The sequence below is a fragment of the Humulus lupulus genome, chromosome 1 (genome assembly GCF_963169125.1).
Source record: "Humulus lupulus chromosome 1, drHumLupu1.1, whole genome shotgun sequence".
NCBI classification, from domain to species: Eukaryota; Viridiplantae; Streptophyta; class Magnoliopsida; order Rosales; family Cannabaceae; genus Humulus; species Humulus lupulus.
Window position 1 is genome coordinate 95,383,330 of NC_084793.1, and position 144,179 is coordinate 95,527,508.

Sequence of the window (144,179 nt, forward strand, 5' to 3'; positions counted from 1 at the left end):
CCTCGTTAAGCTTGCCTTCCATCAACCCAGTTCATTGCCATCGTCCTCCTCGTCGCTTCCCACTCCTCATCGTTGTTGACGCCCAAATCTATTATTGTCATCCTCATCGTCACTGCCCACTGATGCCAAGATCTGCCACTGATGCCATGCTCCACCATGAATGAGAGAAGAAACAACGCTAGGGTCGGCGCTCCACCATGTAGGTACTACAAAGAAGAAATGAAGAAACAGATCTAGTGTCGGCTGGGTAGGGAGAGAAGAAATGGGAAAGAAGAGAGAGGGAGGAGAGAGAGGGAGAGAGGAAAAAATAATTTTATATTTTTTTAATATTAAATTTAATTTGAAATCAATTAAAATTCTGTTTTCAATTTATTTCCTGTTTTAAAATCTATTTTTAATTGTTAATTATTTTAATTTAAGGACATTTTGGTCTTATTAAAAAATATTTAACCAAAATTGGGCTCATGGTATCATTTTGTTCCATTTTGCAAAACATAGGGGCCAATCGAGTATTCAGGCAAAACACATGGGCCAAATTGGTATTTTCCCAATAAACATACACCATAATTCATACATATCATAGTTCATATAATTAAACACATAAAAACATTCAATTTACCATCAGAAAATTCTCCAGTCGCTGCAGCATTTTATTGTATTAAAGAATCCAGTTGATGCTTTATAAAAATGATGGCGTGGATAGCCCAAAAAGCCATTGATGGGTTGGGGAGATATGGTGATGTAAAGATAACTTAATTGATAAAACAAAATAAAAAAGCTTTATATGGAGTGGACCTAAGAGATAAATGTTGGGAATTGTGCCCTTAAACAATTGCAGTTGACAATGGTTTTAATAAAATAAACAAATGAATTAAATTATTGTGTATATGTATCTCATGCACTATATTACTTTGAATAATATTAAGTAAATATCAAAAAATTCCCAAGTTCATCTATGTGGTCTCAATCTCATATTGGTATGAGAGGATCGAGATTGAGATAATGGACTTAAATAGTTCGCAGTAAAATAAAGTTGTGGAATCTTTAGATTAATTATTGCTAGTACAATCCACTAGTATTATGAATACATGTGACCTAGATCTGGGAAACTAGTGTAGTAGGACACTTTAGTGGAGGTACTTTGCATACTGAGAGTATGTAGAACTGGACCAGATGTGATTTGATAATACTTATTTAAATACTGTTTTGTAGTATTATAAAACACATCAACTGATGATTATATACAAACTGATCTTAATCTTGAAGTTACTATGAACTCCTATATCTGTCATTTGATCCTTTGATCATGCGTTACGGTTTGTCAGAATGATCAGGCTAAGAACTAATATTTTGGGGACTCAATGATGTATATGGCTGGGGACATAGCTTAACAGATATGGAATCTAAGCCTTCTTATAGATTGAATGATGGTTCCCTATTGGGTTGGATTTTGGAACTGAAAAAGGTTATTAATGTCAAATTCGTAATCAGATTATGAATTAACCTTCACTAGTAAAGTTAATGGAATGCTAGGAATCAATATATAATTAAAAGGGTAAAACTATAATTTTATTCTAAGTTAATTATGAATCATAAATAGAGGATTAATTTGTATGTAATTATTATATCAATGGACACTTTATGGTTACAATAAAGTACTCAGTAAATATATGTCTTTAATTCTCAAGAGTGCAGTCTCATATTTATAATGGAGTAATCGTGAGATTAATAAATATGATTATTGAATCAAAGAGTTTTGGTAAATAATCTATTATTTATTGGAGCTTGGAATTATTGATCCATAGGTCCCCGAGGCGGCTCTATCAACACTATTCAAGGTAAGAGTTGATATAAGGGTCAAGCTGTGAATGAGCTATTTGAGAGAGTTTATAATTTTCGGGATAAATATACAATTATGTGATAATTGAAGTTGCACAATTTATTATTGCATCAATGCAATTTTCAAAATTGTGTAGAAATAAAAGAAATTGATTTTAATCAATTATTTTATTTAAGTAAGAAATGATAAATATGGATAGTTGAAATTAGTTTTAATTATTATGTTTATTTAATTAATAATAAGATGATAATGAAAATTCAAATTTTAAAATTTGAAATTTAAGTTGTTATCTTTTCCTTAAAAAGATGATACCTTGTTTGAATTTATAATTTATAATTAATTAAAATAAATATGCATGAAAAATAAAATACCCTTATTTTAGGGAGGTGTTACACGCATAGAGTTTCCTGGACTGCCCTATGTGTGTACTACTACTGATAATGATTAGTTATTGGCTTTTTCATTTATTTAATTAATTAATAAAATATTTTGAAAAGGTTTTTAAAATGGAATGTAAGACTTTGTCTTTAATTATAATTTATTTTATTATTATTAAGATGATCAATTTTATTTGATTATTATTATTATTATTATTATTATTATTATTATTATGATAATACCTATATATTCTATATGATAGAAAATAGGGGAATAAGTTTTTAGAAGAAGTATCAGTAAAAGAAATCATCTTTTTGTCACACAAAAAACCTCTCTCTCTAGCCTATAATCAAGAGGCTCATGTGTTGAGAATACTTTTGATTCACAAATTTGATTCTTGTTCTCTATCTGCCCTCCCACATCTTGAGGTGTAGAGAACGTCTTGGAAGATCTTGGAGTGAGTACTCTAGCAAGGACAAGAAGATCGAATTATATGCGAAAAGATTCAAGGATTCTTGATAGGATACAAGAGGTAAAACATTTCATATCAATATTATGTATACGTATTTTGTTGATTAACATATTGCATATTAAAGGATCCTCATATAAAGTTGTTTGTGTGAAAAAAAAAATTGTAATATACAATGCTACCATCACTGCAATTTCTGTTGTGTACTAGGAACAGTTTCTAACAATTGGTACCAGAGTCATCTTTAATCCCTGCGCATGTTAAATTACTGTGTGGGTATCATATGCATTTTTTATATTATGTGTAATATATGAATGGATGGATGTTTATGTAAGAGTTGTTAATGTTCTTAAGGGTTGGTTTTCATGGTTCTTTTGGGTTAGGAAAAGTTCTTAAATTTTCTAGATATACAAAAATTGTAAGCCATTTTGGGCCATAGGAATTTTGTAATTTATTTTTTTAAATTTCTAGATAAAATTCTGTTATGGCCTGAGCCCCGAGCTCGAACCCCGAGGCCCGAGTCACTGCCCCTGACCACGCCCACGTCGTGCACCACTGCACCTAACTCTGCATGCACTCCTGCGCCCCAGTCCATGCACCACCACCCGTGTGCACCCTAACCACTGCCCAAAGCTTGTGAGCCCGCCCCTAGGGCCAGCCGAGCACCAAAATTGTTATCCATTGGGATTTTTATTTCAAATTTAAATCCCTAATTAAAATTGTTTTATTTTGTTTTAATTGTTTAAAAGCCCAAATTTAAATTGGGACTAAATAACTAATTGGGTATTAAAAACCGAAGTTTAATTATTCTTAAAATTGTTTAAGATAATTATAAAGTTATTTTTTATTCAAAATTAAAATGGATAATTAAAACGGTAATGAACCAAAGACTAAAAGAGAAGGTCTAAGATCAAAGAAGTTGCTCTTCATAGGCCTTAGTTAGTTTAATTACTTTTTTGTGTATTTTTTGCAAGTGTTGTAATTTTCTAGAAATACCCAAAGCACCCAACCCGCATTTTTTTTATTTTTATTTATTTTCTTTAACATGATTAAATTGTTTAATACTTAATCATGCATTATAACATGTCATACTTATTACCCACACATTACATATTAAGCATGCATCTAAATTTTTTTTAGAATCATGCTTAGGATTGATTCTTTGTTTTTATTTGATAACTCATATAATTAATTTAGTCTTAATTAGTTAAGATGGTAAAAAGAATTTAAAGTTGTTTATTTTCTTATTTAATAAAAATGTTTTATTAAATTAAATGGTATTCTACTTAAAAAGAAAAATATAATTAATCTAGGGAACGGTTATTTATTTTGCATAATTGGTTTAGTATTTATTAAAATATCATTTGGTAAAATTTATTTAATTAGTTTACAATTAAATTGAAAAATATTGATTTTGAGAAAAATACATTCTTTTAAAATAGTGAGCGGGAGAGGGAATTATGACAATAAGTCTCATGGTCTCCATTATTAGTTAAACACTAAGAGGCATAGGAATGGCCTTGTGTCACCTCCGTTTGCGACCTCCCTAAGGAAAGACTTCTGAATATGTTTATTTTATCTCAAGATTGACTTCTCATAAGAGAATAAGACCATTAATCGAAAAATAATGGGTTACACTCCGAAGATGTATCTAGGCTTTCGAGTACGACTAGTGCATCTTGACCAAACTAACGGTAATTCATAAGTCAAAAGAGAAAATTGAGTTTTTAAGCTTTCACTTATGGAGTTGAGATCTTGTCTCAATATTTCTAATCCAAACCCTGTAACTGCTTTACTTGCCAATGAGAAATTGACTGGTGATAACTACATAAAATGAAAATCGAATATGAACATTATTTTGATATGTGAAAACCACATGTTTGTCTTGAATGAGGAATGTCCTGAGGTTCCTGCTCCCACTGCTGCCAAAACTACTAGAGAAATGTATGACAGTTGGATCTTATCCAACAATAAGGCCAAATGTTATATGCTTTCTAGTATGAGTGATGTGCTCAACAATAAGTTTGAAACTGTTGAAACAGCTTATGAGATTTGAGAATCTCTACAAGGCATGTTTGGCCAACAGTCTGATAAGTGCAGACATGATGCTACTAGAAGCTTCATGAATATGAAAATGAAGAAAAATGTTTTTGTCAGAGAACATGTCCTAGACATGATCAACATATTGCACGATGTAGAAATCCATGGTGCGACCAGTGATGAGAGAACTCAAGTAAGTATGATAATTGAATCTCTCACACCAGCTTTTACGACATTCACTACCAACTATGTTATGAACAAGTTGGAGTACAACATGACCCAACTACTGAATGAGTTGCAAACTTTTGAGTCTCTAAACAAAAGTTCCACCAAGGTTGAGGAGGAAAATGTTGCTGAAACCAAGCCTTCCACTTCAAATGGCAATTCGAAGAAAAGGAAGGGTGGTCAAGGAAAGGACAAGAAAAAGAACAAACAACTAGAGAAGACCAACAAGTCTTCCAAGAAGAATAATTCTGTAAAGAACTCCAAAAAGAAGGCATCGAAAGGATCATGCTTTCATTGTGGAGTTGATGGTCATTGGAAAAGGAATTGTCCTAAGTACATGGCTGAATTGAAAGACAAAAAGAAAGGTAAATTTGATTTACTTGTTTTAGAATCTTGTTTAGTAGAAGGTGATTTTTCATCTTGGATAGTTGATTCCGGAGCCACTAATCATGTTTGTTTTTCTTCGCAAAGTCTTAGTACTTCGAGGAAGCTGGCTCATGGAGAGGGGACCATGAGAGTTGGAAGTGGGAAGGAGATCTCGGCAGCTGCAGTTGGAAAAGCTCACCTAGTTTTTTATAATAACAAATTTATTGTGTTGGACAATGTTTATTTTATTCCTGGAATTTCTAGAAATTTGATTTCCTTATCAACACTGCATGAACAAGGTTTTAATATTTTTTTTAATAATAATTTAATTGTTATTTCGAAATATGGTTTTGACATTATTTCTGCAAAGTCTGAAGGAGGACTTTACAAGTTAGAGTCCAATGTTGTGCATATTTATAATTCTAAATTATTTAAAACTGCAAATCCCAGATCTATTAAAAGAAAGAAGACAGATTCTGATAGTGAAACATATCTGTGGCATGTGAGATTTGAACATATCGGTCTAGACAGAATTAACAGACTAACAAAGGATGGTCCTTTAAGAGAACTAACTATTGGTTCTCTCCCTGTTTGTGAATCCTGTCTAGAAGGTAAAATGACCAACATACCTTTCTCTGCTAAAGGTTCAAGAGCCACAGAACCACTTTAACTTATACATACGAACATTTGTGGTCTATAAAATGTCCAAGCTAGAGGAGGTTATGAATATTTCGTCACTTTCATTGACGATTATTCGAGATATGGTTACTGATACTTAATGCAAAGGAAATCTAAAACTTTTGGTAAGTTTAAAGAATTCCGAGCGAAAGCTGAAAAGCAATTAGGTAAATCACTAAAAGTGCTTCGATCAGATCGAGGTGGAGAGTACTTAGATTATGAATTTTATGACTATTTACATGAGCATGGTATTCAATCCCAACTCACTACACCTAGAACGCCACAACAAAATTGTGTTTCAGAAAGACGAAACAAAACCTTGTTTGATATGGTTAGGTTGATGATTAGTTTCTCATCATTGCCTTTGACATTCTGGGGTTATGAAATAAAATGTTCTCTATACATACTCAATGTTGTTCCATCTAAGTATATTCAGAAAACACCATTGGAATTATGGAATGGTACTAAACCTAGTTTATGCCATTTCCGTATATGGGGTTGTCTTGCACACGTGCTTAAAGGAATGATTGGGAAGTTGGAATCACGCACTAAAGTGTGCATGTTTGTAGGATATTCCAAAGAAACAAAACGGGGTGTATTTTATAGTCCAAAAGATAACAAAATGTTTGTATCTACAAATGCTACTTTTCTAGAGCATGACTAAATAATAACCACAAACCTCAAAGTAAAGTTGTACTTGAGGAAATGGTCTCAAATAAACAAGACCAATCATCAGTAGTGTCAAATGAAAAATGACTAGAGGATATCGCTAGTTCTAGTCAAAACAATGGAGAGCTTCCTCGTAGTGGGAGGGTTGGTAAACAACCAGTTCGCTATGAACATGAAGTTCAGATGCTTGTGTCTGACACAAACAAAGATGATCCATTGGCATATAGAGATGCAATGAAAGATTCTGGCAAAGAAAAATGGCTAAACGCCATGGACCTTGAAATGGAATCGATGTATTCCAACTCTGTCTGGATTCTTGAAGATCCACCTGAAAATATTAAACCTATTCGTTGCAAATGGATATTCAAGAAGAAGAGAAGAGCATATGGGAAATTAGAGACTTTCAAAACAAGGCTAGTAGCAAAAGGCTATACACAGAAAGAAGGAGTTGATTATGAAGAAACTTTTTCACCTGTGGCCATGCTTAAATCTATTGCATACTCTTATCCATAGCTGCTTGCATGGATTATGAGATTTGGCAAATGGACGTTAAAGCAACTTTTCTGAATGGCTTTCTTGACGAAACCATTTACATGTCTCAACCAGAAGGGTTTGAAGTTAAAGGTCAGGAGCAAAAAGTTTGGAAGCTTCTTAAGTATATTTATGGACTCAAACAAGCTTCAAGATCTTGGAATCATAGACTTGATGAAATAATCAAAACGTTTGGTTTTGAACAAAACATTGATGAACCATGTGTTTACAAACATATGAAAGATAAGATTGTGGTATTCCTCATTTTTTTACATTGATGAAATTATACTCATTGGGAATGACATAAAAACATTACCAAAAGTAAAGAAATGGTTAGCTGAGCAATTCTAAATGAAGGATTTGGGAGAAGACAAATATGTTACAGGAATTCAGATCTGTAGAGATCGAAAGAACAAAGTTTTAGCACTCTCTCAAGCAACTTATATTGATAAAGTTCTAGAACGCTTTGGCATGCAAAACTCCAAGAAAGGCACTATGCCTACTCAGTTAGGAGTTAAATTGTCTAAAGAACAATGTTCACAAACACCTCAGGAAGAGGAGGACATGAGACAGTATCCCTATGCCTCTGCGGTAGGCAGTCTAATGTATGAAATGTTTTGCACTAGACCTAACATCTATTATGCAATAGGGATAGTCAGCCATTATCAATCCAATCCTTGATTGAGTCATTGGACAATAGTAAAGAATATGCTCACGTATCTCAGACATACTAGAGATTACATGCTTGTATATTTAGGTGGAGACCTAAACCCCATTGGATATACTAATTCTGATTTTCAATCAGACAAAGATAGTCAAAAGTCAACATCGGGATCAATTTTCACATTTGGAGGAGGTATTGTAGTTTGGAGAAGTATTATACAATCCAGTATTGTAGACATTACCATGGAAGATGAATACATAACAACTTGTGAAGCAGCTAAAGAGGTTGTGTGGCTTAAGGAGTTCTATATTGATCTGGAAGTTGTTCCAGGCATAGATAAGCCACTTGTTCTGTACTGTGATAACAGCGGGGCAGTAGCTAATTCAAAGGTACCCAGAAGTCACAAGAGGGGAAAGCACAATGACTCAATGGGGAAGTAGCTAATTCAAAGATAAATTATTTGTGTCATTTTACTTGAATTCAACACTTTAAATTATTTACTGTCATTCAAATTGACTCAATGTCATTGACCAAAATGCTGGTCAACATTTTGGTGCTTTCATTGAGAGCTGAAATCCAAGAATCACAACTCACCAATTTATCTCAATCAATGGCTATCACTACTAGAAGCCAAAGCCAGGAACAACAAGGGGAAACATCACTACTGGACCACATGACCACCCTTCGAGCAGTCACATTCCCCCTTTGTATCCTGGTCAACAAGTTCCTCCACCTGGGAACCTACCTCCACGAGGAGCATTGGTGAGTCCCACGATGACTTTGTTGTCATGCATGAGAATCAGGTAGTAGCCCAAGAAGTTGTAACTGAAGCCTTGACCAAGCAGAGGCCAGACTTTCAGGCCTGGATGGATCAGTGGCAACGAGCTCTTAAAGCTCGACAAGAAGAAGTTGATTGCCATAATACTGAAGTAGCAAGGCTGCTAAAAGTCGTCCTGCAGCAAACCCAAGCTGCAAGAACTCAACCAGTGACCCTCAACCTGTGAACACTTTCTGAAAAAATGTTGAAACTCATATTCCATATGACCGAGTTCCAAAGCCTGCCCAACCAACAAGGTCTCGAGACCAAGTAGTTCCACCAGGGCAGACACGTAGTAATCACTCGAATAGAGGAACTTGACTAGGAATATTTTGTCAACTCCACCAGGATATAAGTATTTTCCAATCGTGACCAAGGTCAAGGTTGTGATAGACAAGTATCTGGAGATAGAAAGACTAATGACAGGCAACCAAGGTGATCAAACTTAAGATGATGACAACCTCCTAATCCACAAAATCCATGACCTGGTTAGCAGTTCTCAAAATCAAGGAATGAATGACCAGCGAGTCAAAATGGAGGCCAACAACCTCGACGTAATCAGTCAACTGGGTACAATCATGGTCACCTGCCAAGAAGGTACAGGCGGAGAAACGACCAAGAAGCAAGTAGTAGCTATCAAACATCCTACCAGATGGTTATGATGATGATGACAGAGATAGTCAATACTACAAACCCCATGTAACAAATGTTATGAGAATCATCATAATGATGGGCATCCAAGAGGAAAATTTGTTCCGCCAAGGCCATGTGGGCCTTAAAACATCCCTACTCGAGATAATATGCAGCTTGAAGGACCGTTTGTCCCACCAAGGCAGCACGAGCCAACAAATTGTCCAGTTAGAATTTTGGGGGGCAACCAAGAGGAAACAGTGTTATGGTTGGTTAAATACAAAGGATAAGTGTTGTTATACGAGCTAGGTATAAAACACTTAGTGAATTTCACATAGTGTAGATGTGAAATTTGAGTTTCAATTGTAGGCACTTTAAAAAAATATGTTTTTAGGTCCAAAGTGATACATGGAGATATCTAAGGATTCCCAAAAATTTTGGTAGCATTTGGAAAAAATTTAGGCCCATTGGAGGGGCCACAAATCAGAGGAGGTGGCGACGCATCGCTTGACGTGTTCGTACGGACACGTGTTTTAAGCTCCAAATGATGAGATCTTTAGCTATAATACCATTGGTTAGACCTAATGACAGTGCCTACACTGTAAAAGGGTCCTAATAGAGTTTTGAGGGACTTAATCACTCTCTCAATTCTCTCTCTAACCCTTTCTCTCTAGCTTTCAAGAATCTCAAGTTTTCTCCAAGAAACTCATAAAGAAAGTGCTTGACTTTACGAGTTTAAGGCTTGTTCAATCCAAATTCCCATTTCCTCTTAGAAAAGTCCTCAAGCATCAATGGTGGATAGGAAATAGAGAAGTAGGACAGCGATGAAAATCGTGTATAAGCCTTTGGTTGTGTTTTTGTATTGATGAAGAAGAAGTTCAAAGTGGTAGATTCAAAAGGGGTTTTGAAGGATTGTCAAGGTTAAAGAAGATTGTTCTACAACTAGGGTTTGCATCATCTAACTTTATATTTCCTTGGTCTATGTCAAGCATAATTTTGTGTAGATTCTAAATATTGTGGTAGTGTAATCTCACTCTCCCCCAACATTCTAATTCTCTACAATCTGAGATACAACATCATGGAATAATCTAACTCTTAAACTTTGTAATTATGTTTTTCTATTGTGATTTGCTTCTTTAATTATGTTCATTATTGATACTTTTGATGATAAAATGATTCTAAATTCATTTGTAATCATTTAATCTTTAATTATTAAGATTTGCATTTATAATTTGAATATGGCTCTTTGATTATCATGATTTGCATTCATACTTTGAATAAGGTTCTTGATTAGCATCTAGGGTTTGTAAATATTGAATTATTCCCATTATTCATTGTTGATTTAGAAAGTATAAAGCTTTAAATCCCCAAAATAAAAATCTCTAATTCTAATCACTTTCTTTTTGTGTTTTGCCTAACCAACAATTAGGGAAATTGGTTCATCTTCTACAACCTTCAAATCCTTGTTTCTAAATTTGGTTTGTGCAGAACACATAACCAAGGGAGATCAAAGAAAATTATATTTGGATATGCACTACATAAATGTGAATATGGATCTAAAGTCTTCATCAACAAAGGATGAGATCATTCTATGGGATTACAAACTTAAGGCAATTGGTACCATCAAATTCCTCATTTATAAATGTGTAGATTTCAAGAATTTGAATGAAATGTGTTCGCTGCCATATCTTTATGAGCTTGGGTTTATTGCTTATATTAAGAGTACAATGGTGAATGTTAATAAAAAATTCAAGGGTTATTGTTATACTTGTTTTGTTTGTAAATTTATTAATCATCATGTGAGATATGGTAATTATAAAATTAACCATAATGAGATTAGGGTTAATACAATCGATGATGAGATCTTTGTAACCCTGGTTAAATTTAATACATTCAGTGAGGAATGTATGATGACCCTAAAGAAAATTGGCATAGTTCATGCATGTAGTGATGAGACTAATGCAACCTTAGGAGGAGGTGAACATGTCAATGCAATTGATGATGAGATCATTGCAAAAGAAAGTGAAGATACCAAGGTCAATGCACTTGATGTTGAGATCATTGCAAACCTAAGTAAGGATACCAAGGCCAATGAATTTGATGTTGAGATCATTACAACCTTGAGTGAAGTTAATACAACCCAAGGAAAGGTGCAATGATAGTGGAATTATACTTGTGACACTGTAAGGCCCTGTTTACTCCAAGACTGTTAATGTGGACTTTAAATAGTACTTAGCTCGCTAAACAAGTCATTTGGTTATAAACGTGCATCTAGGTGTCATTAATAGGCCAAGGTGAAAATTCCGATAAAACGAAATGGATATATTTTATTTAAAACATTAAATTGTACATGGGCCCATAAAAGTGTTTACAAAGTTATTTACAATAGAAAATGGTCATTACAGTATAAAATTAAAACCCGCCGACCTAAGCAGAAAAAATAGGGTTAAACCCTAGTTCCTATGAGAAACACCTTGGCCATGGTGGTCAAGCGGTCGCATATGTACACATCGCCACCTAAGCTCTCCACTCAAGGTTGGGTGAGCTTTTCTTTCCCTTTACCTGCACCACATGGCACTCGTATTCCAAGGCTCAGCAAGAAAACTTATTACTGCATGTATGTAATATCAATAAATGATTCTGGTAATCATTCTGGGGCTTGCAGCCCTAATCAGATAGGTGACTAATGAGTCACACCCTAAGTAGGTGACTAATGAGTCACTCTCTGAATAGATGACTAATAAGTCTATCTCTGGGGATTCGCTCCCTAAGCCATGTGATGTTTTGGTCACCTAAGCCTTTTGGCCCTGGCTCTACGTAACTAGCCTTTATACTAGACAAGCACTTTAGTTTTCTTTGACCTTTAGGTCGGTTAAGCATTTCATGCTCATGTTGATTAGATTTAATCATTTCGGCCCGTGTTAAACACATTAATGTCATTCTTGACACTTAAGCTAATACCATACGACCAGTGCTCAGTACCACCACTGATCTTGACTGATAAGTCACAGCTTCACGATCAATACTAAACACCAATGTCGTTCCCTGACTAATAAGTCAATGCCATTCACAAGTAAGCAAAGTTGCTATGCATTTTCAATGCAATCAATGTCAATATATAGAGCACTCAACATGCCTCATCAATAACCATGCATGTCACATATTGGGTGCAGTTTTCTTACCTCTGGTTCGAGCGTGAAATTATAAAATAACGACCCTTGAGAATGAACAGTCCTTAAGTCCCTTAGCGATCACCTAGTCATAACCAAATATGAAATCCCATCAATAAAAATAAATAATAAGAGGTTCATGGTCTAAAACCCGCTCCCGGGGCCTCGAATCGTACAAAAATGCTTAGTAGATTTGATCTCGAGCCTTAGGAAATGAAAACCCACGCTTAAACCCTTGAAAACCCACCCTAGCACATAAGAGAGGGGCGGGTCGTGACCTACCCCCTAGGGCCGCGACATGTCCCCAAGACAGAAACCCCTCTTTCTGGAATACCAGGGGTGGGCCGCGTCTTGACCTAGTGGGTCGTGGCGCGCTTGCTAGACAGAGCCTAGGGGAGGCTCTGGAATGGGTTCAAATTGTGACTTGCATGAACTTGGTTGCGACTTGATCTTGCGAACCCATCTCCCCTGCCTTTCTCTTAATTCAAAACCAGCCAAAACCTCAACAAATCAATCCCACAATTAAATTCAATCATCAACATATAATATCCACCAATTTAACAATAAAACCTAATCCTTAAACCACCCAAAATATCAACACATACCCAATTCCATGATCAAAACCTCAAGCTTTAAACCAACCTCAAAAACAGAGCAAAAGTAGAAAATTAAACTGAAATCCTTACCTTAAACTTGAATTAAACCCCCTTCAATGACTGTAACACAATCCTAAGCTCACAAGCCCTGATTCCCCAAGTTGAATCCTCAAGCTAAGCTTCAAAATTCCAAGCCCGTGAGAGAGAGAGAGGGGATCGAGAGAGAGAAGGAGAAAGTTACTCTGATTTTGCCTTAAGCATCTACAACCTTCCTAGCTTTAAACATATCCCATGGTCAAAAGAAAAAAATGCCCCTAAGCCCAATTAAAACCTTTACAGCCACCGAAGGGAAAAACAGTCATTTCCCCTTTATCCCGTTAATCATAATTAACGTCCTCCAATTCCTGTTATTCCCAATATTCTCAAATAATAATTAAATCATATCCCATTACCCATTCATTCCTAGTAATGTATTATTCATCAAATTACCCCCAGACTTACCCTGAGCTTGGAAATTAATCCCGTTATGACCCAACCGCTAATCTTGCTACCTAAGATCGTCTCATGCCGAATAGCTCAAACATATCCACATTATGATGTGGTCTCACCCATAAATCACCAACATGCACATAATTATAAAGATATGCTCTTAACATATCAAAATTATGAAAATGCCCTTCTAATAAGAAGTGGGCCCACAGCATGCAATTATCATCATATCATCATATAATTCACATAATCATGCAAATGAAATCAATTATGGCCCTCATGGCCCCCTAATCCAGGCATTAAGCCACATTAGGGAATTTGGGACATTACAACCACCATTCATGCAACCTATTATAAAACTCTTTTCAAATCCTTTGAAAGTGCAAAGGTGGGATTTGAAGTCCAAATGGAAAATGAAAAGAGATCCAAGGGGCTTGAAGTCCAAACGGGAAATGAAAACAGGTCTGAATAGGACTTATCTTGAGATGATTAACTCTATGCTTTTACATGCTAGATTGTGTTATAATTTGTAGGGTGAAGCTTTGCTTGTTGCGTGTCATATATGGAATCGAATTCCTATGAAAAATACCACTGTGTCTCCATATGAGTTATGGAGAGGAATGGAGTCTAACTTAGGATATCTTAAAGTGTGGGGTGCCTTTTTTATTGCAAGAACACGGATCCTAAAAGGACCAAGTTGGGTTCAAGGGCCGTTAAGTGTGCATGTGAAGGCTATGCTCAAATAGCAAGGCCTACAGGCTATCATACGTGGAGTCTAATGTGAAAATTGAATCAACAGAATTGGAGTTCTTTGATAATATGTTATATTGTGATAGCAACTCTCATAAATCCACAAGTGTTGAAGAATCTCATGAAGAGAAAGATTCAAAAGTTGATGAGCAAACTATATTGCCTTGGAGAAGCCAAAGGCTTGACGAGTTGGGATCAAATGGGAAATGTTCTCAAGTAGAAATAATCTACGGTAAACTTGAAGAAATCTCCTATGATTCTTCAAGTTGAGGATGATCCCAAAACCTATAAAGATGCAATGTCTTCGAGAGACTCCACTTTCTTGGAAGGAGACAATAAATGATGAGATAGATTCAATTATGTCAAACCACAATGGGAATTGGTAAACCTTTCACAATGTTCAAAACCAATTGGGTGCAAATGGGTATTTCGAAGGAAATATCACACTGATGGTACATGCAAACCTTCAAAGCTAGATGAGTAGCTAAATGGTTTAAACAAAAAGAATCATTTATTTTGACACGTATGCACTGGTTGCTGGGAAAACTACAATAAGAGTTTTGTTTGCCTTATCATCAATATATAACCTTTATGTTCATAAAATGGATATCAAAACAACATTCCTAAATGAAGATCTCAATGAGGAGATCTATATTGAACAACTGAAGGGATTTTTTCTAAGAAGAAATGAACATAAAGTGTGTGGGTTTGTTAAATCATTATATTGTGTTGACGGTAAGAACTCATCAACAAAGTTAGATAGGAAAACTTATGAGCTTAAGAGTAAATGAAGAGCGGTAAAGAAGCTTAGAAGAACTTAGGATAGCTATATGAACTTAGACTCAAGTTGCAAAGTGAACATGGGAAGAATATTTGTATTACTCAATAGTCTCTAGTTACAATGCCCAATTTTTTGACCCCCCCCCCCCCCCCTTCAATGATGAAGTGAGAGCTCTAATGACTTTTAGTGCAAAGTGGTTTCAGGGGGACACAATAGCCCACTGATGAGTTGTAGTGTAAACAGCAGTGGTGTAGGGAGAGTGGTGGCTAGCTCTGGTGCATGTCAGAAGCGTGGAGGTGGTGTTACCACTCCTCATACTATCCCTTACCATCACTACTTGTCAGGTACAAGTTTCAGGTATGTGCCTTGATCCTTGCAGATCTATATGTACCTACCTAGAGGTACCTTGATCATACTTCTTATCTCTTGTGGACTATCTTGAATGACATACTTGGTTAGCCTTTTCAATTCTAACTTAATACCAAATCATTGCAGAGTCTTTCCTCTTATTTGTGAGTTATTCCTCCCCTTACATATATTCATGGAGTTCCGGACTTTGTACCTTGTAAAAGTTTTCGACTGGCTAATTGACAAGGGTGTGCCTCATTGGCGACACCTACCTAAGAAGGTGAGGTAGGGCCTCTTGAAAGAGGAGGGCGATGCATGTGATGAGGCTATCGAGATGGCGTCTCACATGGATCCTTAGGGGAAAGGCAAGGTGTCTCGTGTGAGGTGCCTGATGCACTTGTGAGGCATTTGTGGCAAGAGGCATCTGATGCATCTGCGAGGCAGCTGGGGCGCAAGGCACTTGATGCACCAACAAGGCACCTGTGGTGCGAGGCGCCTAATGCACATATGGCGCGAGGCACCTGATGCACCGGAGGGGAAGGTGGGGCACGAAGCACCTGATGCACATACGAGGCAGCTGGGGCGCGCGGTGTCTGATGCACCTGTGGTGCGAGGCGACTAATACACCTGCGACGCAGCTAGGGCACGAGGCATATGATGCACATGTGATGCGAGGCGCCTAGTGCACCTGTGGCGCGAGGTGGCTAATACATCTGTGAGGTAGCAAGGTCGCAAGGCAACTGTTGCACCTGTGGCGCATGGCACATGATGCACCTGCGAGGAGGCTAAAGCGTGAGGCACCCAATGCACCTATAGGAGGCTGAAGTGCGAGGTACCTGATGCACCCACGAGGTAGCTGGGGCACAAGGCGCCTGATGCACGTGTGGCGTGAGGTTTCGATGCACCTGTGAGGCGCCTAATGTACCCAATAGGCAGCTGGGGTGTGAGGCACCTAATGCTCCTGTGAGGTACCTTTGGCATGAAGCGCCTATGGTGGTGTAAGACGTCAGGCGCGTGAGGCATGTCCCTTCTAGGTGCCTTTGCTAGCATGATGTACAGGCTTCACAAGACGCGCCTTTCCTGGGGGCACTTGGATCTTTGGCAAGGCAGGGAACTCATGGGGAACTTGGGAGTGCTGCCTAGATTGTGGTCTTGTGAGACCTATAGGCACATGCCCAATGGAATGACTAAGTTACCCTTAGATGTTTATTTCAATAAGGGACCAGAACTTTCTTCCCTGGTAGATTTTTGGCATCCACATATGGTTTAAAACAAGCACCGAAACATTGGCACTAGAAGTTTGATAAAGCTATTGTTTCAGATAGGTTTAGACAAAATAATGTGGAGAAGTGCTTATACTCTGAGACTTGTGATGGCTATGACATCTTGGTGTGTCTATATATTGATGATTGTTGATTTTGAATAATGAGATGATATGCATAATATAAACGAAGAAGTTTCTATCTTCCACTTTCTAGATGAAGGACCTTGTCGAGGTCGATACCTTTTTAGTATAAAAGTGAGAAGAAATAGTGGGGGTTATGCCTTAAGTCAAGCTCGCTTTATTGAGAATCAGATAGGCAATAACATGGAAGTCTACGTCGATGATATGTTGGTCGAACAAAATGCTTGGATATTTTGAAGCATTGCAACATGAAACTTAACCCCCTAAAGTGCTCGTTTGGAGTAGGCTTGGGAAAATTTCTTGGGTTCATCGTCAATTCATGAATCATTGAAGCAAATCTATAAAAAATAAAAGCCCTAATCGAAATGAAGTCTCCCACTAAGATTAAGGAGGTACAAATCCTAATCGGATGTACTGCAACTCTTAGCAGGTTTGTCTCAAAGTAAACAGACAAATGTGTTCAATTCTTCAATCTACTAAGGGGAAATTGCTAGTTCGAGTGGACAAAAGAGTGTGAAAAGGCTTTCCGAGCTCTTAAGGAGCATTTGGCGCAACCACTAGTTTTGTCAAAATCAATTGTTGGCGAATCCTTTCTTTTATATCTAGCCATCATTGAGCATGTTGTTAGTGCAACACTTATAAGGGAAGAAGAGAAAATCCAGGATCTAGTGTATTATATCAGCAAGAGGCTGGTAGGAGCTGAAATAAGATACCCCCTGATTAAAAAGTTGGCATATTGCCTACTGCTTGCAACAAAAAAACTGAGGTCATACTTCCAAGCCCATCCTATTACAGTCTTAACAAACCAACCCCTCAGGCAGGTTCTGCAAAAACCTGAAGCATCAAGATGATTTCTCATATGGGAAATAGAGCTTGGACAATACAAAATTACCTACCAGCCATAGACAGCAATCAAAGGGAAAGCCTTGGCAGATTTTATTGCTGAATGCACAGGTGTCCCAGATGAAAACAAGCAAGAAATAGTACTAGGTGTAAATGAGGAGACTTGGCCAACATGGAAATTATATGTAGATGGTTCCTCAAATGAGCACAGCTCTGGAGCTGGTATAATTTTAACTACACTTGAAGGGCATCTCATTCATTGTGCATTAAGATTTGGATTCGATGCCTCAAACAATGAAGCGAAATATGAGGCTTTGCTTGCTGGACTTCGACTTGCTAGAGACATAAAAGTTTTATCAGTAGATATTTACACTGATTCACGGTTAGTTATGAACCAAATCTTGGGGGAATACCAAGCTCGAGGGATGAAAATTGCTGGCTACCTAAGCAAGGCTAAATACCTTATGCACTTTAAAAAGTACACCATACAACAGGTACCATGTGACAAGAATTCAAACATTGACGCTTTAGCCAAGCTAGCAAGTGCTAAGGATGCAGACACTCTGAACATAATACCACTTGAGCACCTTGCCCAACTGAGTATTAATGAAACAGAGACAACATTGGTGTTAGAAAATTCTCCATCCTGGATGACACCGATTGCTACTTATCTGAAGCATGAGATTTTTCCCCAAGACAAAAATGTTGCACGAAAGATATCAAGGTAAGCTGCTAGATACATAATTATTGATGGAGTGATGCACAAACGGGGATACTCAATGCCTCTACTTCGATGTGTCAATAGAGCAAAAGCTGAATTGTTGATGATAGAAGTGCATGAAGTGTTCTGTGGCAATCATGCAATGGGGCAAAGCCTAGCAAAGAAGATATTGAGGCAAAGATATTTTTGGCCAACCATGAATGAGGACCTATTGGAATACGTGAAAAAATGTGACAAGTGCCAAAGATTCTCTAAGATATCTCGAGCGGATCCTAATGAGTTAAAACAAATGCAAAGTCCAAGGCCTTTTGTTGTATGGGGGATAGGTTTAATTGGGTAACTACCTATGGGAAAAGGAGGAGTCAAGTTTGCATTTGTTGCATTGGATTACTTTAACAAGTGGATTGAGGCGGAACAACTGGTAACTATAACTTCAAAAAAAAAGTACTTGAATTTATGGTGAAAAATATTATCTGTAGATATGGACTACCAAAAAAAGAATGTTTCAAATAATGGTACTCAGTTTGACAATGATCAATTTACGGACTTCTGTGCAAGGCATGGTATTACAAAAAGTTTCTTTGTAGTTGCTCATCCTCAAACTACTGGACAAGTTAAAGCTGTCAAGATACAATGAAGAAGCGACTTGAGCAAGCCAAAGACAACTGTTTGGATATTTTTCCAGAAGTGCTATGGTCATATTTGATTAGTGCTCACACATCAACTGGTCATACACCATATTCCTTAGCATATGGGTATGAAGCAATGATACCAGTCTAGTTGACTCCCCCATCGCATCGACGAAGTACATATGACCAAACTTAGAATCATCAATTGTTAGCTGAAACTCTTGACCTGATCGGCGAACAACGAGAACAATCATAGTTGCGGGTAGTTGCTTACCAGCAAAAAGTGGCTCAATATCTTAACTCTCGAGTCAAAGAAATAAATTTTGCAACAAGAGATCTAGTCTTGCGACAAGTGTTCCAAAATACTAAGGATCCAGACGCACAGGTTTTGAGGCCCAACTCGGAAAGACCGTACCAGATTTTAGATGTTTTACAGCCAGGCACGTACAAACTTGCTCGATTAAACGGTGAGTTGGTCGCAAGATTTTAGAATGACAAACATCTTAGAAAATATTAGCAATGATAACTATGATCAATAACACTAGTCGCAAGGCACATATTTGCCCATTTTTCACGACTAGTGTATTTCTTATTTTTGTTATTTTGGGTTGTAAAGACCCATTTTTGCCCATTTTTGTAATAACCAATAATTTCCTAGACAAATTATGTTTACCTGGTCATAAGGCACGATTATGCCCTTTTTAAACGACCACTCCTTTAATAAGATTCAATTTAAGATGTTTTCATTCAAAAAAATTTAGTGCTCGTACTAATTTTTATTATTCAATAGACACGATTTTTTTACAAGTTATTTATAAGGGAGCGTGCTTGACACATTCAAAATTTACCATTTTTTGTTACTTTTAACAAGTATTGCTTAACATGTGTGATTTTTCCTAAAAGTATACTACTTTATGAATATTATTGCGAGCAATAGGATTAGCTCAAACAAGCTTTGTTATTTGGCAAGTGATCAAGAACTTACCTCCTCGATCACTTGGGGGCATGTAGGCTATACATAATCTCACATTAGCAAAAGAGTAAAAATCACAACTGAGTAATACTTAGAAAGTTTTTATGATTTATAAAGTATTGTGCTTTGTTCAAAAAGAACATAGAAATTAAAAACTTTGCTTGTTCACACGAGCAGGAAAGTTAGAAATCTTATATAGCAATTAATTGTTATATCTACTCAAAATAAACGAGAAGCATAGTATATGTAATGCAAGAAAAATATTACACAAAATACCCGATGTTAAAAGCTGCTCGGACAGCCAATATTTTTACACCACAAACATTATTGCTCGGGTGATCAAAAGTAGATTTAAAGAAAAATAAGAAAAGGCAACATCATTGGTCGACCACATCCTCCTCGAACTTCTAACGAGATTGGTCTCCATGATGATTCAAGGAGATTTCTAGTCCAAGAGTCGCAGAAGTAGCAATCTCCTTCTCTCAGAGCCCGTCAGGCAGCTATTCAAAATCTGCCTCCTTATTGTTTTTCCATAATATGAAAAAACAATTGAAGGTGACATTCTTGAATCAAGACATATCCAAGGAGTATTTCCCTTTTACTGAGAAAGTTCCATCTCGAGCCTATTTATCCGCTCCCCATTATCTGTCTCCTTCTGCTCATGCTCCTTGAGGAGGCGAGTCTGCTTTGTCTCCTTTTCCTGGAGAGCTTTGATAACTTGGCTATTCCCCTAAATCTTGGAAATCTTCTCCTGTAGATCCTTCTCGAGCTCCTTAGCCACTTCATGGTTCTTTTTATTAGCCTCTTTTAATTTCTCTAAAGTGTCTGGTCTTCTTCAGCTCGTCGAAAACTCCCCTTGCTCGAGGACGAGTGTGGGTGGGCATCATCACACCCTGCAAAATTAAAATTATTAGATGTGAGCAACAAACTTTGATCAAATACATGACAAATAATAATCAAAATGCTTATCGACAACACCTCTGAGATAGCCTGACCAAAGGTTGCATCCACGGTGGTCTCCTCGAGGGTAGTGAAAGCCTCAATACTTAGTGATGTTGAGACAAATTTGTGGCGCGGTTGCCAATTTCTTTAGCTGCATTCTTAAGCTTCTTAAGTATGGCTGGAGAGGTGTTAGGATCAATTGCTGAGTAAGAAGGAGAGCTGCTCACAGGTAGGGGCGTTTGATGGATGGGAGGAGGAGCCAGGCTTGTTGAAGCCAAAAATGATGGAGCAGGAGGATCCTACCTAGGCTGCTTGGTTGGAGGCTGGTCTCTACCATACCTGGCGTCAATAGGGTTTTTTCTTTTTGACGCTCTCCTAGTCGAGGTAGGAGGAGAGGTTGAAGCGTATAGCTCAAAGATCTCAGAGTCTAACATGACTGTAATCAAGATTAGATATGTTAGAAAATTCAAGGAAATATAAAAGAAAAATGAGCATTACAACTATAAAGTAAGCATGGTACCCATATCTACACTATTGTTCGAGCAGGGTGAATAAAAAACCCTATGTCTATATTTAGCTACTAGTGAAGTTATATTGTAATTTAAATTATTACTTGGGATGTCCTACTCATCAACACAAGAAAATGAGATGTTGAGAAGATCTTCATCCTTGACCAACACTCGTTTCCCTTAACCTTTAACCCCAGAAGACATTGGGACTCTGGCACGATGAGCATCTTCCTGCTCCCTTACACTTACTCCCTCCGTTCTCCTCCTTGTAGGAGTAGGGGTCGCCTGGGGCTGTTCGTTCTACCCCATCTCTTCACGAGCTTCTTGCTTGGTGACTCTTCCAACAGTAGCACTTTCGTTGGTGGCGTCCTTGGTAGTTTGGTGGGGCTCGAGCAGGCCAAGAAACCTAAGGTTGGAATTATTCACTAACAACCTACAATTTTTCTCGTCGTGCGTAAGGTTATCTAGCAAAGCTTCTCGAATGAGCATGTAACGTCCTACGTTTTTGGGTACCTTTAAACGACTCGGGTCGGGATTTTTCCCCCGGGTTAAGAATATTATTTTAAATAATATTATATTTTGTTGTAAGTATTCCATGAGTTATTGCTAGCCAAAATATGAATTTTGTGATTTTAAAAGTCAAGATAAGACTTTCGGTCCTGGACCGACACAAAAACCCTGATCGGGTAAAAATCTCGGAAAATAAAACGAAAAATCATGGCAATTATATTTTGGGCATAAAATACATTCATAAAAGTTAAGGTTTGGTCAAAAATAATAAACCTAAAAGAAAATGGAAATTTTAAGGCATTTTGTGTTAAATGCCTAATTTTGCCGAAATGGGGAATTTTATTCCATGAATGGACCTTAGGTTAAATTTTATTATGTGATTAATTAAATTAAATGTGAGAGACATTTAATTTAATTAATTAATGTTAAGTAATTAAAACTTAATAAGAGTGAAAAAGGTGTCAAAAGTCAATTTGGACTTTTCTTCTTATGAAACATTTATTAACCCTTTAAAAAAAAAAAAAAAAATGAAATGATCATATATGGCAAAGGGTGGCCGGCCATGTGGTCTTTTAGAGTTGTGTGAACCCACTTTTATAAGATTTAAATCCCATTTAATTAAAGGTTAGGGATAAAAGCAAGTGGGTAAAACACTTGAGTGTTTTTAGGGTAAATTAGATAGTATATAACTCTTCCATCCCTCCCCAACCGACCACACCACTCTCTCACATTCACTCATCTGATTTTTGAAGACTCTCTCAAGTGTTCTCTCCATTTTCAACCCCAAGAACACCAAAGAAACTTGGAAGCTAAGTCTTGGTCTAGGAAGGGTTTTCCCTAAGGTAAAGTTTCATTAATCTAGACTTTTGTCAAGTTTTAATCATAGAGTTTCAAATATCTAATTACCAATGTTGTTGGGGGAAGTTGGTTAGGGTTTTTGAAAGGTTTTGGAGGAACCAAAGCTAATAGGAAGGTCCAAACCTTAAGCAAGAACACCAAAGAGGTAAAAAGTTTACTTTTGATGATTTTGTTGTAGGGTTTTTAGTTTTAAGCATTATTTTGTATATCTAATGCTTAAAGTTTCTTGTTGGTGATGTAATAAGGTTATGGTAGTTGTTTAATAATTTTTATGATGCATGTGTATTGATTTTTGAAAATGGGAACCAAAACCCCCAAGGGTTTTGTAGGATACCCTAAAACAAAACATGTTTTGAGCTGTGACTTCCAAGGGGTCAAACAGCCACTGTATATTGTTTTTGTAAAATTAAATTGTACTGTGATGTTGTTGAGATTGAGTACATAAAATTGAGCTTTTGAAACACTAAAAAATGTTTAGAAATGAGTAAGTTATGCTATTTCAAAGATTAGGTAAAAAACTGTTTTTTTCGTATTCTCATTTTCGGAACCAAGTTTGGACAGCCACTGTATAGGGCAAATGAACCCCGTTTTTTCTAAAATTTTGTGGACATATTTCTGGCATAACCTATTAGTCCACTGTAAAATTTGGTAAGAAAATATTAAACGGTTTGAAAGTTATTAACTTTCAAAGTTTGGAAAAAATAAGGACTTGAAAATAAGGTAATTTTTACCTCATTGTTGGAAAATGATTTCACCAATCAAAAATGCTCATTTTGACCTAAGATTTTACAAAGACCTAAATGGCATAACAAAAATGGAATTGGAAAATTTTGGTAACAATTGGGTAAGTAAATTTCAAGATATGAACTAACGAAGTATGTAGTTAAAAATGTGAAAAAATAGGTTTTTCACACTTAGTGTAAAAATGATATTTTGGAACATAAGGTAAAAAGTAAAATTTTGTTTATTTCAAGATATAAAATGGTAAGTCTTGAAATCATATTTTCACTAAAATTTACCCTTTGAGTTTAAATGAATTATTTTTATTAAAGAGTTTTTATTCTTTCTAAAAATAAGAGATTTAATTTATTAATAGTTAATAAATTAAAAGAGGGTTTAAAACCCTATATTTTGAGAAAATAATTAAATGAATGATTTTTCTAGTAAGTAAAATTGATTAATTGCTTTTGGAAAATTAATTAGTCAAGATGAGAAATTTATAACGGTTTTCCTAATTAAGACAAATTAGGCAATTTTCTTAAAACGGTTTTTAGATATTAAAACCTTAAGAAAAATAAAAGGAAAATTTAAAGAGTTTATTTTCTTTTAAAATAATTAAGGAATTTATTTGTATTTTCTAGATATAACACCGGCTAAAATCTTACATATTTTAACCGACTAGTCGAAAGTGCGGGTTAATAGCGATACCTTAAAAGAGTAAGATTTTTAGCGGGTTGTGGGGAAATACCATTGTGATACCCGAGCCTAGGTATCGAGACCTTAGGATAGGTCTCCCCGAGACTTAGGGTTTAGTCTCGAATATTTTGTATAACTTTCCTTAATAGGTTTAAAACCAAATAAGGATTATAAATCCTTACAAATGACTTTTATTAAAATGACCAAACTGCCCAAAATAATAATAATGAATTATTAGTGCCATAATTAATCTGAGTATACTGTATGGATAACTACAGTATTGGCTAAGCGTAACTGGACTGAACGTTGGAGGGTGAAAACTTGCTGAGCGCTAAGGACTCCAAGTAAGTCAACTTATATTGTATGGCTGCAACATGAAATGATTATTGTCTTGTATGTTAGTATAGGGATACATGCATATACATAGGCTGTCATAGAAAGTTGCTTAGAGACGTTAGTCTAGTGAGTGCTGATTTAGAAAATATGAACGGTAGAAGCCCGTCATATCCTAGACGGTTGATCCCCGTCACACTGCTTGATTTTATTTATGTCCGGTTCATTACCGAGACGAGTGGCCATGAGATGAGGATAAGCTGGTTAAACCTAGGGGCGCCAAGATAAATGGGACCTAGGGGCCCTCATGCTTACTTAATCATTGGACGGTTAGAATCCGAGCAAGTGCTCTGATAAGTTATTCCCGGATAGCAGCCGTGAATATTGGCCATTCCGTGAGAGTGCCTAGAGATACTAGGGGTTGCCAAGATTGAGTGAGGTTGAACACCCTAGGGGCAGCTGCTCACCAGCACCACTGATTAACATAGAAGTCTCCGTAAAACCGTGTAAATTGGATTACCCTCTTGAATAAGTAGCGATGCCCTAGGTAACACGATAGTTACCCTTGATGAGAATATTTATTGGCTAGATCTTAGTGTGGAGACTCGGTTCTCTTTTACAGATTAGCAATTATGTTGGAGGGCGCGTTACGCATGAATGGTTAGAAATTGTCGAGCGTTGGTCTCGAATTATGTTGTGATATAATATATCTGCTTGCTCTGGGATTTTCTGAGTGCAGGGATATAATTGTTGATAAGATATAGTTGTGATATAATATATCTGCTTGTTCTGGGATTTTTCTGAGTGCAGGATTTTTATCTAGATATGAATTAATTCATCCTTGGTTATCAGGCATGACCATAAGTTTGCCAGGACGCGTTAGCGTTCTTGAAATTGATTGTGTAGGGTCCGGATGGGTCCGGATCCCTATTTCTCTATCTGCTTTGTTTGAAAGTTGATCTTACTAAGTGTTTTCGCTTACCTAGTTGTTTCATGTTGTAGGTAAGGGCAAGGGCAGGGCAGAGCAGTGAGCGCTGGAGTCTTCCTTGCAAATGTACATGTGGACCGACCTTTTGGGAAGCCTTTTTATTTTTGGAAATATTGTGTAATTTTCCTAAACTAGGCTCACTCTAATCTTTATAAAACATGTTTGTAACTAAATGTTAAGTATGGCCATACGACTTTTTAAAAAGTTTTTTTTTCTATGGGTTTTTGAGACATTTTGTTAAATGAAAACATTTATATTTCCGCATTATCGAGTCTTGAAAATCCGGGTCGTTACAGAGCATGCCCAAAGTAGGAGGAGGTCATTCCCATGGGTCTAAAACAATGAAGGGAAAATGAACTAAGTATCAACTTATAAAATAAAAAGAAAAAGCTCATTACCTCCTTGTTGAAAGGATAGATTTTTTGAGACCAAGTTGGTCATCAAAAAATACTCCCTGAAGTATGTGCCCACATTGCTCCTAAATGTGGGCTCGGTTAGGAACACTTTGGTCGTGTCCCTGTGGAAAATATAGAAAAATCTAGTACCATGCTGAACTGGATGGCACTTAAGATTGAACAGGTAATAGACTTCGTGGGGAGTTGGAGGGTCCCACTTGCGAAGGTGGTAAAGGATATATAATGTTGAAATCATCAGTATCTGTTTGGATTAATTTGGAAAGGGGAAATATTGAAGTATTCAGATATGCCCTTGAAGTAATTGTGGAGCAGTAATGTGGCGCCAGTTTGTATGTGGAAGCACGACCAGGCGCTAAGAGCTCTACCAGGCAAGTTATCACGCTGGTCGGCCCGAGGAGTCACCATGCTAATCCCCCAGATGACATATTTCTTGGGCTAACCTTCAATAGCACTGCTCGAAAGAGTGTTTGCTAGAACAACATGCCAAGCTACATTTTTCTTCTTCATAGGCTTGAGCTTCACCCGAAGTCTAAGAGTGTTGGTCACCTCCACAACTGGTGCAGCCACTTTAGGTTGCTTGTTCTGCCCTTACTACTGGGCATTATTCCCACTGGTCGCTTCCCTTGTGACGTGGGGGTCTGTAGTTGTTCATTGCCTGGTTGTTTGCTTTACTCTGGTCATATATGGAGAATAGAAAGCAACAGTTACAACCTCTTCAACTAGTGAACTTCTACTCGTTGCCCTCCCATTGGTCAGGATTCTGACCGGGAGGGTATCAACAGAGTCGGGATGGACAACATAGGTCCAATCTTTTGGAAGGAATCTCCTTATTCCTTGGTGCAACTCATCAACCTTACGATGATACTCCTGGTCGGGGACCAATTGAAAATAATATTTGTAGGATTGCTCCCCAGGTTGAGAAGGAGTTTCGGGAGTATCGCGGTTGAGATCAATATTTGGTCAATTATGATCCACATCATCGACTCGCATTTGGAGTAAATATGGGTCAATTGAATAATTATTTCCCCAGTGATCGCGTGCATACATTTGGTAACAAGGAAAAGGGGAGTGAATTATTCGACCAGCATATGTGTACCTAAACAAAGTGTGTTGCTTGAATAAACACAATTTTTATTCGACCAGGTGTAAAAATGGATCCAAAAGGTAGTTTAAAAAGTTTTTCTCAAACATTTCCAATTACCTGTTGGAGGGAAAATTCACACTATTTTTTTAGAAGTTGAAAATCAAAATTTTCTTCAATTATACAAATTTTCCTAGCATCCAATACACAATCAAACATGTCCGAAGATTATAGTTCATTTTCCTACTCCCCAAAATCTTAGTTTCCCAAAAAAATCTATAATTTTTCAAGAAAAACCCCAAAGTTTTCATGATTTACTCAAGAACACCAAGAATTCGAAGATGAAAAATTCAAAACAATCATGATTTTGCAAAAAATTATAGTGAAAAAATGCAAGAGGGTGATAAAAAAACTCACTTGTATGTAGATCTTGAAGAAAAGCTTGATACAAAATCGGATTGAAGAATCAGAGATTGGAAGACAAAAGCTTCGAGTTTGAGAAAGTTTTTGGAGAGAGAGATAGAGAGAGAGAAAGAGAGAGAGAGAGGGATAGAGAGCTTGAAAAACCTAAAGAATGTGAAAAGGAATGGAAAAAGGCAAGGCTGTATATAGGCACTGCCCACAGGCGAAGAGCTGACGTAATCAAGAAAAAATTCATCAAGGTATTTGAAATGATGTGATGTCAAACGAAAAGACCATTGTTGACGACATTTTTCATCAAACAAAATTAAACAAGAGCAATTATGCATTTTTGAATAATCAAGGAAGAAAAGAAAATAAAGAGATTTTTTACGTTGCTCAGCAGTTAAATCTACCCAGTCCTCGAGTCACTTTTATATATAATCTGCGTTCAAAGTTCTTGAGTACGAGAAATTGTGCGTGAAAATAAATGACTACAATCCAGACTATTTATAGTCCAGGTTTACAAATATCTCTTCCCTTAATTATAGGGAAGTTACATTAATTTCTAATTTGAATTTAAAGTTATAAAAGAATAAATCAAAATACAATATATTATATTAAATACCTTTTAAGAATAGGGTTTTTTTAAATGCGGCTATAACTAATACCACAATTATATGCGTGTTATAACCGCCTACTATTCTCCATGTTGATGCTTTTGAGCTTACACCATGGTTCGAGCATACAGTCACATTGTTATCTGCTTCTTCATCTTTCAGACTTTTCTAGGTTAAGCCTCGGAGTCAGTCGTTCCGTTCGAGCCTACAACTCATGCTCGAACTGCTTTAGTGACAATAAATCAGGGTTGGTGATCATTTGTGTATATGATCACACTTGCTCTACTTCATATATTCGCTCCCAATTCTTGCAAGCCTATATTTCGAGATTAATAAATTTGTCTCGAAATTTGGGGTGTAATATTTTTCCCCCTCAAAAGTATCGTTTCGAGCCTTAAGAGAGAGAAACTTTTGAACCTCTTTTGGGAAACATGTCCACCTACCACACTCGAGTGGGTATACATGTCAATGTGAGAGTAGTTATTAAAAGTAGAAACGTACATATCCTTCTGCCCATGTCTTTTCAACTTCCCAATTATCACCACTTCTCGAGATTAAACACGGACCCTTTAATTAGATGCCAATTTAATTTTAAAGGCCCAAATCTCTTTACTGCTCACCACCTTTTTGCCTATTTAAACCCCAATTCTCCCTCATTTCACCATCTTCACTTATGAAAAAACCAAAGCTTTGCATGTTCTCAAAAAGGAAAAAAAACAGGCACTCTTCAATCCCACGATTCAACCAGGTCTTCTCTTTCCTCAATTCTTCAATCGTCAATCCTCTCATTTCCTCGATCAACTTTGTGTAAGTTTCTTCATTATTTTTTCATAGCATCTTCTAAACATGCCCATGCATTGAGTTTTTTTTTTTTTTTTGTATCTCTATTCTTGACATGTTCTTGAGTTTTTCTTGAAAATGTATGGAAAAATAGGGTTTTTGATCTGTTTGAATGAGGATTTTATAGGAAAAGTGAGTTATTTAGGATAAAAATGGAATCTTTCTGATTTGTAAAGTAATAGGTTAAAGGTTTCATCTAGTACAAGAAATAGGGTTTTAGAAGTAAGGTTTAAATGTACACAAACCGATAACATCCCCTTTTTAGGTAACTGCCCATTTTCCCTAGAAAATCGGGATAACCCAAATTGGAAATTAACTCCCCACTTTATGTGGAAATAATCTCAACACTTCGAGCCTAAATTGGCCAGAATTATTCAAAACATTCATCTTGTCACTTCGAACCTGTTCAAGCTCGAATTTTCAAGATATTTTCCCAATTTAGTTCTTTTTTATGTAATGGGCCCTCACCCTTTTCTTTATTGTTAGAGGATGCAGTCTTCCAAGAAGAATTGGTGGGGGCCCGAGCTTTCCATCCCTTACCAACCTCCCTCTCTTGGAGTCGAATCTCCATTTACTCGAAATCAAAGGTCAATATGCGAGCACACGGAACGAACTGAACGTGAGAACATCATCGCTCACTTTTGACGCCAAGTTGTTGAGGTCTAAGAAGGTAAAAGAATAAGATTGCGCCTAGCAGTTCACCTCGAGATAGACTCATATATCTGTCCCATTCCTTTGGAACCCAAACTAAAAGTAACCCTAGCCCTCCATCCCAACAAAATCTCCTTAGAGTATATGGAAATTTCATCAAGCAAATCTCCACGGTATTCAGGCCCTCAGGCATCTTCTCTCCCCTCTTCAAAAAGTGAATTCTTTGAGGCTGATCATGTTGGAAAAAAGCTTATACAGGATCTTTATTTATTTTCATGTATATCTAATATTAAACAAATTAATACAAGATAGCCTAAAACATGTTTCTAAAATTGAATTCAAAGAGAAACAAATAATATAATACTTACAGTATACGCAGCGGAATTAAGAGTCCTTCCTTCAGTTTCTCTAACTCTTGTATCCTTTCTGTCGCAGAGTATTATCAAGAAACTGAACCGATCTTCTATTTTCTTCACGATCTTCCAATGTATCCTTAGAACCACCTAGACTAGTGTGGGCAATTCTCAACACATGAGATAGATATAGAAAGAAGAAGAGAAAATAAAAAAGTGGCTTAGAAAAGGACTTGTGTTTAGAGAGAATATAAAACTATCAGAAAATCTGACTTATGACTTATCTGCCGTCTCTAAAAACTTCTCTCTAAGCACTCCTTTTATAGACTCAATTAGGCCATTTAATTTAATTAAAAAATCAATAAAATAACAGCCATTTTGAAGCCCTAGGTCGAAATTATCATGGGCTATAGGCCCGTGAAATTTCCCATTTGATTATAAGCCAATTGGACTTAAAATCAAGGCCTGTATTATTTTCTATTGATTTAATTAATTAAATAATTATTTAAATCCTTTATCAAATTAATTATTTATAATTTGAACCTTGATTTAAACTTATTTATTAATTTAGATACCAATTTATCTTAATTAATAAATCTGCCATAATTTATCTTTTCTTCTCAAAATTACACAACTATGTGAAACTATCCAAAATTGACCTGGTCAACTTTGATAATTCTAATTGATGATTAAATCAATTAATTGAGACTATCTAGATGATTTTATCCAAGGTACAATGGGGACCATGGGCCTATGAAATCAAGCTCCAATAAGTTATCATAAATTTAACAAATAAATTTACTAACTTATTAATTCCTCGTGACTCCACTATAGACTTGGAATTGCACTCTTGAATTCATAGAACGCTCTATAACAAATATAGATACGCTATTAATTATCCATTGTTACAACCATAATTGTCACTCAATCCTCTATAGACGGTCTACAATGAGATAGGACTAAAATACCGTCTTACCCCTCATTGTATTTTATCCTTAAAACACTTAGTTCCTTGTAAATGATATTTCAGTAAACTAATTTAATTACTGAAATGAGATCTCTATCATTTAACACCTTGAACCAAACTAAAAGGAAACCATCGTTTCACTTCTTCATCAGAAGCTATAGATGTTCATATCTATGATTAACACTCCCACTCAATTATACTACTGAGTTCCCAAGATGTAAGTATGGGCTAGTCCGTAGGGTAAGCTGGTAACGAACAAGTCAAATAACTCAAATAATACAATCAGTTAGAATACTAACCACTCATAATTGAGATTGAATTGACCTATGGTCAACTATATGAAATGACTAGAATAGATAATAACGGTATGTTTACTTATCTTATCAACTGTCAATATCGGTCCTGTCCGATGTAACAAATACATCCGATCTTATCTACTTTGCTAATGTTCTGGAAAGAACATAACACTGTAATGTGTAAGTAGATCATATCGTAGATTGGCAAGTCAGTGTAAATCCGGTGCACTGACTAATCTTAGGACTAACTTATTTTTGAACATATAATCATATTTATATTCCACTGTGATTACGTCACTATAAATAAGATTAGCTATATGCTCGGGATTTAATAGAAGTTTATATTAAACAAATAATCATGAAAATAAAACATGTGAGCAAAGTGATTGACCAAGTCAAAAAATGATTTCTATTCTTTTATTGATAATAAAATGAGATTACAAAGAATTTGGGTTTTAATTAGGGCATAAAACCCCAACAGATCATTACACGAGCTCGGTCACGTCCAGCAAGCAAGTTTCGTACATCTTTTCTTGTCATGGTTTAAAATTTTCTGCAAAGCTAGTCTTTCGAGCTCGCAATCCTAACAAGGTGAGCAACTATGCTCCAGGTGAAGGCAACCTGAAGAGAAAATATAAGCTCGCGGCCTAGAGTCGCGAGCATGTGCGAGCTGGGGCTCTTTTACCCTTGGGAGATTACTTCAAGAAGTTTACCAACTTGGTCAGTAAAGCTCTGTTCCAATTACAATCCAAAACCTATAGGGTCCTAGTAGCACTGAGATCGTTGTATCATGAGAAGAAGTGGGAAGGACCCTTAGCATGTGAGATTCTTTATCTTTTTTGCCTTAAGAGTAACCCCACGTGAGCCAAAGGCTGAGATGGATTCTATTATCTATCGAGCTGGCCCAGTGAGAGGAGGCTCTTTGAAGATATTCCAAACCATCATCCCAAATTTGAGAAGCAGTTCTTCTGGACCAATGGTCTTGACCCCTCCAAATTCTACTCCTTCCAACGCATACGTAAGTTCCTGCCTTAGTATTTTCAAGACAAATTTATTTTCTTTAGCTCGAACACTTATTCACACTCCTTTATGCAGACAATTTTGACCACCCAAAGCCCTCCAAGGAGATGGTGGATCTTTGGGAGGATATTTTGAAGCTCCCATACGGCAGGCGATCTTGAAATTATTTACTTCACAGGGATAAGCTATGTTTATGCGTTCTCCTTGGGGAAGGCGAGACTACGAATTATGTGGGGACTCACAAGTATGCATCATGGGAATATGTCCCAACCTTTGCTCCTTTTGACCCTTCTCGAAAAAGAGAAAAAGAGCTTTCATCTCGAGCCAAGCTATTCCCTACCATGGAGAACCTTCTGGTTTGGGGAATGACGCTCAGGACGAAGAGTCCAGAGCACAACTGAAGGTGGTAAATTTTTCCTCGACCAATCAGGTTGGTCTCCCACTCTTTACAAATGGGAGCCCAATGTTTTAGTTTCCTTTCTAGACCCCAAGAACAATTTTATGACTTGTTCAGGGTAGACTTATACGTACATAGGGACAATAGTTGGTTGTCAGAGTCACAAAGTGTGTATAGTGTCACAATATGTGGGAAGGTATAGTGTCACAATATCGCTCGAATGACTGGTAAGATATTTTTGAATTATCTCCCACATTCTGAGGTGAAGAGTCGGGCATATTTGAGCAACCTACTCAATTCATCGAGATATCCTCGGATGACTTAGTAATTTCTTGATCTTCCAGTTCTTCTAGATAGGTTTCCCCACTTACATTGCAAACTTTCATTTTGGTTAACCTTAAAAGATACTAATGTAATTTTCTCCATTTTTCAAGTGACATGGACTCAGACCTCGACAGTCTCCTTGGAAAGCCTCCAAAAACTCGAGATGGAAAGTGAGGATGAGTTTCCTCGAGACTTCAAGGTCAGCTAGTGCCCTGAACTTGACTCGCATGTTTGTTGCCTCAAGTCATGAACAGGAGTTCATATTGGACAATGAGGCTGGTGTCTTTTAAGTCGATCTCTCTTTGGACCTTCTAACTCAAGTGGGTCGAGCCTACAGCAACCTAGACGCACCATTCTGTAAAAAATTTAAAGGTGAAAACTCCACCACTTTCCTCAACCAGAGTGTGGAGTTAGGTGTCTCAGTGAGAACCTTACTAAGCTCAAATATTTCATTATTCTATGTGTATTTTATTAACACTCTGTCTATTTCAAGCATTGCTTAGCCTCCTGCGCCAATACTGTCTCCTAACGATCAGGTGGCCATTAGTCATTTACAAGCTCACGCCAAAGAGGCTCAGACTAGGGTTGAGGATGCCCTTAAGGAGGCCATTGGTAAACTGGAAACTTTGAAGGCTGAGACTGGGCATCTAAGGACCGAGCTCGACCGGGACAAGACCGAACTTGATGCAGCAGAGGTTGAGCTTAATCAAAAGAATGTTGATTTTTATGCCTCCAAGACCGAACTTGAAGCCAAAATCGCTGAACTTAAACGCCTCCGGTCTCAAGTCCTGATTCTTGAGGAAGAGAAGAAGGCAACCTTAGACATCATGGAGGAGGAAAAGAAGTGCCTCACAGGGGAATTTAAACTCAAGAAAGACCATTCGATGGACAGGGCCATGTATTGCATATGATCCATGAATCTCGAGATTGACACTTTCTTCTTAGTCGATAAAGACGAAGCCTTCATGGAAAGGTTGCGAGTTTGCCTTGCTAAGGAAGAGGCAGCCGAGGTAACCAGGGTGGAGGTTAGGGTTGATGAGGAAAAGGGCGACGATGTTGAGTCTTATGCATATGCCTCAAGTCGCAATGTCAATATTTCGACCTCGATTGGCAACATTGCATCCCAGCCATAGGCTAATGAGAAGGGTCTATGTCCTATCAAGATTTTAGTTGTCGTTCTATATGCCCATAATACTCGTGGTAGTATATTCGGCCATTTTCCTTTGGCCTCTTCGAGTCGCTTCTTCATAGAACTCTTCAATGTTTCATTTACAACTTCGACCTAACCATTTGCCTGAGGGTGGGACACAGAGGAGAAGTTCTTTATAATCCAATTTCGTTCACAAAACTGAGTGAATAATTTGCTTTCGAATTTGGTTTCGTTGTTGGACACTATTTTCCTTGGTATCCCATATCGGTAAATTATATTTTTTACCACGAAGTCTAGGACCTTTTTTAAAGTGATAGTTACTAAGGGTTCGTCCTCGGTACATTTTGTTAAGTAGTCAACAGCTAATACCACATACCTAACTCCACCTCGACCCATTGTTAATGACCTAATGATGCTTATCCTCCATACTACGAGTGGCCATGGGGATGTTAACATTGTGAGCTCGGTAGGCAGAGCTCGGGGTATCAGCACGAATCACTGGAATAGATCACAATGTTTAAGATATGTGAATGCGACGACCTTTAGTGTGGGCTAGAAATATCCTTGCCTTACGACTTTTTTTTAAAGACTATGCGTCCCCTGGATGATCTCCACAAAATCCTTCATGGATTTCTTTGAGGATTATTTTTGCTTCAGGAGGGGTTACACATCGTAGTAAAGGCATGGAATATCTCCTTCGATACAACTTTCCTTCCAAGATAGTATATTTGGGAATCTTGTACATCAATTTTCGAGCCTCGTTCTGTTCTTTAGGGAGATTCCTGGTTTCGAGGTAGTCAATTATAAGTTTCATCCATGTTAATTGTGAATCAATTATGTTGACCTCATTCATTTCCATCTCGAAGATACTTGATTGTGGAAAAAAATATTTTGGAACCACATTGAGTGTTTCAGGTTCCCGAGTTGTTGCAAGTCCAACTAGGGCGTCAAAATTCGAGTTTTACTCTCTTGAGACTTGTTCGATTGTGTAATGCTCGAAATGCTTTAATATTGTTTTAAATTTTTCCAAGTACGCTGCCATTCTTGTCCCTCGAGCCTGGTATTCACCTCGCACTTGATTGACTATGAGTTGTGAATCATTGTAGTGATGTATGGCTTTGGCCTTTAGTTCACAAGCCATTTGAAGCTCTGCTAGTAGTGCTTCGTATTCTGCCTCGGTGTTAGATGCGTCAAATCCAAATCTCAACGCAGAATGTAATCTATGTCCTTCGGCAGTTATGAGTATGATATTTTCCCCCGATATGTTTTCATTTGAAGATCCATCAACATAAAGTCTCCACAGCTCTCGAGCTGGGGTTATTACTTCTTCATTGGATATGCTAGTGCATTCAACTATGAAATCGGCCAGTGCTTGGAATTTTATTGTTGTTCTCAGGAGGTACAAGATTTCGTACCGCGTGAGTTCAACCGCCCATTTCAATAGTCTATCTGATGCTTAAGGTTTGGAAAATATTTGCCTCAATGGTTGGTTAGTTAGCACGTCTATTGGGTGTTTTTGGAAGTAAGTCTGCAACTCTCAAGACAAATGCACCAAGCATAATGCGAGCTTTTCCATTAGAGGGTATATTGATTTAGCCCCTAAAAGCATTTTACTGATGTAATACATCGATCTTTGTACTTTTTTTATCCTTCTGAACTAACGCAACATTGACTGCATGCTCGGTTAAAGCGAGGTATAAGTATTATACTTCTCCCAACACTAGTTTAGATAAAATGGGTGGTTCGACGAGGTGTTTTTTAAGAGCCTGAAAGGCGAGCTCCTATGTCCACTCAAATTTCTTGCCCCGTCTCAAAAGATCAAAGAAGGGCAGACATTTATTAGTGGATTTCAAGATGAACCTATTTAGAGTCGCCATTCGTTCAGTTATACTCTGGACATCCTTATATTTTCAAGGTGAAGAAATGTCTATTAGGGCCTTGATTTTGTCCAAATTTTCCTCGATTCCTCGAGCATTCACTATAAAACTGAGAAAATTTCCCAAAGATACCCCAAAAGAGCACTTTTGTAGGTTTAGTCTCATGTTGTATTTTCGGAGTATAGTAAAACACTCTGCGAGGTTGGCAGCATGGTTGCTAGTATGCTTAGATTTTACTAGCATAGCATCCACATACACTTCCATGTTGTTTCCGATTTGTTCTGCGAACATGCGATTTACCATTCTTTGGTATGTTGCTCCAGCATTCTTAAGCCCAAATGGCATCATATTGTAACAATACAATCCTTTGTCTGTCACAAAGCTCATGTGTTCTTGGTCAGGAGCATGCATTGCTATCTGGTTACATCCAGAGTAAGCATCCATGAATGACATGATATCATGCCTCGAGGTTGCATCAACGAGCTGATGAATTCGATGAAATGGGAAACAATCCTTTGGACATGCTTTATTTAAGTTTGAATAATTAATGCAGGTTCACCACTTCCCATTTGGCTTTAGGACTAACACTGGGTTGGCTATCCAGTATGGGTAGTAAGCTTCTCTTATGAAGCGGTTAGCCTTTAACCTATCCACTTATTCCTTAAAAGCTTGTTTCCTTCCATCGTCAATGAGCCTCCTTTTTTCTGTTTCGGGGGAAGTTTTTATCTATCTTTAAAGCATGCCTTATTATATTGGGATTGATCCCAATCATATATGCGTGAGACCAAGAAAAACATCTTGGTTTTCCCCCATAAATCACATTAATTGTTATTTCACTTCCTTAGTGAGGTTCTTCCCAATCTTCACCGCTTTGGTGGTATCCTTATCATCGTGTTCGATGTCTTCTGGCTCCTCTATCGATCTGAGTTCAGCTCGGTCTTCTTCCATCCTGAGGTCGATTTCATCTTTGACCTCATAAATCCTCTCTTCTATTTCTTCGATCACGACCAAGGTTTGGACACTAGATTGACTATTCCCCCTAATGGACATACTATAGCACTCTCGGGCTACTAATTGATCTCCTTCTAGTGTCCCAGTTCCACTTGGTGTTGAGGATTTCAGTGCTAAGTGTCTTACAAATTTTGCTGCCCCCAACCCAATCAGGGATGGTCTCCCAAGAAAGACATTGTAGGCTGATAGGGTGTCAACCACTATGAATTCGAACATTCTCGTGATCGAGAAAGGATATTCTCCCAAAGTTACTCGAAGTTCAATTGCTCCCGTGCTAGCTATCCCTTCTCCTAAAAATCCATAAGGGCAGTTGTGCACACCTTTAAGTCTCGAATTGATAGACCCATTTTTTCCAATGTCGCCTTGTAGAGGATATTTACTGAGCTCCTGTTATCAATCAATACTCGGTGGATTGTCTTGTTGACAAGTTGGATAGTTATGACTAATGGGTCATGATGGGGAAATTGGACATAAGAGGCATCTTCTACTATAAAGGTTATTGGCTAGGATTCAACCCTTTCTTGCTTTGGAGCTCGAGGCTCTGGAACATAGGGAGATCCATCTTCAGTTTTTTAGCTCTTGTACGTATCTCTTTTGAGCATTCCAGCTTGTCACAGCTATTTGGGGTCCCCCAAATATGGTTATTACGTCTTCTCCATTAATTAGAGGGGCTTGATTATCCTCCCTAGCAGGGGGTGCTGTGACTTGGGGTTATGGTGCAGGTTGGGCCGATGCCACCCTTTGGTTTTGTGGTGCCTACCCCTGGTTAAGGTAGCCTCTCGAGATCAACCCCTCAATCTCATCCTCCAAATGCCTACATTCCTCAGTCATGTGACCAGTGTCCCTGTGGAATCGACAGTATTTATTTTGATCTCGTTTTGCACATTGATTGCACATTGCTTCAGGTCGTCGAAACAGGACCTGATTCTCATTGGCCACATATATGTTCTCCCGAGTCTCTGTTAGCTCGGTGTACACTGTGTAAATGGAGATGTATTCATCTCCCTTTTTCTTCTTACTCTCTTCTGCCTCGGGAGTATTTCCTTCATTCTTCTTCCATTTGGAAGAATTATCACCATAAGGTTGAGTCGTAGGCGTTGCTGCCGAGCTTGTAGCAGAGTTAATGTTTGTTGTTGTAGTTATTGGGGCAGAAGGCACTAATTGTAGTGTCGACCTGGCCTCCTCTACATTGATGAACCTCTGAGCTCGAAAAGTGAACTCTGTTATTGTTTGCACCTGTTTTTGTTGCAAATCATCCCACAGGGAGCTTACTGGCAAGATTCCAGCTTGAATATCCATTAAATGGCTATTGTCATCAACATCCCGAGCTCGAGCTGCTTCAATCTTGAATCTTGCAAGATATTTCGTAAGTGACTCTCATGAATGTTGCTTAATGTTTTCCAAAGAGGAGGCTTCGGGTTTGGTGCTTTTTGCAGCCCGAAACTGCTTCTTAAAATCTTTCAATAATTGTTCCCATGACAAGATTGAATGTCTATAGAACTTGTAGAACCAACTTTTTGCAGCTCCTGATAATGTTGGTGGGAAAATCATGCACATAAGTTTGAAGCCAACATTAATGTCCCTCATCACTGTGTTAAACGTACTCAGGTGGCTACTAAGGTCGATATTCCTGTGATATGGTGCCACATGGGGTATTTTGAAATCATGTGGGAAAGGCATGCTTGAAATGTGGGGAGCGAAAGGCTCGAGCTCCTCATCTGAGTCATATGCCTTCTCCTTATTTTTCCCTTCTTGAAGGAGCCTGAACTGCTCCTCAAGTGCGTTAATTCTTTCTTGGACCTGATCATTTTGGGGTGAAGCTTTCACTACGTGGAGCTGGTTATTTTTCAAAGGAAATTCAACTCTCTGTTGCAGTATCAAGTTGTAATTATTCATGTAAACAAGATGTAAGGGCTCTCTTTGGGCATTCAAGTGTGCCCTTAAGTCCGGGTTTGGATGGTTGTACGTCCCCCAGTTCTGGTTCAGGTTGTCTTGGATATCTAGACCATTATTAGGATACTTTTCATAATACATCGGTTCAGTATTGTAGACACTCACCGACCTACTATGATCCTAACTATCTTCGAGGAAATTGACTGTCCTCGATTGTTGTTGTTGAGCATGGTTTTGCGATGGATTATCCATATGTACCCTGATCCCAGTGGCACGTGATCTCGACATGTGACCCCCCAATGGTTGGGGTTGACTCGGATGCCTGTGCCCTTGACTTGCCCCCATTTGGACCTCATGATTATCTTTCTACTCGTGCAAGGCTTGAGTGCTTCTGTCTCAGCTGACCTTCTTGCACTTTGGGCAGGTCTTTGAGGTGCCCCCTCGCCAGTTCAAGGTCTACCAAGAGCAGGATGTGGTATGCCTCGAACTGGTGAGGGAAGTATGATTGGATAAGGGGGATGCCTGATCGGACATGGTGGCGATCTCTCGTTATTCGAGGAAGGCCTTGCAGGTTCTGGGTTATTACTCCGGGCTACTTGTGGGGTAGCTCGATTGTTCCCAATATCATAAGGAATCTCTCTAGTCTGGTTGGTGTGTGTTGGGTTTCGAGATGCAACCCTTGTCTGGTTAACTCAAGCATTCGCCCTTGCTCTTCCTGCTTAATTTTGGTTGGCTCGCTGCTCGACCATTCGAGCCACAGTTCTACCATGAGGGCGCCCCCTAGTCCTCTGTGGAGGTGCTTGGGCCTCAGCTACCCTTCTTGCCATTTCTTCATTTAGCTGAGTAGCTTCAGCTAATCTTTCTCGCAACCTTTGGTTCTCTGGCTCCACCATTGGGACATATATCTCAAGATTGTAGTAATCCTGATTTGGTGTCCTGGAACTTTGATCAGGGTCTTGTGGTATCGATGAAGCACTTCCTTCATCTGGGGTATGATCGTTAACAGGTTGCTTGCCAAGTTGTTGGGGGTGTTCCTTAGTTCGCAAGGTATTTTCCTCTGAGATTATGGGCAGTGGTCTTCCACTTTCAGATTCTGGAATGTTTCCAATAGGTGCAGCCATATTTGTAATGAACACAAATCTGGATGGGAGGTTTGAAAGAATGCTTAATGCTCTCAATGAAAGTAGGGGTGTTCATTGGATGACATCCAATGTTTTTAAGCCCATCCGATCCGATCCAATCATCCAATTGGATGTTGGATTTTTGGAACCGATCCGATCCAATCATCTTGAACCAACCGATCCGATCTGATCCAATGGATGATTGGATCGCTTCGGTTCCATCCATTGGATGCATCCATTGATTATCCGTTGGATCGGATCGGATCCATCCGATCTTTTAAAACCTTTATTTAGGCTGATTTTTTTTTAAAAAAAATATTATTTCAATTATAAAAACACTAATTACTCATAGGATCCTCTGGCTGGGCATAGGATCCGTGTATTGGAAAAAAGAAAGTGTGTTTAGTTTAGGGTTTTTTTAATCATCCCATGTGTGCAAGCCTATAGTAAGCTACAGTGAGGTATTGGATGGAAATTGGATCGGTTCGGTCGGTTTTTATTGGATGTCGGATGGTCATCCAACAACCGACCGATCCAATTTGGATTTTTAAAAATTACATCTGATCTGATCCAATAGTAATTGGACATCCAATTTTTGGTGGTCGGTTTTTATTGGATCAGATATTTTCTGCACACCCCTAAATGAAAGTATCAAGCTGTTGACGGCATTTTTCATCAACCAAAATTAAACAATAGCAATTAAGTGTTTTTGAATAATCAAGGAAGAAAATAAAAGAAAAGAAAAGAAAGAGATTTTTTACGTGGTTCAGTAGTTAAATCTACCTAGTCCACAAGTCGTTTTTATTAAAAATATTTGTTAAAGCCTTAAAGCAATTTCGCAGAGTTCTTGAGTACAAGCTATTGTGTGTGAAAATAAAATGACTATAATCAAGGCTATTTATAGACCTGGATTACAAATATCTCTTCCCTTAATTTTAGGGAAGTTACATTAATATCTAATTTGAATTTAAAGTTATAAAAGAATAAATCAAAATACAATATGATATATTAAAGGGTTATTAGCGACAAAAGTCCATGATCTTTTGACAGTGTAGCATTTAAGTTCCTGATCTTTTTTTAAGGCAAAAGCCCCTGATCTTTTGATATAGTAGCATTTAAGTCCCCTAATCTTTTTTTTAAGGAAAAAGTCTCTTACGTTAACATATTGGTGCACTTGTTCCCTAAGGACTCGTTAATTATTTTAAAAAATTATTTTAATTGATTTTAAAATTATAAAATTCAAATAAAATTGTATTTTTAATTAATAAAAAATGTAAATTAATTTAAATAGTGAATTAAAAAATATATATTACTGTTTTTAAAAGGAAAAAATATATTACTTAAAATTACTAAAATAAAAGGATTTCCCTCGTATGTTGATCCTTCACAAAAAATACAACTAGGTGAGAATTCAGTAGAAGTGTTATTAGAATGACGAAACCGTGAAATAGAAATAAGATTTATTTTCATAGTTGGTACACAAAGAACATTAAATAAGAAAAATATATGAGTAGGGGAAGAAAGAGACGTAGAACCAGTATGAGAGATGGAAAAACATGTGTCATCTCCAATCACAATATCACCAGTGACACCAAAGTGTATGATTGGAAAGATTGCTTAAATCAGCAGTGACATGATAAGAGGCTCCACTGTTTAGGAGCAAAGAAGTAGTAGAAGGGCCAGGCATGGCGACATGAGCACGAGGTTTCCAAGAAGTATTCAAACGAGGAGGTTGCCAATGAGTTGAAGGACAGGGTTGTCATTGAGCACTAGGACGAGGAGGTGGTGGCATTTTGTTGTTGATGAAAAAAAGGGAATTTACTGAGAACATACCCCTTAGCATTACATCACTGACAACGACCAAGGAAATCTAGGAGTAGGATTTCCATTCTGATTGGTAATACAATTTCTCACATCAAGCTCTTGAGGAGATGATGAACGAGTTTTACATGTTACCTTTAGTAGATATGGTATGTGTTGGATTACTCTTTGTTTGGTAGATGTGATGAACTAATTTTTTGTCGAATAGAAAGCTCTTTTTTGATTAATTTTTCATGTAGTTCGTCAAAGGAGATTGAAGTATCACGACCATTAACAACATCAATTATTGGTTGATAATCATCATCAAGACCATCTAGAGTTTTTTTAATGAGATCTTCATGGTCAATCTATTTACTAAGAGCAGTGAGTTCATCAACACAGGTTTTAATAGTCTGCATATATTATGAAATCGACTTAGAGCCCTTTGTCGTCTAGTTGATCCTTGATCTGCTTGATATCTATGTGATGGTCGCGCATATGTATTAGCCAAAAGCATCCATGTAGCATAATAAGTTTCAGATTGAGTAATGAGAGGAACAATAGAAGGTGTAAGAATACCAACAAGAGCACCAAAAAGTAATTTGTCTTGAAGAAATCATGTGTGGTATTCAGGATTGAGTTTGCTTTCATCATGTATAGATACTGTTTTAGGGGGGGTGGGATAAGACCCATCAATAAATTTGTGCAAATCACAGCCTATTAAAATGGCTTCTAGTTGAAGCTTCCAAGATTAAAAAATTTGTGGATGTGAGTTTAATAGTATTGTGAACTGTGATCATAATGACGGGTTTTGTAGTTTCATGTTGGTAGAGAGGAAGAGAATAGAAAGAGAAATATGAGAGGTTTACTAAGATGAAACTTGTTGGAGAAATAAATTAGGGAATTATGGCACTGCCTTCTCATTGAATATTTACACACATATATATGGGGGCACTCTTAATGGTTACTACCCATTGATGGTTACTATAATATTAATCATTGAATTAAGATCAATGGTCCATATTTATAATTTTTTAATTAATATTTCTAAAAATAATTTTTGACTTTTTTAAACTTTTGGAATGGCTACCTAATGACAGGGCGGTCACACATTTATTGATTAAAAAATAACAATAATCTTATTTAATATTCATTTTCCATTCCTTCTTCATTCTTGATTCATTCATTTATCCATTCCATGAGAAAAAATTATTTTGGAATTAATGGGTGTTATCCAAAAAACAAGCATGGATGACATGGCAAATATTTAGTACACGTGGCTAACATCTGGCAGAATTCATGCTTGACTATCGACCAGGAATACATCTAGTGTCACGATGTTCGATCTCTTCATACGACCAGCCTGGTCGTACGAACGATATACGCGGAAAAGATCTTATGCCGTTATGATGGTATCCGAAATTATCTCCCATGATTTCCTGAGTATCCGACTATTTAGGAAATCATATCTGTAACAAATTAATGTAAATCCTCCTTGAGCCTATAAATAGAGAAAGGGGGCTCAAGGGAAAGGGAGCTTCTTCTTCTTCTTTCTTGCTTTCGAATCATTAGAGATTAGAGTTATCCTATTTGATATATTGTATTTATCTTCAGAGGTTTTTGAAACTCATTGAACCCAAGTTCTTTGATCACTCATTTGAATCCTATATCAATAACAATTCAAGTGGACGTAGGTTATTACCAGATTCTGGGGCCGAACCACTATAAACCCTTGTGTTCTTTATCATTTCGCCATCACATTCTTTCCAGCGTGTTTGTCCACATCAAGCAAATTTGACTCCGTGTCAGTTGGCTAAAATCAGAGTCAACAATGGGAATTATTAATGTGACAATTATCTTTTCAACTAATGTTCATTGCTTATTTAATCTAAAAAAATTGAAATTATTAATTTTATATATTTTATTTATTTATTTTCATCATTATTATAATCATTCCTCATCAAAAACTTGTTTAATGATTTATAGTAATCATCCATAGGTAATTATCATTGAGAAGTCTTTCATATATATATATGGGGGCACTCTTAATGGTTACTACCTATAGATGGTTACTTTAATATTAACCACTGGATTAAAATTAATGGTCCATATTTATAATTATTAATTAATATTTCTAAAAATAAATTTTGACTTTTTCAAATTTTTGGAAGGACTATCTGATGACATTGCAGTCACATATTTATTAATTAAAAAATAAAAAAAAGAATCTTATTTAATGTTTTATTTTCCATTCATTCTTCATTCTCACTTATAACCGAAGAGTTTAGGGTTTCTTTCTTTGTGTGTTTCACTTGTTTTCTTTTAGCAACCATGAAGACTCGAGGTCGTGGTTCATCTTCCAAATCTGTGAAGTCTCAACAGGAGACAGTTCCTGAGTCAATTCCCACTGCCACTCCTCCCGTCCTAGCATCAATCCTTGTTGTCTCGCCTCCTACAGGCCGTCGACCTAAAATCACAGCAAGAAAGAAGGTTCTTGCTCTTTCTAGTCCTATAGGATCTACTGTTCTTGGAGCTTCAAGTAAAGGAGTTACATTCCCCAACTTGGATGCTGAGCCAATCCTAGCCTCGGCGGTTCCACTCGCCTCTTCCGAAGGTCAAATCAAAGCCAAACCGGCCTTGGCTACAAGTCATTCCCAATCAATCTTTACTGAAGTTGTGTCTGATCCATCTGATCATGACTTTGAATCGTCATTATCTCCTGATGTGTTGACCCCCAAGGCAAAGGGCAAACGCAAGACCAAAGCTACTGGAACAAAGAAAGCCAAGAAGGCCAAAGTGGCTCCAACAAAAGGTACCAGCTCCATCTATGATTCATCTCCTTTATCCCGATTTAAATTGAAGGAAAAAATCAACCCTCCTCCTTGCACCTCATCGAAGGATGTTTCTCCTGAAACGGAAGACTCTCAGCCTAAGTTGGACCCTTCCTTGACCAAGACAAATCCTGATGTTCCTCTTGATGATTTGGCGGAGGATACTGAATCTGAAGAAGACCCATAAGAAGCCTCTCCTGTTGCATCTGACCCAAAAGGCACCACACCATTGGCATTTCCCGAATTGTCTTCCAAACTCGCTAAACAAAAAGGTGCTCCTATCCATACCTCAGGTTCTTTCAAAGCTCATTCTCTTACTTTATGTTTTAATGATAATAAGAAGAACATGCAATTTTATGAGCATCGTCACTTTATTAGTGAGCGTAATTTCCTTTTTGCTCGTCATCTTGTTTTTGGGGTCTTACTTACCTTAGAGGAAAGGGGTTGGTTGCGTTCCTTGTCTGGGTTTGATGGGTTTGTGCCTCGGGTTGTTAAAGAATTTTATGCAAATTTGAATGATGAGTTATTAGACCAGTCTTCTTTTATGTTTCATAAGGTGTATGTTAAGGGACATTGGTATAAGTTTGGTCCTTCTAAAATTGCTAAAGATTGATGATTCTATTGAGTTTGCTAAGGATCAAGTGTTGTCTGAGTTAGTTGGTCAAGCTATGGTGTGGGAACCAAGCACCTCTCTACGAGTCACGAATCTCACTCATTATTATGGTGCTCTTTTCAAGTTCGCAATGTTTAATTGGATGCCTACCACTCATTCCTCTACCATCACTCGAGACATGGCTTTTCTATTGTTCAAAATTGGGATTGGAGTCGCAATTGATCTTGCTGCTGTTATATTTTATCAAATCATGTCCTTGAGTGGTGCCAAACGCAAGGGTCAACACTTGATGTTTCCACAAGTCATTTACAAACTTTTGGACTCTCAGCATCCTTTGAAGAAATCCCATGAGACCTTGACTTCTCCTTTCGTTGGTCCCACCTATACTGTCAAAGACGATCATGCTCCGTCCACAGCTCGAAAAGTCAAAGGCATTAATCTGGCTGGTTCTGGTTCTGGCAATGTTGTGACTGACACTCCTGCTGTCCCGACTGATCTCACTTCTGTACAAACAGGTCTTACACGTCTTTCTGACCAGTTCACTTTCATGGAGGATACTCAACGCCAAATTCTTGCTTCGTTGGCCCTTATCAGTGCCTCCACCTCTCCTGCTCCATGATGGTTTCAGTTCCCTTTTTATTTGCTTTTGATAATTGTAAAAGAACACTGCTGTGTCTTTCTTTTGGTTTAGTTTCCTTTTTTTTTTTTTTGGCATTCTCTTAGATAATGAGGGGGAGAGAGAGTAACTCTATTTTTTGCTGTTTCTTATTGGTTTTTGTTAACTATTTTATCTTGTGCTTTGGTTATCTTTCGCAGGGGGAGTCATTTTTTGACTCTTGGGATTTTAAGCACTTACTTGTGTTTTGCAGGGATTTTTTAAAAATAGATATTCTTTGTCTATAAAATTGCCAAAGGGGGAGATTGTAAATCCTATAATTGGCATATTTTATAGAAATATCTTTTTTTAAAAGATAAATTGGTTGTTTCTCTTTATTGTAATTTTTGGAAATTCACTTTCCCTTTTTGTGAATTTCAGATTATATTAGCTTCCTTATTTAGCTTTATATTGTCCCAATTTGTTTATAAAGGGAAGTTATATCTTCCAAATATTCAGTACTTACCCAAAGTCATTTCTGGAATATTTGTTTATATATTTTCGTGCAGCTCAAGAATTGAAAAACAGGAAACTGAATCCTTAATGTCATTAATTGTTGTTTCCTTTTTTAGTTTGTTTTTTATCCGACACAGGTCTGAGCTGTCCCCACCAAAATCGTATCTGTCGGATCAGCATCTTCTAAAAAAGGCAAATCTTCATCAATCAAGAATATCTTCAATGATTCTTGCCTTTATTAGGAGATTCTTTCTCAACCTTTATGAGCACGAAAAATGACTCTATAAATAGGGCTCTAAAGGCAGTGAGAAAAGTGAACTCTGAGATGCATAATTTGTGAGCATAATTGTAATATTTGTGAGAGTTCCTCTTTGTATCCAAGATCATAAATATTCACGTGATCTTGTAGAAATATGAGTGTTTAGTTTTTGGTGGTGAGTTTATACCACGTTCATGAGTAAATACACATTGTAATTTGAACACAACGTTTATAGTCTTCGGGAGAAGATTTTTACAATCCCTGTGTCGGGAGGATGCAAGCACTCGCTGACCAGTGAAGGGAGTTCAAGTGGTTGAGTGTTTCAATCAAGATCATATTAGTGAAGAGAAGTACAACAAAGTTGCGGCAAATTCCAAGAGGGAGTCTTGTTTTGTTTAAGTCAATATTTTGTACTTGTGATTCTTTATTAATTGGTTTTATTCTTTGGGTATGGCCCCAAGAAGTAGGTTATCCGAAAGGATTTCTGAACCTTGTAAAAATTTGTTGTGTTCTTTATTGTTTTGCACTGTCTTTTTATTGTGTTCAGTTTCTGTTGTGACAAGTTCGGATTCTGTCCCGACAGAACTGGAATCTGTGTAAACAGTTAATTACCATTCCATACTTTAATTAATTCAAATGGTTTAATTAATTTGGTAATTACTAAAAACAGAATTTCAACATGGCTACATGACATATATATAAATTACAATAATATTTAAAAAGAAATTAATAATAGAATAAAATAATAATAGAAAAAGTCATAGTGTAGAGTAGAATACATGCATCAACTATTTTTAGTTTATAATATAACTCGCAATGTCCTTTGATGAATTTGATGAAGAAAAAGAGCTCCAATCACTTGGTAAAAAATAAACTATCACACAAATTTATAAGATAAAAAAATAATATGTATGACTTTATTATTTTTAAATAAATATGATTTAATTATTTAAATTATCATAAAATATCTTTAAAATATTATTTTTTATTAATTAATTTTTGTTTAAGTTTATGTTTGTTCTAGTTTTTGAATTTGGCAGTGATAACAAGAAATTATTTATTATACATAGATTTTAAATTTAATTTTGCTGCTAGTTTTTTTTTAAAAAAAAGTTTTTTTTCTAATTGATAGTAGATTATATTATGTTATATGTTTAATATGATATTATTCTAATACGTGAAGTTTAAGTTTAAATTTAATTAAATTTTATTTAAGTTGTAAAACGTATGATTTTATTATTTTTAAATAATTGTCATTGTAAAATATCTCAAAAATATCTTATTTTAATTTGTTTAATTATTTATTTATTTAATTAATTTGATTTAAGTTTAAATCATGTTTACAATCTGCCGTTAAATATAAGAATATTTTGTTATATATAAGAATATTCCGTTAAAAAAAATAAAAAATCATTAAAACTATGAATTTTCGTAATCTACACACTAATTATATAGTAGAGATATATAAAAGTTACAAGAAAAATGATTTAAATTAGAAATATCTAAAGATATTAAATTACAAATAAACTTAGAATAATATCTTAAAATATTTTATATTATTTAATCTTGATCATTCTCATATTGATTGTTGTTGAACTCATTTAATCAACGGTGGATATTTTTACCCTAGCTCTCATACTCATATTGACTTTGATTCATGGGTCACGACCTTCAATATAATTAGTGAAATAAAATACGTGGAAATGAAATCAACTGTATTTAGAATTTTCAGTGGGATAAGCATTAGCTTTATAGGAAGAAAGATTGATATGTTTTGATTTTGGAATAGACTTGGAGAAACAAAGACGGTGTTTAACTCCTTAATTTAAAATCAGTTTCTATTTTTTGAAAATAAATAGAGATATTTGACATTGTTTTCAGAAAATAATTTTTGAAAACAAAATTATAAAAAAATAGAAAATTTTGAGAATGTTTTGTTTGTCATTATTTTCTATTTTTTGTTTTCAAAGTTGTGTTCTTAGAATTCAGAACAGAAAATAATTTTTGTAGTTTTCAAAAAATAAGAGGAGTTTAGTTAATGTTTTCTAAAAACCATTTTTTAGTTTTATTTTTTTTAAATCTTAAATAAAAAATTAACAAATATATTTATAAATAGAAAAATCTTTTAAAAGTTTGTAATAAATAATGAGGTAAAATAGTTTGAAAGAAAAAAAATGAAAAACAAGGAGTGAGAAAGTAAGGAGAGAAAATTTGAAGAAATAGAAATAGAGAAGAGAAATTGATCCAAAAAAAAATGAGAGAGAAAGTGAGGAGAAAGAAAGTGAAGAGAGAGAAGTGAGTAGAGAAAAAGTGATGACAGAGGAAATAGCGAGAGAGAAAAAATGATGAGAGAGAAAATGAGGATATATTAAGTGATGAGAGATAAAGTGATGATCTAGTAAATGATGAAAGAAAAAAAATTATGACATAATAAGTAATGCAAGATAAAATAAAGAGATAGAAAATGATAAAAGAGAAAATGAAAAGATTGAAAGTGAGACGAGAGAAAAGATAAGGAGAGAGAAAGTAATGAGAGAGATGATGGACCCAAAATGGGTACGTTTTAAAAATTTATACTCGCAAGTACACGAATCGTATATAGAATATAGTGTTCATGTAAGCACGAGATCGAACCCAAAGGAGTTGTCTAAAATAAAAATAAAAACTATTTTAAATCAAAATTAATAAATTCTAACCTAGTTCCAAAGATTTATGAGATTTTTGTGACAATAAAATCAAATAAGAGACAATAATAAAGAAATTTAAGACAAAAATAAAAATAAATTAATATTAGAAACCAAGATGGTAAAATAAGATTATTAAGGATTAGAATCAACAAAATATAAGTTCAATAATATTTACAAGTACATTGATTCCCAAGTTTTAGCGATAGTTAAAATAAATCAAACTATCATTTTCCAAATAGATTTATAACTTTAAGCACAAATTACTTCTAAAAATATAGGATTTTTCTTCATTTTTTAAAATTATAATTTCAAAGCATTTAGTGTAAATCAATCTAATGAAATAACAAATAAATCAATGAACATTATTTATAAGGCAAAACATAATATTTTTGTTCTAAGCATTGGATGTGTACAATTTAATGACACATCTTACACAAAGAATATTATGTTTTTGTTCTAAGCATAGATAGGAGGCACAAGTGCCGTCAACTATAAAAATTAAAAAGATAGATAAGAGACACAAGTGTCGTGAACTATAAAACAATAAATAAAAATATATAAGTAATTTATTTTATAGGTGGTAGAACTGTCCCAAATTTATTTTTATCTTTTTTTTTAGTTTTTATATAAATATATATATATTAGTTTTGTATATATAGTTTTTTTTTAAGTGCGAAAATTAAAATAACTAGTAGAATAATTTATTAACCTTGAGATAAATTTCGTTTATTTTCTTCTTGCAACTCCCCGGCAACGGCGCCAAAAACTTGATGGACCCAAAACGGGTATGTTTTAAAAATTTATACTCGCAAGCGCACGAATCGTATATGAAATATAGTGTTCATGTAAGCACGAGATCAAACTCAAAGGAGTTGTCTAAAATTAAAAAGAAAATTATTTTAAATCAAAATTAATAAATTCTAACCTAGCTCTAAAGATTGATGAGAATTTGTAACAATAAAAATAAAATAAGAGATAATAATAAAGATATTAAAGACAATATGTATAACATAAATTAATAATACAAATCAAGATGGTAAAAGAAAGATTATTAAGATAATAGAATCCACAAAATATAAGTTCAATAATATTTATAAGTACATTGATTTCCAAGTTTTAGTAATAGTAGAAATTAATCAAACCATCACTTATTCAAATTAGATATTCTATTTAAGCACAAATTTTTATAAAAATATAGGATTTATCTTCACTTTTAAAATTATAATTTCAAAGCATTTAGTGTAAATCAACCTAATGAAATAACAAATAAATCAATGAACATTATTTATAAGACAAAACATAATATTTTTGTTCTAAGCATGGATGTGTACAATTTAATAACACATCTTACACAAAGAATATTATGTTTTTGCACTAATGAAGAACAAAGTGTAAATATGTGCTAAGAATCCAAAATACATGATATTTAAGATGAAATAAGATATTTGAAGAAGAAAATTCCATAAACTTTGTTGCACAAAATGAGAAATCAACATACAAAATAAATACTATCTAGTTACATATTGTTTCACCACCTTAATAATCTTAAAAAGATTAAAAACTCATAACTAGAATAGAAAATACAAACAAAAAATATAAATATAAATAGGAAAATTTGGAGGAGAAACCTTCAAATTTTTCCACTAAAAACTCATAGGAAAAACGACCAAAAAGAAGAAAAAGATTAAGAAAATTGAGAAGTTTTGAAAGTATAGAACTTGTGGTATGGTAACCTCCCCCTAAAATCAAGCACACCAAATAGTCTTCAAAACTCTCTATTTATAGCCAAAATAAGAATATTAAAATAACCAATTTAAATTAATTAAATTAATAATAATATGAATTATAAGGTGTAATGATGATTTTGGGGTAAAATTTGTGAGAAAGTGTGGATAAAAAAAATGGCATATTTGGACATAAGGGGACAAAGTGACAAGGGGACATTTTTTTTGGGCTCAAGGGGAAAATAAGGTGAAGTTGGATGTGGGTGCTGGGCAGATTTGGGCTTGAACGCAGGCCAGGCGTGGTGTGGCAGGTGGGAGCTTCTGCTGTACGGCTGGGCAAGGAAGCTGCTTCAGATGTCATTTGGGCCGACTGGTGAGGTGGCTTGGGAAGGCAGTGGCTGGATGGAGGAAGTCCCACGGCTGTTGGCAAGCTGGGAAGAGGCAGGGAGGTGATAGGCCGCTGGGCTTTGAGTGGGCCGTGAGGTGGCTGACGGGCAGGGCCTGACGCAGGGCCAGGGGGGCTGGTGGTGCTTTTGGCCTTTAATTTTTTAGTATTGCCATTTTTTTTCTCCTTTCTTCAACTTTGATCATTTTCTTTTCTCTTCTTTTCAAAGTATCAAAATGCACATTGTTTCCTACAAAATAATCATAAACTAAATTAAAATTAATTATTTTTTCTAATTAATTAAAATTTAATTTACACTAAAAAAATGCATGTTTTTACTTCTAACTTAACAATATTATTTTTAAATAATTAAACTATAACATTTTTCAATAATATAACTATAAAAACACACAAAAATATATAAAATTAAAATAAACCTAATTGTTGACCCAGATTTTGGCCAACTGACATGGAGTCAAAATACGCTTGACGTGGATGAATACGTTGAAAAGAATGTGATGACGAAAATAATAAGAACACAAGATTTTATAGTGGTTCGGCCCCAGGATCTGGTAATAACCTACGTCCACTTGAATTGTTATTGAAATAAGATTCAAAGGGGTGATCAAAGAATTGGGGTTCAATGAGTTTCACTATCCTCTGAAGAAGAAAATACAATTATTCTCGTGTAATCTCTCTCTAATCTCAAATGATCTTTTTTGCTCAAAAGAAAAGGATTCCCTTTCCCTGAGCCATCTTCCTCTATTTATAAGCTCAGGGAAGATTTACATTGATTTGTTACAGATATTCTTTCCTAAATGATCGGATACTCAGGAAATCATGGGAGATAATTTCGGATTCCATCATAACTGCCTAAGATTTCCTCCGCATATAATGTGCGTACGACCAGGCTGGTCATATGAAAAAACCGATCGCATGATACTGGATGTCTTCCTGGTCGATAGTCGAACACAGATTCTTCCAGGTGTCAGCCACGTGTAATTAATGTCTGCCATGTCACTCACTTCTAATTTTAGGGATAACATTTGCCCCATAAGTTTGTTTAGTGCGACCAGCAATAAAGAAATTTAAAGGAACAATCGTTCACATCCCCATGATGTCTGTCAGAATCCCCGTGCATTTTCGAAAAGCTATGACATAATTATGTCTAATCAAGCCTTTTCAGTTTCCAAAAAGGAAATTTGACGGCTTATACACTTTCCCACGTTTCGAAAGTGGGAAGTGATGATTACTGCCTTTTGGCCATCCCTTCGTTCCCTATAAGTAGGCTTTTCTTCCCCTTTAAGAAATTTTTATTCACCATCTTTGCCAATATTTTCAAGAACTTGCACCAGAGTTCAAAGCTTCGAAAACCAGTCTGACGTCTAGCCGAAGGTCTTCCGGTTCGAGTTTTCATCTTCTTCCGAATCTCCATCTTCGCCCAGGTAAGAACTCCATTCTTTAAGCTCTCTATTACGCCATGCATGCCGTTTTTATGCTCTGCGACTTCTGTGTTCTTGAGTAGGGTTTTAAGGGTTTTTTGGTATAAACCACCTATTGCTTGGTAAAAGTGCGTTTTTATGCTTTGTATAGGTTAAGACTATAGTTTGATAGTTAGGATCTCTGGTTTGGGACATTAGGTTGACGAAAGATTCAACCTTTAAGCAAGGTGAAAAAATCGAAATTTTTTCCCGCCCCTCAGGAGTCGAAAAAGTTCTCTTCTCAGAAAACAGTTTACTTTCCTTTTTTTTTTTATCCGTCTTTCAAACTACCCACGTTGAAGTTAGAGTAGGATTAGGATGCTGCTGGTTATTTAGGCACGAGCAACGTTATCCCAATCTTCCACACTACTTCGCAGATTGTGTCTTATCTCCTCCATTGTCTGTTTGCAGTTCATATGCAAGACCCTTGTGGGGGAGAAAGACCTATTGAAGACGAACTCTTGGCCCAACTGCTCGAAGGCGAAGAGAATCCATACACACTGATTCCAGAAATCCCCTTTTCACGTCCTAACCCAAATCCTCCACCAATTCCCAATCAAAAAATGGCCAGAACAAAAACCAAAGCTAGAAAAGACGCAACCTTAACTCTCCAAGTCAGCCTTCTGCTGATGCCCCCTCGACCAGTGGTCGAGGTGAATTCCCCCCTGAAACCGAAGTTCAGAGGCATGCCGACCAGCCGGCTGTCGAGTGGCACGTCGTTTCCCCAAGTTCGGTGACACTTCGCATGATCACCAACTATTTAAACAAATACAATCTAACGGGGGTGACCCTGGTCAGACCTTCCATCGACCAGCGAGCCAACCTGCCAGTGGGGGCTTATAGCGCCTGGTCGGGTACCATATCGAGGCGGGTGCCACCCTGCCTCTTCATTCGTTCTTTCAAGGGGTGGCAAACTACTTTGGGGTGGCCCTTTTTCAAATCACCCCAAATAGGTATAGGATGCTGACCGCGCTCTACAAGCTCAAGAAATGGCCAGCTCCTTCCCCTCATGAGGTCAATTTTCTGTTCGACCTCAAGTCCAACCCCAACCAGGATGGTACGGGGTTCTTTCATTTCTGCCACCAGGAGACCGGACGCACCTTTCTGTCCGACACCACCCACATCTCCAACGTGGGGAAGTATCATTAAGAGTACTTCCTTACGCCCGACATTGCCGCGGATAATCTGGCCTTCACTCGAGGAGGTAAAGAAAATAATAATCGTTGAACCAGTAGTTTTTGTACTTTGATCCTTTCTTGTCATAATACTTCACTGTTCCATTGTGTTCCAGGTCCATGGTTACGTCCGACCCCCACTCCAGGAATGGAGTCGAGGGCAGCACTCTTAGCTAGTATGTCAAATGCTGCTAAGAGTGTAAAGAACTTAATTAACGAGGCTAACCTTAGGTTGGCTGGCCTTTGGGGCTCCCAACCTGCGACTAACGAACCCGCGGCGGGTGGTGTCCATGCTGATGTGGAACCTGAGTAGGGACTCGAGCAGCAACCTCAGTCATCCCCTCCTCGGAGGAGGCCAACTGGGGTTATAATCAGGGAACCTGCTGTTCCCCACCGAGCAGCGGAATCATCGGTCCCCAAGGGCAAGGGGAAACAGAAGGCTGCTAAGCCTAACGAACCATCTGACGACTCGTCGGATGTAAACGGTACATCATTCTCGTTTTTGAATAATCTGCCAATTCCTTCTCATCTATTTGATGGGGATGGCAACTTTAGGAACGCCCCTTCTTTAAATTCAGATTTCTTCCAGGAACTAGGTAGTTCAGTAGATAATGTTACAACCAGTAGGTGTAGCTCGGGTACCTTACTTTTGTAATCCTTCTACTCTAATCTCTGTTTTCCCGCGACCCTTTTATCTCATCGTTTGAATTGTTTCTCTTTGTGCAGGTATGGATTCTGGGGACTTCTTTGACCATTACCAAGCTGCCGCTGACTCTTCTGTCCTGAAGAAGGACAGTAAAAGGGCTCAAGGGGAAAGTAGCAAGACCCCTTCGAAGAAGGCCCGGACAGAAGATGCTCCCATCGACGCCCCTTCCAAGGAGGACTTACCACATCCACCTGCCCCCGAGCAGACGACCCCCGCGCCCGTCAATCCTCAGCCTTCCTCAAAGGCCGCAGACAAAGAGACTTTGGACCACTTGTCCGAAGGCTCCCTGTCCAGCCACATAGTTGGCATGGCCAGGGAGAGAATATATCGGCTCTCGAAGCATAGACGCAGCCAGACTGCCATCAATGACACTGCTACTATGGACGTCGACCAAATCATCAACAAAGGGTTGAATGAGATAGCCAGTGTAAGTCATCTTTTGCTACTTCATGGTTTATATTATACTTCTTTCCCTAACCTTCTCATTTTTTCTTCAGGGGCTGCTGTCTTTGACCGCTAGCTCGCGCCGTGCTGGGGCGCTGGTCTCCCGAGAAAAGAACTGCGACTCCAGGCTGGCCCAGGCCAAGCAAGCGCTTGAGGCTGATAACACTAAGCTGCTCGAGGATAACAATAAGCTGCTTGTGGAGAACAAGGAGCTGTCCAAGCTGAACGAGCAACTGTGCGAGGACCAAGCCACTCTCACCCAGGAGCTTCAGGAGTCCCAAGAGGCATTGAAGAAGGCCAACGAGGAGCGTAAGACATGGAGGGAGAGTGTTGTACTCGTCACCCAAGAATGTAAGCAGGCCAAACTTGACCTGACTGGCAGCAGGGAGGAGACAAAGAGGCTCGAGGGACGGGTGCAGGAACTTGAGGGGCGCGTTCAGGAGCTTGAAGGGCGCATTCAGGAGCTCGAGGAGGACGGGGCCAGAAATCTGAAGAAGTACAAGGAAGCCACCTTCCTCAGTTTCTACGATTTCTGGAAACACAACCGGGGGGCCAAAATTAACTACCTCTCTGAGAAGTTGCAAAGGACGCTGATGGCGCAGTGCACTGCTCGGTTGGAGGCAGAGGAGAGAGCTAAGGCCAAGACCCCTGCTGCTGATCCTCCGGCTGATAAGAGCGCTCCTAATCCAGGAGACCCTCCTGCTCCCCATTAATTCTCCTTTTTATCTCACAGTTTTTATGGCCCACGGGCCTGCTTGTAAAGACAATTTATTTTTTATTGCTGCGAGGGCAGCTTTTTACTTACACTTGAACGATTACATCCGAGCAGTACTGCTCGCGGTGTAAAAGGTTTTTCCTTTTAATTACATATTTACATCCGAGCACTAATGCTCGCGGTGTAAACGATTGCCTTACTGATATTATAATGTTTCTTTTATTATAATACCTGTTCGCATGACCGAACTTAGCATAGTACTTTGGTTTGATTTTACAAAACATAAATTTTGAAAAATTCTCTAAGTACCGTAGCATGCTTTCAATCATTTTGTTCATGTGTTTACATACCTTATGGTACGCTTTGCTATCGATGTACCTTATATGCCCCCCAAGTGATCGAGGAGCTTTAGGTCCTTGGTCACTTGCCCTGACCACGACCTGTTCGAACAATACTGCTCGTTATAGAATTCAAGACTTGTAATACAACAAAACAACACACATAATGAACAAATACTTGTAAAAATAAATTTACAAAGGTTGGCAAGAATGACTGGCTGCGCACAGTCCCTTATAATCTCGTATTAAACTGGACTAAACATGTCAGTACGAGGGATCTTAAAAAAGATCTTACACTTATAAGCGATTAACCATACAACGTGGCTAACCCTTTTTCGAAACTTGTAAAAAGTAAGAATTAATACAAGCCAGTCCTTTAAGAAGGACTGTTCATTGGTAGTACTTGCGCAGGTGTTCTCCATTCCAGTAGCGTGGAACGAGATCTCCATTTAAGCGTGCAAGTTTATAGGTGCCCGGGTGAAGCACTTCTTCGATCTGGTACGGTCCTTCCCAGTTTGCTCCGAGTACTCCAGCAGTGGGGTCGCGGGTATTCAAGAAAACTCGTCGTAGCACTAGATCTCCGACGTTGAATTTTCTTTCTTTTACTTTTGAATTAAAGTACCGGGCGACTTTTTGCTGGTACGCAGCTACTCGGAGTTGGGCTTTTTCTTCTATTGAGTCTAGGGACTCCATCATCAATTGGCTGTTCTGATCCTAGTCGTATGTAATTCGTCGATGCGAGGGCGAATCTAACTCGACTGGCAACATGGCTTTATATCTGTATGTTAAGGAAAACGGAGTATGACCTGTCGCTGTTCGGTGAGAAGTTCTATACGACCATAGGACTTCAGGTAGCTGTTCTGGCCATGCTCCTTTAGCGTCTTCAAGTCTTTTCTTCAGGGTGTCCTTAAGCGTTTTATTCACTGCTTTGACCTGCCCGTTCACTTGTGGATGAGCAACTGAAGAAAAGCTTTTGATAATCTCGTGTCTTTCGCAGAAGTCGGTGAACAGATCACTGTCAAATTGGGTGTCGTTGTCTGAGATGATTTTTCGAGGCAAACCATATCGGCAAACAATGTTCTTGATGACAAAGTCAAGAAATTTCTTGGTCGTTATGGTAGCGAGTGGTTCAGCTTCGGCCCATTTGGTGAAGTAGTCAACTGCTACAACTGCATACTTCACTCCACCTTTCCCCGTTGGCAAGGATCCAATCAAGTCTATTCCCCATACTGCAAAATGCCAAGGACTTTGCATCTGTTTTAATTCATTTGGAGCTGCTTGTGGGATTTTGGAAAATCTTTGACACTTATCGCACTTCCGCACGTACTCCGCAGAGTCTTCGTTCATAGTCTGGCAGAAATAACCCTGCCTCAGGATCTTTTTCACCAAACTTTTCCCCCCAGCATGATCTCCGCAAAAGCCTTCATGTACTTCCTTCATCAGTTCCTTAGCTTTCTCGGGCATAATACATCTGAGCAGTGGCATGGAATATCCCCTTTGGTATAAAACACCATCGACCAGTATATATCTCGCGGCCTGCCTTTGAAGAGTTCTGGCTTTGTTCCTATCTGTCGGTAGTGTACCGCTGATCAGATACCCCAAGTATGGCGCCATCCATGTATCTTCACTCCGGATTTCCATGCTAGTCACATATGTTCGTATGCTCGGCTCGCTCAATCTTTCTACTGGCACAATGTTCAAAGTGTCAGCATCTTTCGCACTTGCGAGTTTGGCTAAGGCATCTGCATTTGAATTCTGGTCTCGAGGTATCTGCTGGAGGGTATACTTCTGGAACTATGCCAATAGATCTCTAGTTTTATTTAGGTAGGCTCCCATTTTGAGACCCCGTGCTTGATATTCCCCTAGAACTTGATTGACCACCAGCTATGAATCGTTGTAAATATCGAGCACTTTTATATCCATGTCTTTTGCCAATCGTAATCCAGCGAGGAGGGCATCGTATTCTGCTTCATTGTTCGAGGCTACGAAGTCAAACCTAATGGCGCAGTGAAATCGATGCCCTTCTGGCGTTATCAATATCACTCCTGCTCCCGCGTGAGATTCGTTTGACGACCCATCCGTAAACAACTTCCATGAGGGAGCTTGATCATGAGGCTCAAGCGCATTAGATTTTTCGCATTGCTCGTCGTCTGGGAGTTTGGTAAACTCTTCAATGAGATCGGCCAAGACTTGTCCCTTTATTGTTGCTCGCGGTGAATACGTAATATCGAACTGCCCTAGTTCGACTGCCCATTTTAATAGACGCCCAGCCGCCTCTGGTTTCTGGAGGACTTGCCGAAGGGGCTGGTCGGTTAAAATTGTGATAGGATGGGCTTGGAAGTAAGGACGTAGCTTCCTGGAGGCCAGGATTAAATAGTATGCTAACCTCTCGATGGAAGGATACCTCAGTTCTGCTCCGATTAGCCTTTTGCTTACATAGTAAACTGCCTTTTGCACGCCTTCTTCTTCTCGTACTAGGACCGCACTAGCAGCAATTTCAGTGATTGCCAGGTAAATGAACAAAGTTTCTCCTTCGATAGGTTTCGATAAAATAGGAGGCTGTGCCATATGGGCTTTCAAGGCCTGAAAAGCTTGCTCGTAGTCTCCTGTCCATTCAAATTTCTTGTTGCCCCTAAGTAGATTGAAGAAAGGGACACACTTGTCCGTTGATTTGGAAATAAATCTACTTAGGGCCGCAATTCTCCCAGTCAAACTTAGTACATCCTTGATATTTTCTGGCGATTTCATATCGATCAGGGCTTTTATCTTGTCGGGGTTGGCCTCAATTCCTCTTGAATTAACAATAAACCCCAAAAGCTTCCCTGATCCAACTCCAAAGGAACATTTGAGAGGATTTAGTTTCATCTGGTACTTGTTCAATACATTGAAACACTCTTGCAAATCCTTCACATGTCCTTCTACCTTTTTCGACTTTACCAGCATATCGTCCACGTATACCTCCATGTTTACGCCGATCAACTCTTTAAACATGTGGTTAACTAGTCGCTAGTAAGTCGCACCTGCGTTTTTCAGTCCGAAGGGCATTACTTTATAACAGTATAATCCCGTATCGGTCTGAAAGCTAGTGTGATCCTCGTCAGGGGGATGCATGCTGATCTGATTGTAGCCCGAATATGCATCCATGAAAGAGAGGATCTCGTGTCCTGCAGTAGCATCGACCAACTGGTCGATCCTTGGGAGTGGGAAACAATCCTTCGGGCAGGCTTTATTGAGGTCTGTAAAATCCACACAGGTTTGCCACTTGTCGTTAGGCTTGGGAACCAGTACTGGATTGGAGACCCACGATGGATAAAACGCCACCCTGATGAACCCATTCTCCTTTAATCTCTCAACTTCTTCTTTTAAGGCTCTCAACCGATCCTTATCGAGAAGCCTTCTTTTCTGTTGCATGGGCGGAAAACTCTTGTCTATATTCAGGACATGGCTTATGACTACAGGATCTATCCCAGCCATGTCTTTGTGCGACCAGGCAAAAACTTCCTGGTTCTTCCGCAAAAATTCCACCAGTGAATGTTTCGTAGTGGGTTCTAAGTTTTTCCCGACCTTCACGACTCTGGTCGGGTCCTTCTCGTCAAGTTGGACCTCTTCCAGGTCCTCGACGGGTCCAACATTTTCCTCAAAATCCCCAAAGCGAGGATCCAAATCTCTATCCTCACTTTGGGCAACACCCTATTTGGTGACTCCTTCACCGGATTGAACTTGTGTATCAATTGCCATCTGCAACCTCTCAGAGGGAGTGCTTTTTGACGTTCCCTTCTTCGCCTTCGTGATTGAGGCGTTGTAGCATTCCCTGGCTTCCCTCTAGTTTCCTAACACGCGTCCTACCCCTGCGTCCGTCGGGAATTTCATGGCTAGGTGCCATAAGGAGGTGACGGCCCGTAGGTCTACCAGTATGGGTCTTCCAATGACGACATTGTACGCCGAGGGACAATCAACCACTATGAAAGTAGCGAGTAATGTCCTGGTAGCAGGCGCAGTACCTGCTGTCACTGGAAGTCTGATTGACCCTGCGGGGGCGAGTCCCTCGCCAGAGAAGCCATATATTGTTTGGTTGCAAGGCTCCAAGTCCTTAACGGACAACTTCATGCGTTCCAGAGAAGACTTGTACAGAATGTTCACTGAACCACCTGTATCGATTAGCACTCTCTTCACCATCATATTGGCCATTTGGATGTCCACGACCAGCGGATCGGAGTGTGGGAACCGAACATGCTGGGCATCGCTATCAGTGTAACGCCCTGGATAACCAAGACCATTACACTGTGTGTTTATAAAGTGCCAAACTTGCTAGTCAAGTCATTTAATTAAAATCGTGTTGCATAAACTACAAAGGAACTAGGGTTAAAAGCGTTTTGGTCTCAAAAGCCACATTTTTCATTAAGAAACATTATCTGATTACACGGGATCCCAAAAATACAAGTTTTAAGACCGTTTATAGAAGTTGTAGGACTCAGATACAATAGCCAGCCATACTAAGGCAAAACAAGTAGTTAGGTAGTCCCTGTCCTGGTCCACTCCTCAATCGTGGTGATCGAACAGCTGGCTATGTACATTCCACCTTGGAGCTCTCCACCTCAGGCTTGGTCCAGCTTGCCCTTGCCTTTACCTGCACCACGTAGCACCCGTGAGCCAAGGCCCAGCAAGAAAACACAGTATCAATAGAGCATAAGCAATTATCAGACAAGTCAATATCTCACGTTGCATCACATAGCCTCAGTCAAATAACCATTCAATATAGTCAAGTATTCCACATACTAGGCATATCAACTCCTAACATGTACAGTTTATAGACGATAACCAGGGCTAGCGCTCACAGGCTGCTCCCTCCGTTATCCCAGTGTTCATGGCTCCCAGTAGCCAAATCGCGCTCTGTGCGCTAATAGTATGTACGACACCCTTAGACCGCTTTTACATGTCCCATGGCGTAATACCAACATTGACACGATACAATTCTCGGGAGCACTTAGTCCCATCACAAACATATAACCGGGTGCAGTTTTCTTACCTTTAGCTTTCAGATGAATTAGTTACGGGCGATACTCCTTGAGCGCGATCCAATCCTCAAGCCCTAGCTTAACACCTAGTCACAGCCATGATAAAGAATACCATTAACAATCTTCAATGAGTTCCCAAGTCAAGTTCTAGTACCCGGAACATTGAACTTCACCAAATATGGTAAAAGACTCAACCCCAAGCACCTTAGGTTAAATTCCCAAGCCTAAAATCCCAAAATCCCTTAAGCGCCGCGGCATAGGCCACCCATGTCGCGGCATGGCCCCCAAACAGAACCTCCAAAGGCTCAAAAACAGGTAAGGGCCGCGGCATTTCTTGGGCCATGCCGCGGCCCGCCCTTCTTCTTCAGCATGCAACATCTTCGAAGGGCCGCGACTCACCAAGAACCATGCCGCGGCCCGACCCTTCGAACCCAGAAAAAACCACCATTTTCAAACTCTAAACCTCACCTTAAACCATCCCAAAGCTCCCAACTCAAACCAATTAATAATAACAACATTAGAATGATTTAGACAACACATTCCAACCAAAAATCCAGCCTAAGACTCACCAAAACCCCAATTCCAACTTCTGAAATTTCAACCCATAGAACTCAAAACCAGCCATGAAAACTCTCAAATTCAACCATCAAACTGTAAATTAAACCTTACCTCAGCTGTAGAATCGATTCTCCAAGAGTCCCCTGACCTATCTTCAAAGTTTCAAGCCTCAATCCCACCTTAAATTCCAAAACCACAGATATTTAAAACTCAGCCATTTTCTTTAAATTCCTAACCTTAGAAACGAAAAATCAGAACTTACCTTAGCTCTATCTCAGACCTTGATCAGTTCCTGAGCTAACCCTCCAGATTATTCCCTTCAATTCCCCAAGACACAGCTTAAATCCAGTAATTCCCTCTCAAGTTTCAGTAGTTTTCCTTTGCTAAGAGAGAGAAGGAAGAGAAATAAAGATAGGGTCGGTTTACACTTTTCTATCTAGTATTTTTCCTAAGTCTTCCAAGTATACCCTTAGATTATTAGACTAATCCCAAAGCTCGGGGTGCCGGAAACGTCCCCGAGGCCAAAACGGTAAAATCCCCCAATAATCCCGCCTAGACATCCTAACCTCAGATATATCTCCAATTATTTATTTTTATCACCCGATAGTCTAAATCACTACCCGGTACCTAAAATACCCCTGACTTGTCCAAAGTCAATTATAATGCCCCGTTGTGACTTTTCCTGCTATCTAGCCCTAGGATCGCCTCGAGTCGCCGGCTGCTGAATTATCCACATAATAATGTGGTTCTCACATATATCTCAAGCATATATATCATATCATCATATAATATCACTAATTATCATAAACACACTATTAATCATACATTTACGCATTTAAATCAATAACATTCATTCTAATCCCAGTTATGCCCTCCCGGCACACCAATCAAGGCCCTTAAGCCTTAATAGCTAATTTGGGTCGTTACAATCAGAGAAGGTTATCTCACCCTCTTCTGATTGAGCCTTTTTCGGCGCGCTGTCCTCCACAGCCATCATCTCGATGTCCTGGTCGTGGCACAGGGTCCGAGCATATCGTTCCCTGGCCTTTCCGCTGTTTCCCGCGAGGTGCGGGCCTCCGCAGATGGTTAATAGGGTGCCGACTACGGGATCAGGCTGTAGAGGTGGCGAGCGTTGGCGTGTGGGCGCTTGCTCGTTGCCACCTGGAGCTTCTCGTTGGGAATTTCCCGAGGCCCGTACATATCTTCTCAAGTGTCCTTGTCTGATAAGGAACTCGATCTCATCCTTCAATTGGTTGCATTCATTGGTGTCATGTCCGTATTCGTTGTGATAATGACAGAACTTGGTATTGTCTCTCCTCGAAATATCCTTTCGAATGGGGGCAGGCTTCTTGTAAGGCACACTGGAACTCGTGGCCTGATATACCTCTCCCCGAGACTCAATAAGGGCAGTATAGTTAGTGAACCGAGGTTCATAACGATTACCCTTGGTCCTTTTGTTCTCAGAGGTAGAAGGCTCGTTGTGTGGCCGTATTCCACCATTCTTGTCGTTGTCGTTGGGCTTGGACCCATTGGTGGCTTTGGCGGGCTCGGCTGTCTCCTTATCTTTGCCTGGGGGCTTTCCTTTATTGGCGATGGCGTCTTCGAGCTTGATGTAGCGATCAACTCGATCTAAGAATTCCTAGGTAGTTCTAACCCCATGCTTTCTGAGGCTTTCCCAGAGAGGGGTACGGTGCTTAACTCCTGCCGTTATGGCCATCATTTTGCCTTCATCACCCACTGTTTTTGCTCCGGCAGCTGCTCGCATAAAACGCTGAACATAGTCTTTCAGCGATTCTCCATTTTGCTGGCGTATCTCGACCAGCTGATTTGCCTCGGTAGGGTGCACGCAACCCGCATAGAACTGCCCGTAAAAATCTTTCACGAACATTTCCCAGGAAATTATACTTGCAGGAGGGAATTTAAAAAATCACTCATGTGCAGCGTCAGAAAGTGTTGCAGGGAAGATCCTACACCGAGTGTCTTCGGACACTTTCTGAATATCCATTTGTATCTCAAACTTGTTGACATGAGATACCGGGTCACCATACCCGTCAAAGTTTGGAAGCGTAGGCATCTTAAACTTGCTAGGATTTTTCGCCATGGTTATCCTCTAGATGAAAGGAGTACCTTTTCTCCTATCATGGTCGATATAAGATGTTCTTCCCCCGACCAGCTGCTGCACTGCCTGGTTGAGGGCATCTATCTGGGCCTGCACGGCGCTAGGAATTGCCGGGGCCTCTGCTGTTGGGGGGACGTACTCGATGTGCCACTCGTGGCGATCATTGAGTACATCTCTCAAGTCCTCATCTCTCCTCCGCTGCTCGCTAGCTCCGAGCCAGTTGAAGACGTTATTTTGTCTGGGCTGCCCCCCAGCGTCCCGTCTGTCGGGCTGGTCATCCTGAGGTAGCTGGCTCCTGCCTCCACCTCTTTCTTCATTTCTCCGACCGACATTCCCTCTGCCTGAGTCGGCCTCATTATAACCATGGTCATCTCTGAATCTTGATTGGCTATGGTAGGATCGATTGCCCTCTCGGGCTGGAACCTCCCGAGCGTTAGAGGGTGGTCTGCGTTGGTCGTTAGGTCCCCGTGCATTATCATGCCGTGGGGGGCCTCGGACCGCAGAGCCTAACTCTGAGTTCCTCCTGTTACCAGGAGGATGTTGTCCTCTGTTCGAAAGGTTTGGCTCATCGCCCCTATGGCGTCTAGGACTACGAGGTTGCTGCCCGGTCCTATTCTGCCTCTGCTGCGGGGGATTTCCGCGACCAGCCTGCGAGATAGGCTGTGCTTCAGTATCCCTTGGTGGGAGATCTTCCTGAGGCACAGTCGGCTGCTCGGGCCTTTGTGGGCTCGATGGTTGGATAGGCGGGCTAGGATTGGGACCCCTCTAGGGTGGCCCATCCGTGGGTTGATCAGGCTGCGAGGCAGGTGCAGCCTGATTCCTAGCCAATTGTAGGGCTGCTTCGAGGGCTGACATGGCCTCCCTCTGACGGCGATCCATCTCCGCCTGCCTTTCACTCAGCTCCAGGCGCTACCACTCAATTTCCTGTTGCTGCCGCGCCATGATTTCGGCGGCACTTTCCTTGTTGGCCCTGAGATTGGCCAGCTCCTCATGCAGTGCCCCTAGGGTACTCTTCAGCGTCGCGTCGTCCATTTCTTCCTCATCAAATTCCAAATGTGGCTCATCTTCAGCCACGTTTGGAGGAGGCGGGTTAGATGGTGCAGCGCCGGCTGCCTGTCCAGTTTTCCTGGTAGTTTTGCCATTGGTTTTCTCAACGATGCTATATCAAGCTCTCAATGAAAGCACCAGAATGTTGACCCAGATTTTGGCCAACTGACGTGGATGAATACGTTGAAAATAATGTGATGACGAAAATAATAAGAACACAAGATTTTATAGTGGTTCGACCCCAGGATCTGGTAATAACCTACGTCCACTTGAATTGTTATTGAAATAATATTCAAAGGGGTGATCAAAGAACTGGGGTTCAATGAGTTTTACTATCCCCTGAAGAAGAAAATACAATTATTCTCGTGTAATCTCTCTCTAATCTCAAATGATCTTTTTTGCTCAAAAGAAAAGGATTCCCTTTCCCTGAGCCCTCTTCCTCTATTTATAAGCTCAGGGAAGATTTACATTGATTTGTTACAGATATTCTTTCCTAAATAATTGGATACTCAGGAAATCATGGGAGATAATTTCGGATTCCATCATAACTGCCTAAGATTTCCTCCGCGTATAATGTGCGTACGACCAGGCTGGTCGTATGAAAAAACCGATCGCATGATACTAGATGTCTTCCTGGTCGATAGTCGAACACAGATTCTGCCAGGTGTCAGCCACGTGTAATTAATGTCTGCCATGTCACTCACTTCTGATTCTGATTTTAGGGATAACACTAATAAATTCAAAATTACTTAAAAACTTAATAAATCAATTAAAAACTCAATGATTAAGCAACAATTAGCACATAAAAAGTGGCAAAATAACTCTATTTTGTAGAGTTATCAAGAGAAAATAAGGAGATAGAAAGTGATGTGAGAGAAAGTGAAGAGAGAGAAACTAATGAGAGAGAAAATGATGTGACAATAAATGATGTTAGATAATAATAATTTAAAAAGTGATGTGAGAAAGAAAAAAAGATAGACAAACAAAATTTGAGAACAACAGAAAACAACTTTTTGTTGTTCTCAAAATTTTCTGTTTTTTGTAACTTTGTTTTTAAAAATTGTTTTCTAAAAGCAACGCCAAACACCCCCAATTTTTTTTCAAAAAACAGGTTTTAGCTTTTAAAAACAAAAAACAATTTTTTAGTTAAGGAACCAAACACTCTATTTTTTATTGTTCTCAAATTTTATTTTGTGCATATTTTTTTTTCTCACATCACTTTTTTAATTATTATTAGTATCTCACATCATTTATTCTCACATAACTTGTTCTTTCCTCACTTTCTCTCACATTATTTTTTCTTCCATCAGTTTCTCTCTCCTCACTTTCTTTCAAATCAATTTCTATCTCATTAGTTTCTCTCTTTTTACTTTCTCTCACATCAATTTCTCTATCATAGTTTCTCTCACATCAATTTCTCTCTCATCACTTTCTCTCTTGCTATTTTCTCTCTTCCCACTTTCTATCTTCCCATCACTTACCATATCCTCTTTTTTTTCTTTGATCACTTTCTCTCTCCTCGCTTCACTTTCTCTCTCATTTTTTTCTCGCATCAATTTCTCTCTTCTCAATTTCTTTTTCCTCAAATTTTCTTTCATTATTTTCTCACTCTTTATTTTCGTCACTTTTATTTCACAGTACTTTATTTCATTATTTATTACAAACTTTTAAAAGATTTTTTTTATAAATATATTTATTAATTTTTTATTTAAGATTTTATTTCAAAGTAAAAATAAAAGTTAAAACTGTTTTTAGAAAAAAAATTAACCAAATACCTATTTTTAAAAAAAAGATAAATTATTTTCTATTCTCATTTCTAAAAACACAACTTTGAAAACAAAAAATAAAAAACAATATCAAACAGACCCAAAATTGTGTCTCATTTTATTATTTGCTTTTATTTTTGTGTTGAAGACAATTCTCCTACACATCTTTGCATCGTTTACCTCATTTCATGCCTTGTTTCTATAATGGCTCACATCCTCAATAATTCATTAAATATTTACTTTTACTTATAATCCTTTTTAGCTACGAATCTTTTTAGTTATGGTGAATTTGTATATAGAAATATAAAGAGATATTTAATACCCTGATTTTGAGCTTGTGTGACAAAGTGTTGAGGGAGGTTATAAAGATGAAGACAGTTGTTGAAGTGTAGTTGAAGCTAGAAAGGCTTTACATGAACAAAACTCTCTCTACCCGGTTGTATCTCAAGGCAAAGTTTTTCACATTTAAAATGGCGGAAGGTAAGGACCTTAAAGAACACATTGATGACTTTAATAAGTTATGTCATGATCTTTTGAATAAACAGGTGGAATATGAGGAAGAAGACAAAGCTCTAGTATTGCTTCATTCTTTGCCAATAACCTTCAAGGTGTTTGTAGATATTCCCAAGCATGGTCGAGACAATATCACTTGAAGACATGATTGGAGCTTTAAATTCAAAAGAGCTTCAAAGGAGATATGACTTAAAGAAGCAAGTTGGTGAGGGATTAATAGTAAGAGGTAGATCAGATAAAAGGGAATCCAAGGGGAGAAGCAAATCTCGGTCAAAGCCGAAAGGGCCTAGAAAAATTAAGTGTTATCACTGTCATGAGGAAGGGCACATTACAAGGATGCGTCCAAAGCGTAAGAAGGCAGGAAATGGAAAAGAAAAGTAGCAAGCTAATGCCACTGTAGATGATGGCTATGAAAGTGCAGATGTATTTTTGGTAGCCATTGAAAAGTCAGATTAACAATAGATTTTAGACTCGAGCTGCTCATTTCATATGACACCTCACAAAGATTGGTTTGAGTCTTTAAAGGAGTGTAATAGTGGACAAGTTTTGCTTGGAAATAACAAGCAATGCTCAGTAAAAGGTATTGGTTCTGTGAGGATCAAAACTCATGATAGTACAAAAAGAATGTTGACAGAAGTGAGATATATTCCTGAGCTGAAACGAAATCTCATCTCATTAGGCATGCTTAATCACCACAGGTATACTTATAAAGGAGGTGATGGTACTCTTAAAGTTTCAAAGGGCTCTGTGGTGGTTATGAAAGGAGTGAAAAGCAATGGCCTATACATTTTGCAAGCTAGTACAGTCATCTGTGTGGCTGCAATAGTTGTTGAAAATGCAATGACCAAGTCACAGCTATGGCATAAACGACTTGGTCATGTTAGTGAGAGGGGTTTGCAAGAACTTCAGAGGCAAAATTTGTTATGTGGTGACAAATTGGATAAGCTTATATTCTGTGAGCATTGTGTCTTGGGGAAAGCTACTAAAGTAAAATTCAATAGCTCGACTTACACAACTAGAGAGACTCTTAGCTATGTGCACTCTGATTTGTGGGGGCCTTCTAGAAATGAAACTATGGGTGGAGGTAGAGATTTCATCTCCATAATAGATGATTGCTCACGAAAAGTATGGGTTTACATACTTAAATCCAAAGATGAAGCTTTCAGTAAGTTCAAGGCTTGGAAAAAGATGATTGAGGTACAAACAGGCAAGAAAGTGAAGAAGCTTAGAACTGATAATGGTTTAGAGTATTTGAACTCAAGTTTTGATGCTCTTTGTACGGCTGAAGGCATGGTGAGGCACAAGACAATAATGGGTACCCCCACAACAAAATGGTTTGGCAAAACAAATGAATAGAACCCTACTTGAGAGGGTAAGGTGCATGTTGTTGAATGCAAATATGCCAAAATGGTTTTGGGGGGAAGTTGTAAACACAACCGCTTACCTCATAAATAGATGTCCTTCTGCAACCATCAATTTCAAAACCACAGAAGAGATTTGGACAGGTACTTCCCCAACTTATGAAAATCTAAAAAAATCTGACTGTGTAGCTTATGCCCATAAGCGAGATGATAAGTTGGATCCTAAAGCACGCCAGTGTATGTTTGTAGGATATCTTGAGGGAGTTAAGGGATATAAACTCTGGTATCAAGAAGGGAAGATTTCAATGTGTTTCATAAGTCGAGATGTCACATTTAAAGAAGAAGAATTTTATCTGAAACCAACAAGTGAAAGCAGTTTGAGTACTAGTTTGGACTCAAAGGCAGATGACAATGCCTCAAGAGAGACAACTTGAACCTAAAATTGTTGAACAAACAGAAGGAGAACAAGTTGATGATGAAGCTGAAACTTTGGAAGATTATCAGCTCGCCAGAGATCGAGCTAGAAGAGTTAGAGTAGCACCTTCTCGATATGGCTACGCAGACCTAATTTCTTTTACACTTCTAACAACTGAATCTCTTGAAGAAAATGAACCTTGTTCATATGAAGAAGCTATTAGATGCAAAGATTAAGCGAAATGGCAACAAGCCATGGAGGAGGAAATGGATTCATTATTGAAGAACAAGACTTGGCAACTTATTGATAAACCAACTGGACATAAGTTGGTAAGTTGCAAGTGGATTTATAAACTAAAGGATAACAATGATGGAGATGGTAAGCCTAAGCAAAAGGCTAGACTTATGGCTCATGGATTCACTAAACAAGCTGGAATAGATTATAATGAAGTATTTTCACCTGTTGTGAAACACACATCCATTAGACTCTTGTTAGCACTTGTTACACAGTTCAATATGGAACTTGAACAAATGGATGTTAAAACTACATTTCTCCATGGAAATTTGGAAGAGGAGATCTACTCGACACAACCAAAGGGATTTGTAGAGCAAGAAGATAAAGTGTGTTTGCATAAGAAATATCTTTATGGGTTAAAGCAATCACCAAGGCAGTGGTACCTCAAATTTGATGAAGTTATGATGAAAAATAACTACTTGAGAAGTAGTTATGACAATTGTGTATATGTCAAGTGGATTGAGGGGAAAATTGGTGTGTTTTTGCTATTATATGTAGATGACATGTTGATAGCATCTACTAGCATGAAGGAGATCCGAAATTTGAAACAACTCTTAAGCAAAGAGTTTGAACTGAAGGATTTAGGTGGGGCAAGGAAAATTTTGGGTATGGATATTCATAGAAATGGAGGTGGTGGTGAGATGTTTATATCTCAAACAAAATATATACTCAAGTTACTTGGAAAGTTTAAAATGGATCAAGCAAATTGTTCAAACACCTTTGGCAACTCATTTTAAGCTCTCATTTGAGTTGAGTCCTGAAACTAAAGCTGAGAAATCTAAAATGCCATATGTTCCTTATGCTAGTGCCACGGGTAGCTTGGTGTATTCCATGGTCTGTATCAGACCCGACATGGCATATGCAGCAAGTTTAGTTAGCATATTTATGTCAAATCCTGGAAGAGGTCATTGGGAAGTTGTCAAGTGGACATTCAGATATCTTAAGGGCACATCAGACTTTGGTCTGTATTTTAAGAAGGGGGAAATATCAGAAAATGAAAAGATACTTGGGGTATGTGGATTCTGATTTTGTAGGTGACTTGGACAAGAGAAGGTCACTAACCAAATATGTTTTTACTTTATTTGGTTATACAATTAGCTGGAAAACAATATTACAACATGTGGTTGCTTTGTGGTTGCTTTGTCAACAATTGAAGCTGAGCTAATTGCAATGACCGAGGCAATCAAAGAAGCTTTGTGGTTACAAGGTATCATTGGAGAACTCGGTATAAATCAAATAACTATTAAGATGCTATGTGACAATCAGAAATCGATACATTTGACTAGAAATCAGATGTTTCATGAAAGAACGAAACATATAGATATCAAGATCTACTTCTTTCATGATATTGTGCTCAAAAGAAAGTCATAGTTGAAAAGGTTCAAACAGAAGAGAATGTTGCAGATATGTTTACAAAACCAATTACATCTAGCAAGTTTTATCACTGCCTCGACTTGATCAAAGTTCAGGCTTCAAACTTTGATTTGAAGCTGCCTGTTTGGCATTGCAATCTTTAATGATGTGGCTGTTGTTAGATGAAATCATCATTGGAATATGATTGGCCAGCTGTAATGAAAGTGTACGATTCTTTGGTGGTGGAAAAGGACAATGCCGTCTGGATTTTATTCCTCAACTTTTTGGCAGCAAAAAGGAGACGCACGAAGAGAGGCGCTGGGTGTATATTTTGAGAGAGAAAATAGAAAAAAAGTTTCTTGTATGGTGAGAGAGCTGTGAAAGGAAAAGAAAAGCAAAACCCCTGAATTTTGAGTGAGCTAATGTTTTTCTTGTAAAACAGCTGTGAATTTGGATGGCTAAGCCAGCAGGCTGCAGGTAAGGGGTTCATTGCCCCTGAACCAGGATAAAAATCGTTGGGTGCTCATCCATTTTCTTTATTGTTTTACTGCTCTGTTTTGCTGCTACATTAACTGGTTTGTTCTTTTACTGCCCTGGTTGTATCTTGGTTACTCATATCTGATCTTGTATCTTGCTTGTGCACAACAAAAGAGAAATAGTGGAAATGTTTTTTTTTTCTTTTTTTTTTTTAAAATAATGAAAACATTTTTGATCGAGGGTGTTATTATATTAATTTAGACATAAAATATGAGTGAACGTAATTTTGGCAATTCAAAGGAAGCCAGCAAAGAAGAATAAAATATAATATTTGAGGGATATCATACGAATATATATTAGTTTGATTTATACTAAATCAACATCAGCATAATTAAAAAAGGGCAATAATTTAACAAGAAGTTGCCATGCAAAATCCAGAGTCGATTCATCTTATTTTTTGGGTTGACTTTTGCCAATTTCACCACCGCACTTTTAAACAGTGCCACTCTAGTAGATTTATAAGGACATACCTATTTCATCATCATACAATATGGTCACGTAACTTCCTATCTCCTATTCCTATACCTCCCTTCAGCATCCAAAGTCATAGGGCACCAATCCTTTGAGCTCAGGTCCACTCAGCCTGTTGTTTTCAAAACTGAAACACAAAATGGAGAATATCAGAATTCAAAGATTGAACAGCCAACAAATACTGTTAAACCCGACTCCAATCTATCTTCATGAGCAAGTTTATTTTCAAATAAGATTACTGTTGTAGTCTGTAGAGAGGCATATAATGCACTCACATCTGGGATTTTTGTAGGTTTCAGGCCTCAGCTCGACATTTTTCGACAAAATGATGTATTGTTGATAGCGATGATTGTTTCGAATAACAATTTTTGAAGCATTTACTATTAGGGAATGGTGAAAATATCGTGTTTCCAAGATTGTAAAAGCCTAAGATATATGTTTCTCTATAGGCAATTAATCTATGCATAGAAAAAACAAGTAGAAAATTATCTCAATTTGAGAAATATAATAAATGGTACCTATCCATGGAAAATGTAGCAAAAGGCCCATCAACAGGTATTGTTCCACACAGATCATTGTTGGAGACATCACTGAAGCAAATCACAATTGTCGTAAGATAGCCAATTAAACAATCAAATCCCAATGATTTTGATCAAATACACTCACTTTTTCAAAATTTTCTCTCAACATATGAAAATATGAAAAACTTACAAGATTTTCAGATTAGAGAGTGTAGTGAGCTCCCTTGGGATTGTTCCGGACAGCTTGTTGTTGTTTAACCGTCTGTACAGTCAGAGTTTTTACCACATTAAAGAAAAATTTCAACCAAAAATTGTGGGCATAATATACTAATATATATGGCTACTAAGTCTAAAGCTACTGTAATCGCTGAACCGATGGTTTCATTTACATTGGTTTATTTGCTTGTTTCTTTGAAAATCTGAATATTTAGTAACTAGATAAGTGGGTAAACTGTAAAAGTAGCAAATCAAAACTTTCAGTTACTCACAGAAACTTGAGTGACTTCAATTTGGAGAAAGACTTTGGGATTTTTCCTTCAAATTTATTGTCATAAAGATCCATGCTGATCAGATTTTTCAAATTGCCCAACTCCTTTGGGATTTTTCCTCTTATTTCATTCCTGTAAAGCTCCCTGAAATCCATCCAACAATTTTCACTCAACTGCTTAAAATAAATAAATAAAATTATATCAAGAACAGATCCCTAATCAAATCGGCAGTAAATGATCCTTGAATATTCTGCTTTATTATCCCCTGGAAATTACAAGGAGAAAAACTGTATCTCAAATTTTGGTATATTGTTTTTTGTTTTTATTAAGACTAGACCAAATTAAAGCCAATTATCTGGGTCTTTCTAGTTCTATAAAAACAAATAATAAGGAAAAACCTTTATCAAGGTGTAAAGGTTAAAGTAAAACATGGGTACCTATATAATTGCTTTTGTTTTATTTCCCTATTAATCAATAATCACCGATTAATTAGAAAAAAGAGAGAGCAAATTACAAGTACTGAAGATGCTTGAGTTCGCCAAGCTCTGGCCCCAAAGTACCAGAAACGTTAGAATTTCCCAAATCCCTGATATACAATGAAATAAAAATAAGTGTTAAAATAAAGCCAAAGGTAGCACAAAATCAAGGAAACCCACTGTAAAAGAAAATCGATAAATAAACAAAGAGAAAGAAAGAATCTTACAAACGGATCACATGGTTATTGGAATCACAGGAAACATGGAACCAGGTGCAAGGATTGACCAGAGTTGGGTCCCAGCTTTGCAGAACATTGGTGGGGTCCGACAGTCTGTTTCTCAGAGCATGCAAAGCGTTTCCTGAACCATTACCCATTCAACTCCCTTAATCAAACTCACAAACCAAATTTGGCATTTACTTCATTAAAGCCTTTCACAAAAACAACTCAAACCAAAAAAAAACTCACAACTTTGTTTCCAAGCTACCAAATTTGAATCAAACAAACATAAGGAGAAACTTAAAAAGATAAAGAAAGATACAAACTCGATGAGATGAGCTGGTAGCCAAAAGATCAAACAAAAGGGTTACCTTCAGAGTTTGTTGAGAGGACAGGAGAGAGTAGAAGAAAGAAAAAGGGGAGAAAGAGAGAAAGGGAAAGAGGCGCCATTACAGCACCAGACAGTGGCCAATTTCTTTTAAGAAGAAAAAACCAAAAACAAAAAAGGGGAGAGAGAGAGAGAGAGAAAAGAAAAGGTGATAATGTTCAGAAAAAATAAGACGAAAAGAGGGTGTAGGAGAAGTAGAAAGGGAAGAAGAGAAGTGGGTTTTGGGTTTGGAGGGGAGGGGAGGGGAGGGGAGGTGGGAAAAGTCATCAGTCAAAGTCAAACATTATATATTGTGGTTGTGGAAGATGGCAAAAAGATGGACTGTTTTAGTGCTCAATGGTTTCAGAACTACTTAACAACCGACCAATGAGAGAGTAGGGAGTAGGGGAGAGGCATCCACGCAGTGACCGTGACCTACTTACTTTACTACCCTTTACTCAAAAAAACCAATTTTTCCCAGTCTTGAGCTTTTGTCTTTGGTTGCCGCGTAGAGCTATTAGTGGTCCCAGTCACACTAGGAGTGGACAGAACCAGAACTAGAACTAGTCATATTAGTTGGTCCTGTCCACTCCAACCTCTGCTCAGAACCCTGGAAAGGTTTGGGAGTGTCAAAGTTTAACTAGTTGGAGTGTGGAGTGGAGACTGAAGAGCCCCCCTCCCCCTGAGGCCTTGGGTGAAAGAGTTTGGGTTTCAGTCACTAGTATAGTACAGTTTTGGACAGTTTTCAACTCTGTATTGCTTCCTGCCCAACCCAACCATGTCAGATTGGACCCACATGCATCATTGTTGCGTCTGAAAATTGACCTAATTATGGTTTTTGGGATGATATTTTCTAACGAAAATGAAGCTTTAAATTCGAAATAGAGTAATTATTAGAAAGGAAAAAAAGAATTGAGAAAGAAAAGGAAAATTTCGTGCATTTTTTAATTCCTATCATAAATATAAATATATGACCCTTTCAATTTTTTTTAAACATAAATATCTCTAATATTTAAATATTTATTTTCTCTCTTAATCTGAACTCTCTTTCTAACATCTCTCATTTTCTTATTCTCTTCCTCTCTCTCTCACATTCTAATTTTGTAGATCTCGAAAAAATACCAAAATTAAAAAAAAAAATCATTTAAAACAGATATTTGAGTGAAAAAATATAAATCTCTAAAGTTTTCGTCAAATTTTAGTACAAAGCATCGATTTTGCATCGAAATTGCATCAAAAAAGTATCGTTTTGGCCAAAAATCAAGTTTTTATGATTGCATCACAACAACATCGAAACACTATCGATTTTGCATCGAAACATCATCGATTTTGCATCGAAACACCATCGATTTTGCATCAAAAAAGCATCGTTTTGGCCAAAAAACAAATTTTTATGATTATATTGCAAGAGCATTGAAACACCTATCGATTTTGCATTGAAAAAGCATCGTTTTGGCCAAAAATCAAGTTTTCATGATTGCATCGCAACAGCATTAAAACACCATCGATTTTGCATCGAAACATCATCGATTTTGCATTGAAAAAGCATCGTTTTGGCGAAAAAAACAATTTTTCATATTTGCATCGCAAGAACATCGAAACACCATCGATTTGGCATCGAAATTGCATCGATTTTGCCAAAAATCAAGTTTCATGATTGCATCGCGAGAGCATCGAAATTGCATCGATTTTGCATCGAAAATGTATCATTTTGATGCAATTTAGAAGCTTTTTTATGGTGTTTCGATGCAATTCTGATGCAAAATCGATGGTGTTTCGATGTTCTTGTGCTGCAATCATGAAAACTTGTTTTTTGGCCAATACGATGACTTTTCAATGCAAAATCGATGGTGTTTCGATGTCAAATCCATGATGTTTCGATGAAAAATCGATGGTGCATCGATGATGTTTCAATGCAATCGTGAAAACTTGATTTTTGTCCAAAACGATGCTTTGTCGATGCAAAATTGATGTTCTGCACTGAAATTTGACGAAAACTTTGGAGGTTCATATTTTTTCACTCAAATGTCGGTTTCAGATTATTTTTTTTTCAATTTTGGTATTTTTTCGAGATCTACAATATTAGAATGTTAGAGAGAGTGAGAGAATGAGAGATGTTAGAGATAGAAAGTTTGAATTGAGAGAGAAATTTGTGTTTAAATTCTAGAGGTATTTTTGTCTAAAAATTGAAATTGTCATATATTTATAATACTAACTTATGTTGGCATATTAAAAAATTTTACTAAGTTATTATGCATATAACATGAAATTTCCCAAAGAAAAACAAGCCAATAGTACTAGACTCGCCAAAGTCTACAGCATAAACTATTAATTTATTTTAATCAACAAATTTTAAGTGTTTTTATAGGAACATTCCTTCTAAATACATTTCTATTTTCAAAACACAAAAAGTTAATGCAAACTTTTACAAAGGGGGCATTAGTGCACTTAACCATGTTTTCCGCGAGTAAATAGTTATGATTTTTATTTTTTTATATGATGGTGTACATTGTAATTATTTAAAACATTCTATTTTTGAAAAATTCTAAATAATTTATAGTGTCGAAAATATAATTCAAATCATTTATTGCATGTATGTCTGCTCTTTATATATATATGATGGTGTACTATGTTGCCACATCATCATAATTGTTAGTACCCATCTATGGGTAGTAACCATTGAGAAGTCTTCCACATAAATATATATATTTATACACGTGTGAGAAACAAACTGTTTAAACAATGTTTTCAACATTATAAGTTTTTTAAAATTTACTGAAAATTTACAGCATGTTCTAAATAAATACAATATACACTACGAGTGTTCGCGGTGCGAGCGGTGTAGTTTTTTGCCAATTTTTTAGATCGCATTGCATATGCAGTTTGAGAAAATTTTCAAACTGCAAATTGCACTGCATAAATCTCAAACTGCATAAACCGCACTGCAAAAATGTGATGTGGTATACCTATCATCAAATAATTTAACAATAAAACATTATGATTAATAAAGATTAATAATAAAGCTCATAACTAAATAGTGTTTAATAAAATAATAAATATACAACAAACTAATAAACTTTTAGCAAAACAATAAAAATAAAACAAATTAATAACAAATAAAAAATGTGATATAGAAGTAAAGGTTTTGATTTAGGAGGAATATATTTATGTTAAAGTAGAATATGTATTAGCATCCTATGAAACATAATAATTTTTTTTAGATATTATGTATATTATACTATATAAATATATATGTATTTAAGTTTAAATGTAGTAAAATTGAAAAAAAAAATATATATAAAATTAATATATATAACGATGCGGTGCGATGCGATTTGAACCACATTTATAAAATTCAAAACCGCAAATCACACTGTGCAGTTTGGCAAAAATACAAACTGCAACCGCACCGTGAAAGATTACAAACCACAAATTATGGTGCGGTGTGGGCGGTTTGATGAACACCCTTACTATACACATATATATAATTTTTTGTTTATTATTATAATTATTTACGTGTCGAAATTATGAAGGAGTACACCACATAATATCCCAAAATTAATAATATAATAGTCTTCCTTAGATCTTGTAAAATATAAAAGTTTTTTTTTTACAGTTTTTCAGATCAAATCGTTTACATTCATAGAATATTATAATTCTTTTAAATATTTTTAATTAACTTCTCTTTTTAATCTTAAAATTTTCTTCATTTTCATAGTTAGTGAAAATATTGAAATGAATAAAATACTGACAAATTCTACAATGCACCTGTAATAAACAATGTTATTATTTTCTTATATGCTCTTTAAATATGAGCTTAAGTTAAGTTTTATAGTTTATAACTTAGTTTGAGTGGTGGAAATTAAAAAGATTGTTTTAAGTTTAAATGATTTATTTTAAGGTGTGAACTTATGACTTAGAAATAATTATAATTTAGATAAATTATAATTATTATAGCTAGTAATTTATGAGATATTCTTTTTAGTATATAGTTTTAAGTTTTTTTTTTATTAAATTAGAATATAGTTTTATTAAAGAGTAATGCACATATTATTTGGTGGTCTAAGAAGTATACATGTGGCATTAAATTTAGTCACAATTATTTAAATATAAAGTGTATAGCCAAATTTCCCTATGGTACTATTAGGTGGAATTTTTGTAAATTTATTTATTAAGTAGTAAGAGTTAGTTTGAAGAACCAAGTAAGACATATCATAGTCATAGGTGTGTCTAGCATAGAAATAGGCTAGATTTTTGGCTCATTTTGAATTTACATAATGAGGTGTCACACTAGGCTTGAATCAAGTGATTATATTTGTTGATCCTGAATTTGGTCAACGACACGAGTCACGAAAACGATATAAATAAGATAATTGAATTTAAGAATGTAAATGACACCAGGATTTTATAGTGGTTCGGCTCCTTAGATTGGTAATGACCTACGTCCACTTAATATTTTTATTAATGTAGAAGAACTCTAAAACCTACGATCAGCGAACAAGGGTTCACCGAGTTTCACAAGTCTTGGTGATATATACAAATATTGTGTATAAAATCATTATTTCTCTCTGAATACAAATTATTGTATGTCCCTCAAATGAATCATACCAGTCATATTTATAGGCTCGTGGATGTACATATGGGCCTATGGCCCGTCCGTAACTTGTGTTACAAGCATAATAAAATAATAATATCAATAGCATTGATTATATTGAATTAATAAAAATCCCTGAAATATCTAATTTATAACCTCTTTTGAGCATCTGTCTTGGTCCCACGAGCAGACCTGGTTGCATGTTTATGTTTACCTTCTTTTCCGTTGCTCAGTATATTCATTGGGTTTATCGAGCAACTCAATTTCTTTTGATACTCTGATCATAGGTCGACCAGTCCTTCATTAATAATCAATCATGTGTTGTTCACATGACTCTTTAACATGCCACGTCATCATGCAAATATTTAGGGAAACATTTGCCCCCCAAGTTTATTTTAATGCAAACAACATTTAATAAACTTACTCGACCAACAACCTGCTGACCCGCCACATCCGATTGTACTTACTTTCTCGAAAAGGTAAGTAATTATGACATTTTTGGTTTCCTAAGAACGATTTGACGGTTATTGCAGTTTCCCATACATCGAAACCCTATTTTCATCATTACTCGTCATTACTCCTTTTCATTTTTACCCAAACTTTCTCTCTCTTCAAGAACTCTCAAAACTCTCCCAAAAATCTTCAAGCATTTCTTAGTGCAATCTGAAGCCTTTGGAGCAATTTCGAGCAATCTTCCTGCAATTTCGTCAATAATCTTCACATCAAGTAAGTTTTTGAACAAACCCTTTGGATTTTGTAGCAATTTACCTGCATTTTGGCTGCGATTCTTCTATGTTTGTAACTGTTTTTAGATGTTCTTGGCGAGTTCCTGAATACAATCGGGTTTAAACAAAAAATACATAGAAATACTATGCTAAAATATGTATTTTAGGTGATTTATTGCATATAACAATGTTTAAGAGATGTATTTGGGTTTATTAGCACTGCTTTTGGGTCCAAAATCGAAGTGAAATTTTGATTTTGGTATATCGGAAAAACTGAGTTTTTCCTGCCTAGTTATGAAGTTGTAAAGTTTTCCTGAAAAAAATTTCAATTTTACTTTTTGATCTATTTTTTCCAACCTACTTGCATGGTTTTTGTGTTTTTTCCAACCTCCCAGTACTGAAAATATGAGAGGGTGTGCTGATAAATCCAAAAATAGGGGGTGCATTGTAGAATTTCCCAAAATTATGTATTTTAAAAGATAAGATAAAATATTATGGGGTTTCTCCAATGCATGCCCTATTTTTAGGTGTATTGGTGCACCCCTTAGTATTTTCAACACATGAATAGTTATAATCTCAATTGTAGTTATTTAGAAATCTTGCAAATTTTTAAAAAATTATGAATAATTTACAGTGACAAAAAACAAAGTTTAAACAATTTATTGCACGTGTAACTTTTTTTTATACGCGTGTGAAACAACTTAGTTATTTTTTTTATCACATAATTTTTACTTTAAAATACTATTTTTATTAATTATCTTTTTTTCACTTCATATATTTTTTCCCTTAAATATAACACATCTAAGATTTTTTATAATAAAAAAACGAATTCCAAAATCTCTTATAATATTTCTAAAAATAAACGGTTTTTTGTCAAATTTAACAAAAAACACAGTAATTTTTTAAAAAAATTTACCCATATACTTTTTAATTATAAGGATTAAATAGTGGGTAGATGAAATTTAAGGTCTAGCCTGGGTCTTCCATTTGCATTATTAATTATTATTAGGGAAAATACTATTTTAGCCACTGTATTTTTCCCAAATACGCGACCATCCCTGTATTTTGTTAAATGATAATTCAGACTATGTGTTTTACAAAATGGATCAAAATAATATCTTATACTCAATTTTGATAAAAAAAAAATCAAATATAATAATTCATTCTCAGCTCTTCGACCACTTTCTCCGCTTCTCTGAACTCATCGCATCACTAACGACCTGAGAATGTTAAACTTATTAAAGAAAGATGAGTAGAAAACAATAACAATCATATTCTACAACATCAATCACAATATATACATTCTCATAGAATATTGAGGCATGTTTTAATGAAATTCAAGTTAGAAAATTACCTCCAACATCATCGTTCATGGGGCGATTAATGGTTGCGTACTACCTGCCACAAGAGAAGCTAAAAATAACAAGAGGAGCAAGGGGTGTCTATGAGCACTACTCTCTCATTTTTTCCTCTAAAACACCCATTGTCCACACACACTTAATAAAAGGGTGTAACCCTTTTTATAAACCATAATGGGTCTATTGGGCCTAGATACCCAATGAGAGGATTAGTTGTCTTTGCCCAATGGGTTGGCCTAAAGACGTTGAGAGCGTATTCATGGGCCCCAAGTGTGTTAGTACGTTATGTCCATCCCATTATGGTCCGATGGTAATAACATGCAATACCAATTACATAGTTATCCTTACATGTTAATCACAACACTGCATGAGCAACGTGTAATTATGTCAGTCCATATAAAATATTCTAACATTCTCCCACTTGGACTACATAATTACACCCACAAGTGCTCATTGAACAATAGTGTCTATACACAAGAATCTCAAGAAACACAAATGTCTATAAAACCAATTATGCATCATATCATATCAATAAGATACAAATATGATACATAACGAGACATTGGAGATTCACAAAGCATGGCGATAACTCTTAATATGCATCCACTCAAACATGATATCTAGACTAAGCCATTGGCTCGCATCATTATATCATTACCAAATGAGTGTGCACTCATAATGACAAAGAGTGATCCACAATATGCATGTATTCAACAACAAATAGCAATCCTTAACATGTCTATCATATATGAAAACGGTAACTCCCACTGATTAAATACATTTTTGGCACCTAACAATCCACATAAGAAGTATGTTCTCGGTATACACGGTTAGGTAAGCCTTGTCACTGTAGTTATTGAGATGTTATCTATAAGTGCGTGTCGTAATGCAAATAAAGGACTCCACAACTTTCTCACTACAAATGGAACGTCATCATCATTAATGGTGTTATCTCCGTTTCTTCCTACATGTACGGGTCCACACTGTGAGTCCATGGCCTGCTTTCCTGGGAGTTTAGGCCCAGACCAGGCCCATTGGGCGAGGGGAAAATAGGTATTGGTAGCCCAAGTCACAACAAGGCCCAAAGGGATACCGGGAGAGTAAGCCGAGACCATTGTCAGGGCAAGTTGTATAAACCCGGGACTGTGTATTGAGATGTTCCCCGAGGTACGGTAAAGCAGGTTGCGACTACCAAATCCAAGATTGGGCCGGGATCTCCGTGGATGAACCCGGGTCCTGGTAAATGAAACGGGGCCCTGGTAAATGGAGGGGGACCTTGGTAAACGGATCGGGGTGGGTTGTCCGAGTTTGGCGAGATAAAGTGTCTGAGATATTGACATCGTCCCATGAATTGTGGGGTGTTGTCCCCACGCTTCACCTGTAGAAGAGACTACCTCAGGATTGTACGTCGTTTGTTCAGAACTGCGCCGCCACTACTCTGACCGATCTTGTCCCCCATATCTTCCTCGTAGTCCATAACACCCAGACTAAAACACCAGTCTGTCGCATGTCTTAGAATAAGATATTATTTGGGCTGGCCCAATGGGCTTTGATTAATGTATGTTTCATATTTCAATCCTTTGTATTGGGCCCCCATCAGAGAAGCCAATGGTATTTACACCCTTATTGGGCCCGGACTAGCCCGGCCCAAGACCAGTGCACTCATGTGCCTGTAAATACGAATAGTGGTGCACTGAGGAGGGGATCTGAGATTTTGATTGTAAGCAGTTACTCTGCTCAAACTTGTAGAAAACTCCATTGTCAAAAAGTTCTCTAAGCTATAATATGACTATCTCGTGGACTAAGGCTCATTAACGCCCCAACCACGTAAAAACCTTATTTACTTTTATTAAATTCTTTCATTTACGCTCTCTAATCTTTCATAATTCTTGTTTCCGAAAAACTCGGTAAACATTTTGGTGCTTTCATTGAGAGTTCTGAGAAAGCTTGAGTTGATCTTGAACGTCTACATCAATGGTGAACACGAGACACACCACTTTCGACCTTACTAACCAAGAACAAGGCGATGGAGAGCCACTGCCTAGCCAACCTCTTCCTTAGAGCCAACCTGAGGACACACCTCATCAGATGGCCCAGCCCGACGAGTCGCAGAACGATGGAGGTGGGGAAGAGTATGAGGAAGAGAAGGGAAATGAGGGGGAATACCACGATCTCGAAGCTGAGGATCCCGCAATCCCTGAAGAAGTAGACCCCAACTAGGAGGACCCAGAGGTGACCAAATTGAGATAGCAAATCCTGGACCAAGAGGCCAGGATTGCCGAACAAAAGGAAGCCACTCAGCGGATGCAAGAGTCCCTCCAAGCCCTGCAAGCTTTCATAGCTGCCCAAGGCTTGGCGACTAATCCCCCAGTTGTTCTGCCTCCAGGAACACAACCGCCCGCTCCACAGGCTAGGAATGGCGCGCCCGGAGATGTGAGGCCGATTCCTACCCCGGGACAAGCTCCTGGACAGGGCCCGGTTAACCCAACCTAAGAGAAAGGGAAGGCCAAAGCAAACCCCCAGAGGGAAGTCCCTCCTGTCCAGAAAACTGGGACCCGTCCCCGACTACTCCCTAGGAAAGAGAAGGTGTGCCCCGTCCAGGACAGGGCCACCCAATCAATCCGTGAGGGACGCGCCCGCAGGGTACCAGGCCCCGGCCCGCCCCAGGGCAGATTGGATAGGAACAGTCGTTCCACCCAAGTGCTTCCGTGAACAAGGCCCACAGGGAGCGCCAGCATAATGACGAGCCGAACGCCCTTAGCTCCGGGGATGATACATCTTAGGTAGACCTACGCGATGGGCTGAATGCTCGAAAGGAACGGGCCCACAAGGAAAAGATCCGCCCCCGAGATGGTGATTTAAGAAATAATCTCAATGACAGGAGGAACGAGAGAGTTCCCCTGGAATACGGTACGACCAAACAGTTCATGAAACAGCTAGCCGCCTTAAAGAAAGTCACGGACCGCCTGGTCTGCAAGCAGGAGGGAGCAGACACCGATTCCGACGAGGAAGAAAAGGAGCCCTGCGCCAAGCACATCCTGGATGTGGTGCTCCCCAAAGGATTCAAAATGCCAAGTTTGCCCGCCTACACTGGGAACACCGACCCCAAGGATCATCTGTCGCTCTACAATCGGTTAATGACCGTAGCCCACGTCTGCGATAACGACAAGTGCCTCTATTTTTCGATTACTCTAGGCGGACCTACAGAAGAATGGTGGAAGAGGCTCAAGCCGGGATCCATCCAATCCTGGTCCGGATTGTAGTCGGCTTTCCGCAAATAGTTCGTGGCTGCCATGAGGATGGACATGCAGATCAGTGCCCTCGCCAACATCAAGCAGCTCCCCACGGAGACGTTGAGGACCTACATCCAGCGTTTCACAGAGGAAGCCTCCAAAACTAAGGTGGACGATGGGCAGCGCCTGGTGGCCCTACAATCTGGAATCCGGGTCAGGTCTCCCCCTCTGGGATGACATGCAACGTAGCAAGGCGGCCACCCTCGAGGAATTCATAAGGAGGGCCCAAGGCTTTATCAACTGGGAGGAGGCCCAAATCCAGGCATTCGGATGACAGCTGGCACCTCAGCCAAATGCCCAAACCTTTCTGGGATACGGGGCACAATATCCTGGCGGGGCACAATATCCGGCCCAGCAGTACCTGACTCCTCCAGTAGCTCTTGGATCGGCAGCCACGCCTGGAATAACCTTTGCCACGCCTACGGTCTATGGCCCCGCGTCTTCAGGATATGCCCCGGCCCAGACTACCCTTTTGCCTGGATACAGAATTGCACCGGTCGGGTACAGTGCTGCTCTCGGCGGGGCCCAGCCGTCCCAGATGGGGGGAACTGAAGCAAGTGTGAATCCTTCCCGGGGAAAGAGATCTGGGAAGGGACCAAATCGGTCTGAACCATCAAAGAAGGGCAAGAGGGGCTATGAGCCCCAGTATTCAGAGTACACAAACCTAGTGGACACTAGGGAAAACATCTACCTGGCCACAGAAAGGACGGTTCATTACCGGAGACCAGCCCCTATGTTCAAAGGAGGAAAAAACCCAAGGGATTCCAAAAAAAGGTGTGCGTACCATAAGGAGGCGGGCCACACAACTGAAGAATATCGGCACCTAAAGGACGAGATTGAAAATCTGATCAAGCTGGGACATCTCCACCAGTGGATCAGGATGCCCGTGGGAGTTCCGGGACTGTCAGCAGTCCCCGGACAATCCACGATCCCAGGCGCACCTGGAGCGTACCCGCCTCCCCATGGAGGATACGCAAAGGGCCTGGGATCGCAAGCCCCTCCGGGGGCTCCCACCGTGCATGCGCCTGGACCCGGAATGCCTTACCCGGCCGGGACCGCGCCCCCGCGAGTAGATGGCCACGTAGCCACCATCTCGGGTGGGCCCCATCTAAGAGGACTGTCCCAGAATGATCAAAAGCATTACCTCAGCGAGCTTGACCATGACCAAGAGGTATGAGCCCTACTCCAAGCACCGGTTCAACGCCTGAAGTTGATGAACCTCCCTATCACCTTCACGGAAGACGACGCCCGCAACGTTCATTTCCCGCATCACGACCCTCTGGTCATTGATGCCCAAATCGCCAACAAGATGGTATCCAAAGTGCTGGTGGACGACGGAAGCTCCGTCAACATTTTGTTCAAACCTGCCTTCATCGTAATCAGCTTGACCGAGGCGGATCTAGCCTCGTGCCCAACCCAGATCTATGGCTTTAATGGGGACTCGATACTCCCGATGGGAAAAATCCAGTTGCCCGTAACACTGGGGAATGAGATGCAAAGCTCGTTCAAATTTTGTACGTTCATGGTGGTGGACTGCCCCACCGCTTACAACATCATTTTCGGTCTGCCCGCATTGGTCGAATTCGGGGCAATCACCTCCATCCGCCACCTGTGCATGAAATTCCCCTGCGATAACGGAGGAGTGGGAACAGTCCGGGGAGATCAGAAGAGTGCACAGAAATGTTACCACGTATCAGCCCAACCCATTTACATGGTCCACGGAGAACCTCATGAGGAAATCGCCGATCTAGTCACGCCCCCTCCCCCAGCAAGACGGATCGTCCGGGAAGAGGACGTGCTGGACCCACGGATTGGGGAGGATCGCGTACTGGAACCCATGGAAGAGATTGAAGAGGTGTGCATCAGTGACACCGACCTGACCAAGGTGATCCAAGTCTGGAAAAACCTGAAGGCAGAGGTCCGGGCCGCCATCATCGCCCGGGTGAAGGAGAACCAGGATGTCTTGGCCTAGTCTCATTCGGATATGACTGGGATCGACCGCAATATCATCTGCCATACCTTGAATATCAATAAGGATGTGACCCTGGTCTGGCAGAAACGAAGAGCCCTAGGGGCGGAAAGGGCGGAAGCTCTCAAGCTAGAAGTTGAAAAGTTATACTCGATCAACTTCATCCGAGAAGCTTTGTATCCCGTGTGGCTGGCCAACCCAGTTCTGTTGCCTAAGCCGAATGGAACCTGGAGGACATGCATTGTCTTCACGGATCTAAACAAAGCTTGCTCTAAAGATTTCTTCCCGCTCCCTCGGATCGATCAGATGGTGGACGCAACATCCGGGTATGAGATCTTGAGTTTCATGGACGCCTACTCAGGCTACAATTAGATCTCTATGCATGTAGCGGACCAGGAACATACCAGTTTCCAAACCGACAAGGGAGTGTACTGCTACATCGTCATGCCCTTCGGATTCAAGAATTCCGGGGCCACCTATCAGAGGCTAGTCAATAGAATGTTCTGGGCCCAGTTGGGATGAAACATGGAGGTATACATTGACGACATGCTGGTCAAGTCCAAGACCTCTAGCGAACATTCTGACGACTTGGCTGAAGCCTTCGCGATCGTTCGTAGGTATGGGATGAAGTTGAATCCCAAAAAATACACCTTCGGCGTAGCATCCAAAAAGTTCTCGGGGTTCATAGTAAGCTTCCGGGGAATAGAAGCCAATCCGAACAAAATCAAGGCACTGGTTGAGATGCCTTCACCCCAGAAGCACAAAGATGTGCAGAGCCTGACTGGGCGGATAGCCGCTTTGAGCCGTTTCGTCTCAAAGGCCACGGACAAATGCATCCCTTTCTTCAACGTCCTTCGGGGAAGTCAAAGGTTCGAATGGTCAGCTGAGTGCGAAGAGGCTTTCCAAAGACTAAAAGAACATATGGCTTGATCACCGATATTGGAAAAATGGTGGAGGGAGAACTGCTGTACCTCTATTTGGCCGTGACTGAACACGCCATCAGTGCCACGCTAGTACGAGAAGACGGGAAGGCCCAGCTCCCAGTCTATTATGTAAGCAAAAGATTATTGGGTGCAGAATCACGATATCCACTAATCGAAAAGTTAACGTTTTGTCTACTAATCGCGTCCCCGAAGCTCAAGCCTTATTTCCAAGCTCATGCCATAAGAGTTCTGACCAACCATCCTTTGCGACAAGTGTTGAAAAAACCTGAATCATCGGGAAGACTCTTGAAGTGGGCCATGGAACTGAGTCAGTTCGACATTGCATACATCCCTAGAATCTCAACAAGGGACAGGCCCTAGCCGACTTCATCGTGGAATGCTCCGGAATCACTGAAGAGGACGATCCCGCAGATCTCGTAGTGCTCGTGTGGAAGGTGTTCGTAGACGAAGCCTCGAATGAAAATGGAGCAGGGGTCAAAATCATCCTAGTGTTGCCACAGGGACACCAGTTACGAAATTCCCTGCGTTTCTAGTTCAAGGCTTCGAACAACGAGGTCGAGCACGAGGCCATGTTGGTCGGGTTGCGCCTGGCCCGGGAAGTAGGGGCCGCAAACTTGGAGATCTTTAGCGATTCCCAGTTGGTTGTCAAACAGATCTCAGGAGAATACTAAACTAAAGGGGAAAAGATGGCAACTTATGTGACTCAGACGCAGGAGATGCTCCAAACTTTCAAGAAGCATTTCGTCCACCAAATCCCAAGGGATCAAAACGTGTTTGTAGACACATTGGCAAAACTGGCCACGAATGCTGAGGCAAAGCTTTTCGGGCTAGTCCCGATCAACCATCTCCCCGTACCAAGTATTCAAGCCCCCACGATCAACGCTATAGACACTCCATGTCTTGGATGAGACCCATCATCCAGTACCTGACAACCGGGGGGTTGCCCACGGGCAGGGCAGCAGCCAGGAAACTTCAGTACCAGGTCCATAGATATGTCATGATGGAGGGAAGGCTCTATTGTAGAGGATTATCCATGTCGTACATCCGATGCGTATCCGGGACCGAGATGAGCGCAATCATGCACGAGGTTCACGAAGGCTTCTGCAGAGATCACACAGCCAGACTCAGCTTGTCCAAGAAAATCCTGCGCCAAGGATATTTCTGGCCAACCATGAAAAAAGACTATGTTGATTACGTCCGCAAATGCGAACAGTGCCAAAGGTACGCAAAGATCCTGCGAGCCCCTCCAATGGAAATAACCCTAATGACAAGTCCCTGGCCCTTCGCGGTATGGGGAATCGACCTAGTAGGATCACTCCCGACCGGGAGGGGGGTGTGAAGTATGCTATCGTGGCCATTGACTACTATACCAAGTTGGTCGAAGCGGAGCCTATGAACACCATCACCTCAAAGAAGGCCTTGGACTTTGTCATCAACAACATCGTGTGCCGGTACGACCTCCCCTACAAGATTGTGTCCGACAACGGGAAGCAGTTTGATAGCATCCACTTCACGGACTTCTGTGAAAGACATGGTATCATCAAGAGCTTCTCCGCAGTCGCCAGACCTCAAGCGAATGGGCAAATAGAGGTCGTCAACAAAATCTTGAAGGGGGCGTTAAAGAAAAAGCTTCAAGCCTGCAAGAGAAAATGTCCAGAAGAGTTGTCCCGCGTACTATGGGCATATCGGACCACCAAACGAACGTCTACCGGACACACTCCGTACTCCAAGGTGTATGGGTGCGAAGCCATCATCGCAGCAGAAACGCCCATCCTATCCCACAGGAGGGACACGTATGATCTCGCCCAGAACCTCGCCTTACTCCAGGAATCCTTGGATCTCATCGAAGAGATTCGGGAAGAATCGCAAATTCAGTTGAAGATGTACCAGGGCAAGATCGCTCGGCATTTTAACTCAAAAGTAAAAAGCTGAAGGTTTGGAACCGGCGACCTAGTCCTAAGGAGAGTCTTCCCTGCAGCCCAAGATCTGGGAGTGGGGGTTCTGGGCCCGAACTGGGAAGGGCCATACAAAATTCAACATGACGTATGTCTGGGAACGTATCGCTTAAAGCGACTCGATGGAACTGAAGTCTCAAGGGCCTGGAACGCGAAATTTCTCCGTAAGTACTATCAGTAGTCAGGAGAGCATGTTTCGACTTTATATTTTCTTTGTAAAAAATGTATGCCCTAGGGCGATTTCTTGAATAATAAAAATGACTTGTACAAAAAGTCATAAAGAAAAATAGTGAAATAATGAAATTTCTCATTCGTCTCCATAAGCAAGTGACCCAAGACCAGTCTTTGCTCACTAAAAGGGGGGGGGGGGTGGGGTGTATCCATTCACACAAGCAAGTCCGAGAACAAAAACAGGACGCTAATGAAAAGGCATCAGGCTCAAGCCTAGTCCCAACCCGGACATACGCGGGCTGGGGATACAAACTATAGGACTTAAGGCTCAGGCCTAGTCCCGACCCGGACATATGCGGTCCAGGGGTACAAACTATAGGACTTAAGGCTTAAGCCTGGTCCTGGCCCGGACATACGTAGTCTGGGAGGTGAAATATCCAGTAGGACGTACGGGCTAGCCCAGGTCCTAACCCGGATATGTGTGTCACGAGGATATAAAATACATGAAAATTGGTTGACCGAGCGTGGTCCCAAACAACCAAAGACCCGTCCGCGTCACATTTGCAATGGCACAATACTATTGGAGCACGAGTCCCAGGTATAAGTTGTCTAAAAGTAGTCTTATAAATGGCCCAGGCTATGAGAACCTAACCTAGGTTTTATAATAAGCTGGTCGTCTAATCCTTGATGGTCCATACCGTCAGAACCTGAACACTAGAATCGGGACGAATAGATTTAGTGATAATTATCAACTCCCTTATGGCCCAGGGCATTGGAACCTGAGCAACAGGAGTAAAGCGAGTTGATAAGTTAAAATCTAGAAAAATCTCGGCAGTTCGGGCTATTGGAATCCATATTGTAAAACCAGAACAATCTAGTCCAGGCCGTCAACAGTCCCGGTCGTTGGAACCGGGACCGAACATTCGACTCATTTACACAAGGTGGCGAAAACACTTAGTAAAAGTTTAACGAATGGAAACGGGAAAGCATTATGCAAGAAATAAAGTAAATAAGAACATAAAAAATTGTCTTAGACGCATCCGCGTCCGTGAAAGTGTTACAAAAATAGAAAAAAAGAGAGAAAAAAAATAGAAGACCCGACCTAGGCTTCATCGTGCCTCGATGCCTCCGGGTTAGCTCCATCTACCTTTTCCTCGTCCAAGGGTTCCGCATCTTCTTTCTCCTTGGCCTCAAATTCAGCTCTTTTCGCAGCGGGGTCGGGGTAAAGCAGGAGGTTCATGTTCTTGTCCTGGAGCCAGGCCATGTAGATGGACTCGTCAAAAGTGACCCTCAGCATGGCGTCCACCTTTTCTCTCTTGCAGTGGGTCTCATTGTGCACCGTCACCTCCTGCCGAAACAGGTCGTCCAATTTGCGGACCTGAGACTCAAGACCGGTGACCCTCTCCTGGTCCTGGGTAGACCGGGCTTCGGCCACCTCCTGTAGGGCCTTCACTCAGAGAAGCTCCACCTCCAACCCGGCCACTAGCTTGCTATACTCGGCCTCTCTCTGGGACATAGTCTCTTCGAGTTGGAACTTAGTTCAGGCAGCCTCTTCCCGGTCCGCTTTGGCCTGAGCCACCTCCTTGGCCAGGGCTTCCTTAGCGGCTTCCCGCTGTTTCACGGTCGCCTCTAGCTATAGCTGGCTCGTCTCCATTTTCATGGCAACATCGCCCGCCAAGTCGGCATTCCGATGAGCCAGTAGAGTGTCCTTGAACGAAGTGAAGTTAGAAAAATCTGAAGAACTAAAAGTGCAAGAAGAAACAGGAGGTGTAAACGGATAACTTACAGTAGTGGCCTGGTGGTGGAGAGCCTGGGAGATGAATAGCATGTCCTGATTGGCTATGGTGGCATACCGCTTCAACTGGAGGTTGGACATAGTAACCCCTACCTAATCCAGCAAGTCCGCAGCAAACGGAGCCGTGTCTTGCCCCAGTTTAGAACGGAACCCCGTCTCAGCGGCAAGCCGGTCCACAATCGGCTGGGAAGCGCTAAAAGCTACCAGACTGTAACGACCCAAATTCACTAATAAGGCTTAAGGGCCTTGATTAGTGTGCCGGGAGGGCATGATGAGAATTATGTGTGATGATTATGATTAAGATGCATGATTATGATTTTAAGCAGGTTATATGACTATGTGAATTATACTATGTGATAATTATGATGTGTGAATCGTACCACGTGGGTGCCGTGATACTAGTGTGATGCACGTGCCGAGACGGTCCTAGAAAGCTAGATAGTGGTAACTGGTAATTTGGTAACCTGTGTAACTATTAGTAACTATAGAGAGTAACAAGTTTTATGGGGAAAGTGGTAGAATTGCAAAGCTGGTGAAAAGATAAGTGTACCCTTGAGGCTTAGTTAGAAAAGGATATTTGAGGAAGGTTAAAAAGGTCTTTTGGCAGTAATATAGAGTCTTTGGCTGAGGGAAAAAGATATGTACGATTTATTATGCTAAGTAAAGCTGAAGTTAAGTCTTGGAAGGCTAGAAAGATCAAGAAGGAAAGGGAGAATCAAGAATCTAAGAGGCAAGGTGGGAGAGGAACTGAGCTGAGTTCCTTGAGGCTAGAGAAGGGCTTAAGGAGGTGGAATCAAGCATATATCAAGGTTTATACTGAGGTAAGGGATTGATCCCTGTTTTGTTAAGTTTTGAATTTGGTTTTTGAAAGGAATTGAGAAATAGCCATGGTTTTTCTTGTGTGGGATTCAGCTGGTTTGTTAAGGTGGAACTTAGCTCAAGCTTGGATTGGAGGGAGCTCAAGTCGAATTTCTGATAAAGGTAAGGGTATTAAGTGTATTTGCAATTTCATGGCTGTTATGGTTTAAGGAATTAGGGGACTGGTTTGTGCTTTCTTAACTTTCAGTTTAAGTGTTAGAGTTTGAATTTAGGTGTGAATTATGTGGATAAATGTGTAGATGAGTTGGGTTATAGTGTTTATAAGTTGTTGGTTGGTCTATGTGGGGTTTCAAATAGGTTTTGGGGCTTGGGTATGAAGTTGGGATGATTTGGAGTGAGTTAGGCTTGGGAAAAACGCGAAGGGAAACCCAGAAATCTGGGTCTGCGATGGTGTGCCGCGGCACGGCTTTTGCTTGCCGCGGCCTAGGGGTCTCTGGAGGTGGGTGCCGCGGCACAAGGAATGTGGTGCCGCGGCACAAGGCTAATTTCAGGGTGTCACATTATGCAATTTTTGGCCTTTGCTCCGGGGGTTCGGGAGATGTCTCCGGGGTGTTGTTCTAAGGTTTTGGGGGTTCCGAGAGTGTGGATTGGGTTCCGGGAAGGTAGTCTTGGATTTGTTAATGACAAAGAATATTGTATTTGTGTTGTGATTAGGACTTTGGAGAGGCTCGAGGTAGAGGACCGTGCTCGCGGCTTCGTGGCATCGGAAACCGGGGAATTGAAAGGTAAGAAAGCTGCACCTGAGTATGTGGTTAGGTTGGGACTAAGTGTTCCCTATGTTGGTATGTATTGTTATGTGAGTGTGATTAACCATGTGGTCACGATGGGACTAAGTGTTCCCAACATTTGTATATCATGTCGTGAGATGGTGTTATTACGCCATGGGACATGCGATTACCGGCCTAAGGGTGTCGGAATCAATATTTGCGCATTGAGGCGCAGCTCGGCCACTGGGAGCTGAGGCAGCTTATTTATCACTGAGCTTGGTTAAGCTGGGCAGAGTCAGTGAGTATTACACTGGGGGCGGCCCTATTGAGCCGAAGACAGTGTGCTAAATAGAGGGTGCGACTAAGGGCGCCAACCCTGAATGTTATTTGATGGGTATGACAATCTATTGGTTATGAACGTGAATATTGTGCTATGAATATAGTTAATTGACTGTCTGAATGACAACTGTTATTGCTGATTGGATAAATGTGTGAAATGTTGAATTCTCGGTTGGGCATTGTGAAATATTTGTTAAGTGTTGCTGATCTGACTATGTTATCATGCTTTCTTGCTGGGCCTTGGCTCACGGGTGCTACGTGGTGCAGGTTAAGGCAAGGGCAGGCTGGACCAAGCCCGAGGTGGAGAGCTCCAAGGTGAAATGTACATAGCTAGCTGTTCGATCACCACGATCGAGGAGTGGACCAGGACAAGGACTACCTAACTGCTCGTTTTTGCCTTAGTATGGCCAGTCAATGTATTTAAACTTTGTAACTTTTGTTAATGGCTTTTAGACTGTTGTTTTTTGGGATCCCATGTAGATAAACAATGCTTAGCAATGAAAATATAACTTTTGAGACCAAAACACTTTTAACCCTAGTTCCTCCACTGTTTCAGTAACACGATTTTACTTAAATGATTTGATTAGCAAGTCTGGCACCTTATAAACACACAGTGTAATGGTCTTGGCTATCCAGGGCGTTACAACTTGGTATCAGAGCGTCCTAGGTTTATGGGTCTTGAAGACTAGCTGGATATGTACATTCGCCGCGGGAGACAAGCTCAACTCGGGGTTTGGTAATTGTGTATGCATGATGAGGTGCTTAAATGATTTGAGTGAGATATGATTGTTGATATGTGTTTGATGAATAGGGAGCATGAGATACTGATGGGGCCTGGCCCTTGACTGCTGTTTAGGCATGTTGATTAGTATTTCTCTTGCATGTGGTTGAATACATGGGTAATGGCGATATAGGGATTGCATGTTATTATATGTTAAATTGAAACTTGTATGATATACCCGTTTGTTGGCATGGAGGGCATAAAAGGTATGAACGCATCTAGTGATAAAGAGATTTGATAATTTATGCATAATATGGGTGCTTAATATGTTTTATGTGTGTTTGATTGTTATGATTGTTTGGATCTGCCTTTGAGTTGGTTTTGGGTATAAACGTCAGGGCTGGGAAGTTTAGTCGATAAAGACAGATTAATTCAGGGTGTATGTATTGAGAATGGTCAATTGGATTCAGTTTTGGTTTTGGTAGGGATGGACGATGACAGTTGGGAGGTTGGAATCCTCCACCTTCCCTTGAGATTCGCAGCGGGTGTTTGTTGATATATGAGTCAGGCTGTAAGGTCTGATAGAATTTATTGGATGGATGAAAAAGGCAAATTACTGAGGAGGAACAGACAAGAATTATTGTACGGAAGTCTTATCCTCTAGTTTCGAGGAAGGTTTGGGTTTGTTCAGGAATCAATTAGTAAATGGGTGTGGCTAACCCCGTTCTTAGTGATATGAGAAGGATAAATTGGGATGAGTAACCTTACTAGGCAATTGTGGTAAAAGGGTGTCAAAAGTGGCAAGGTAGCGATAGTACATATTGTTGAGTTTGGTGGGTTGGTCGATCCACTTTGGATTATGGTGCAAATGGATGAAGCCGGGGATGATAAGTCATTTGTGAGTTAAACTCTGAGTTGGTTGTCTGTGCTTGGGCAGTAGAGAGAGAGGGCCTCATTATCTATGGTGAAGGGAATACATGTGATGATATTTTCGTCCGTCGAAATATAGTAAGTGTGGCTACTCGGTGATTGGAAGAATGAGAACCTTTGGTGGTTTTATGGTTCTTGGTTTGGACAGGAAAGGGGTTCAGTGCACAGGTTGGCCATTGAGGCAGGGAAGACTGGGATACTTTACTCATTTAAAGCCCAAGGTTAGTTTCTCAGAAGTGACCAGTGGCTTGGATAGCCTTTGCTTTGGTTGGGAAGAGAGCTGAAAGGAGTGGGTGTTGTGCGTCTATTAGGAAGGATTCAGATGGGTATATGTTGAGGGAAGTTAATATGTTATATTAGGGACAACTTTGGACAGTCATGAGTATTTCTTGAAGTATATTGATTGGACTGAATGGGAATTATATTAGTTAGTAGGAAAGTAGATAAGAATGCAGTTTTCGGCCACAGTTTGGAATTTGGGTATGGAAGAAGTTGGTATCAGGGACGCAATGAGAGATGATATTAGGGATGAAGAGTTTAAATGCCTCGTTACAAGACAGGACGGTGTCTTTAGGAGTTGATTATCGGTCTGGTTATTACTAGATAAGGATCAAGGAAAGAGACATCTTAGGGAATTATTACTTATACCGAGAGGGGTGTGATGCATTACTAGTAAGGATTTCTAGTCGTTTGTACTTTAATAACATGAGTAAGTCTGACGAGCAGAGAACAAGAAATGACATGGATGGTTTGCATTCAGGATTCACTAGTGACTAGTTGAATTACTCCCCAGTTAGAAGTGGAATGTGAACGACTACTATACTGATGATATCACGACTGAAGCAGTAGGGTCAGAAGTAAAGTTTCAGAGGGTAGTAACTTCATTCTTCAAAGGTATTCCAGGTTAAGTACAGGATGGGAGGAGATCAGGTACAGAAAGAGTTGATCAGAAGCACACTAAGACCGATGAATGTATCAGCTACTACTTGAAGTATCCTCGAAGACAGTTACAGCGTGAGGGTTTTTAACATGAAGAGTCGGTCAAGCAGGGGGAACGGTGATGGGTTGTAAGAAAGGAGCGGTAACTCTTGAGTTTAAAAAAGGGAAATCCTTGCAGTGGCTGGCGTTTATACTTGGAGTGTGAGGTCTACTGCAAGGGAAATGATTAGAGCCTTAGTTGATGTGATGGACACTACTTGAGTTATATCAGTGGGACAAGACAGACTGGGTTGGTTTGTGGGTTTCCAGATAAGTTTCTAAGGAATTTGTCAGGGAGTTCGTCTGCGCAAAGAGATGGATTGGGGATAAGACTGGTGTCAGGGATGGAATTAGATCTAAGATGTTGTATTGAATGGTTTTAACAAAACGATGAGAGTTAAGGTCTTAATTGTTGAGTAGGATGACATACTTCAGGAAGGATCTTTGATCTGGTTATTACCAGCTAGAGATCAGAAATAGTTAAGGATCTTTGATCTGGTTATTACCAGCTAAAGATCAGGTGCAGTTAGGGATCTTCGACCTGGTTATTACCAGTTGGAGAACAGGGAAGAGGATAAGTAGGAGGTTGCTATTATGTTGGATAAGGGCACTGAGGATGCTAGGTTATGTGTTGAGGGTTTGGTCAGTGCCAAACTGTTTTTTGTGTGAAATAGGTGAAAAGAGTATTCAAAGATTATCTGAATTGGACTTGTAATTGTCTTGATCGACAGCATAGTGATGTATTCTGGTTAGAGCTTTGTTAAGGTTGAAGAATGCCTTGGAAGTAAGAGTTTCCCTAGGTAAGCATGATGGTACCGGTAGTTGGGTGAGATTCACATCTTCTTACAGATTAGAATCAATTGTTGTGTTGCTATGATACCTCAAGACAGGAGGAAGTGATGATCTATGCATGGTGTTGGTTAAAGGATCCGACTGGAACTAGAGTGGAGTATCTAGTAGGCTTATTAGCCAGTGGATACCTGGAATTGTTATCGTATACAGGAACAAGAATGACAGTTAAGGAAATCCCAAATGAAAGGAATCAAAGGCAAGTCTTAATTGAATTAGCAAAGGATTCTACAGTGTTATGTGTAAATTTATAGTGATATAAGGACCAAATTTGGACTCTGATGGACACCGAAATTACATAGAAATTCTGGATGAATCTCGTACTACTCTCTTGGTCCTTTCATCCAGGCATTAGGAAAAAGGTACAATAATTTGAAGGTTTTTATTGGAGGCATAGATGGAGAAGAATATAATGAATGAGGAACAAAATTCTTATCCCGATAGCAGTTTGTGATAGGCATCGCAACCTTTGAGTATGTTATAATGGGAATAAGGAAATATGGTGATAGGTATTGCAGAGAGGTTGCCAAGATGGTGGGGTCATCATGGATCAACGTTTGGGGAGAACTTGCTTTTATCAGTAAGAATAATTTATACAGTTGACCAGTATTCAGAACTCTAAGCGAGACGGGTGGTAAGCCTCCATGGAATTCGGAGTTAATTTTATTGAACAAGGACTTTATCTTATTCTCAGGTCTTGGGAGGATTAAGAAAGGCAATGAATAGATAGACAGAATCTGACGAGTTTTATTATTTCCAGACTGATGGTAAATCAGAGAGAAATGGAGTTATTTGGTTATTGGAAGAACACTTGATAAAATGGAATATAAGAAGGATTATATATCATCCCTTCGTTGGAATGAGATAAGTGATAGGTTGTATTTGGATCTGGAGGTAGTTCGGGGGATCATTGAGATTATTAAAAGATTAGAGCATGAAACTCACTTTTCAAACTAGATGGAAAAGCTTTATTGAATTAGGAAACAGAGGTATGGAGTTTCGAGTAGAAGATGGTAGCTTTCGTGGGATGTCGCCAGAGATAGAGAGGTGAAGAGCTTGATGGACCCCAGGGTATCAAGGCTGTTTGGATTCGGTAGGGGATCAGTGAGATTGATTTAAGTTGACTACATCTTTGGGCACCGTTAGCTATACGCAGTGGATTTTGTATTCCATGTTAGGGACATGGATTGGAGAAACTCATGTGTTGATTGATAAGGATCTACAGATTAAAATGAAGATATTCCATGTGGGGTGACCGGTTTAAGCATGAGATTGAAAGACTGAGATTTTGAGGAATAAGATTGTACCTTGAGTTAAGGTAACACACCAGAAAAGGTAGGGTCAAGGAGTGACCGGGATAGCTGGAATCAGTTGTGTGGAATTTGTGTCCTGAATTGTTCAGGTAAATTTCGAGGACGAAATTCTCATTAGGAGGGGATAGTTGTAACGACCCAAATTCACTAATAAGGCTTAAGGGCCTTGATTAGTGTGCCGGGAGGGCATGATGAGAATTATGTGTGATGATTATGATTAAGATGCATGATTATGATTTTAAGCAGGTTATATGACTATGTGAATTATACTATGTGATAATTATGATGTGTGAATCGTACCACGTGGGTGCCGTGATACTAGTGTGATGCACGTGCCGAGACGGTCCTAGAAAGCTAGATAGTGGTAACTGGTAATTTGGTAACCTGTGTAACTATTAGTAACTATAGAGAGTAACAAGTTTTATGGGGAAAGTGGTAGAATTGCAAAGCTGGTGAAAAGATAAGTGTACCCTTGAGGCTTAGTTAGAAAAGGATATTTGAGGAAGGTTAAAAAGGTCTTTTGGCAGTAATATAGAGTCTTTGGCTGAGGGAAAAAGATATGTACGATTTATTATGCTAAGTAAAGCTGAAGTTAAGTCTTGGAAGGCTAGAAAGATCAAGAAGGAAAGGGAGAATCAAGAATCTAAGAGGCAAGGTGGGAGAGGAACTGAGCTGAGTTCCTTGAGGCTAGAGAAGGGCTTAAGGAGGTGGAATCAAGCATATATCAAGGTTTATACTGAGGTAAGGGATTGATCCCTGTTTTGTTAAGTTTTGAATTTGGTTTTTGAAAGGAATTGAGAAATAGCCATGGTTTTTCTTGTGTGGGATTCAGCTGGTTTGTTAAGGTGGAACTTAGCTCAAGCTTGGATTGGAGGGAGCTCAAGTCGAATTTCTGATAAAGGTAAGGGTATTAAGTGTATTTGCAATTTCATGGCTGTTATGGTTTAAGGAATTAGGGGACTGGTTTGTGCTTTCTTAACTTTCAGTTTAAGTGTTAGAGTTTGAATTTAGGTGTGAATTATGTGGATAAATGTGTAGATGAGTTGGGTTATAGTGTTTATAAGTTGTTGGTTGGTCTATGTGGGGTTTCAAATAGGTTTTGGGGCTTGGGTATGAAGTTGGGATGATTTGGAGTGAGTTAGGCTTGGGAAAAACGCGAAGGGAAACCCAGAAATCTGGGTCTGCGATGGTGTGCCGCGGCACGGCTTTTGCTTGCCGCGGCCTAGGGGTCTCTGGAGGTGGGTGCCGCGGCACAAGGAATGTGGTGCCGCGGCACAAGGCTAATTTCAGGGTGTCACATTATGCAATTTTTGGCCTTTGCTCCGGGGGTTCGGGAGATGTCTCCGGGGTGTTGTTCTAAGGTTTTGGGGGTTCCGAGAGTGTGGATTGGGTTCCGGGAAGGTAGTCTTGGATTTGTTAATGACAAAGAATATTGTATTTGTGTTGTGATTAGGACTTTGGAGAGGCTCGAGGTAGAGGACCGTGCTCGCGGCTTCGTGGCATCGGAAACCGGGGAATTGAAAGGTAAGAAAGCTGCACCTGAGTATGTGGTTAGGTTGGGACTAAGTGTTCCCTATGTTGGTATGTATTGTTATGTGAGTGTGATTAACCATGTGGTCACGATGGGACTAAGTGTTCCCAACATTTGTATATCATGTCGTGAGATGGTGTTATTACGCCATGGGACATGCGATTACCGGCCTAAGGGTGTCGGAATCAATATTTGCGCATTGAGGCGCAGCTCGGCCACTGGGAGCTGAGGCAGCTTATTTATCACTGAGCTTGGTTAAGCTGGGCAGAGTCAGTGAGTATTACACTGGGGGCGGCCCTATTGAGCCGAAGACAGTGTGCTAAATAGAGGGTGCGACTAAGGGCGCCAACCCTGAATGTTATTTGATGGGTATGACAATCTATTGGTTATGAACGTGAATATTGTGCTATGAATATAGTTAATTGACTGTCTGAATGACAACTGTTATTGCTGATTGGATAAATGTGTGAAATGTTGAATTCTCGGTTGGGCATTGTGAAATATTTGTTAAGTGTTGCTGATCTGACTATGTTATCATGCTTTCTTGCTGGGCCTTGGCTCACGGGTGCTACGTGGTGCAGGTTAAGGCAAGGGCAGGCTGGACCAAGCCCGAGGTGGAGAGCTCCAAGGTGAAATGTACATAGCTAGCTGTTCGATCACCACGATCGAGGAGTGGACCAGGACAAGGACTACCTAACTGCTCGTTTTTGCCTTAGTATGGCCAGTCAATGTATTTAAACTTTGTAACTTTTGTTAATGGCTTTTAGACTGTTGTTTTTTGGGATCCCATGTAGATAAACAATGCTTAGCAATGAAAATATAACTTTTGAGACCAAAACACTTTTAACCCTAGTTCCTCCACTGTTTCAGTAACACGATTTTACTTAAATGATTTGATTAGCAAGTCTGGCACCTTATAAACACACAGTGTAATGGTCTTGGCTATCCAGGGCGTTACACAGACGCTCCAAGAACTCGACCTGATGACGAATCATCAGGGCCTTCCCTCTTCTCCTGGCTGCTATCCCACGTCCGGGATACCAGTTTGGACTGTTCCTCTCACAGAGCCGCCTCTCCCTCTTCGGGCAAAACCGGATGGACGGGGAGCGCAGCCACTCCCAGAAGGTCCTTGGCGTCAAGGTGACTCTCCTCGGAGTATTCCTCAGCCGAGCCAGCACCTTTGGTCTTGGTCCTCTTTGTCCCCTTCGCGGCCTCACCCGTGCTTGAGTCCGCGGTTCTCTTCCCGAAACTCCAACTCACCAGCAGGTCCCGCTCCAGGTCGATTACCAGGGGATGGGCAGGAGCTGAGATAGTTTCAGGATTAACTGTCATGATCAGGACCGCAGCTGAGGCCTCCCTAACTGAGTTAGGCTCCGGCCCCAAGCTCCCAAGGATCGCGTCCGGAGCTTTCGGCTTGGGCGCACCTTTGGCGGTCTTCTTTGCCGAAGCTCTAGCCTTGGCAGCCCGGACCTCAAGGGCCTGCTTCATCTTCTCCACGGGATCGGACATGTTGGAGTCTTCTAAAATGAACAAACAAAAAAGGACTTAGCAAAATACACAAGTCACGGCGAATGAGTAATCACATGACTAAAAGTAATCCGGGACGAACCCTTGTCTAGACCTCAGACTCGACTCAATTCTCCTAAGGCGAAGGAACGGATTCGATCTCCCATGTCATCCGGGTATAAGAAGTTCCCATACTGAAGGAACTCAGACGAATACATGAGAGTTTCCTGATCTACAATGATGGGAGAAGAAGGTCTCATCTCTCCATCAACCCCGAACACGGGGCCTCGATAAACTAGTCTATCCCTATCTAAGTCCCTAACTCGGGGAGCATAAGTCAAAAGCAAAGATGAGTTACCTCGCCCTGATACACTAGCACTAGGGGTCCCCGTGTTCGGATGGGCCTCGTCGAAGAGGGCTTCCAGCTCCTCGGAGGTGGCACTCTCCTTCTCCTGGGTCTGGTCCCGCTTCCTTTTGGCCGCGTCTGCCAGGGCAGCGGCCTCTACAGCCCTGATGTGCTCAAGGGCCAGCTCCTCCCTCAATTCCGGGTCTTTCTCACATTGTATCCCCCGGAGACTGGGGGCCTTGATCATTTGATTGGCCGCTAGCATCCCGACCACCCGGAGGTTATCAGTGTTGACGTAGCCCCCTACGTCCAAATCTTCTGCACTTAGCTCGGAGTAGAATTTCTTCCAGTCCAAGATGAACTGGGTGAGGGGAGTCTGGGCATAGGGTCCTGCCATCAAAGGCAATATGTTGAGAATGAGGAATAAAAGGCGAAAACAAAAAAGAAACTAGGGAATAGGAAGCCACTTACCCACTGGCTAGAAGCCTAACATCAGCGTGGGATTCTTTTCTAAAAGAAACATGGACATCATGAACCAGTAATGTCTGACGTTCGGGGGGTGCTTCCATGTGCAGGTAGGAGCAGCATAGTTGCCACGCAGTTTCAGCCTGTAAAAGTCGTCCAGGGTCTTGTCCTTGATGTTGACTTGCGGCTCTAGCTTGTAGAAATACAACACCTTTGCTGGTGTTGGATCTGGGATCTGCTTCGCTATGCAAAAGATGCGCCATCCTGCAAGCAGTCGGTACACTTGAGGCAGGAGCTGGAAAGGTGCAATCCCCACGAACTTGAGGAATTGCGTGAAGTAGTCATGAAACGGGAGAGTGGCTCCCGCACTGATGTGGCCCACGCTCCAGGCCCCGAACTCACCCACGCTGGTGTGAGCTTTCTCCTCTTTCCTGGCCAGACGAAGTAGACGATGGAAAATGTCGTCAACAAGCTTAGACATAAAAGGTCTTTTAAGTGTTTTTCTTTTATGATAATGTAAAGATATCAAATGAAATCTGGGGTTATTTATAAGAACTAGAGGGCTATTTCAATCTAACGGTTCGGCGCGATCACCCCCCATCGGACGGTCCTGGATCGTGCAGGGACATTAATGGACCTACTCGAGTATTGGATCGCGGTACCCTCGAGGCATGATCCGCACCGCCCTGATCCAACGACCCAGAAAAAGAGCACCTCAAAGGTCGTCCCATCCAACGGTCCTCTTTGTCGCAGAGATAATAATGGGAACATTCGTGCGGATGGGACGCTTCATAAACTGATCTGACATACTAGCCCCCAGCACAATAACCAATAGGATGTTTGCTGACCTTTCAAGACCAAGTGCCATCAATGCGCTAGTCACAATGGGACACGTGCACCCTTCATGATGAAGCAGGGCGAGCGGGAAGGTCTCCAGACGGCCCTGAAGTAAATGAACTGGGGCTTTGGTAAACGAACCCAGATCCTGGTAAATGGTCCGGGCTTTTTGGATTCTGTCCTAGACATCAAAGCGGGTTGTCATTCCGTGATCGATCAGCCAGCGGTGTCACCCGTCCACGGACCCGTCGCCTTGGAAAAGAGCCAAGAAGTGCCGAGAAGGTCCGAGAGGGAGACAAGCCTCCACCGCGCAAGTCCAGATGAAGGCTTGGGGGGTAATTGTTATCCCCATTTCTTCCTACATGTATGGGTCCACACTATGAGTCCATGGCCCGCTTTCCTGGGAGTTAAGGCCCAGAACAAGCCCATTAGGCGAGGGGAAAATGGGTATTGGTAGCCTAAGTCACGACAAGGCCCAAAGGGATGCCGGGAGAGCAAGTCGGGACCATTGTCAGGGCAGGCTGTATAAACTCGGGACTGCATACCGAGATGTTCCCCGAGGTACCGTAAAGGAGGTCGCGGCTACCAAATCCAAGATTGGGTCAGGATCTCCGTGGATGAACCCGGGTCCTGGTAAATGAAACGAGGCCCTGGTAAATGGAGGGGGACCTTGGTAAACGGACTGGGGTGGGTTGTCTGAGTTTGGCAAGATAAAGTGTTCGAGATACTGACATCGTCCCATGAGGCGTGGGGTGTTGTCCCCACGCTTCACCTGCAGAAGAGACTACCTCGGGATTGTACGCCGCTGGTTCATAACTGTGTCGCCACTAATCTGACCGATCTTGTCCCCCAAATGTTCCTCGTAGCCCATAACACCCAGACTGAAACACCAGTCTGTCGCATGTCTTAGAATAAGATATTATTTGGGCTGGCCCAATGGGCTTTGATTAATGTATGTTTCATATTTCAATCCTTTGTATTAGGCTCCCATCAGAGAATCCAATGGTATTTACACCTATAAATACGAATAGTGGTGCACTGAGGAGGGGATCTGAGATTTTGATTGTAAGCAGTTACTCTGCTCAAACTTGTACAAAACTCCATTGTCAAAAAGTTCTCTAAGCTCTAATACGACTGTCTCGTGGACTAAGGCTCATTAACGCCCCAACCACGTAAAAAACTTGTTTACTTTTATTAAATCATTTCTTTTACGCTCTCTAATATTTCATAATTCTGGTTTCCAAAAAACTCGGTAAACAAATGGAGTAACAAGACTCTGCAAGTTCCGAGAGAAAGATATGACTGCAACATTTATCACATAAGTTTAGTAAATTCACAATAGAGTCAAATACTCTTGACATTGAAACGAAATATCGCAGTTGTACTGTATAAACCATGTCCTCATAACACGCCACTCACTCTACATCTATGAATGAGGATGCTGTAAGTGTCCACCTAACACCTAATTACAAAATAACTCATCTTACCATTATACCAGCATGTATGAGAGAGGAAATTGTAGGTGTTTATTTGATTAGACACTTAATCACAAAATAGTTCCTCCTACCATTATAAAAGATTTTGTCATCCATGCAGCCTATCCAATCGATATCACTAAAACCAACTATTGAGTGTCATAATGTTGATTTGTCGATTGCAAAGACATCCTTGATACCATAAGGATGACTACTCAAGTACCAATCCAGCATGCCCATGACAAATATCACAATAGGGAATGCGTATACGTGAGTAAACTCGAGGCTGCCTTCAATAAGCATGTATGGAACAATCTCAAAATTGATCTCTCATCATTATCAATACACATGGACTTTAGGCCTTTCACAATACATCACACTTTAGACTATTCCAAAGTTCTCAATGAAATTGAAACATTACTCATATCAAAAAATAGTCAACACAAACTATGAGACAATTCAACTTTCCGTTGATCTCATCATGAAGAATCTAAATACTTAGACCATGCAAGGCTTCTCTAAAATTCTTCATCCGACAGAGACTATCAAATAACGGTTTTACTTGTCTCCAGATTAGATCAGTATCATAAAATATGAGCAATGTACTATATCATGTAATAATATAAACATATCATTGTTCCCACTGATCTCTCACATAATATTGACTAACGATAATGTTTTGAATTATGCATTCTGAGAATAACAATAATCATTGTCTTGGTGTCTTTCCAAAACGAATTTAATCCATTGAATTCAGGTGTCCTTGTTAGTTGCCTTCTCAAGGCTTGATTGATCCAAATGAAATTCTAAAATAAGAATTTAGTTCTCACATCCTTATATATTGATTTCCAAATAGTCACCACTTTACCATCCAATAATAATGCATTTTGAATAGTTCATTCCATTATAATGGTAACTAGCTATAGGCTTTAATCAATCTTAATTTATTCCTCAAATAGTTTGTTCTTAACAAGAACTGCCATCAAGAAAAATTTCCCAATTATCATGTGATTAAGCCTAAACTTCCATGCTTGATCATATCTTGGAAATCGTGATATTAACATATCGGCTCTCCAAATAAGGATTAAGAACTACTAATGGCTCTCGATTAACAATTTTGACGTATATGTCGTCAACCTTATTTCCTGCTTGAAATTGTAGGTCTGTAAAACTATTTTGATCCTATATCTTTGCTTGTTCACATATGGAGTTTCTTATCATATTTTGGCTGATTTTAGGATTGACAATAATAACAGCGGAAGCAAAACAAGGGATAAGTCCAGTTATTCCCTAAATAATCTTTCTACCCTTGACTAATCCCAACTTGAGACTCCAACATAGATAACTTTATTTACTTATCATCAATAGTGGATAGAAGAGACAATTATATGAACCTTAGTACTCTCAAAAAATAACCATTGAGATAATCATCTTCTCTTTCACAATTAAACTTTGAGATTGTGATTGCCCAAAAACAAGGTCTGCAAATTAAATCCTTATTCAGTCTCAACCTATATAAGGCTATTCAGAATGAAACGATACAAATCATCAAATCTAAATCATTTTGAGAGTCATAGCAAAATACTTAACTCATATTGTCTCTTTAAACACCTAACATGGTTGTGAATATGGAACTATGTTTGTGATTATATTAGTCCATACAAAAATTCAAATATCTCTCCGACTTGGACCAATACAATAAACAAACACCATATTAAACTTCATTAACTAATAGGCAGTCAAATAAATCATGTATCATATTATACCGATAGGATACATATATTAAACATGATTTGGCCCGGAAGATATTCAAATATAATAACAACATGCATGCAGTACAACCATTGAGACTATATATATACGTCCCGTTTTGTACTTGTCACTTCATCAAACAATGCGTATAAGAAGTGACTGCACGTCATTATGCATGTTTGGATTAATCATTTATGTGTTTTCCACTTTGAAGCTTTCTAAAACACGAAAAACGCTTAAAACTTTGATGAGTCAAAGCTTGAGAAGACTGTGCTCAAGATAATGATCATATGAGAGATATTTTAACAAAATAGTAATAAATACTCGATATCTCTCAAATCTTATACATGATATTATAGATCATAAAAACTTTATGGACAAAAGAATCAATATATCAACATGTGTACTATGCTTAAATAAGTTAAAACCTAACTTCTTCTTATTCTTTCCATTGGTTATCTTAAAAAGAATACCAAGTCATCAATATCACTATATGGCAAGCTTTGTTTCATTGACTTCAATCAAACCAAAATTGTTGCCTAAATATAACTTAGCTATCCTCAAATTTAGTAGCAACAACGACATGATATTGAGTACACATGCATTATTCCATTTAATTTGGATTCATCATGTTTACGAACGTCTCCAAGTAATACGATTATCACCTCGAAATAGATAATGATCACATATCCATTGTCGTATTCATCCAAAATTTGTCCACTTATGATCTATGTCATATCTTGAGCCTTAATTATAAGAAAACCACAATAGATGATTCACTAGTTCCACTGAAACTATCTTAGGGCATAAAATCAATGCAATAGTCTCATGAACTCATCATTATCGAAAAACGTAAGAGTTTCACTCCAATACCTTAAGAGATTCCTAAGCGATCTCATCCTTATAAAGTTGTCATAGAAGGATTGATTAACACATATATATACCTCACTATAGCCAACTCACATCCATCTCAATAATCAAAATCTCTCACTGATCATAGAGTAGCTTGGCATCTATTTAAACAATGCGACTTCAAGATTTATCAATTTTAGGCCTACTCCATCTTTACAATGAGATATCGTTATGTCAAAACATATTATTGTCCCATCCGATAATTAAATGGTAGAGATTTTAGGATTGCTTGAAGCTAAGAGAAATATCAATGAGCAGTGCCACTACGCATGTGAAAACAAGGATCGCGTTATCTGCTTGTTTTCTCAGCTTTCCAAATGATCTATCAACAGAAACGATCATGTCATGCTAGAGTCGTTCTAACAAAACATATGACTCTTACACAGGTAAGGACAACCACTTCACATGTCACAACCAAATTCATTAATCCACTACCGACAGGGTAGAAAAGATTGTGCGGTTCATGCATCCAATGTGTTTCCTTTACCATCTAAGCATCCTACCCAACAATAAAATCATTGACAGGATGAATAAATTGTTTGTATGGATCTTAGTATTTTGTGATTGACACGATAGAAAATAATAATAATAAATCACAATGTTCAATAATTGACATGTGAAAGCTTACGATAGGTAAGCATAACACATTCAATGTATAATTTTAATCTCATAATCATCAAATGAGGTCAAATACGCATATTATCAATCTAACAAAATTTATTACAAAAATAACTTTAAAGCATTTAGTAATAATCAACATAATTAATGCTTCAACAACAATCAATAATTTGTCACAAATTATCCATACTATATGCCAAAAAAATAATGATTCACAAAATCACAAATGGCACATATAACAAAATTATGGAAAGTAAATCAAGATTGACCTTGTATGAGATTAAAATAATCAATAAGATTCCAAAATTTGCTAGCTTAGACTCATGATAGGTTAGTACAAAAGCATCCAAATTTGTTACAACCTCACAATTTTCAATATCTACGAATATGAAATATTATTTTACAAAAGTTATAATATTAAAATTATGAATATTTCATATACATAAGTAGAAATTTAATTAATAATTGTGCGAACATGCATGCTTGTAAGATTATGAAAATAATTATGTGAATCAATAAAAAAAAAAACTTTTAGACCATAGTATATTCACATGATTAATCATAAACAAACATACTATAAGCCATGCATTTACTAAAATATTGTGATAACAATGCCAAAATTTAGAAATTAATTTTGGAGTAAAAAAATTGTCCCAAAAAATCTGAAATAATAATAACCCCAAAAACCGAATAAAACGACATGTAGTTTGATAGAAAACAACATGTAGTTTGGAAGAAAACGACATGTAGTTTTGGAGAAAACGACATGTAGTTTTGGAGAAAACGACATGTAGTTTGGGAGGAAACGACATATAGTTTAGTATAAACGACATGTCGTTTTGTCGCTAGGAAAATGACATTTTTACACAAAAACGATACGTCATTTTCTTAGGTCATCCCTGACCTTCAGACGGGTAAACCCGACCTGTTTCGAACCCGGAAGTCGCACCAGTCGAATTTTGTCCCCCTAGAACTTCATTTTTGACGCTGTTTTGAGAGTTTTGCTCCTAATTCATTTTCTATTGAACCATAACAATTATTTGGCTAAAACAAGCTTAAAAAACCATATCATCTCAAACCCATTTTGAACTCAAAAAAGTTTGAAAAACTCATTAAAATGGCCAAATATGTGTCCAATAATCATAAAAAAAAATCACCCACAAGTCACATTCATGATGTACAAACTCAGTGTAACATTTATTTGAAATAAAACTATGCATTTCAAAATTTGGATTAATAGAATCAACAAAAAACCCAAAAATCTGAAAAGTAGTCAAAACATTCAAAAAAACTATTTTTACAACCCCAAATTCTTATGAGTTGGCTCTTGATACCAATTGTTAAACTTATTAAAGAAGGATGAGTAGAAAACAATAACAATCATATTCTACAACATCAATCACAATATATACATTCTCATAGAATATTGGAGCATGTTTTAATAAAATTTGAGTTAGAAAATTACCTCCAACATCATCGTTCATGGGGCGATTAATGGTTGCGTACTACCTGCCACAAGAGAAGCTAAAAATAACAAGATGAGCAAGGGGTGTCTATGAACACTACTCTCTCATTTTTCCCTCTAAAACACCTATTGTCCACACACACTTAATAAAAGGGTGTAACCCTTTTTATAAACCATAATGGGTCTATTGGGCCTAAATACCCAATGAGAAGATTAGTTGTCTTGCCCCAATGAGCTGGCCTAAAGACGTTGAGAGCGTATTCATGGGCCCCGAGCGTGTTAGTACCTTATGTCCATCACATTATGGCCCGATGGTAATAACATGCAATATCGATTACATAGTTATCCTTACATGCTAATCACAACACTGCGTGAGCAATGTGTAATTATGTCAGTCCATATAATATATTCCAACAGAGAATTGATCTTATAATTGAAAATATTTTGACCAAATTCGAAACTAGGTACTATTTTAATCTATTTTGTAAAATACAAAGTCTGAATTATTATTTAACAAAATACAAAGAACAATTGTGTATTAAGTAAAAACAGAAGACCAAAATAATATTTTCCATTATTATTAACATCTGTCTATAATTGATTATATCCAGCTCATTTTCTCTTTTGTTGATGATAAATTTGGTTACGTATCTTGACTTTCCAGGTACAGCCTCAGCCAGCCATAATAAAAAAAAATTGCAAAAAGTCATCATGCAAACAAGAGTTGCTTTGTATCTACAGTCTACTAGCCTACTATTATTTTGCTGGAATAATAGGCTACTATTATAAATTATTTACTTTAAAGTCTGACTATATAATTAAAAATATTTTGGCACTTAACTATCCCAACCCTACATATCGTAGTATATGGTATTATGGTAATTTAGCAAACAAATATTTATGATCATAAATGCTTCTTTGCTAATTTCCTTACGTATTTAAACTACCACCTTGCTAATTGCACACACTATTTATACATGTCTAATTAATCTCAACAACACAATTAAAAATAATGTAGTTTCTACTTAAAAATATTTATGGTTACAATTTAAAATACATCATTATGTGTAAAAAATATTTATAATTTAAGTATGTATCTAGCATTAATTTTTTTTATGGCATGTTTGGAAGTCATTATATAATTACAAAGTTGTATAATTATTACCTTAGACCATTTCCAATAGCTGGTGTATAATTTATGATAAATTTGACCTAAAATATATATCAATGATATATTTGGCCAACTTTTTGCTTTTGTACTCCAATACATAATATACAAACTAGCTAAAAAAAATAAATATAATTATTAATGTTTATTGAAAATATACAAAAATAATTAATTTTTTGTATTAAGAGATACATTATAAATTAAAAAATTAATAATTTGTATTAATGAGTAACGAAGAAGTAATTAAAAAAGGTGATATTTATTATGGATTAAATTTGGCCCATGCTATATTTTGTGTCAAATTTGATACAACTTTTAGTATGTGCCAAATTTGACACATATTTTAGACCACCATTAAAGTTCAATTTTATGAAGATAGACTAAAAATAGATATACATTACTTTTATAGCACTCCATTAGAGATGCTCTTAGTTACATAATATATTAAAATATGTGATTAGCTTGGATGTCAATTGTAAGAACATTTTTAATAGAGTGCCAAAAAAGTGGTGTATTGCTATATTTAGTACAATCTAGTAAAAGTATCACTCGATTGGTGTTCTAAAAAGTGTGCTAAATTTGACACATGCTATAAGTTGTACAAAATTTGACACAAAATATAACATGTGTCAAATTTGACACAACAATAATTATCATTTTTTTATTTACTATATTATTACTAATTATTATAATTTATCAATCAACAATTAATGACTAATTTTTTTTACAAGTAAAAAGTGAAAAATGATTAATTTTTGTATATTATCAATAAATATTAAATAATTTATTGACTTTTTGAGTTAATTTGCATATCGTGCATTTGAGCACAATTATAAATATTGAGTCAAATATAACTTTGAATCATTTTTTGTGTGAAATTTAACATAAATGTTTTAGGAAAAGACTACAGTGTTGATAGTGTTTTGGCAACACCGGTGTTGACAAAAGATGGTTTCGACACGTGGATAGTTATAAATTATAAGTTTTCAATATCACAGTGTATATTGTAGCTGTTTAGAACTTCCCACAAATTTTCAAGAAATTCCAAATAATTTAAGGTGTCGAAAATATTAAACAGTCAAATTTTTCACTCGTGTCTGTTTTTGAGTGCACGCATGCAACAAGTTGTTTTAATCTTGTTTTCAGTACCGTAAATTATTCGAAATTTCTTGAAACTTTGTGGGATGTTCTAAATGACTATGTACTTGCCGAAACTAATTTTTATCAACATCGGTATTGACAAAAAACTGTCAACACTGTAGTCGTTCCCAAAATTTTTATATCTAGCCTTCAACATGGTCTAAATAATAATTACATTTGAATTCTTATAGTTAGTAATTATATAGTAAAATAATATTCTGCTATAATTAATATTGAAAATTGATAATATTAAGTAAAAAATACTTTCGAAATAAATTTTATCTACTTAAAATATTTAAAATAAGTTTAGATATTTTGGTATTTATCACTTCTACACCAATTAAAAATTCAAGTTGTTGACGGTGAACCTTATCAACCACAAAAAAGGGAGGAACTGTCGTGATGAAAATTCAAGAAAAATAAACCACAGACAAAAAGACAAAAAGTTATAGTGGTTTTATCCAAAAGGATGACATGCGTACACTTCTCAGTTTGTATTCCGTTTTTCTCTTCTTACAAAACTTTTTTCTATGTTAAAATGATCACATTGCTGCATTCTTAGAGCACTCTGTTCTACTTCATCTTTTAAAATACTTCTAAAAAACACACATTTTTATATTTTACCTTTAAGTTTTACATTATACCATACATCCGATTCTCTATATATTTCTCTACATCATTTAAATATTATATCTTTAAACATATTTTATTAATTAAAGTAAAATAAAATAATTAAAAAAGAAAAAAGAAATAATAAATATATATATACTAAATAGGAGAGAGAAAGCTTGTAAAGAAAAATAATAATATTAAAATATTATATATATATGATATGTAAATGTTATGTAAATGTAGATATGTATTAATTGGAGTTTGTGCATATCTATTATAAATATATGTATAAAGGAGCTGATGGAATGTGTTTTTATGAGTTTTAGCTAAATATTATAGAGAAAATGTATTACAAAATACATCACCAAAATATATATATATTTTTATAATTTACCTCAAACTTTTACATTGTACCATATATCAACTTCTCTATTTTTTCTCTACATCATTTAAATATTATATTTTTTAAAAATATTTTATTCATTTTAAGAAATAAAATAATTAAATATAATAGTATCACACTCATATTGTACGCCCTAAATATCCGCGAGTTATTAGCGAGCTGGAAAATTGCATAATTCAGTCCGCCACGTGTAAATTGTCCACCCGGAGCTGCTGTTACGAGTCTCCACCTCCCTAGCCCGAAGCTGATCAGAGAGTTAGCAGTCTACTCGAAGGCAGTGGGTCAGCAGTATGGATATCACGAGTTGGCGCTACATCGAGCTCGAGGTGCAGCGTAGTCTGACTCGAATCCTTGTAAAGGCTACCACGCAATGTAAACGTGCACATATCAGACATCACGTGTCTATTCCATTCCTGAATTCTCGGACATGCAACATAAACGTGCGTGTTTAGGCACCCCACGACTGGTTTGGGCCATGCGGCCCATTATCTCCCCTTACCTATTGATTAGACAACACCTCATTGTCAGGTTTTAGGAATTAATCATCAGTGTCACAGAGATGACATGATGGGTAAGAAGGTCACGGGATGACCCCCTTTACCAACACCCAGGCATCCTCTCCCTATAAATACCGAGACACTGGGCGTTGCAAGGGGTTGGAATTTTTTGTTGTAAAGAAACACTTTCTAAAAAAATACTCAAGAGATATCAATAATATTGACTGGTAGACTAGAGGGATTTTAACCTTCGAACCACCTAAAAGGAAAGGAGTGATAACCTTCCTACAATACTAATTTCGCCAGTTTGGAATATAAATATTTTCATATTACGGTTCACTATTTAGCACTAATCCATCCCGTTTATTCGTATAATTATCTGTTGGCGAAGAACCGCGTCAACACATATATATACAAAAGTTTATAAAAAAATAATAAAATATTTATAGCTTGATGAATAGTGTTTCACTACATATAAAGAGGATTTAGATTGGTGCTATTGCAGAAAACCTGACCATGGTGGTTACTCGTTTGAGGCATGGTAATGAAGCGGATCAACATGATGGGCAGGAGGCCCACCATGCCGCCATATTCGATGAACAAAACCCCGAGGTCCAGCAGTGACCGAGAAAGCAGCCAATGGGCCAGGGCGTCACCGGAAGTTCGGCACCCCGGCCGCCAAATCCAAACCCGGATTTCTACACGGCGATAGAGATGGAGAACACATAGTTGAGAAGTTAGCTGTCAAAAGTAAACAAGCAAATCGAAGAGGTCTTGGCCCGGTTACCCCCTTTTACAACCGACGCTAACGTCGGAAAGAGGCATAGTAGGACTCATAGGTCCCGCCAGGATAACCGGTCCAGGCCCAGCCGGTCAGTCAGAACCTCAACTCCGAGTTCTACTCCCACGTCATACCACCACGGGGAAACTGTGTTTGAGGAGTTTCCTAGGGCCGATCAGCAATTCAGCCGATCAGTCCGAACCTCAACTCATAGCTCGATTCCACCTTCGAATGCACCTAGAAGGGCCCGAGGCAGCTCGCGGAGGAGATCCGGGGAGGGCTCGCGAAGACAGCCTGCTCCGACCATCCGTCCTGCACCACGGTCAGACCACCGAGCGCAGGATGCGGGGAATGGTAGAGTGGAGCGGCCACGACCTAGCTTGATCCGACCAGACGGGACTAGGATCGCGTCACCAGTTAGGCATCCCTCGTCACCCATAAGATACCCATCTCCTCCCCGTCCAGTCTGGGACATTCCGGCTAATGGGAGTAGTAGGAGAAATCCTCCTTCCGCCGGTCCTTCCCGTCGTAGCAGAGCGCACGGGGAAGTCCCGGATCCTCACCCTCAGCAGCGGGCTCCGAGTTTCTCAAACGGGAGTTACTAGACCGGGAATCATTGAAGTGGCATGTCCGGTGAAGACCTGCTCCATCATTTGAGTTCGGCTCAAAGCCCTCGGGCCACCCCGAGGGTCGACCTTCGAGATCACCTCAACTCACAGAGAGGAGATCCGACTAGAAATGATAGTCATGCTCACCGAGGGGAGGGTCTGTCGGAAGTACATGACAGTGGGAATGTCCCACCTAACCAAGCTCAAGCTTGGAGGGAGAATAACCTGCCTAACACTTACAATGGAACTGGAGCTGTTGAACAGCCCCAGAACAACCAAGGAAGTAAGGACCAAACCCTAGAGCGTCTAGCTCAGATGGAGGAGTTGATGAAGAAGCTTTTATCGGAAAAGGAAAAAGATGAGTACGACTCGGGGGACGAACTCGAGCTCTTCGCCCCCAGCATAGCAACCATGGCGTATCCACATGGTTTCCGTATGCCCCACTTGTCCAAGTTCAATGGAGACGGAGACCCGTCGGATCATTTGGGTATGTTCAACACCCTGATGATGGCCCACAACATTGGCCCCGAGCTAAGGTGTTTGATATTTCCTTCCACCTTGACTGGGCCGGCCAGGCAATGGTTCAAGCAGAATAAAAAGCAGCCCATCAGCTCGTGGAAGACCTTTTCTGCTGACTTCAAGAGGGCATTCCGAGCTTCTTAAGCTGCCCGCGTCAAAGTCGACACCCTGGCAAATGTGAAGCAGCAGCCCGAGGAACCTTTGAAAGCTTACCTGAGCAGGTTCGCAAACGTCATGGCCCGAGCCAGGGACGTGGACGATAGTTCCAAGCTTATGGCCTTGAGGACTGGAATCCTCATTGGAGGCGGACTATGGAAAGAGATACAGAGAAAAGCTGTCAGCACCGTAGACGAATTCCTAAACAAGGCCCAGGGATGGATAAACCTGGAAGAGGCGCGAGCATCAGTCGCGGGAACCAGCCAAGCCCCTGATCAGCCCGTTGGAGTGGGAACGGATGTTGTAAAAACGACTCAAACCGTTACACAGAATAACCAATTGGGTGGAGGTAAGAGAAAAGGGAGTAGCGAGGGCGGACAGCACGACCCGAAGAAGAACAAGCCCATGGAACAATTTAAGCCAGTCTACACGACTTACACCGAGCTCACAAACACTAGGGAGAACATTTTCCTAGCAAACTTTGCCCGCCTTCCCCGGAAAAAGCTGGAGCCTTTGAAGCACCAGAAGGCCAAGAGGGACCCCTCCAAGTTTTGTCGATTCCACAACGACGTTGGTCACAACACTGACGATTGTATGCATTTGAAGGATGAGATCGAGACTCTCATCAGAGTTGGACCCTTGGCTCAATATGTGCGGAATAGAGTTCCCGATGGTCAACTGGCTCCAGAAGCTCCGGTAAGTCAGCCCGGGCCCCGGATAAATCAGGACACCCCTCCTCCTGTGGTAGGAGGAGAGATATCCACGATCTCCGAAGGCTCCCATCTGGCCGGCACGAGCAGGGGTGCCCAGAAGAGATATGTCAATGAGTTGAAGGCTCATAACGGAGTGGAGTTCATCCTAGAGCAGCATCTACCCAAACAGCAACGACTGGAGAGGCAACCAATCATATTCACCAAGGAAGATGCTAGTCACGTCCAGTTCCCCCATAACGACCCTCTGGTCATAACCGCCCAGCTCGCCAACCAGAGAATTAGGAGGATACTGGTCGATAATGGGAGTTCGGTGAACCTGCTGTTCCGGTCTACGCTGGAAAAGATGGGTTTATCTGTCACCGAGTTGAAAGCCACCTCCATGATACTGTATGGATTTTCCGGAGAAGGATCAGCGGCAATAGGAACAATTGAGCTGGTAATTACCCTGGGAGAGGGGCCCCGGACTGTCTCTAAACTCCTCAAATTTGTGGTCATCGATTGTCCCACCGCATACAACGCCATTTTGGGACGACCTACGTTGATAGCATTTGAGGCCGTAACCTCCATCCACCACCTTGCAGTAAAATTCCCCTCTTCCACGGGGATATGCATGGTACGAGGTGATCAGCTCGCTACCAGGGAATGCTATAGCATTTCCATGAAGGGAAAGTCACGACCCGGGCAGCAGACGATGACCATCCAGGGCGGGGACGAGAATTCTCAAGTAGTAGGATTTACTCCGGAGATAGAAAAACCTCATAATGCCAGGGGGGGGAGAGTATCATCTTAAATAATGATATCGACCCCAGAATAGGCGAGGATAGATCTGAGCTCCAGGCCATCGAAGAGCTCGAGGAGGTGAATATCGACCCACAAGACCCCTCGAAGGTGGTAAAGCTCGGGAAAAACCTGTGTAGCGAAAGGAAGGTGGAGCTGATTAGGTTTCTACAAGAAAATCTAGATGTGTTCGCCTGGTCTCATGGAGACATGGTAGGGATCAGCCCGAGCGTCATCATGCACACCCTCAACTTGGATAAGAACGTGCCTGCAAAGTCCCAGAAATAAAGGCGCCTGGGCACGACCCGAGCTGAGGCCCTAGAGGAGGAAGTAGCCCGACTCTTAAAGTGCGACTTTATTCATGTGGCAAAGTACTCGATCTGGGTCGCCAATCCTGTTTTGGTCCCGAAGCCCAACGGGAAGTGGCGGACCTGCATCGACTTTTCCAATCTAAACAAAGCCTGCCCCAAAGATTTCTTCCCTTTGCCAAGGATTGACCAATTGGTAGATGCCACGGCGGGACATGAGCTCATGTCTTTTATGGATGCGTACTCAGGCTATAACCAGATCGCCATGAATCCGGCAGACCAGGAACACACTAGCTTCATGACCCCAACTAACATTTATTGTTACAAGGTCATGCCTTTTTGGCTGAAAAATGCAGGGGCTACATACCAGAGGTTGGTAAATAGGATGTTTACCAATCAGATCGGGAAAAATATGGAAGTGTATGTTGACGACATGTTGGTCAAGTCAAAAACTGCCGATAACCATGTCTCCGATCTGAAGGAATGCTTTAAGATTTTAAGAGAATACGGCATGAGGCTAAACCCCCAAAAGTGTACTTTCGGGGTTGCGTAAGGAAAATTTCTGGGTTTCATTGTCATTACCAGAGGAATAGAGGCGAACCCCGATAAGATCAGGTCGCTACTCGAGATGCCCTCACCCCAGTCGTGAAAAGACGTTCAAAGTCTGACAGGAAGGGTGGCAGTCCTTAATCTGTTTATTTCCAAATCTACCGATAAGTGTTTGCCATTCTACAACCCGCTCCGGGGAAATAAAAAATTCCAGTGGACCGAAGAGTGCGAACGTGCCTTCCTCGACCTGAAAGCACATTTAGCCGAGCCACCCGTATTGTCCAAACCAACAGTAGGAGAACCTCTTTTCCTTTACCTAGCTGTCACGGAAGATGCGGCTAGCGCCGTGCTGGTCTGGGAAGAAGACCGGTCTCAAAAGTCAGTCTATTACATCAGCAAGAGGCTTCTCGGAGCTGAATCCCGATACTCGTTGATGGAAAAGATGGCCTTCTGCCTTATTATGGCCTCCTGAAAGCTCAGACCGTATTTCCAGTCCCATTCAATACACGTCATAACCGATCAGCCTTTAAGGCAGGTTTTGCAAAAACTTGAAGTATCGGGACATCTGTTGAAATGGGCTGTCGATCTCAGCCAATTTGAGATATTGTACGCGCTGTGAACTACTATAAATAGCCAAGCCTTGGTGGATTTCGTGGCAGAATGCACAGGATTCTGAGAAGACCTAGTGGAAGAACCAGCTCGGGCCTTATGGAAAGTCTTCGTAGATGGCTCGTCTAACGAGAACGGCTTCGGGGTTGGAATCATATTGATATCCCCGGAGGGACATTGATTCAACTCTGCATTGTGATTCAGATTCAAAGCGTCCAACAACAAGGCTGAATACGAAGCTTTATTGGCTGGGCTAAGGGTGGCCCAGGAGCTGAAGGCCAGCTCCGTCCAGTGCTACAGTGATTCCCAGCTCGTGGTAAACCAAGTATTAGGAGAATACCAAGCACGGGGAACCAAGATGGCTACTTACCTGGCCAAGGTAAAGAAAGAGCTATTCGCATTTGAGCACGACTTAATCGAGCAGATACCTCGGGAGCAGAATGCCAACGCTGACGCCCTGGCAAAGCTCGCCACCTCCGGGGAGGCAGAAACTTTGGGGCTGGTGCTGGTAGAGTTCTTGGAAAGACCAAGCATAGAGGCAATTGGGGTGGAGGTCGACATGATCGACACCAGACCGACCTGGATGACTCCCATACTCGAGTACCTCACAACAGAGAAGTTACCCGAGGAGCGAAACGACGCAAGGAGGGTACTTTACCAGGTTCTGAGGTATATAATGATAGACGGGATATTGTACTGGTGTGGCCTCTCTTTACCTCTTTTGCGGTGTGTTCTGCCAGGCGAGGCGAAGACCATTTTGCAGGAGGTGCATGAGGGATTTTGCGGAGATCACGCTGGGGGCAATCCCTGGCCTTAAAGGTGTTGAGGCAAGGGTATTATTGGCACACTCTTTCAAAAGACTCGATCTCTTATGTCAAAAGTTGTGACAGGTTCCAGTGGTTCACCACGGTCACCCGAGCCCCTCCAGTCGAGCTGCGGATGATCTCTTCCTCATGGCCATTCGCGGTCTGGGGGATTGATTTGGTGGGTGCCCTTCCCACGGGAAAGGGAGGAGTTCGCTATGCTGTAGTGGCTATAGAATACTTCACAAAGTGGGCAGAGGCAGAGCCCCTGGCGACGATCACTTCAAAGAGGGTCCTCGACTTTATGGTTAAGAGTATTATCTGCCGATTTGGATTGCCAAAGAAGATCGTGTCGGACAACGGAACACCATTCGATAGCGATCTCTTCACCGAATTTTGTGAGAGGCACGGCATAGTTAAAGCTTCTCCTCCGTGGCCTACCCCCAAGCTAATGGGCAGGTCGAGGCTGTGAACAAGACACTAAAAGCAAGCCTTAAGAAGAGGCTGGATGAAGCCAAGGGAGTTTGGCCCGAATAGCTCCCCTAGGTATTGTGGGCATATCGGACCTCGCACCGAACTTCGACGGGTCACACTCCTTTCTCCCTAGCTTTCAAGAGTGAGGTCGTCCTTCCTATCGAAGTAAAGGTAGCCTCGCATAGAGTCCAGACATTTGACCAAGACCAGAACGACAAATTTCTCTGCGCGTCCCTTGACCTAATTGATGAAAAACGAGAAGCTTAATAGCTGCAGCTCGCGCATTATCAACAGAAGATCACTCGTTATTTCAACTAAAAGGTCAAGAAACACATCTTTAGCATAGGTGACCTGGTGCTCAGAAGAGTCTTTTTAGCTGGTAAGGATCCCAAGGACTGAGTGTTTGGACCAAATTGGGAAGGGCCCTATCAAATAACAGAGGTTGTGAAAGAAGGAACCTTTAAGCTAGCTCGGCTTAATGGAGAAGCGGTCCCACGGACTTGGAACACTATACACATGAAGAAATATTATCAGTAATACTTTTGTAAGGTGTAATTAGAAAAGCCACCTTTGTTTATTAAATAATGAGAGATAGTCTTTTCATTTTATCGTATATGTTTGTGAATGTAATGTTAAAAAAGCACGTTTCAAGTAACCACGAAAGGTCCTTTCCTAGTTACTTGGGGGGCATATATCCTGGATACAACTAGGTCCTAAACTTAGAAGTTGATTCAAATTGATTAATCGATGTTTTTTTAAAAAGCACGAAATATCAATAAAGAATTAACGCGAACTAAGTTTTTCAAAATCAATGTCCTCGATGCAACCAGGTCCTAAACTTAGAAGTGGATTCAAATTGATTAATCGATGTTTTTCTTAAAAAACACGAGATATCAATAAAGAATTAACGTGAACTAAGTTTTTCAAAATCAATATCCTGGAAATAACCAGGTCCTAAACTTAGAAGTTGATTCAAATTGATTAATCGATGTTTTTCTTAAAAAGCACGAGATATCAATAAACAATTAACGCGAACTAAGTTTCTCAAAATCAATGTCCTAGATGCAACCAGGTCCTAAACTTAGAAGTTGATTCAAATTGATTAATCGATGTTTTTCTTAAAAGCACGAGATATCAATAAAGAATTAACGCGAACTAAGTTTTTCAAAATCAATATGCTGGAAATAACCAGATACTAAACTTAGAAGTTGATTCAAATTGATTAAACGATGTTTTTCTTAAAAAGCATGAGATATCAATAAAGAATTAACGCGAAATAAGTTTTTCAAAATCAATATCCTGGAAATAACTAGGTCCTAAACTTAGAAGTTGATTTAAATTGATCAGTCGATGTCTTTCTTAAAAAGCACGAGATATTAATAAAAAAATTAATGCGAACTAAGTTTTTCAAAATCAATGTCCTGGATGAAACCAGGTCCTAAAATTAGAAGTTGATTCAAATTGATTAATCGATGTCTTTCTTAAAAAGCACGAGATATCAATAAAGAATAAATGCGAACTAAGTTTTTCAAAATCAATGTCCTGGATGCAACCAGGTCCTAAACTTAGAAGTTGATTCAAATTGATTAATCGATGTTTTTCTTAAAAAGCACGAGATATCAATAAAGAATTAACGCGAACTAAGTTTTTCAAAATCAATATCCTGGAAATAACTAGGTCCTAAACTTAGAAGTTGATTCAAATTGATTAATCGTTGTCTTTCTAAAAAAACACGAGATATTAATAAAAAATTTAATGCGAACTAAGTTTTTCAAAATCAATGTCCTGGATGCAACCAGGTCCTAAACTTAGAAGTTGATTTAAATTGATTAATCGATGTTTTTCATAAAAAGCACGAGATATCAATAAAGAATTAACGCGAACTAAGTTTCTCAAAATCAATGTCCTGGATGAAACCAGGTCCTAAACTTAGAAGTTGATTCAAATTGATTAATCGATGTTTTTCTTAAAAGCACGAGATATCAATAAAGAATTAACGCGAACTAAGATTTTCAAAATCAATATCCTGAAAATAACCAGGTACTAAACTTAGAAGTTGATTCAAATTGATTAATTGATGTTTTTCTTAAAAAACATGAGATATCAATAAAGAATTAACGTGAACTAAGCTTTTCAAAATCAATATCCTGGAAATAACCAGGTCCTAAACTTAGAAGTTGATTCAAATTAATTAATCGATGTTTTTCTTAAAAAGCACGAGATATCAATAAAGAATTAATGCGAACTAAGTTTCTCAAAATCAATGTCCTGGATGCAACCAGGTCCTAAACTTAGAAGTTGATTCAAATTGATTAATCGATGTTTTTCTTAAAAAGCACGAGATATCAATAAATAATTAACGAGAACTAAGTTTTTCAAAATCAATATCCTGGAAATAACCAGGTCCTAAACTTAGAAGTTGATTCAAATTGATTAATTGATGTTTTTCTTAAAAAACATGAGATATCAATAAAGAATTAGCGTGAACTAAGCTTTTCAAAATCAATATCCTGGAAATAACCAGGTCCTAAACATAGAAGTTGATTCAAATTAATTAATCGATGTTTTTCTTAAAAAGCACGAGATATCAATAAAGAATTAACGCGAACTAAGTTTCTCAAAATCAATGTCCTGGATGCAACCAGGTCCTAAACTTAGAAGTTTATTCAAATTGATTAATCGATGTTTTTCTTAAAAAGCACGAGATATCAATAAAGAATTAACGCGAACTAAGTTTTTCAAAATCAATATCCTGGAAATAACCAGGTCCTAAACTTAGAAGTTGATTCAAATGGATTAATCGATGTTTTTTTTAAAAAGCACGAGATATCAATAAAGAATTAACGCGAACTAAGTTTTTCAAAATCAATATCCTGGAAATAGCTAGGTCCTAAACTTAGAAGTTGATTTAAATTGATCAGTCGATGTCTTTCTTAAAAAACACGAGATATCAATAAAGAATTAACGTGAACTAAGTTTTTCAAAATCAATATCCTAGAAATAACAAGGTCCTAAACTTAGAAGTTGATTCAAATTGATTAATCCATGTTTTTCTGAAAAAGCACGAGATATCAATAAAGAATTAATGCGAACTAAGTTTTTCAAAATCAATGTCCTGGATGCAACCAGGTCCTAAACTTAGAAGTGGATTCAAATTGATTAATCGATGTTTTTCTTAAAAAACACGAGATAACAATAAAGAATTAACGTGAACTAAGTTTTTCAAAATCAATATCCTGGAAATAACCAGGTCCTAAACTTAGAAGTTGATTCAAATTGATTAATCGATGTTTTTCTTAAAAAGCACGAGATATCAATAAACAATTAACGCGAACTAAGTTTCTCAAAATCAATGTCCTGGATGCAACCAGGTCCTAAACTTAGAAGTCGATTCAAATTGATTAATCGATGTTTTTCTTAAAAGCACGAGATATCAAAAAAGAATTAACGCGAACTAAGTTTTTCAAAATCAATATCTTGGAAATAACCAGGTACTAAACTTAGAAGTTGATTCAAATTGATTAATCGATGTTTTTCTTAAAAAGCACGAGATATCAATAAAGAATTAACGCGAAATAAGTTTTTCAAAATCAATATCCTGGAAATAACTAGGTCCTAAACTTAGAAGTTGATTTAAATTGATCAGTCGATGTCTTTCTTAAAAAGCACGAGATATGAATAAAAAAATTAAAGCGAACTAAGTATTTCGAAATCAATGTCCTCGATGAAACCAGGTCCTAAAATTAGAAGTTGATTCAAATTGATTAATCGATGTTTTTCTTAAAAAGCACGAGATATCAATAAAGAATAAATGCGAACTAAGTTTTTCAAAATCAATGTCCTGGATGCAACCAGGTCCTAAACTTAGAAGTTGATTCAAATTGATTAATCGATGTTTTTCTTAAAAAGCACGAGATATCAATAAAGAATTAACGCGAACTAAGTTTCTCAAAATCAATGTCCTGGATGCAACCAGGTCCTAAACTTAGAAGTTGATTCAAATTGATTAATCGATGTTTTTCTTAAAAAGCACGAGATATCAATAAAGAATTAATGCGAACTAAGTTTTTCAAAATCAATGTCCTGGATGCAACCAGGTCCTAAATTTAGAAGTTGATTCAAATTGATTAATCGATTTTTTTCTTAAAAAGCACGAGATATCAATAAAGAATTAACGCGAACTAAGTTTCTCAAAATCAATGTCCTGGATGCAACCAGGTCCTAAACTTAGAAGTTGATTCAAATTGATTAATCGATGTTTTTCTTAAAAGCACGAGATATCAATAAAGAATTAACGCGAACTAAGTTTTTCAAAATCAATATCCTGGAAATAACCAGGTATTAAACTTAGAAGTTGATTCAAATTGATTAATTGATGTTTTTCTTAAAAAGCAAGAGATATTAATAAAAAAATTAATGCGAACTAAGTTTTTCAAAATCAATGTCCTGGATGAAACCAGGTCCTAAACTTAGAAGTTGATTCAAATTGATTAATCGATGTTTTTCTTAAAAAGCACGAGATATCAATAAAGAATTAATGCGAACTAAGTTTTTCAAAATCAATGTCCTGGATGCAACCAGGTCCTAAACTTAGAAGTTGATTCAAATCGATTAATCGATGTTTTTCTTTAAAAGAACGAGATATCAATAAAGAATTAACGCGAACTAAGTTTCTCAAAATCAAAGTCCTGGATGCAACCAGGTCCTAAACATAGAAGTTGATTCAAATTGATTAATCGATGTTTTTCTTAAAAGCACGAGATATCAATAAAGAATTAATGCGAACTAAGTTTTTCAAAATCAATATCCTGGAAATAACCAGGTCCTAAACTTAGAAGTTGATTCAAATTGATTAATCGATGTTTTTCTTAAAAAGCACGAGATATCAATAAAGAATTAACGCGAACTAAGTTTCTCAAAATCAATGTCAAGATGCAACCAGGTCCTAAACTTAGAAGTCGATTCAAATTGATTAATCGATATTTTTCTTAAAAGCCCGAGATATCAAAAAAGAATTAACGCGAACTAAGTTTTTCAAAATCAATATCTTGGAAATAACCAGGTACTAAACTTAGAAGTTGATTCAAATTGATTAATCGATGTTTTTCTTAAAAAGCACGAGATATCAATAAAGAATTAACGCGAAATAAGTTTTTCAAAATCAATATCCTGGAAATAACTAGGTCCTAAACTTAGAAGTTGATTTAAATTGATCAGTCGATGTCTTTCTTAAAAAGCACGAGATATGAATAAAAAAATTAAAGCGAACTAAGTATTTCGAAATCAATGTCCTCGATGAAACCAGGTCCTAAAATTAGAAGTTGATTCAAATTGATTAATCGATGTTTTTCTTAAAAAGCACGAGATATCAATAAAGAATAAATGCGAACTAAGTTTTTCAAAATCAATGTCCTGGATGCAACCAGGTCCTAAACTTAGAAGTGGATTCAAATTGATTAATCGATGTTTTTCTTAAAAAACACGAGATAACAATAAAGAATTAACGTGAACTAAGTTTTTCAAAATCAATATCCTGGAAATAACCAGGTCCTAAACTTAGAAGTTGATTCAAATTGATTAATCGATGTTTTTCTTAAAAAGCACGAGATATCAATAAACAATTAACGCGAACTAAGTTTCTCAAAATCAATGTCCTGGATGCAACCAGGTCCTAAACTTAGAAGTCGATTCAAATTGATTAATCGATGTTTTTCTTAAAAGCACGAGATATCAAAAAAGAATTAACGCGAACTAAGTTTTTCAAAATCAATATCTTGGAAATAACCAGGTACTAAACTTAGAAGTTGATTCAAATTGATTAATCGATGTTTTTCTTAAAAAGCACGAGATATCAATAAAGAATTAACGCGAAATAAGTTTTTCAAAATCAATATCCTGGAAATAACTAGGTCCTAAACTTAGAAGTTGATTTAAATTGATCAGTCGATGTCTTTCTTAAAAAGCACGAGATATGAATAAAAAAATTAAAGCGAACTAAGTATTTCGAAATCAATGTCCTCGATGAAACCAGGTCCTAAAATTAGAAGTTGATTCAAATTGATTAATCGATGTTTTTCTTAAAAAGCACGAGATATCAATAAAGAATAAATGCGAACTAAGTTTTTCAAAATCAATGTCCTGGATGCAACCAGGTCCTAAACTTAGAAGTTGATTCAAATTGATTAATCGATGTTTTTCTTAAAAAGCACGAGATATCAATAAAGAATTAACGCGAACTAAGTTTCTCAAAATCAATGTCCTGGATGCAACCAGGTCCTAAACTTAGAAGTTGATTCAAATTGATTAATCGATGTTTTTCTTAAAAAGCACGAGATATCAATAAAGAATTAATGCGAACTAAGTTTTTCAAAATCAATGTCCTGGATGCAACCAGGTCCTAAATTTAGAAGTTGATTCAAATTGATTAATCGATTTTTTTCTTAAAAAGCACGAGATATCAATAAAGAATTAACGCGAACTAAGTTTCTCAAAATCAATGTCCTGGATGCAACCAGGTCCTAAACTTAGAAGTTGATTCAAATTGATTAATCGATGTTTTTCTTAAAAGCACGAGATATCAATAAAGAATTAACGCGAACTAAGTTTTTCAAAATCAATATCCTGGAAATAACCAGGTATTAATCTTAGAAGTTGATTCAAATTGATTAATTGATGTTTTTCTTAAAAAGCAAGAGATATTAATAAAAAAATTAATGCGAACTAAGTTTTTCAAAATCAATGTCCTGGATGAAACCAGGTCCTAAACTTAGAAGTTGATTCAAATTGATTAATCGATGTTTTTCTTAAAAAGCACGAGATATCAATAAAGAATTAATGCGAACTAAGTTTTTCAAAATCAATGTCCTGGATGCAACCAGGTCCTAAACTTAGAAGTTGATTCAAATCGATTAATCGATGTTTTTCTTTAAAAGAACGAGATATCAATAAAGAATTAACGCGAACTAAGTTTCTCAAAATCAATGTCCTGGATGCAACCAGGTCCTAAACTTAGAAGTTGATTCAAATTGATTAATCGATGTTTTTCTTAAAAGCACGAGATATCAATAAAGAATTAATGCGAACTAAGTTTTTCAAAATCAATATCCTGGAAATAACCAGGTCCTAAACTTAGAAGTTGATTCAAATTGATTAATCGATGTTTTTCTTAAAAAGCACGAGATATCAATAAAGAATTAACGCGAACTAAGTTTCTCAAAATCAATGTCAAGATGCAACCAGGTCCTAAACTTAGAAGTCGATTCAAATTGATTAATCGATATTTTTCTTAAAAGCCCGAGATATCAAAAAAGAATTAACGCGAACTAAGTTTTTCAAAATCAATATCTTGGAAATAACCAGGTACTAAACTTAGAAGTTGATTCAAATTGATTAATCGATGTTTTTCTTAAAAAGCACGAGATATCAATAAAGAATTAACGCGAAATAAGTTTTTCAAAATCAATATCCTGGAAATAACTAGGTCCTAAACTTAGAAGTTGATTTAAATTGATCAGTCGATGTCTTTCTTAAAAAGCACGAGATATGAATAAAAAAATTAAAGCGAACTAAGTATTTCGAAATCAATGTCCTCGATGAAACCAGGTCCTAAAATTAGAAGTTGATTCAAATTGATTAATCGATGTTTTTCTTAAAAAGCACGAGATATCAATAAAGAATAAATGCGAACTAAGTTTTTCAAAATCAATGTCCTGGATGCAACCAGGTCCTAAACTCAGAAGTTGATTCAAATTGATTAATCGATGTTTTTCTTAAAAAGCACGAGATATCAATAAAGAATTAACGCGAACTAAGTTTCTCAAAATCAATGTCCTGGATGCAACCAGGTCCTAAACTGAGAAGGTGATTCAAATTGATTAATCGATGTTTTTCTTAAAAAGCACGAGATATCAATAAAGAATTAACGCGAACTAAGTTTTTCAAAATCAATGTCCTGGATGCAACCAGGTCCTAAATTTAGAAGTTGATTCAAATTGATTAATCGATGTTTTTCTTAAAAAGCACGAGATATCAATAAAGAATTAACGCGAACTAAGTTTCTCAAAATCAATGTCCTGGATGCAACCAGGTCCTAAACTTAGAAGTTGATTCAAATTGATTAATCGATGTTTTTCTTAAAAGCACGAGATATCAATAAAGAATTAACGCGAACTAAGTTTTTCAAAATCAATATCCTGGAAATAACCAGGTATTAAACTTAGAAGTTGATTCAAATTGATTAATTGATGTTTTTCTTAAAAAGCAAGAGATATTAATAAAAAAATTAATGCGAACTAAGTTTTTCAAAATCAATGTCCTGGATGAAACCAGGTCCTAAACTTAGAAGTTGATTCAAATTGATTAATCGATGTTTTTCTTAAAAAGCACGAGATATCAATAAAGAATTAATGCGAACTAAGTTTTTCAAAATCAATGTCCTGGATGTAACCAGGTCCTAAACTTAGAAGTTGATTCAAATCGATTAATCTATGTTTTTCTTAAAAAGAACGAGATATCAATAAAGAATTAACGCGAACTAAGTTTCTCAAAATCAATGTCCTGGATGCAACCAGGTCCTAAACTTAGAAGTTGATTCAAATTGATTAATCGATGTTTTTCTTAAAAGCACGAGATATCAATAAAGAATTAATGCGAACTAAGTTTTTCAAAATCAATATCCTGGAAATAACCAGGTCCTAAACTTAGAAGTTGATTCAAATTGATTAATCGATGTTTTTCTTAAAAAGCACTAGATATCAATAAAGAATTAACGCGAACTAAGTTTTTCAAAATCAATATCCTGGAAATAACCAGGTCCTAAACTTAGAAGTTGATTCAAATTGATTAATCGATGTTTTTCTTAAAAAGCACGAGATATCAATAAAGAATTAACGCGAACTAAGTTTCTCAAAATCAATGTCAAGATGCAACCAGGTCCTAAACTTAGAAGTCGATTCAAATTGATTAATCGATATTTTTCTTAAAAGCCCGAGATATCAAAAAAGAATTAACGCGAACTAAGTTTTTCAAAATCAATATCTTGGAAATAACCAGGTACTAAACTTAGAAGTTGATTCAAATTGATTAATCGATGTTTTTCTTAAAAAGCACGAGATATCAATAAAGAATTAACGCGAAATAAGTTTTTCAAAATCAATATCCTGGAAATAACTAGGTCCTAAACTTAGAAGTTGATTTAAATTGATCAGTCGATGTCTTTCTTAAAAAGCACGAGATATGAATAAAAAAATTAAAGCGAACTAAGTATTTCGAAATCAATGTCCTCGATGAAACCAGGTCCTAAAATTAGAAGTTGATTCAAATTGATTAATCGATGTTTTTCTTAAAAAGCACGAGATATCAATAAAGAATAAATGCGAACTAAGTTTTTCAAAATCAATGTCCTGGATGCAACCAGGTCCTAAACTTAGAAGTTGATTCAAATTGATTAATCGATGTTTTTCTTAAAAAGCACGAGATATCAATAAAGAATTAACGCGAACTAAGTTTCTCAAAATCAATGTCCTGGATGCAACCAGGTCCTAAACTTAGAAGTTGATTCAAATTGATTAATCGATGTTTTTCTTAAAAAGCACGAGATATCAATAAAGAATTAATGCGAACTAAGTTTTTCAAAATCAATGTCCTGGATGCAACCAGGTCCTAAATTTAGAAGTTGATTCAAATTGATTAATCGATTTTTTTCTTAAAAAGCACGAGATATCAATAAAGAATTAACGCGAACTAAGTTTCTCAAAATCAATGTCCTGGATGCAACCAGGTCCTAAACTTAGAAGTTGATTCAAATTGATTAATCGATGTTTTTCTTAAAAGCACGAGATATCAATAAAGAATTAACGCGAACTAAGTTTTTCAAAATCAATATCCTGGAAATAACCAGGTATTAATCTTAGAAGTTGATTCAAATTGATTAATTGATGTTTTTCTTAAAAAGCAAGAGATATTAATAAAAAAATTAATGCGAACTAAGTTTTTCAAAATCAATGTCCTGGATGAAACCAGGTCCTAAACTTAGAAGTTGATTCAAATTGATTAATCGATGTTTTTCTTAAAAAGCACGAGATATCAATAAAGAATTAATGCGAACTAAGTTTTTCAAAATCAATGTCCTGGATGCAACCAGGTCCTAAACTTAGAAGTTGATTCAAATCGATTAATCGATGTTTTTCTTTAAAAGAACGAGATATCAATAAAGAATTAACGCGAACTAAGTTTCTCAAAATCAATGTCCTGGATGCAACCAGGTCCTAAACTTAGAAGTTGATTCAAATTGATTAATCGATGTTTTTCTTAAAAGCACGAGATATCAATAAAGAATTAATGCGAACTAAGTTTTTCAAAATCAATATCCTGGAAATAACCAGGTCCTAAACTTAGAAGTTGATTCAAATTGATTAATCGATGTTTTTCTTAAAAAGCACGAGATATCAATAAAGAATTAACGCGAACTAAGTTTCTCAAAATCAATGTCAAGATGCAACCAGGTCCTAAACTTAGAAGTCGATTCAAATTAATTAATCGATATTTTTCTTAAAAGCCCGAGATATCAAAAAAGAATTAACGCGAACTAAGTTTTTCAAAATCAATATCTTGGAAATAACCAGGTACTAAACTTAGAAGTTGATTCAAATTGATTAATCGATGTTTTTCTTAAAAAGCACGAGATATCAATAAAGAATTAACGCGAAATAAGTTTTTCAAAATCAATATCCTGGAAATAACTAGGTCCTAAACTTAGAAGTTGATTTAAATTGATCAGTCGATGTCTTTCTTAAAAAGCACGAGATATGAATAAAAAAATTAAAGCGAACTAAGTATTTCGAAATCAATGTCCTCGATGAAACCAGGTCCTAAAATTAGAAGTTGATTCAAATTGATTAATCGATGTTTTTCTTAAAAAGCACGAGATATCAATAAAGAATAAATGCGAACTAAGTTTTTCAAAATCAATGTCCTGGATGCAACCAGGTCCTAAACTTAGAAGTTGATTCAAATTGATTAATCGATGTTTTTCTTAAAAAGCACGAGATATCAATAAAGAATTAACGCGAACTAAGTTTCTCAAAATCAATGTCCTGGATGCAACCAGGTCCTAAACTGAGAAGGTGATTCAAATTGATTAATCGATGTTTTTCTTAAAAAGCACGAGATATCAATAAAGAATTAACGCGAACTAAGTTTTTCAAAATCAATGTCCTGGATGCAACCAGGTCCTAAATTTAGAAGTTGATTCAAATTGATTAATCGATGTTTTTCTTAAAAAGCACGAGATATCAATAAAGAATTAACGCGAACTAAGTTTCTCAAAATCAATGTCCTGGATGCAACCAGGTCCTAAACTTAGAAGTTGATTCAAATTGATTAATCGATGTTTTTCTTAAAAGCACGAGATATCAATAAAGAATTAACGCGAACTAAGTTTTTCAAAATCAATATCCTGGAAATAACCAGGTATTAAACTTAGAAGTTGATTCAAATTGATTAATTGATGTTTTTCTTAAAAAGCAAGAGATATTAATAAAAAAATTAATGCGAACTAAGTTTTTCAAAATCAATGTCCTGGATGAAACCAGGTCCTAAACTTAGAAGTTGATTCAAATTGATTAATCGATGTTTTTCTTAAAAAGCACGAGATATCAATAAAGAATTAATGCGAACTAAGTTTTTCAAAATCAATGTCCTGGATGTAACCAGGTCCTAAACTTAGAAGTTGATTCAAATCGATTAATCTATGTTTTTCTTAAAAAGAACGAGATATCAATAAAGAATTAACGCGAACTAAGTTTCTCAAAATCAATGTCCTGGATGCAACCAGGTCCTAAACTTAGAAGTTGATTCAAATTGATTAATCGATGTTTTTCTTAAAAGCACGAGATATCAATAAAGAATTAATGCGAACTAAGTTTTTCAAAATCAATATCCTGGAAATAACCAGGTCCTAAACTTAGAAGTTGATTCAAATTGATTAATCGATGTTTTTCTTAAAAAGCACTAGATATCAATAAAGAATTAACGCGAACTAAGTTTTTCAAAATCAATATCTTGGAAATAACCAGGTCCTAAACTTAGAAGTTGATTCAAATTGATTAATCGATGTTTTTCTTAAAAAGCACGAGATATCAATAAAGAATTAACGCGAACTAAGTTTCTCAAAATCAATGTCAAGATGCAACCAGGTCCTAAACTTAGAAGTCGATTCAAATTGATTAATCGATATTTTTCTTAAAAGCCCGAGATATCAAAAAAGAATTAACGCGAACTAAGTTTTTCAAAATCAATATCTTGGAAATAACCAGGTACTAAACTTAGAAGTTGATTCAAATTGATTAATCGATGTTTTTCTTAAAAAGCACGAGATATCAATAAAGAATTAACGCGAACTAAGTTTCTCAAAATCAATGTCAAGATGCAACCAGGTCCTAAACTTAGAAGTCGATTCAAATTGATTAATCGATATTTTTCTTAAAAGCCCGAGATATCAAAAAAGAATTAACGCGAACTAAGTTTTTCAAAATCAATATCTTGGAAATAACCAGGTACTAAACTTAGAAGTTGATTCAAATTGATTAATCGATGTTTTTCTTAAAAAGCACGAGATATCAATAAAGAATTAACGCGAAATAAGTTTTTCAAAATCAATATCCTGGAAATAACTAGGTCCTAAACTTAGAAGTTGATTTAAATTGATCAGTCGATGTCTTTCTTAAAAAGCACGAGATATGAATAAAAAAATTAAAGCGAACTAAGTATTTCGAAATCAATGTCCTCGATGAAACCAGGTCCTAAAATTAGAAGTTGATTCAAATTGATTAATCGATGTTTTTCTTAAAAAGCACGAGATATCAATAAAGAATAAATGCGAACTAAGTTTTTCAAAATCAATGTCCTGGATGCAACCAGGTCCTAAACTTAGAAGTTGATTCAAATTGATTAATCGATGTTTTTCTTAAAAAGCACGAGATATCAATAAAGAATTAACGCGAACTAAGTTTCTCAAAATCAATGTCCTGGATGCAACCAGGTCCTAAACTTAGAAGGTGATTCAAATTGATTAATCGATGTTTTTCTTAAAAAGCACGAGATATCAATAAAGAATTAATGCGAACTAAGTTTTTCAAAATCAATGTCCTGGATGCAACCAGGTCCTAAATTTAGAAGTTGATTCAAATTGATTAATCGATGTTTTTCTTAAAAAGCACGAGATATCAATAAAGAATTAACGCGAACTAAGTTTCTCAAAATCAATGTCCTGGATGCAACCAGGTCCTAAACTTAGAAGTTGATTCAAATTGATTAATCGATGTTTTTCTTAAAAGCACGAGATATCAATAAAGAATTAACGCGAACTAAGTTTTTCAAAATCAATATCCTGGAAATAACCAGGTATTAAACTTAGAAGTTGATTCAAATTGATTAATTGATGTTTTTCTTAAAAAGCAAGAGATATTAATAAAAAAATTAATGCGAACTAAGTTTTTCAAAATCAATGTCCTGGATGAAACCAGGTCCTAAACTTAGAAGTTGATTCAAATTGATTAATCGATGTTTTTCTTAAAAAGCACGAGATATCAATAAAGAATTAATGCGAACTAAGTTTTTCAAAATCAATGTCCTGGATGCAACCAGGTCCTAAACTTAGAAGTTGATTCAAATCGATTAATCGATGTTTTTCTTAAAAAGAACGAGATATCAATAAAGAATTAACGCGAACTAAGTTTCTCAAAATCAATGTCCTGGATGCAACCAGGTCCTAAACTTAGAAGTTGATTCAAATTGATTAATCGATGTTTTTCTTAAAAGCACGAGATATCAATAAAGAATTAATGCGAACTAAGTTTTTCAAAATCAATATCCTGGAAATAACCAGGTCCTAAACTTAGAAGTTGATTCAAATTGATTAATCGATGTTTTTCTTAAAAAGCACGAGATATCAATAAAGAATTAATGCGAACTAAGTTTTTCAAAATCAATGTCCTGGATGCAACCAGGTCCTAAACTTAGAAGTTGATTCAAATTGATTAATCGATGTTTTTCTTAAAAAGCACGAGATATCAATAAAGAATTAACGCGAACTAAGTTTCTCAAAATCAATGTCAAGATGCAACCAGGTCCTAAACTTAGAAGTCGATTCAAATTGATTAATCGATGTTTTTCTTAAAAAGCACGAGATATCAATAAAGAATTAACGCGAACTAAGTTTTTCAAAATCAATATCCTGGGAATAAGCATGTACTAAACTTAGAAGTTGATTCAAATTGATTAATCGATGTTTTTCTTAAAAAACACGAGATATCAATAAAGAATTAACGTGAACTAAGTTTTTCAAATTCAATATCCTGGAAATAACCAGGTCCTAAACTTAGAAGTTGATTCAAATTGATTAATTGATGTTTTTCTTAAAAAACATGAGATATCAATAAAGAATTAGCGTGAACTAAGCTTTTCAAAATCAATATCCTGGAAATAACCAGGTCCTAAACATAGAAGTTGATTCAAATTAATTAATCGATGTTTTTCTTAAAAAGCACGAAATATCAATAAAGAATTAACGCGAACTAAGTTTCTCAAAATCAATGTCCTGGATGCAACCAGGTCCTAAACTTAGAAGTTTATTCAAATTGATTAATCGATGTTTTTCTTAAAAAGCACGAGATATCAATAAAGAATTAACGCGAACTAAGTTTTTCAAAATCAATATCCTGGAAATAACCAGGTCCTAAACTTAGAAGTTGATTCAAATGGATTAATCGATGTTTTTTTTAAAAAGCACGAGATATCAATAAAGAATTAACGCGAACTAAGTTTTTCAAAATCAATATCCTGGAAATAGCTAGGTCCTAAACTTAGAAGTTGATTTAAATTGATCAGTCGATGTCTTTCTTAAAAAACACGAGATATCAATAAAGAATTAACGTGAACTAAGTTTTTCAAAATCAATATCCTAGAAATAACAAGGTCCTAAACTTAGAAGTTGATTCAAATTGATTAATCCATGTTTTTCTGAAAAAGCACGAGATATCAATAAAGAATTAATGCGAACTAAGTTTTTCAAAATCAATGTCCTGGATGCAACCAGGTCCTAAACTTAGAAGTGGATTCAAATTGATTAATCGATGTTTTTCTTAAAAAACACGAGATAACAATAAAGAATTAACGTGAACTAAGTTTTTCAAAATCAATATCCTGGAAATAACGAGGTCCTAAACTTAGAAGTTGATTCAAATTGATTAATCGATGTTTTTCTTAAAAAGCACGAGATATCAATAAACAATTAACGCGAACTAAGTTTCTCAAAATCAATGTCCTGGATGCAACCAGGTCCTAAACTTAGAAGTCGATTCAAATTGATTAATCGATGTTTTTCTTAAAAGCACGAGATATCAAAAAAGAATTAACGCGAACTAAGTTTTTCAAAATCAATATCTTGGAAATAACCAGGTACTAAACTTAGAAGTTGATTCAAATTGATTAATCGATGTTTTTCTTAAAAAGCACGAGATATCAATAAAGAATTAACGCGAAATAAGTTTTTCAAAATCAATATCCTGGAAATAACTAGGTCCTAAACTTAGAAGTTGATTTAAATTGATCAGTCGATGTCTTTCTTAAAAAGCACGAGATATGAATAAAAAAATTAAAGCGAACTAAGTATTTCGAAATCAATGTCCTCGATGAAACCAGGTCCTAAAATTAGAAGTTGATTCAAATTGATTAATCGATGTTTTTCTTAAAAAGCACGAGATATCAATAAAGAATAAATGCGAACTAAGTTTTTCAAAATCAATGTCCTGGATGCAACCAGGTCCTAAACTTAGAAGTTGATTCAAATTGATTAATCGATGTTTTTCTTAAAAAGCACGAGATATCAATAAAGAATTAATGCGAACTAAGTTTCTCAAAATCAATGTCCTGGATGCAACCAGGTCCTAAACTTAGAAGTTGATTCAAATTGATTAATCGATGTTTTTCTTAAAAAGCACGAGATATCAAAAAAGAATTAACGCGAACTAAGTTTTTCAAAATCAATATCTTGGAAATAACCAGGTACTAAACTTAGAAGTTGATTCAAATTGATTAATCGATGTTTTTCTTAAAAAGCACGAGATATCAATAAAGAATTAACGCGAAATAAGTTTTTCAAAATCAATATCCTGGAAATAACTAGGTCCTAAACTTAGAAGTTGATTTAAATTGATCAGTCGATGTCTTTCTTAAAAAGCACGAGATATGAATAAAAAAATTAAAGCGAACTAAGTATTTCGAAATCAATGTCCTCGATGAAACCAGGTCCTAAAATTAGAAGTTGATTCAAATTGATTAATCGATGTTTTTCTTAAAAAGCACGAGATATCAATAAAGAATAAATGCGAACTAAGTTTTTCAAAATCAATGTCCTGGATGCAACCAGGTCCTAAACTTAGAAGTTGATTCAAATTGATTAATCGATGTTTTTCTTAAAAAGCACGAGATATCAATAAAGAATTAACGCGAACTAAGTTTCTCAAAATCAATGTCCTGGATGCAACCAGGTCCTAAACTTAGAAGTTGATTCAAATTGATTAATCGATGTTTTTCTTAAAAAGCACGAGATATCAATAAAGAATTAATGCGAACTAAGTTTTTCAAAATCAATGTCCTGGATGCAACCAGGTCCTAAATTTAGAAGTTGATTCAAATTGATTAATCGATTTTTTTCTTAAAAAGCACGAGATATCAATAAAGAATTAACGCGAACTAAGTTTCTCAAAATCAATGTCCTGGATGCAACCAGGTCCTAAACTTAGAAGTTGATTCAAATTGATTAATCGATGTTTTTCTTAAAAGCACGAGATATCAATAAAGAATTAACGCGAACTAAGTTTTTCAAAATCAATATCCTGGAAATAACCAGGTATTAAACTTAGAAGTTGATTCAAATTGATTAATTGATGTTTTTCTTAAAAAGCAAGAGATATTAATAAAAAAATTAATGCGAACTAAGTTTTTCAAAATCAATGTCCTGGATGAAACCAGGTCCTAAACTTAGAAGTTGATTCAAATTGATTAATCGATGTTTTTCTTAAAAAGCACGAGATATCAATAAAGAATTAATGCGAACTAAGTTTTTCAAAATCAATGTCCTGGATGCAACCAGGTCCTAAACTTAGAAGTTGATTCAAATCGATTAATCGATGTTTTTCTTTAAAAGAACGAGATATCAATAAAGAATTAACGCGAACTAAGTTTCTCAAAATCAAAGTCCTGGATGCAACCAGGTCCTAAACTTAGAAGTTGATTCAAATTGATTAATCGATGTTTTTCTTAAAAGCACGAGATATCAATAAAGAATTAATGCGAACTAAGTTTTTCAAAATCAATATCCTGGAAATAACCAGGTCCTAAACTTAGAAGTTGATTCAAATTGATTAATCGATGTTTTTCTTAAAAAGCACGAGATATCAATAAAGAATTAACGCGAACTAAGTTTCTCAAAATCAATGTCAAGATGCAACCAGGTCCTAAACTTAGAAGTCGATTCAAATTGATTAATCGATATTTTTCTTAAAAGCCCGAGATATCAAAAAAGAATTAACGCGAACTAAGTTTTTCAAAATCAATATCTTGGAAATAACCAGGTACTAAACTTAGAAGTTGATTCAAATTGATTAATCGATGTTTTTCTTAAAAAGCACGAGATATCAATAAAGAATTAACGCGAAATAAGTTTTTCAAAATCAATATCCTGGAAATAACTAGGTCCTAAACTTAGAAGTTGATTTAAATTGATCAGTCGATGTCTTTCTTAAAAAGCACGAGATATGAATAAAAAAATTAAAGCGAACTAAGTATTTCGAAATCAATGTCCTCGATGAAACCAGGTCCTAAAATTAGAAGTTGATTCAAATTGATTAATCGATGTTTTTCTTAAAAAGCACGAGATATCAATAAAGAATAAATGCGAACTAAGTTTTTCAAAATCAATGTCCTGGATGCAACCAGGTCCTAAACTTAGAAGTTGATTCAAATTGATTAATCGATGTTTTTCTTAAAAAGCACGAGATATCAATAAAGAATTAACGCGAACTAAGTTTCTCAAAATCAATGTCCTGGATGCAACCAGGTCCTAAACTTAGAAGATGATTCAAATTGATTAATCGATGTTTTTCTTAAAAAGCACGAGATATCAATAAAGAATTAATGCGAACTAAGTTTTTCAAAATCAATGTCCTGGATGCAACCAGGTCCTAAATTTAGAAGTTGATTCAAATTGATTAATCGATGTTTTTCTTAAAAAGCACGAGATATCAATAAAGAATTAACGCGAACTAAGTTTCTCAAAATCAATGTCCTGGATGCAACCAGGTCCTAAACTTAGAAGTTGATTCAAATTGATTAATCGATGTTTTTCTTAAAAGCACGAGATATCAATAAAGAATTAACGCGAACTAAGTTTTTCAAAATCAATATCCTGGAAATAACAAGGTATTAAACTTAGAAGTTGATTCAAATTGATTAATTGATGTTTTTCTTAAAAAGCAAGAGATATTAATAAAAAAATTAATGCGAACTAAGTTTTTCAAAATCAATGTCCTGGACGAAACCAGGTCCTAAACTTAGAAGTTGATTCAAATTGATTAATCGATGTTTTTCTTAAAAAGCACGAGATATCAATAAAGAATTAATGCGAACTAAGTTTTTCAAAATCAATGTCCTGGATGCAACCAGGTCCTAAACTTAGAAGTTGATTCAAATCGATTAATCGATGTTTTTCTTAAAAAGAACGAGATATCAATAAAGAATTAACGCGAACTAAGTTTCTCAAAATCAATGTCCTGGATGCAACCAGGTCCTAAACTGAGAAGGTGATTCAAATTGATTAATCGATGTTTTTCTTAAAAAGCACGAGATATCAATAAAGAATTAACGCGAACTAAGTTTTTCAAAATCAATGTCCTGGATGCAACCAGGTCCTAAATTTAGAAGTTGATTCAAATTGATTAATCGATGTTTTTCTTAAAAAGCACGAGATATCAATAAAGAATTAACGCGAACTAAGTTTCTCAAAATCAATGTCCTGGATGCAACCAGGTCCTAAACTTAGAAGTTGATTCAAATTGATTAATCGATGTTTTTCTTAAAAGCACGAGATATCAATAAAGAATTAACGCGAACTAAGTTTTTCAAAATCAATATCCTTGAAATAACCAGGTATTAAACTTAGAAGTTGATTCAAATTGATTAATTGATGTTTTTCTTAAAAAGCAAGAGATATTAATAAAAAAATTAATGCGAACTAAGTTTTTCAAAATCAATGTCCTGGATGAAACCAGGTCCTAAACTTAGAAGTTGATTCAAATTGATTAATCGATGTTTTTCTTAAAAAGCACGAGATATCAATAAAGAATTAATGCGAACTAAGTTTTTCAAAATCAATGTCCTGGATGTAACCAGGTCCTAAACTTAGAAGTTGATTCAAATCGATTAATCTATGTTTTTCTTAAAAAGAACGAGATATCAATAAAGAATTAACGCGAACTAAGTTTCTCAAAATCAATGTCCTGGATGCAACCAGGTCCTAAACTTAGAAGTTGATTCAAATTGATTAATCGATGTTTTTCTTAAAAGCACGAGATATCAATAAAGAATTAATGCGAACTAAGTTTTTCAAAATCAATATCCTGGAAATAACCAGGTCCTAAACTTAGAAGTTGATTCAAATTGATTAATCGATGTTTTTCTTAAAAAGCACTAGATATCAATAAAGAATTAACGCGAACTAAGTTTTTCAAAATCAATATCCTGGAAATAACCAGGTCCTAAACTTAGAAGTTGATTCAAATTGATTAATCGATGTTTTTCTTAAAAAGCACGAGATATCAATAAAGAATTAACGCGAACTAAGTTTCTCAAAATCAATGTCAAGATGCAACCAGGTCCTAAACTTAGAAGTCGATTCAAATTGATTAATCGATATTTTTCTTAAAAGCCCGAGATATCAAAAAAGAATTAACGCGAACTAAGTTTTTCAAAATCAATATCTTGGAAATAACCAGGTACTAAACTTAGAAGTTGATTCAAATTGATTAATCGATGTTTTTCTTAAAAAGCACGAGATATCAATAAAGAATTAACGCGAAATAAGTTTTTCAAAATCAATATCCTGGAAATAACTAGGTCCTAAACTTAGAAGTTGATTTAAATTGATCAGTCGATGTCTTTCTTAAAAAGCACGAGATATGAATAAAAAAATTAAAGCGAACTAAGTATTTCGAAATCAATGTCCTCGATGAAACCAGGTCCTAAAATTAGAAGTTGATTCAAATTGATTAATCGATGTTTTTCTTAAAAAGCACGAGATATCAATAAAGAATAAATGCGAACTAAGTTTTTCAAAATCAATGTCCTGGATGCAACCAGGTCCTAAACTTAGAAGTTGATTCAAATTGATTAATCGATGTTTTTCTTAAAAAGCACGAGATATCAATAAAGAATTAACGCGAACTAAGTTTCTCAAAATCAATGTCCTGGATGCAACCAGGTCCTAAACTTAGAAGGTGATTCAAATTGATTAATCGATGTTTTTCTTAAAAAGCACGAGATATCAATAAAGAATTAATGCGAACTAAGTTTTTCAAAATCAATGTCCTGGATGCAACCAGGTCCTAAATTTAGAAGTTGATTCAAATTGATTAATCGATGTTTTTCTTAAAAAGCACGAGATATCAATAAAGAATTAACGCGAACTAAGTTTCTCAAAATCAATGTCCTGGATGCAACCAGGTCCTAAACTTAGAAGTTGATTCAAATTGATTAATCGATGTTTTTCTTAAAAGCACGAGATATCAATAAAGAATTAACGCGAACTAAGTTTTTCAAAATCAATATCCTGGAAATAACCAGGTATTAAACTTAGAAGTTGATTCAAATCGATTAATTGATGTTTTTCTTAAAAAGCAAGAGATATTAATAAAAAAATTAATGCGAACTAAGTTTTTCAAAATCAATGTCCTGGATGAAACCAGGTCCTAAACTTAGAAGTTGATTCAAATTGATTAATCGATGTTTTTCTTAAAAAGCACGAGATATCAATAAAGAATTAATGCGAACTAAGTTTTTCAAAATCAATGTCCTGGATGCAACCAGGTCCTAAACTTAGAAGTTGATTCAAATCGATTAATCGATGTTTTTCTTAAAAAGAACGAGATATCAATAAAGAATTAACGCGAACTAAGTTTCTCAAAATCAATGTCCTGGATGCAACCAGGTCCTAAACTTAGAAGTTGATTCAAATTGATTAATCGATGTTTTTCTTAAAAGCACGAGATATCAATAAAGAATTAATGCGAACTAAGTTTTTCAAAATCAATATCCTGGAAATAACCAGGTCCTAAACTTAGAAGTTGATTCAAATTGATTAATCGATGTTTTTCTTAAAAAGCACGAGATATCAATAAAGAATTAATGCGAACTAAGTTTTTCAAAATCAATGTCCTGGATGCAACCAGGTCCTAAACTTAGAAGTTGATTCAAATTGATTAATCGATGTTTTTCTTAAAAAGCACGAGATATCAATAAAGAATTAACGCGAACTAAGTTTCTCAAAATCAATGTCAAGATGCAACCAGGTCCTAAACTTAGAAGTCGATTCAAATTGATTAATCGATGTTTTTCTTAAAAAGCACGAGATATCAATAAAGAATTAACGCGAACTAAGTTTTTCAAAATCAATATCCTGGGAATAAGCAGGTACTAAACTTAGAAGTTGATTCAAATTGATTAATCGATGTTTTTCTTAAAAAACACGAGATATCAATAAAGAATTAACGTGAACTAAGTTTTTCAAATTCAATATCCTGGAAATAACCAGGTCCTAAACTTAGAAGTTGATTCAAATTGATTAATTGATGTTTTTCTTAAAAAACATGAGATATCAATAAAGAATTAGCGTGAACTAAGCTTTTCAAAATCAATATCCTGGAAATAACCAGGTCCTAAACATAGAAGTTGATTCAAATTAATTAATCGATGTTTTTCTTAAAAAGCACGAAATATCAATAAAGAATTAACGCGAACTAAGTTTCTCAAAATCAATGTCCTGGATGCAACCAGGTCCTAAACTTAGAAGTTTATTCAAATTGATTAATCGATGTTTTTCTTAAAAAGCACGAGATATCAATAAAGAATTAACGCGAACTAAGTTTTTCAAAATCAATATCCTGGAAATAACCAGGTCCTAAACTTAGAAGTTGATTCAAATGGATTAATCGATGTTTTTTTTAAAAAGCACGAGATATCAATAAAGAATTAACGCGAACTAAGTTTTTCAAAATCAATATCCTGGAAATAGCTAGGTCCTAAACTTAGAAGTTGATTTAAATTGATCAGTCGATGTCTTTCTTAAAAAACACGAGATATCAATAAAGAATTAACGTGAACTAAGTTTTTCAAAATCAATATCCTAGAAATAACAAGGTCCTAAACTTAGAAGTTGATTCAAATTGATTAATCCATGTTTTTCTGAAAAAGCACGAGATATCAATAAAGAATTAATGCGAACTAAGTTTTTCAAAATCAATGTCCTGGATGCAACCAGGTCCTAAACTTAGAAGTGGATTCAAATTGATTAATCGATGTTTTTCTTAAAAAACACGAGATAACAATAAAGAATTAACGTGAACTAAGTTTTTCAAAATCAATATCCTGGAAATAACCAGGTCCTAAACTTAGAAGTTGATTCAAATTGATTAATCGATGTTTTTCTTAAAAAGCACGAGATATCAATAAACAATTAACGCGAACTAAGTTTCTCAAAATCAATGTCCTGGATGCAACCAGGTCCTAAACTTAGAAGTCGATTCAAATTGATTAATCGATGTTTTTCTTAAAAGCACGAGATATCAAAAAAGAATTAACGCGAACTAAGTTTTTCAAAATCAATATCTTGGAAATAACCAGGTACTAAACTTAGAAGTTGATTCAAATTGATTAATCGATGTTTTTCTTAAAAAGCACGAGATATCAATAAAGAATTAACGCGAAATAAGTTTTTCAAAATCAATATCCTGGAAATAACTAGGTCCTAAACTTAGAAGTTGATTTAAATTGATCAGTCGATGTCTTTCTTAAAAAGCACGAGATATGAATAAAAAAATTAAAGCGAACTAAGTATTTCGAAATCAATGTCCTCGATGAAACCAGGTCCTAAAATTAGAAGTTGATTCAAATTGATTAATCGATGTTTTTCTTAAAAAGCACGAGATATCAATAAAGAATAAATGCGAACTAAGTTTTTCAAAATCAATGTCCTGGATGCAACCAGGTCCTAAACTTAGAAGTTGATTCAAATTGATTAATCGATGTTTTTCTTAAAAAGCACGAGATATCAATAAAGAATTAACGCGAACTAAGTTTCTCAAAATCAATGTCCTGGATGCAACCAGGTCCTAAACTTAGAAGTTGATTCAAATTGATTAATCGATGTTTTTCTTAAAAAGCACGAGATATCAAAAAAGAATTAACGCGAACTAAGTTTTTCAAAATCAATATCTTGGAAATAACCAGGTACTAAACTTAGAAGTTGATTCAAATTGATTAATCGATGTTTTTCTTAAAAAGCACGAGATATCAATAAAGAATTAACGCGAAATAAGTTTTTCAAAATCAATATCCTGGAAATAACTAGGTCCTAAACTTAGAAGTTGATTTAAATTGATCAGTCGATGTCTTTCTTAAAAAGCACGAGATATGAATAAAAAAATTAAAGCGAACTAAGTATTTCGAAATCAATGTCCTCGATGAAACCAGGTCCTAAAATTAGAAGTTGATTCAAATTGATTAATCGATGTTTTTCTTAAAAAGCACGAGATATCAATAAAGAATAAATGCGAACTAAGTTTTTCAAAATCAATGTCCTGGATGCAACCAGGTCCTAAACTTAGAAGTTGATTCAAATTGATTAATCGATGTTTTTCTTAAAAAGCACGAGATATCAATAAAGAATTAACGCGAACTAAGTTTCTCAAAATCAATGTCCTGGATGCAACCAGGTCCTAAACTTAGAAGTTGATTCAAATTGATTAATCGATGTTTTTCTTAAAAAGCACGAGATATCAATAAAGAATTAATGCGAACTAAGTTTTTCAAAATCAATGTCCTGGATGCAACCAGGTCCTAAATTTAGAAGTTGATTCAAATTGATTAATCGATTTTTTTCTTAAAAAGCACGAGATATCAATAAAGAATTAACGCGAACTAAGTTTCTCAAAATCAATGTCCTGGATGCAACCAGGTCCTAAACTTAGAAGTTGATTCAAATTGATTAATCGATGTTTTTCTTAAAAGCACGAGATATCAATAAAGAATTAACGCGAACTAAGTTTTTCAAAATCAATATCCTGGAAATAACCAGGTATTAAACTTAGAAGTTGATTCAAATTGATTAATTGATGTTTTTCTTAAAAAGCAAGAGATATTAATAAAAAAATTAATGCGAACTAAGTTTTTCAAAATCAATGTCCTGGATGAAACCAGGTCCTAAACTTAGAAGTTGATTCAAATTGATTAATCGATGTTTTTCTTAAAAAGCACGAGATATCAATAAAGAATTAATGCGAACTAAGTTTTTCAAAATCAATGTCCTGGATGCAACCAGGTCCTAAACTTAGAAGTTGATTCAAATCGATTAATCGATGTTTTTCTTTAAAAGAACGAGATATCAATAAAGAATTAACGCGAACTAAGTTTCTCAAAATCAAAGTCCTGGATGCAACCAGGTCCTAAACTTAGAAGTTGATTCAAATTGATTAATCGATGTTTTTCTTAAAAGCACGAGATATCAATAAAGAATTAATGCGAACTAAGTTTTTCAAAATCAATATCCTGGAAATAACCAGGTCCTAAACTTAGAAGTTGATTCAAATTGATTAATCGATGTTTTTCTTAAAAAGCACGAGATATCAATAAAGAATTAACGCGAACTAAGTTTCTCAAAATCAATGTCAAGATGCAACCAGGTCCTAAACTTAGAAGTCGATTCAAATTGATTAATCGATATTTTTCTTAAAAGCCCGAGATATCAAAAAAGAATTAACGCGAACTAAGTTTTTCAAAATCAATATCTTGGAAATAACCAGGTACTAAACTTAGAAGTTGATTCAAATTGATTAATCGATGTTTTTCTTAAAAAGCACGAGATATCAATAAAGAATTAACGCGAAATAAGTTTTTCAAAATCAATATCCTGGAAATAACTAGGTCCTAAACTTAGAAGTTGATTTAAATTGATCAGTCGATGTCTTTCTTAAAAAGCACGAGATATGAATAAAAAAATTAAAGCGAACTAAGTATTTCGAAATCAATGTCCTCGATGAAACCAGGTCCTAAAATTAGAAGTTGATTCAAATTGATTAATCGATGTTTTTCTTAAAAAGCACGAGATATCAATAAAGAATAAATGCGAACTAAGTTTTTCAAAATCAATGTCCTGGATGCAACCAGGTCCTAAACTTAGAAGTTGATTCAAATTGATTAATCGATGTTTTTCTTAAAAAGCACGAGATATCAATAAAGAATTAACGCGAACTAAGTTTCTCAAAATCAATGTCCTGGATGCAACCAGGTCCTAAACTTAGAAGATGATTCAAATTGATTAATCGATGTTTTTCTTAAAAAGCACGAGATATCAATAAAGAATTAATGCGAACTAAGTTTTTCAAAATCAATGTCCTGGATGCAACCAGGTCCTAAATTTAGAAGTTGATTCAAATTGATTAATCGATGTTTTTCTTAAAAAGCACGAGATATCAATAAAGAATTAACGCGAACTAAGTTTCTCAAAATCAATGTCCTGGATGCAACCAGGTCCTA

At 37.6% G+C, this 144,179-nt stretch overlaps 1 protein-coding gene across 1 annotated transcript; it reads right to left on the bottom strand.

Moving 5' to 3' along the window:
• Positions 1-71,489: 71,489 nt before the first annotated feature.
• On the bottom strand, positions 71,490-74,034 carry LOC133796194 (leucine-rich repeat protein 2-like). Its single transcript, XM_062233675.1, has 7 exons — positions 73,777-74,034; positions 73,415-73,547; positions 73,226-73,297; positions 72,712-72,855; positions 72,414-72,485; positions 72,221-72,292; positions 71,490-71,829 (listed from the first exon to the last, which is right to left on the bottom strand). Exons 1-7 carry the CDS (start codon positions 73,853-73,855, stop codon positions 71,763-71,765), a joined length of 639 nt encoding a protein of 212 aa, XP_062089659.1. The 5' UTR covers positions 73,856-74,034; the 3' UTR covers positions 71,490-71,762.
• Between the last annotated feature and the right edge of the window lie 70,145 nt (positions 74,035-144,179).

Excerpts from the sequence above, each read along its gene's own strand:
- LOC133796194 (XM_062233675.1), bottom strand. The coding sequence starts at position 73,855 with ATGGCGCCTCTTTCCCTTTCTCTCTTTCTCCCCTTTTTCTTTCTTCTA. Across the intron at positions 73,298-73,414 it reads AATAACCATGTGATCCGTTT|GGATTTGGGAAATTCTAACG; the intron begins GTAAGATTCTTT and ends ATTGTATATCAG. Across the intron at positions 72,856-73,225 it reads CTCAAGCATCTTCAGTACTT|GGAGCTTTACAGGAATGAAA; the intron begins GTAATTTGCTCT and ends GATGGATTTCAG.